This window comes from Ictidomys tridecemlineatus, chromosome 2 (assembly GCF_052094955.1).
Source record: "Ictidomys tridecemlineatus isolate mIctTri1 chromosome 2, mIctTri1.hap1, whole genome shotgun sequence".
NCBI lineage: Eukaryota > Metazoa > Chordata > Mammalia > Rodentia > Sciuridae > Ictidomys > Ictidomys tridecemlineatus.
The window spans coordinates 97,281,920-97,426,098 of NC_135478.1; the positions used below are offsets into that span (position 1 = coordinate 97,281,920).

Consider the following 144,179-nt stretch of genomic DNA (forward strand, 5'->3'; position numbering starts at 1 on the left):
CAGAAGGGTTAAAATACAGGAGGTGAAGGTAAGCCTATGGGCACCTGCAACTCAAGAGTGAGGGACTCACACTCAGAGCTTCAGTTTCATTCTGTTCTCTTCCTCCTCCTTCCTCCCCTCTCTCATTACCAAAGAGCACAAATTTGGAAGTGTATGCTAAACCAGGCAAGTGAGAACTACTTTATGAAAATAGTTTCATCTCAATTTTGCAAATAGAAAGGATATAATCCTTTAGGATGAATTGATTTAGTCTTTGAGTTGCAAATTGCACCCCAAATCCCGCCTCGTTGCAGAGAATCTATCATTTTCTATGTAGTAACTGTGAGCTAATCTGATCATCATTGTAATAAAAACCAAATGCAAAGAGAATTTAGGCACAGAGTAATCATTTGAGTTGTCAATGTAAAAAGATCCTTGTATTCACTGGTCAGGCTAAACAGGAGGCTTCTTCTATTATTTCCCTCCTGGGTTGACTTTATAGGAATATAAAAATGCAAGTAATGCCTATTGATCATCGGGGTCATTAACTATGGTGTCATGAATCTAAAACCTGAAATGGTCATCAATATTTGTGGCTCAGAAATCCACTGGTTCAATACACTTTAAAAGGGAAACAAACTTACAAATATGTTGGTACCTTTGCCTGATTCCCAGGGTACCAGGGTGTGCACCAGCCTTGAGCTTCTATTTGTTTTGCTCTGCTAATTTGAAATATTGAATGGCCAAAAGCAGCAAATGATGAAGCACCAGACAGTTCCTTGCTGTCTTGCTTGCTTTCTCCACCCTTCTGATTCCACAGGGTACTTAGCTTTCCCTCAAACTAGAATAACATGGGAGGAGAGAGACGTTTGTCTTTACAATTCACCTTTCTTTGCCTGAAGTGCTGAGAGGCATCAAAAGCCAGAGAATAACTGAAGGAGTGAAGCAAAACTCTAAATTTAATCCATTAGCACCAAAGTTTAGATTTCATCCAAGATTCTGATATTATCTATATAAAATGGAAGTTTTCAAAGGAACATTTGAAAATTCAGTGAATCTTTATTTGTTAATTTCACAGGTTGCTCAGAAGCAGGGGCTTTGACTCCTTCCTAAGACAGAGTTAACAAAGCACAAATCCATCCAGCATTCAGGAGACCCACGGAGGACAGGAACTTCTAGACACAGATTTGCAGTAGACTAAGAGGGGTGACCACCAGCCACCCAGCTGCAAAATCAGGAACCATCAAAGGCCCAGGAAAGCTCTGCACTCAGTCCCTCCCAGAATGAGAATGGCAGAAGTATGGCACATTATGTTACAGGAGCCTAAGAGACTTGGCTCCTACTAGAACGTAAAGGCACACAGTGGGAAAAGCAATTCCAAATAAATCTGTCATCCAGTCACTATTAGCGCACCTGGATGAATTTCTTTGACTATTGTTCTCTGGTTTTATAAGATGCTAACATAGCAAGCTGTGTGTGGGATGTATGGGAACATGGCAACTCTTCCAGAATTTTAAAGTCATCTCAATTTTATTTTTAAACGCAAGTTGGTACTGACATTTTTGCCACTTTTTCTTCACAATATACAGATTTCTCATTTCCAAAATATAAAATTCCCTCCTAACACTGAAACAGTAGCTCCTCCCCACTACACTGTCTCCTTGTAGCTCAGTTTATCTTTATGCAACAACTACCATGCTCCTGGTTTAAAAATGTTTACAGAAGTATGAAGGCGTGGTCTGCGCCCTTGCATAACTCAGAGACTAGCTACAGAGACACAGCCAACAACACAATGACCAGGGAATTCCATTCTCCATTCTAGAAAGTTACCTAGGGAGAATTCCTTCACTTTCCAATGTTACTGATAATGGGATGCGTCATGCATTTGAAGGGGTCTCAAAATTGCAATTGGCATCATTCTTTCTCAGTGGTGCAAGGTAACAGTGGTGCATTGTTCATTGAGGGGCTTTTAGCTTCCATGGAGAGGGGGATGGAAGGCTGAATTAGTCCATCCAGATCCCCTGGAGCACAAAGGGAGAGGCTCCTTGAGGGGTGGGACTTGGGCCAGTGCTTCCCTGGTGCTGGGACAGAGGAGCACATTTGCCCTCCTCTCTTCCCTCCACCGCCATGGCATCTAATCTGTTCTCTGCCACCTCTTCCTTCCTAGATGCCCTGTGCTAACTGGCTGAGCTCGTCCAGCCCTTTCTGCGCAGTCTATTCTCCACCCTGTGACCCTCATATCCTGCATTTTTTGTCCATATTTATTGAGTATGAAGGACAAATAGAAACTACATCCTAGAAGTTTCCACTGTGGAATGATTTCTGTGATCAAACTAATTAATTAGCACACCCATCACTTCCTCTTTTCTGAGGGGTGCTGAGAGTACTTGGGAACTACTCAGTCTATTTCAGACAAACAGGGACAATATCAATGGTACAGCCACATTGCTGGACATGAGGTCTCCAGTACGTGTTTATCTTATACCTGGTCAGTATATTTCTTAATTACAAAGCTAATGACATCACTCACAGGTTAAAACACTCCAATGTCACCTTATCACCCTGAGGTTAAATTGGAAACTCCATGGAAACAAGACACCATGATCTGGAATCTGGCCAATTCTCCAGTCCTACCGGGAGACATGTCAACCCTGCCCAAACCCATGGCCCATCCCCTCACTGTGTTCACAATACACCATGCTCTCCCCCTTTCAAGATTTCCAGGAGCCTACCTAGATTTGTCTAACCCCTTCCCCGTGCTCTCCTCTGAGTAAAAGCTCAGCCAGCCCCTTGGACTTTTAACCCACACTATGTGGCAGAGAGAACTTCCCACAGGCCCATTCCCCACCCTGGGGCACATGGCTCCCTACCGCCAGGCTCCACCATGCACTGGTTCTCTCATTCGTATGAGTGAGTGAAGGAGTGGACAGCTGTCGTGCCCTGGCCTGGGTGACTGGGGATCGAGGCACCTTCCTGTGCTTCCTGCTCCTTTGGCTGGATGCCAAGGGCTCCCAGGGACCAGGAAAGAGAGCCAGACCCTGGCACCACAAGGAAATAAGTCTGCTGACCCTAATTATCTTGTGCTACTCCTGAGATCTGAAATTTCTTCATGACAATAGCTACCGTTACCTTAACAGGGAGATAATGTATAATCTTATGGTATCTTCAAGATAATCACTCTCAATTTGGAATTCAAAATTACATTGACTAGACATGACAAATCAATGTAAGGCAGTCTCCTGGATGAGATCCCAGACCAAAAAAGGGCATTAGGTAAAACCTAATGAAACCTGAATAGATTATGTACTTTAGCTAACAATAATGTGTCAATATTGGTCCGTTACTTGTATCAAATGCACCACAACCAAGCAAAATGTAAATAATGGGGGAAATTGCAGGGGAAGTGACTCTATCAGAATGGTGGGGTGGGCTCCCTTTTTTCATAAATCCAAAACTGCTGTAAAAATAAAGCCTACTATTGTACAAAGTTTCAGCTAAATTAGATGGTCAATTTCTAGAGATCCACCCCACAGGATCATGCCTGCAGTTATCAACAGGGGATCATTCACTTAGAAACTGTCAGGAGCGTTGCTCTCCACCAGCGCAGGTGCGCCACCTGCATAGGTGCTGGAGATGCATCTGTTGCTTGGAGGTAAGGATGGCGTCAACAGGTGCTTGGCACACCCGAACTCCCCAAACTGTGTGTATTCAACATGTGCAGCTCTTTGTATATCAATTTTACCTAAAGCTGATTTTAAAAATAAATTTAAACAACTGCCAACATCCTAAATATTCACAGTGATTTGACTCGCGGTCCGCCTGAGGACCTGGTGGGGCTGGCCGTTCTCATGGGCTCTGCAAGGGGTCAGACTCTAAATCCTCTGTCCCCCATCTTGAGCAATTTCCCCCCATCCCTAGTGTCCTGACCCCCGGGCAGTCAGGGAAGCAGTGGGTCTCACCTGATCGGCACTGATGCTCGGTGGCTCATGGCTTGCTCTCGGAGGGCCTGACGGGTATTCGAAGGTGGCTCTCTAGTGGACATTTCAATGACCATCCAAACAGCACAGCCTTGCTCAGAGAAGGCCACCTCTCCTGCTTCCTGCTCCAATTCCCTTGGCATCTGTCCTTGCAGAAGAGCAGGACCTCACACTACTCAGGTCTTCTTGCCCGGTCAGCTCCCCATCCAGGCCAACACACCCCCTGTGGGTACAGCAGTGGGATGCCTTATTCCACTGCCCCTCCAGTGCAGCCGCCCACTGTGCGGCCTCCAAGGCCTGGCTGTCTGCAGGGTGAATTCAGGCCAGCAGCCCTGTAGCCACGCCCACCTAATGGGCAGATTTACCTGGAGCTCTGTGGGTGGCCCTGGCAGGTCACATCCTCCTCCCTACACTTGCCCCTTGTGTGGAGGGGGATGGAGCTCACAGCACAGCTCTACAGAAACACCTCCTGGGCTGTCCCCACCATCCCCAAAGTATCTAAGGCTCTGATCCATGCCTATGCCCAGTGGGGGTGTCTTGGAGAAAATAGTTTGTGGTAAAAAGAGTGAAGATACAAATGAAAAGGAAACCACCACAATCAACTTTCTAGCCCTCTTCATGAGAAAGAGAGTCATGCTATAGTCACAGAGACTCAGGAGGCTGAGGCAGGATCACAATTTCAAAGTGAGCCTCAGCAATTTAGGGAGGCCCTAAGCAACTTAGCAAGACCCTGTCTCAAAATAAAAAAGTAAAAAGGTCCAGGGATGTGGCTCAGGAGTTAAGCACCCCTGGGCTCAATCCCCAGTACCACCCCCCAAAAAAAAAAAACAACAGGGGATTTGTTACTAATCTACTTACTATAAAAACAAGTTGGGGCTGGGGATGTGGCTCAAGAGGTAGCGTGCTTGCCTGGCATGCATGAGGCCTGGGTTTGATCCTCAGCACCACATACAAAGATGTTGTGTTATTTATAAATAAATAAATATTAAAAAAAAAAAAAAAAGTTGAGCAGAGGAAAGAGGAGAGCCAGCAGCCCTCTTTGCACCTTATACTTGGCCTGAGGGGCAGGGCAGGGCCTTGTTCCTAGCTCTCACCAGGTGGCCAGAGGTCTCTGTGCTCCTGCTCAGCACATCTCCCACAGCTGCAGGCCATGTAGGGCCCCCAGCAGGTGGAAAGGCTTGGACCTGAGCAGCTGAGTCCACTTAAGAGCTCAGGCCCCAGTGATGCCTCCTGGCCCCCGGAAAAGCCACCTGCACTGCCACTTCATGACCCCTGCCTTCATGGCTGGACTCCCTCCCAGGTGCAGTAGAGTCTATGGAACACAGACTTTCCCCCTAGTTTCCAGGCACAATTGAAGCAGATAATTGCTCTTATCTGCTGTGGGCTGGCCACTGCACACACCTGGAACACCCTGGCCCCCCTCACCTCCTTCTGCCAATCCCTTGGGCTCCCCTGTGTGCTTTGCTTTGTTTTGCAAAAATACTTAACCAGAGAAAGCTGTCCTCTTAACATGATTTAAAGGGCAAAATACCACATTCCTCACTACAGGCAGTTAGGGTGCAGATCTCCAGGTCTCACTCACCTGGCATACATGTGCCCATGTAGCTTTGACCAGCACCTATTCCTCGCCCCTCACCCTTGGTGACCACTGTTTCTTCTCAGCCCCTGTAAGTTCATGTTTTTAGATTGCCCATGTAAGTGAGGTTGTGCCGAATTTTTCTGTGCCTGGCTTATGGAATTCAGCACAATGTCCTATAGGTTCATCCAAGTTGTTGCAAGTGCCGGCATCTTCTTCCTTTTCAGGGTTTAATAATATTCCACAGTACACCTGGCAATTTGCTTATCCATCCCTCCCTCCATCCATCCACAGGACATTAAAATGGATTCCGTCCATCCCTTGGCTGTTGTGAAGGGTGTTGCAGCAAACCCATGAGTACAGATGTCTCTTCCACATGCTGATTTCATTTGTTTTGAATATATATAGAAGAGGGCTTGCTGCACCATATGGTCACTCTATTTTTATTCTTCCAAGGAACCTCCACACTGCTCTCCATGGTGTCTGCACACATTTGCACATTTGCAAATCCTTAGTGAGTAATGCTTCATGGGAATCAAGGAGGAAGGCTTGTGAGTCAGCCACACCCTTTCAACCAGAGGAGTTGTTAGGGGAATGGGCATGTGACCTTGGATGTGGTGAGCCATTCCTGCGGACTGTGGTCGCCATTACATGATGGCGCTGGCTCCGTTGTGGTCTGTGAAGGACAACTCCATATCAAAGAGAGTTGGCGTGTTCCCAGCTCCTTATCAGAGAAAGTTGGCGTGTCATTTTCTAGCACCCTGTGAGAAGGGTACACGTGGCAGCTTTGCATTGGGGTTCGAGGTGCTTTATTAAGGCTGGGAGGGGCATCCAATTATTATTCCGGGTAGTAGAAGAATCATTAGAAGAATATCAAGGGCCTGAATAAACTGCTGAAAGAAGATTCCTGAGTCGCGTCTTCCTTGCGGGCAAGGGGGTCGTGACACTTGGAGCCCACAGAAAATAAGCTCAGTGGCCTCGGAGAGTGGCACTGCCATGCACAAATCCTATGGAAGGTGGGGCTCACGGCAGGAGCACACAGCACATGTGCTTCGGGAGACGTGAGGCTGGGGGTCTGGTGCTGGCTCTGCTGGTTGCCGGAGAGTCTGTGAGAGAGGCTTCACCCCGTTCCTGTTCTCCCCAGTGCTGTCAGTCTAAAGCCCTGAAATGGTTTCCTGTGACATTTGAAAAACCTGCCATCAGCTGGATACAGCGCCTCCTCCCCCCACCTGCTGCTTCCCAGGCTGGCAGAGTCAGCCTGCCTGTGTCCACGAGTGCTGCACTGGACCTGCTGGCCGCCTGCAGCTGTGTGCACTGCCTTTTATGCAGATCAAGGCCTAAGAGGGACTGAGTCCAGAGGACCCAGGCCCCTCCACTTCCACCCAGGATGCGATTAGAACACATCCAGGGCTTGAGGACTCCCTGAGGACAGTTCTGTTCTTCTGGCTCTAAATCCAGAGGGACGTGAGGCTGGAGCCACTTCCGTGAGGGAAGAGCCTGTCTGACCACGGGACACGCACGGCAGAAGGCAAAATGAAATAAGATGGACTGTACCTGATGAACCCCTGGATGCTACTGCACCTGCAGTTCACTCTTCCCCTGAATACTTCAGCTTGTTTGTTTAAACCTGTTTTAATTGGATTCTCTGTGATTTGCAAAAGGAAGATAACAAACTGATACATTTCATAAACTCAGGACCATTTTTATTGCAATGTTTGGTTTTTCTGCTATGTAGAATAGCATCTCTCTCTCAGAAGAAAAGAAGGAAGGAGGGAGGAAGAAGAAGGGAGAGTGAGTATCGGATGGAAGGTTCTAGCTGAGCACTCAGCTTGAGAAGGGAATTGCAGACGTCGATGGTCTCACCATGCCACAAAGAATGGCCGCCTGCGCTTCAGGTGAGATCACTCATGAAACACAGTGGGCTATTAGGCTCATCTGTCTCTCCCGCGGCCATCTAATTTAAAAAAAAAAACACCTTTAAAAATCTTACAATTTTGAAAGACAGTAATTTAAGTCATTTTAGTTAGAGGGGAAATTACACGGACCAGTGGTCTTTGATAAACCAGGCTGTTCCAAACTGGTTCGCTGGAAACCCCTTTCTAGACACCTAACACGCCACCTGTGGTCCAGGATGGAGGGCTGCCACCCAGCACAGGGACTCTCCAGCCATGAGGAGACCAAGTCTGAAGGCAAGGGCCTTGGCCATGACTTACCCCTGAGAACTGGGCTTTTCGAGGGTTTGGACACACAGAAAAGCCACCATAGGGCCCCTGCCAGATCCTGCTTCTCCCACGAAATGTACAGCAGCTGCAGGTGCAGAGACAAACCCAAGGCTCCGGCCCCTCAGGTCCACAGAGGACGCCCTGGAGGGCCTAGAGGACCATGGCCACAGAGGAGAGAGCAGAGAGCGCACAGAGCAGGAGGGTGGAACTCTTTAAAAAAAAAAAAAATCTGAACTGTTTGAGCATCCTTTGCTTTTGAAAAGGCCAATATTCAGAAATATAGATGTGGGAAGGAGATGAAGAAAACAATTTCCAAATATGAGCATGTGCTGCTTCCTATTAAAGGTTGAAACAAACTATAAATAAACTATAAATAAACAGTAGGAAGAGAAGCAGGGAGGGGCAGGGTGGGAGAAGGGAGGAGAGTGGAGGCTGGGGGCCTGAGGTGGAGCAGATTATCTTCCTTGCTTGTGGGATTATTTCAAAACGAAGCCCACTATTGTGTTTAACTCTGATTCACTAATAAAGAAAAAATTTAAAAAGCAAAATTCAAACTTCAAAGCAAAACCCAAAGTAGAGCATCTCTTCCTTGATTTCCACCTGCATTGCTCATGGGAATCTGCAGACCTGGAAGTGCCACTGTGGAGAGCACCAGGGGATTCCTCAAGAGCCAACCCGTGTTGCCGAGGTGTCCAGGCAAAGGAACCCAGAGAACATGGCTGCAGATTGCTCTGGAAACTGCTGAACCAAACACTCAGCCAGGCAGAGGTCCTGCAGGCCAAAGGGACAGGCAGGGAAGACAAAGGACAAGGCCACAGTGCTTAGCACCTGCGGACCTCAGTATGACCCTCCATTCCTGCCTCTATATCCAGGCTCTTCTCAGTCACCGCTGGGCGCCACTCGGTGGGGCTGGCTGGGGGCGATTTTCATGAAAGCCTCAGGTAATCAGTTCAGAATCCTAGCAGCTCCCATGTTCCCTTAGGGATTTTCTTTCAGGTAATCCTTGGGGCCCACCCCCGGGCAGCCATACCTCCACCTTTGGCCAGCCTGGGCACTGCAAATGGCCACACTGGCAGCCTCTGCTCCCTGTGGCTGCTGGAGCAAAGCTGGACACCCTGGGTGACTTAAAGACCCATCCTTTGTATCCTGGAGGCCGAAAGACTAAGCCAGGTGCCTAGGCCATGCTCTGGGAAACCTTCAGGCACCTTCCTGTGCCCTCCCAGCTCCAATGGTGCCCACAGACCTAGAAGCCTTTCCCTCTCAGCCGCCTGGCTCCAGCCTCCTCCTCTATCCTCAGAGGGCTCCATGTGTCCTTCCTCACCCACCAGCCCCTCGTAAGGTCATGGTCACCCTGCATCGGGGCACTCCCTGCTGTACTGTGACCTCACCTTGACTAACGAACTCTGCAAAAACCCAATTCCAATCAGCTCATGTACTGTCCTCGGGGGCGGGATGTCAACTTACCTTTGGGCAAAGACACGGCCATTGCAGAGCTCCACCTAGGCCCCCAGAATGCACGTCCCTTCCAGCCCCACACCTGGGCCCAGCCCCCTCGGGGTGTTCATTCGCTCCAGCTCTGGGAGCTTCATCTGAGCCAGCACTGGGTGGGACATGGGTGAATCTCCTCCCTTCTGTGACCTGTGCACCTGGCCAGCACGCCACCTGGCGAGCTGCAGGCCCTGTCACAGCAGCCTGAGCTCTGGGTGCCTTCCAGCTCTGCCACCTCAGAGCCCTCACACTCCCCTGCGGTCCCCCCTCCAAAGGAGCAAGGGAAGGGCCACCTTATCAGAAGGGGACACGCATCACTTCTGCCCTCACCTCAGGTGCAAAAAGCAGTCCCTGGTCCTAGTGGGCGGCTGCAAAGGGGCCAAGCAGGTTCCCCAGAAAGAGGAGGGAACTGATAATGGCTGAGCATTAGCAGACCCCACTGCAGGGTCAAGGTGACCCATTAGCACTTACCTCCGGCCCTGCAAGCCCATCCGAGGATTCCAGGTCCCTGGGAAAGGGCAGGGCCTTAAAATAGAAGGAACCTGGTCCCTGAGATGCTGCCTGCAGCCCATCCTCTCCCAGGCAGCTAGCTGACTGCCCCAGTCCCCAAGGAGCTGCTTCCTGCCCAGCCTGTCCCAGCCAACTGGCTGCCCCTGGTTTAAGTGAGAAACCACACTATGACTCACTTCCATTGGCCACGGGCACTGAGACCTGGACATCATCCTTGGCTCCAGCCAGGGGGTTTTACCTGAGACTCCCAGGCACCTGGCCTCCAGAAGCAAAGTGCTCTATACAAAATGCTGCTTTCGGCTACAAAAAGAAAAGGAAAAATACTTAAGAGAAAAACCCTGGAATCAGGAAAAGGCTCACCATCCCCACCTCAGGTCATTAGGTATCTACATTTCTGGTGTCTCATCTCAGCCACAACATTCTCTAATATCTGTAAGAATGTTGGTGCTAATTCATGAGAGTCCTCAGGGAAACAGGCCCCAAAGGCAAGAGAAGAAACTACTAAACACCAGCACTAACTCAAATTCTTACAAAAGTCTTGTGAAACCTCAGTCAAGATATGCATCAAATCCATTTCATCACCTTCCCTATTAACTATCAAAATGTTTGCATATTTAAATATTTTCTTGTTGGGGAAAACCTTTCCTTCTTCTTTATGGGCCATTTACTTTATTTTGGATTAAGCCAACAAGAGGAAAATCGATCTAACATTGAATCTAATCTGTGATTGAATGTGCATGTGTGTGAGTCTAGAGAGTTCCTCTACCCATGCAGCAGAGTGCTTCCCTCCCACGGCTGCAGGAAAGGTGGTTAAAACAGCTTTATAATGGATCTTTCCTGTGGATAAAATTCCTAATTTAATTCTCATTTTAATCCAGAGTTTAATCTCCTACCACTTCCTCCAATGGCATTAACTGAAAGAAATGTATTGAAAGATTGAAATATTGGCCACAAAAAAGAAAATTAAAGAAAAATTAGTCACACTGCTGATGGAGTTAATATTGTCACTTATAAGAATGGGTCCCAGCTAACCCGGAAGCCACTACATCTGACTTTCTTGAACTCTCTGCTCACTGACTCTCCCTATCAAGGGTTTCTGTGCACAGCTGTTGAGGTGCTGCATAAGTGGACTGCGTACTGTGCTGTCCGCCATCCTGAAATCCCACCTTCCGGCTGAAGAGAGGCTGCCCCTCTGGGGTGGACCAGTTCTCAGAAGAAGCGCTTCAGCCTGTGAAATGCAGACTAACCCCCAGAGCTGGGCCTGCTGCCTCTGACCGCCAAAAGGCCAGTCCTCGTCATAGTGACGTGGTGACCTCTCCTGGGCACCCTTGAGCCTGGAGGAGACAGTGCAAGGACAGCACTTGGCTCTGCATCTGGCCTGTGGCATGACGGATGTGCGAATTAGATGGAAAAACACTCTCAGGTGCCCACCATTATTGTCATTCTGTCATTATCTTGGGAACCCGTGTGTGAGCTTCAGTCTTTAATTCAGAGCCAAAAGTGGGGTGAAATTCCTCTTCCTGATAAGAAACCAGGTACAAAAATGCTTAGTATTATTTTTTGGAGACCCGGATAAGAAACCCTATTATGTAAAAAGCTCTGAACACACAAAGAGCTTCCTGTTTTCCACAGCTCCTGACCAGCCCTGTGGGGTCTGGTCTCTTGTGTGTGGAGGGAGCACACAAAGCATTCGACTCCGAGGACTCAGGGAGTCTGGAGGGAAAAGAACATCTATTTCCTCATTCAGCTCTCAAAGGAGGAGAAGGCAATAAAGAGGTTATGAACGTCCAGAGCTATTGGCAGAAACAGATTAAAAAAATTTTGATTCATCAGCTTTGATCTTCAACCTTTATTGCAGCAGATGGCGGCTATTGGATAAAGACGTCGGGCACGGCAGCCAAGCGGTGGCCCTGGTGCTCTTAACCAGTTTGGCTGGTTAAGCTTTCATGGATTAAAAGCCTTTTAATAATGTCTGCTGAGAAGTTTTCCTCTCCCAGAGCAATGCAGGAACAGAAATCATTGTACAGCCATTATCCAAAGGCTACTACAGAAAGATAATGGCCCGGCTTTCTAAAGTTGGATGCAAGTGATAGATCACGCCACAAACAGATGACAGTACAGCGTTGTTCAGTGACCAGCAGATGTCCCCATGTCCACCTGGGTGTCAGTACCCACAGGCACATACTGTGGCCCACCAGCTCACGCAGGAGCAGGTTTATCTCTGTGACATTCAGCAAGTCTCCAAGGAGCACAGCCAGGGGATTGGACAGAAGGCAGCCAAGGCAGAGGAGGTGAGAGGGTTTCCTTGGTCCCGTGGAAAGCAGAGGTGTCAGCCTCCAGGTAAATGAGAACCACTGCCCCACACAGGTGCTGCTTTGTGCTCTCCCAGGATCTGAACCTGTGCTGGGAACCTGCCAGAAATACCCAACCCTCTCTGCAGATGGACCCCTCAGCATGGCCACAGTGTACCTCAGCCACACTCGCCTCCCTCCCACTGTCCCTTCTCAGCCTCCCAGGCTGGGTTTGTCCCTCTCTCCTGTGCTCAGCCTCAGTTCCCTTTCTGTCTCACTGGTAGGTATCAAACTCTGAATCGGAGGTCTATTGAAAGTCGCAAAGATGGTGCAAGTGTGTGCCCAGGCCTGGGACCACCAGAACTTTGCTCCCCACCCCAGAAGCCACCTGCTGCGTCTAGAGTGCACATGACCAGCAAAGCCAGGGACCTCTATCACATTGGAGCCTATAAGGGGGTGCTTGTGGGTTCCCCACAGGAGAAGAACCTGACATCATGGCAGAGACACAGGACAGTCTTCTGTCCCCCACACCCTTTCACAGGTGGGGACAGTGTGATGGCATGAGGAATGCCATGCCATTGTGGAGGGTGGCATGGGAGTGGCAGAAAAGAAAAGAGCATCACATGACTAATGTGCAGGTGCAGGGACAGTGACTAAAAGGTGTCATTTGACCCTGATTTTTCTGAGCTTTGAGATAGGACCCATGATCCTGGGAGGCCCTGGGCACTAGTCAGGATATCTAAATCTTGGACAGCTCCTGTCCCCTCTGATGACAGCTGTTGACTTCAAGACTGGAAGCAACATTTCATGCATGGTGTCATCTTCAAGAAACCAGGAAAACACCGCCACGGCTCAGCTCTCCAGCCCGGGCCTGCTTCAGGCAAGGTCATCAGTGCAAAGGTGGACATTGCAGGAAATCGCCTTCCATCTGCCGTGTGGAGGTGGCCCCGAGGTGGTCTGGCCATGACCACTGGAGGGGGGATGAGAGGCACAGAGAAAGACACCTCCTGGCCCCATGTCTGCTGAGGGCCTCGTTTCTCACACGGGCACAGCTCCTCCCTGCAGCCCAGCAGACAAGCCTGCTCCTTTGAGAGACATGCAGCTCAGTTAAGCTGACTCAGGGTCACTTCTGTTACTTTAAACCAGAGACCCCTACTTCATATAAATTTTCCATGGTCCTAAAACCAGATTCATCGAGTCAATGAAGCTGAGACCAATGAAGCTGAAATGGTCCTGATCCTGTCACAGGCAGGAGCTTGGGTGTCGCCTGTCCCCTAGGGTCCCTGTGTTGAAAGCTCAGCTCTCAGGATGTCCCTGGGAAACTGTGACACAGAGGCCTGTCCTCACGGGGGCTCTGCAGGTGATGGAGGCCCAGGTTTGTCCTTAACTGAAACAGAACACAGCCCATACAAAGAAACTGCCCTGTATACAGAAAACACCTTTATAAAGAAAGCCCACTGAGTAAAACCCACGGGGCAAAATCATGCCCAGCCCGAGCTGCAGGCCAGCGCCTTCCTCCTTCTTTAAGTGGACGCTTCTTGACACTTATGAGTTGACTGCTCTCTAAGTGTCCCTTTAAGCAGCTCTGGCAAGTTCCCAAAGGTTCATTAAGGGGTTGCCCATTTGCTGGCCATTGAATTTCTGAGAAGGCAGAGGGGACAAAGGCTTGCTGGTCGCCGGACCGTAATTCCACTGTCTCACACACACAGCCACATGGAGGTTTTGGAGGGTAATAAGCAGAGGGAAGGGAGGGGTCACAATTCAGCCCACAGCAGTGACTTGTCATCACTGCATCCCCAGCACCCAGAACAAAACCAGGTGGTGTAGGCAGGTTGCCAACATGCTTGAGTGCCTCGTCACTCATCCATGCTCTGTGGACAAAAATAATGACAGTCACTAACTCTTAGAATTATCAAGGGAATTTAAAAAGTGTTTGTGTTTTAAAAGCCCTTAGAAAGGTGCCTGTGCCCGGTGAGGACTGGTGGCCCTTAATAATTCCTGCCTGTCTCAGCCTCTCCAACTGCCTCCCCAGGACCAGGGCTGCATCTGGCTCGGTCACCCAGGTGGCTCAGCAGCAGCATGGCGCCAGCTCATGGAGAAGCTCAATTCATACCTGTCGGGTGAAGGAAGGGCAGCCCAGGCGAGTCGAGTGGAGCATCTGCAAGACTAAAATGCAAAGATGTCCATGGGAAACGGAAAGAACTGCAGATCTTCTCCCTCATCACAAATTTTCTAAGACCAAATTTTGCCTTCTTCTGTCCATTTTCCTAGAGCACTGGCAACTATTTCTGGTTTGTTTTGCTCCCTCCCCGCTTTTTTTTAACCTTGTTGCTAACTTATTTTTTAAAAAAATATCTGCCTACTGGGTAAATGCACAACCAGGAAGAGGCAGATGTCTCTCATTCATACCCGATGGCTTCAATCTTTCACACAACTTTAATTTTATTTTCCTGTTTAATGCTCATTGATACATCCCATGAAATAAAGGCTTCAGGCAAATAATGTCAGCTTATAAGTTTGCACTTGAGAGACTCCACAGGGTGTGGGCGGGGGACACCCTGGAGTGGTTTCCAGCTTGTTCTGGTGGCGGGGGAAGCAAGTGCTCTCTGGGCACAGCTGGGGCTCACGGGGGCGCTTGCCTATTTTTCTTGACTCTACATGTCATGTCCTCATGTCCACTCCTCTCTCACTTTAGACCACCATGTGGTAGCTCTTCATATTTTTATCTGCTAAAATTCCCATTTAGCCAAGTTCTGCAATCCCTCTGCAGGCCACGGGCCCGTCCTGCTGCAGCAGCCAATGCCAGATCTCAAGTGCTGTGGAGAGATCTGGAGGTCAGAAAACAGCCTCAAAATGCACCCCAGGCAGCCACCTGCACTCCTCTAATGAGGATTTAAGAAGCTGGGGTTCACATAAGTTGGGGGACCATGCCAGGCAGACCAAGGAGCTGCTGATCCTCAAGACGAGTTCAACATCCAGGGCACATGACAGTGAGGCGTCTCAGAGGGCACGCTTTACATGGCTCCATTACGTAGCATATTTACCCACTGACATAGCTTGGAGGGGTGGGGACAGATTGAGGTACCAGGGATCCGGGTAGGTGGAGAGGAGCTGAGGCTCTAGGGGGTGACTCAAAGGAACATCAAACAGGTCAGACACCTTGGTATGGCCACCACAGCAAGATCCACGGGGACATCCAACTGGACTGTGAAGCTAAGTTAAGCACATGCAGCGTGCACACCAACTGGTGACAGGAAACGAGCTGCCAGATGACAGTGACGTTGACCGCCTGATTGGTATTCTACATGGTCATTCCAGATGCCAGCTCTGGGAGGCTGAGCCAAGTGTCCACAGGGCCCGTGATTCTTTGCAACTTCCAGGGAATTGAGGACTATTTCAAATCAAGTGTGTAGGAAGAACTGTGGATGGTGTGGCTGGCACTGAGGCCTGAAGGGAATTGGCTTCATTCACGGATTCCCATTGTGTCTCTGGGATGCTCTCTGGGATGCTCTCTGTCCCTCAGCCAGAAACACACCCACCTCAGTCCCTCAAGGGCCACCTATGTCTGCGACCTCTGCAGATGAACCAGGAAGTTGTAGCTCCTTTCTCTCTTTCTCTTCCTAACCTTGCCCCCATGCATGCCTCCATGGTGCACTGGAGCCGTGAACTAACATCTAATTCCACTGGTAGCGTCGCTCTCTGTTCTGGGGTCACTCTCTGTCCCAGGGTCCCTCTCCATCCTGAGCTCGCCCTGTTTCCCTTGCAACACTGGAAGTCGGGGCTCCTGTGGGGCTGATTTGCAGTTAGGCCTGCAGAACCCCATCCCCTCCCTGCACAGAGCCTCCCCACATGCCTGAGCACAGAGCCAGCATCACAGGTTTGCACTGGGCTCTGTTGAGAGTCTAGTATGTGACCCAGCCACAAATTCTGGGCAGTTTTTATTCAGGACATATTTGTCTTCAGTATGTTTCCCTCTCTAATTCTGTGTATCATTAATCTTTTAAAATGAGAGATTTTAAGAGGCCAACCCCATGATGTTAAAATCTCTACAGTGTGTGAGCTGCATTCAAACACAAGTCTCTGCAGCAAAGTCAGTAAACTGAGCAGGATAACCATCCTAGAAAACATGGAGATCCTGGCATGGTGCTCACCTCCTCCATGAGCATGTGGAGAAGAGCTGGGCACATGCAGCTCTTCACTCTCATCCTCTAAACCATAATGGAAACCCTAATCAACAAGGCATTTGCTCCTGGAAAATAACCAAGTACTGTACCAAAATATGTGAGGCAGCTACTTTATTTTTGAAAAGAGAGTTTTATTTAGCTTGCAGTTTGGAGGTTGGAAGTCCCACCAACATGGGTCAAGCATTTTCAAGGGCCCTATGGCTGCATCTCATCATGACAGGAGCTTGCTTGCATCCCTGGGTCTGTGGCCTACCCCCTACTTATACAGCCACTAGGATCCAATCATGGGGACTCCACCCTGATGACCTATCTAATGCAGTCATTTTTCAAAGGTCTCACCTCTAGACACCACAGCTAGATCCAGTCTCTACCTCTTCATACCATTGATATAAGATTTTGGGGGTTAAACTGTATGATTTGGGGGAAACACATCATATTTAAGCCATAGCAACTTGTTTGCTGGGTCACTTTGCTAATTAGCAGTGGGAAGTGACACCCAAATAGAAAAGAAAAATTCTCAGAAGAGGCTACCCCTTCCCCTGCGCATGACCACCCATCATAACAGGTTCATGACCACCCATCATAACAAGTCCATAACCACCCGATCCTGGTACCATCTTCAGGAGGCATAATTGACGCAAGAGGACTTGAGGTCTAATTTCCAGGAAAGGGGCAACAGGCTGGGCTGAGCTAAAAGACATGAGGAGAGAGGGGACATCCAATTCCTTCCTTTCTGTCATTTCACTCTGTCCAAGACTCCACTTGGCGCCAACTGTATTTCCCATATGAAGAACGTGAAGCATCAACCAGAGAGCCCAGGCTTCAGGTTCCAGAGAGCAAGTGACCTTAGGCAGCAAAGCATCACTCAGCAGAATTAAACACCATTGAAAGATGAAAACAAGGGAGCCGTCCCTCCAGATTGGGACTGCAATGTGCCTGGTGCTTAGCAGGTGATCATTAAATATTTAACAGACGAATGAAGAAAAAAGGAAGAAAAAGTCACCTATAATTTATTTTGTTTTCCCTCCTTTTGGTCCATCCCCCTCCTCCACGTTGTGATGACTCTGGCACCTGCTTCAATTACTCTATATCTCCCTCAAGAAGACTGCAGCCCTCAGGAGCCCCTGACGGCAGCATCTTGGAGCTAAGTTGTAATGAGGCCAATCATGGGTTAAACCAATTGTGATCCATGCCCTAGACTGAGGGTTGGGCAAAATGCGGCTGCTTAATATCTGAGCAAATCAAGAATTGGCCACTGAACACAGATCCAATGTCAGCCACAAATTGTGCAGCACATCACCTGGTGCAAAAGACAGAATTTTAAGTGACAGGCCAGATGGTTTCAGTGTCATTTAACTAGGTTGTAAATACCATTGCATGTACAGGGAGAAGAGTTTCCCTGAGCACATCTCTTGCAGACTTTCTGATACTTTAAGGGGTCTCAGCTCACAAGGACCTTCAGCCCCTTCCCCACCTACACCAACATCCCTCACGATGGACCTGGTGGCATCAGGCCTTCCATGGTGTGATGCTCCTTGGTAGCAGTTATCTTCTACTGATAGGAAATTATACTCTTTTGCATTCCTAGTGTCTAAGTGGTTCTCCTTTTAAACATGGATTTAAGCAGTGTATTTTAAAGAAAAACATTAAATAGTCAACAAATGCTGTGGCCACAGAGGGCTGTTGCACCAAAGACTGAGAACTTGGAAACTCAAGGGGAGTGTTAAGAGAGAAGATTTGGGACTTTTAAAAGCCTCCAGGACAACCCAGATCCTAGCAGTGAAGCCTAAGAATTGCGGCACCAGCATAAGGCAAAGTCACACAAAATTATCCTGTTTCCCAAGAAACACCCTCAGCTTATTTCATATTTGGAAACCAGGCCCGTTTCCCTCTGCAGCCTGCCTGCTCCCCCTAGACAAATCCCCACGCATTCCCAGGCATGTGCACTGATGTGTGGACAGTGAGCGATGTGACAACCCCATGTCTGCCCATGCCCCAGTGCCACGTCAGCATGTTACATTGATTGCTGCCACTGTCCCTGCTGGTTCTGAAAGCAAGCTGAAGTATGCAAGGTCATGATTCAAGGCACATCGATTTTTGTCTTGAAATATAGAATTATAATGACAGAGAAAGGTATAAGCTAATACATGTCTGTGACATGTGTTTCATCTTGAGATGTTTGTTAAGGAAAAGTGGTAAGTTGAGTAAAAGACAAATGCTAACTTGTAAAAAGTTGGTGTAAGACGCCATGCTGTGTATTTAGAAAATTGTGGGCCCTGGATGATTGGCCCCGGGACCCAGTTCTGGGGCACGTCAGGCCTTGCCGCAGGGCCATGCATCTGTCTGCACAGCTCTAGGGCCAAGGAGACCTATGTGAGTGGCCCTCTGCATTCCTCCACCATGGAGGAGAACTTCCTTGGTGTTTGGAGGCCACAGAGATCTGAATGTTTGTGCCCATACAATTAAGATTTTGAAATCTTCATTCCTCTGATGGTGGCATCAGGAGGAGGAACTCTGAAAGGTGACCCAAATCAGGAGGGTAGAGCCCTTACAAATGGTAGTCATGCCTTATGAAAGAGGTTTCAGAGCACTTGTCCAGCCTCCCACTGAGTGAGGATACAGGGAGTAGGCACCATCCATGAGTTGTCCGTGGCTCTCACCTGACACCAAATCTGCCATGGCCTTGACCTTGGACTTCCAGCCTCCAAAGGTCTGAGAAAAACACTTCTGTTGTTTCTGAATCCTGAAGGATTATGGCAGCCTGAAGGACTGAGACAGAGGCCCCGGGTACGGCCATGGGTAGCCAGGGAGAAATGGACTCACGAAGTGCATCCAAAGCTGAGCCCAGGACCAGCAAGAGCACAGGACAGGCAACAGCACAAGTCTGCCCCTCGGGCTGGGCATGCCTCCTGGTCCTCTCCATCTCAACCCAAGGCTCCGAGCCAAAAGAGGAGGATAGAGTTTTCCAGAAGAGTCGGCAGGTCTCGAGAGAACTGCATGAGACAGGCATCCACTGACAAGACAACCTCCAGTTTCCTTTTCTGGTGGCGATTTTCCTTCTGTCCACTTCCAAGGTTGTTAAGCAGACTGAAGCATTGGAGGTGGTGAAATCCATACAGAGCATCGCTGCCGGACTCACACAGAGGCCATCTAAGCACAGGACAAACACCAAGTTTCAGCTGTGAACTCAGCGACTGTCCCTCTCTGTCAGGGCAAGTCACTCTTCCTCCTGAAGGGCTGGCAGCAGCTGCCCACTGGTCCCGTTTGTGACGTTCACTTGGGCACTCTTTCTTGGGTCACAAACATTTTCTTAATCAACTCTCATCTTGCCCTGTCTCAACCATAATGACTTTCAAAATCAGGACAAGTGAACCGCTGGGGTTTGTGGGATTCTGTGTTGACAAGAAATTGTGGGAAAAGAATGTCCCTTGTTGTATTAGAGAGATGTTGAGCTGGCAGGCTATCATGACCATGCTGTGCTGGGACCTTCTGGACTCTGGCTCGTGGTCACTACAAGCTGAGGTGGCACCACCAGGCCCCTCCACAATGGCCACCCTTGGCCAGGAGATGCTGGATGCCCCTCACTCTCCAGCCACATGCCGACCCCCAGCCTTGGCCCTCCAGAGCAGACCTGCCAGGGACACGGGAATTCCTGCCCGGTGGCAAGAAACAGAGCAGTCTTCTCCTCTGTCCCATCCCTAGGCTTCCCAGCAGGGACTCTGAAAGGAGTCACACAGACTCTTAATGAAGACCCAACTGTGCTTCCATGTTGCCCACAGAGGCCTTCAGACCACACCCCTGCATCCCCTCTGACCCCAGCTGGACAATTTGTGAGAAGCAGTTGGCTGCCCCCTGCTGGAGGACACCCAAGCCTGCAGTCCTGCTGCCATGAGAAACTTGTCCCCAGCCCCTCTCCTCTACCCTCAGGGCTCTACCATCCCCCACCTTGTTCCAGCCACCTGGACCTGCTCACTGGGCCCAGCCTATTAGTTGGGAGAGGCCATCCCTAAGGCCCACGAAAACTCAGATCCAGTTGCCCTACGTGGCTTTGAAAAATAGCTGAAGTCCCCACAGCTCAGTCCCCTCATCTATGTGATGGGGATACTGGCAGATGCAACCGGTCACTGTTCCTATAGCAGCTCTTCCCTTCTTCCCAATGACAATACTTGAGTTCTGCTCAAGCTAGTGGCACACACCCCTCCCAGTCTTCCTTGCAGTTAAGAACAGTCATGTCCTGGAGTCCCCAGGAATTAGAAGTGGACAGAGGCCACTGGGCATAGTGTCCTAGCATGGTCACAGCAACAGAGAAGTCATCTGGCAGCTCCTCTTCACCTTTGCCCTCCCCCTCATTCCTCCTCTTCTCTAAAGTAGGTGGCAGTAGAGATGGCATTAAAGCACCGCCCCATGACAGACTGAGGTCAGGACATTGGGGAGGTTAAACAGACCAGGTTTTAGCGGCTCTTGTGTCAGAGCAGTGAGTCACCATGGACGGGAAGAGCTGAAGGCCACCTGGCCATTCTTCATCAAAGTAGCCGACAACTACCCAGTGTTCCAGTTACAGTGTCCCCTCCAATAACCGGAGCTAAAAATAAGATTCTTGCTGCTCCTTCCCCCCACAGTCCCCGCTGCCACCCTGCGTCCTACAGGAGAAGCCACGTGCTCATGGCCAAGCAGCTCGAGGATAAAATAAATAGAAAGTGCTCACCATTCAAGTGGAATTGGAATTAATTCAGAACTCGTTCCCAAACCTCCCAAGAAGCCTCATGGTATCATGCTCTGGGGCTCTTCTTCCTCTAGCTTGTGGTGTCCTGCCAAGGGGACTGTCTAAGGGCACTGCTGGGGGATGTCTGTGTGTGCTAGACCCTGCTCTGCCTGGGAGTCTGCTGGAACCTCCACTCCTGCTCCAGCCCTCCAGTCCTGAGGTCTATCCTCCTCCCCCTGTTGCTGGGGGTGGGGGTGAAGCCGAGGGTGCTGGTGGCTTTTATAGGAGCTTTCAGTATGAGGCCCTGGTGTCACATAGGGGAGGCTCTGGGCTTCTTTAATTTACATACGCAAACCCTTCCCCAGGCCCCAGGCCAGCTAAAGCACCTCAGAATGACACAGAGGAGCAGCTGAATCCCCCCTCCTTGCCCCATGGCCTCCAGCCTGGCACTCCTGCACCCAGGGCAGAGGGTTCCCTGTCCTCCTGAGCCCTAGAGGAGCAACATGTCCCTGGGTTGCAAGCTCATGCTGCTGCACAGCCGTCACCTGCTGGACCCCCTACCTGGGAAACAAAGGCAAGGGCATCTCCCCAGCTGCTGCCCAGCTGCTGCCCAGAGTCCTGCAAAGAGTGACAGCAGGGAGGGAGGAAGTGCTCTCAGAGACACTTGTGCCTGAGGCACCTGACCCTCCTACCCACCCCTGTGGCCACCACAGTGGATGGCCAGGCCACAGAGAAGACAGCCCAGCTCAGCATGGCCGCAGCCTCACGGGCACTGGGCACTGAGGCAGATGTCATCAAGGACAAAACCCTGGCCTCAACTCTGCGACTGTGCCTCAGTCATGGCAGAGCACCTCGTCTTCTCCATTTCCACAGGTGTGTGACACGCAGCGCATACAACTCCTCTGTCCCTCTGGCCTTCAATAATTGGGCATCTCCCTCCTGTTTTCCCGAAACCTCCGGTGGATCTTCTGGCCTTCCCGTGCACTGTTAAGTAATGCACTTCCCCACGGTCACCTGCCCACCTCCTCATCAGTGACATTCCACCGGCAGGCATCCTGGCCACCCAAGATCAAAGTCCCCACACCTGTGGCCCTTCCTTGTCCTGTGTTGGGCGTCCTGGCAGCCTGAGCATTTGAAATCATCTGCTGGGCTTCATGCACAGGGCAGGAGCCCCTTCCGCAGGGACACTGTGCCAAGGGCAGGAATGGGAGCTTCCTTAAGGGGAAAGCCCAGAGGCATGTCCGCTCTGCTCTGCTCTGCTGTTGGGTCTGGGGTGTGTCCGGGCTCAGAGAATTTAAAAAGACAACATAAATGGGAAATAAGGATTGAAAAGGTGGTGATGCAGGTATTTAAACAAAATACGGTGAAGTTTCTTTTTTTGAGGGGGCAAGTGCTGGGGATTGAACCCAGGGCCTTGTCATGCAAGGCAGGCACCCTTCCAAGGGAACTAATCCCCAGACCAGGGTGAATTCTTTACCATTTAGGAAAAGGTAAAATATTCTGTATTTGACTCCGCAGGCAGTAAGGTGAAAAGACTGACAACTACACAAAATTTAAGGATAATTAAAATTTCCTCTGAAACTAAGATAATCAGAAATGCAAACTGAGAGAAGACAAAACTTTCATCAGAGAAGAGGGTTCATCTCAGCATAAAGAATTTCTAAAAGAAGAGGAGAAAGACACCAAGGCCCACGTGGGAAAATGGGCAAGAGTTATGCACAAGAACTGACCAAAAAATAAGCAGATGCTACATGTGCAAGATGCTCCTTCCCAGCAGCTGACACTACACCCAGGGACTTCCCTAGCAGGGTGTTCCAGGTCCAGGCTGTAGGGAAACAGGAGCTCCCTGTTGTCCCTGATGGGAGGAAGAGCTGGGGAAGGGGATTCTTGAGATGCATTTGGGAAAACTGCAGTGCCAACTGCTTGTTGAGAGTACAGGTACATCTGAGCAGTTAAATGATCTTTGACAATATGTAAATATTTCCAAGGTCTATGTAAGTATTTACAAACAAAGCCATACAATGTCTGTACTTTGCTTCACACAATCAAGCAAGAGGTGGGGAGAGGACAGAACAGAACGAGTAGAAAGGAAACTGGCTGCGGGGTCACGGTTGCAGAACCCAGGCTGTGTGACATGGATTTCACTGGGCCAGTCTCTCTGCCCTAAAGAAGAAAGTGGAAATGGAGAATTGCAAGATATTCAGCTCATGATCACGATTCACCTCTGGTTTGGACTGACTGCTCCTTTCAGAGATTATGAAACCAAAGCACAGAGAAGTCCTTGACCTGCCCAATGTAACAGAGCAAGCAGCAGTAGCTCTCAATGGGGGTGGGGGGTCATTCTGCTTCCTGTACCCTGTGGAGATGGAAGATGGTCATTAGGAAACCCGAAGAAACACTCCACACATCTCCAGGGTCATAGCTGGCCCTGGGACCCCTGAATGAAATGCTCCTTATTATTATTCTATTTACTGGCAGACACCACAGTTAGAGCTAAACACTGGGATTGCTACTGTGCTCATCATTAAATGCCTCATTACAGGAGAGCTTTCCTGAATAGTGCAGAGAGGTGAATGCCAGTCCACACAGCGTCAGGACGCACCAGCTGAAATCGGGACAGGCAGACTGGAGTACGTGCTCCTCATGCCAAGCCCGTAGTTTTCAAGAGCAACCAGAGGAAAATAAATGTCCCCAGATGCAAACACTGAAGAAGACCTTGGGCTCCCAGACATGCTGGCCATGCAATCTGCTGCGGGACCCAGCTCAGCAGCTCAATATGGCAAAGGAGCTGTCACTTAATCAACTGTCCCTGCCATCGTCGTGGGCTTCCTGGGCTCACTCCCTGCTATGAGTCCCCAGAAGCCCTGGGTGTAGAGTGCTGCCCTCTGCTTGTCCATCTGCAGTGCCAGCTGCCCCTGGTTGGCAGACTCAGCCTCTCGGCTCACTCAGGGGTGTGGGGAAATGGGGGCAGGGGGGATGTCTCCCCACAGCACTACAGAGCTCCCCGGCCCAGTCGGGGCTGCCCTGAGCAGATAGATGGAGCTGCCTGCAGGGGCCCACTCTCTTCAGTCTCTCGGGACGGGAGGAGGGCAGTGGCCGCACCATCAGCAGAAGGCAATGGTGTGGCCAATGGTGAAGAGGTCTCTGTGGTGGTAGCCTCTCCCTGGGTTGCTCTCCTTCTTTCTTTCCTTCCCTCCATCAGTCTCTCTCTGTCCAACCACAAGCACCAAAACAAACAACAGACCCTGGATGGAGAAGTTGGGGAGAATTTACTAAAGGGGTTGCTTCTCCCCGTTACCCCGTCCTCCTTGCTCATGGTTCCCACACCCTCAGATGGGTGAATCCAGAGGCAAGCTGGCCCTGCCTGGGGTCCCCAGGAGTGACCTTCAGCTCAGCGTCCTGTGGCTCCAGGGTGGGCTCTGTGCAGCACAGAGGTCTCTGCATGGCTTTGGCGCTGCCGTGAGTGCCAGTGTCTATCCTTAGACGAAGCTGGAAGGTTGCCCTTTCTCTTGCCTCTCAGGGGCCCCCAAGTGACTGCTAGCGTGCACTGAGGCAGGGGTGGGTACCACCTGAGGTGTTGAGTGCCTCTGCAGCTCAGGCTCCATCCTGGGGACACTGCTCCCACCTTTCAAAGGATGCTGCCAGGCCACCTCACCTATTACTTGGGGCATGCAAGAGAACCCCACTGGTGAGGGACAGCGCCAAAGGCATGGTCACTGGTCACTGTGTCACACCTTCCACCTGTACAGGGCTCATCGACCTGTTTGAAGCATTCCCTCAGAGACATCTGACTCCCTGCTGGAGCAGCATGGCTCTAGCTGTGGCAGTTCCTCTTGGCGGGGGTGTGAGAGTTCACAGAGGTGCTGAGCATGATGCTCATGTCCAGACTCGGGGCAAAGGACAGCAGATCAGGACACAGCATTTGGACAGCTCTGGGTGGCCCATAGTGACGGCTGGGAAAGCACCCCTCAGGAGCATCCTCCTCCCCTCTCTGCCATCCCATAGTGGGGATGTGAACATAAAGGGAGGGAGTGGGGACCAGAGGAAGTGACCTATAGGCACAGATGGGATTCCAGAAACTTCCCTCCAAGGGAAAGGGCACTTCTGCCCACAGCTCTCCAGGTAGGCCTCCACAGCAATCTGCGATTTATGAATTAGTAGAAACCCATCAGGCCAGACTGCGCACACAGAGCTGCCTTCAACATCTGCTGTGTCCCACAGTGGTTACTTAGAACAACCAGGAAAGCCCTGGGCCACCAGTCCTGGATCACCAGAGCTAACGAGACTAGTGGCTTCCCAGGAACACTGCTGGTGATGGGCTGGGCCGAGGCTCGTACCTAGAGCAGCTCCGCTGGTGGGCAAGTCCTCTGTCCCTCTAGCGGCCCAGCCTCAGCTTCCTCTGCTGAGAGAGAGGAAGGTCTTCAACTCACCCAAGGTCCTGCCAGACACAGGCTCTGAGGACACTGGCCTGGGGTGGGGAAGGCATTTCTCATGTAGACAGTCCGCAGTCCCCCAAGATAGGGACTGTTTAGTAGATTTATTAGTTTCAGTCTTTTCTGATCCATTTTTGAAACTCCTGGCTAGAGGAGGGGCAGTTTCTCTTCTTCAGTAACCAGTTATGTCAACACCCCCAGGCACTTCTGTTATGGTCTCTCAGGGGACTTCCAGGGACAGAGACCCTGCCATCCTGGACAACCCTCATCCATGCTCAAGAGCCCAAGCTCTTGATGTTCAAACCACCAATCCACAGGGCGCCCTTCCAATCCAGCCAATCCCACTGCACTGTACATACACAGGTTGCCCCTGGCACCCCAACTGCTATGACCCAGCCTGTGGGTGCAGCCCCTTGTGTCCCTGATGGGTACCTTCTCTCCCTTGGGGCTGTAAGTCACAGAGTTCTTTCCATCATCCTGGATATCCCTGTGGTGGGTGATATCCTACCATCCAAGGACCCTGGAGGCAAACTAGCTGCCAGTATTCCAGCAGGCCTTCAATATCCGTGCTTAGTAGGCCTGCTCCTTGTTGTGATCCCCACTTTTCTCCTGTTCCTTGAGTGGCCATCCTGTGGTTGCTCCCAACTCAGACACCCCTGGCTTCACGGCTCACACCAATGCTTATAGCTGCGTCTCTGCACTCAGCCTCCAAGAAAGGGTGTTCATTATCGTATCTCCTCCAGGGACTGTGACAAGCCTATCCAGGCCATACCCTAGAGCAGTCATGGCTGTCACAGGTGCTAGGAAATTCCCTGAGTATGTGCACATCACGATCCCATCCCACCCAGTGAAAGAGGAGGCAGAGGCCAAGGGCTCCCATCCTCAAGGGACAGCAAAGTGTGTGCTCAGGCCCCACCTTCCTGGGGCAGTAAGACTGGGCCTGGAGTCCAGAGAAGACTCCCCACCCAAAGCTAGAGCCACCCTGATGGGATGGGTAAATGGACCTTCCTCACAAGCCAGAGAATTCCCCCCCCCCACCCCGAGTCCTCTACTGTCCTGGGGATGATAATCCCAAACCCTGTGAGTCCCTTATGAAGTATGTAATATACCTTTAATTTTTTTAAAAATATTGTTTAGTTGTCAATGGACCTTTATTTTATTTATTTATATGTGGTGCTGAGAATCGAACCCAGTGCCTCACACAAGCTAGGCATGCACTCTACCCCTGAGGCACAACCTAGCCCCTGTATTACACCTTTCATAAAATTTAAAAGCATCTGCTGATTCAAGTGTGAACATTTAACATGCAGAACTCATTTAGAAACTTCACGTTGGCTTTGTTTGTTTGCAGAAGATTTTTTTTCTAATTTGAAAATGGTCCTTTCCTTACATCAAAGGAGCTCCAGTATGACCAAGGCTTATGTAGGGGATCTGCAAAAAGGGTTGGGATTTACTGAAATTTGAAATGTTGAGATGAGTTCTGTGTAGATTTCTGCATTTTTGACAAAAGGGTTCCCTGACTTAGATCACTTGAAATAGAGGGGAGGGGAGGACCAGGAAAACAATAGAAAGGGGGCCAGAAAGGCCACAAACTGGAGAAGGCTGCTTTGCAGGGCTGGAGCTGTGGCCTCAGCAGGGTGCTATGTCCCCAGGTGCACTCTGCATCTGCAGGAGCCCAGGGGCACCCTGGTGTATTCCCTCTTGCTGGCACTAGAGGCAGGAGACCCTGGAGATGCAGCAGGCCGGCAGGGGTACTCTAAATAGACATGGCAGGAGCTGAATCCTGATAGCAACATTTGCTTTGGAGAGGTTGCGAGGAGTGTTGCAAATAAATAGTCCAGTGATCTTTGCAAAGTCATCTCTCAGGATGTCTGAGAGTTAGGCATCCCTAAAATGGAATCTCAGCTCTGTGCTTGACTGCATGCTTTGGAAAGGGGAAGCTATGTCTTGAATTTCAGTTCCCTTGGCCCCTAAAATGGAGATAATAACACCCCTAAGTGATAAGTTTGGGGCAAGGATTAAATAAGTCCCTGCCTACGGAGAACCCAGTAGAGACACGAGCGAGCACCCATGCACTGTTCTGGTGTGCTGTTGTTGCTCATGAAAAAAAAGGTGCACTTTTCATTGAACCAAATAATGGCTTTGCACCGCTAATCAGCCTGAACTTGATTCTGCTATTTGGTGGCAATTAGATCTGGCTGTTGACCTAATTATCCAGGTCTAGGATTAGAGTCTACCCCTGAGCTAGGGAGAGCTGTTCCCAGCTGCTCCAACAACTTACCTGGTGGTAAAGGGACACCTGTAGTCAAAGATTTGCCCCAATTGGCCTCAAGGATCCCATGAGCTAAAGCTACAGGTAGTGAAGAAAATCTCATTTTCCTCAAGTCCTCACTAATTACAGCATGTCATCACAGGCTGATAAGTGTTTACCCAACAGAAAGAAACAATGTGCTGATTCCTGATCCAGCCACAAGCTTAGCTGCCATTTAAACAGGGCATGATATTTAAAATATTAATTTCATTATCTTCTAGCATCTTATAATTATAACTCCAATGTATTGCTCAGCATATATTTGCATGTGTAAAGAATCCATCACTGTTATTCTTCATGGCACAAATCGCTGTTGGTTTGACTTCTGACCTGAGCTGGCATCTAGCTACTGGGAAAGAGACGACATGTTTTCTGCACTGAAGCCTCCCAATGCGGAGGAAAGAATGGAAGGGCAGCCATGCAAGAGGAGCACCATGTACCTCACCTGGGAGGCAGGCTCCACCTCAGAGGGGTTCAGTGATGCTCGTCCTTTCTGCTGCCAAGCCAGCCAACAGACTGAAAGTCACTTCAACACTCCTCAAAGTCCCCCATCATTGGGGGGAGGCGGGGAGCTCTAGAGTTCACTATCCAGCTGCAAAGTGTTCAGACTTCAATGTCTACATTAGTTCTCTAGGATAATGTTCTCCAGGGAGTCTTGATGTACACTTTTATCAATAAGTACTCACACATACATCCATAAAGTAATTACTCCAGTAGCTGTCGATCCTACCTGCCAAACACTCCAGTTTACACCTCACCAGAAATACCACAGGATTGTAACTGTAGAGCCGCTCAGCTTAATAAATCAGATGATTGACCCTGAGCAGAAGTGGCAGGTGCTATAAGGAAGGGACACCCATGGTGGGCAGATATACTCAGAATGGCCAGTGTCATCTACAGCCCTCGCAAGCCACCATGGCTGCCATGGCTGACCAAGAGCCCCTGCCTGGAGTTCCTGGCCTCCTCATTCATGACTGTCCCCTTTGGTCAGCTTGCTATGTCCCTCAGGGCCCTTGCTATTCCTCTTCTCCCTCTCTAGAACCTTCCCTTCCCCACTTACCCCATGGACTGCCCACTCACTCCTCCTGGATCCTGCTTGGACCAGCTGCTCAATAGTCTGGTGGTTCCCTCCTCCCAGCCCTGTCTCCACTGGGCACTCCTGTGCCCTCCACATTGCCCTTTATCCCTCCTGGCCTACCCTATATTTACTCTCTCCCCCCTCAAAATTACAAGCTCCATTTACATTCTATGCCCAATGCCTAGAACAGAGATGCTCAATAAATGTTTGTTGGAACGAATCCTGAATCAACATCTAGCACAGGAACTCAGCACATGCCATCCAGTGACACAGACCCTCCCTCCACTCAAACCTGTTTCTGGAGAACTGAGATACGAGGGTATGTTTCCAACAGAAACCACAGGTAAAAGTGGAGTCCCCTCATGCCTCCCAAAGAATCCTCTGTCTGTCCACTCTCCTCCCACTGGTGAAACAGGTCACATGACCAAGGCTGAGGGCAACAGAATCGAGGCTGGACTCTGTCCAATGAGAGAGAGCAAATTACCTCCTCCGTCTCAGCAGCTGACACTCATCATCACCACATGGTCATCATCATCATCATGCCATCATCCTAATTGCCATCATGTCACTATCATTGTCATCACCATCATAGTCACTGTCATCATCATTATCACCATCACCACCACCACCATCACCATCATTGTCATTATCATCACCACCATCATCATCAGCACCACCACCTACCATTTCTACCATCACCATCACCACCATCACCATCATCATCACCATCACCATCATCGTCACCATCATCATCATCACTACCACCACCATCATTATCATCATCACCATCACCACCTCCACCATGTCCACCATGTCCACCATCACCACCTCCACCATGTCCACCATGCCAACCATCATCACCATCACCACCATCATTATCATCATCATCATCACCACCTCCACCATGTCCACCATGTCCACCATCACCACCATCACCATCGCCATCATTGTCATCATCACTGTTACTGTCATCATCATCATCATCATCCCCAGATGGAGGGCATCACCAGGACCTCTGAGGCAGGGACTACAATTCGTAGGGTCAGTGCCTTCCATCAAGCTCAAAAGCAAAGGTGGCACAAGAAATATCCGTGGTAAGAATGCAGTGATGGTGTGGTTTGTACCTCCAGGAAAGACCGAGAGAAGCCCCTGGGTGTGAGCACGTGAGGGCCTTGTGAGCTCCTCATGATAAAGCCTGAGCATGAGCGGCTGCACCTGCTGTGGCAGGTATCTTCCTCACACAGAAACCAACCAGCCTGAGGCAGATCAAAGCACATTACAGATAAAACACAAATGTGTGATTGTTAAGAGCAGCACAGTAACAAATCTAGTGTGAGGCAGTGAACGTCACTCTGTTATTCACTCCAGTTTGAAGAAAAACATAACATATAATTAACAAAGTTGCATATTTCCTAAGAATGTTTTTAACCTGATATTCTGGAATAATGACCATGTTTTCTATTTCAAAACTTGCCAGGTAATCCATATGGACTGCCCTTGTTTCAAGGGGAAAGAAATTCATCAGTTTGTTAAAGTCAATAAAGGCCATCTGTTTTATTTATACTTGTAGTTTCTTCACTAATTTATTGCTTTGGTCTTTTTGATGTCTCACATTTTCTCATGGGGATGAGTTATTGCCCACAAGTAGCTGGCTTGGAGGAGATGCCCAGTAGTGAATCAGGGGGGTGGGTGGTCAGGAGAAGGGATAATGGGACATCAGATGTCTGTGGACCCAAAGCAGAATTGGACTCACTGTACAAAACAGAGGTGCTCCTCAAAGGTGCAGCCCTGAGAATCTCCCAAATGGGCCATAGTCTGAGAAGAGATCACTCTTGACTTTCAAGTTGCTGCCCTTCATCTCTCCTTGGCCTCCAGTGGGCAGAAGCCCCTACCAAGTCAGCATGAAGTTCATCCTCTCTCTGTTGTCAAGAAGTTGGCTTTGCACCCCTGAATCTGCAGAAAGGGACATCATGTGAAATGCTTTGTGAGACCACCACACATCATTCCACCCTCTGATACACTCTGCAATAAGTAGACTTTCCGGAAACCAAGGAGAACATGGTGACATAGTGACACGGGGCAAGGAGAGTGGCTGCATATCGTTTATGGGCTCAAATCCTGACTATCTTGCCACCTGCGCCTTTACGTTTTGTTCTAGTATCCAGGCCTCACTCTCCTCAAACTCAAAATGAGGAAAAGAGGACCCAACAGCCAGGATGGTGCAGTAGACGCTGGCAGCACAGTTTTTCCAGGACAATTTATATTGCGTGTTCAGATGTTCAAAGCTGAAAATGCCCGCCCAGGTGTGGCAGTGTGAGACGCAGGTCCTCGGGTGAAGTTGAAGGCACAAAGTTGGTCCATGGCTCTGAAGCATTGAGGCCCTGGGTCTCAAGCATGTGGTCAGCCAGGATGTCACTGGTGGCAGGTGGACTTAACTTGACCTGCTTAAGGACCCTGCTTTGAGTCCCTGCCTTGGCTGACACTGAGCACAGGACCAAGAAGGACCAGCTCATCTCGCCACCACCTGGTCCCACCTCATTCCACTCTCAGCTGCAGCTGCGCAGTCTGACCTGCTCTCTCAGGATACAGATGGAAACAAGAGTCCAAGAGGTCAGTCCCCTCCCCCAAAACATAACACCGAGTAAAGACCAAGTTTGGATTGAGAATCCTGCTTCTATCCACAGTCCATGGAATGTCAAAGATGCCTCCCTTACCTTTTCCAGGAGGGTGCAGATGAGCACTGTGTTGGTGACCGTCCCAACAGCTCTCTGCCCCCTGTCCCCACACAGCTTCCCTCCAGTCCTGTGAACTGTGTCCAAGGTCCATGAAATCCCAACAGCCTTCTTTCCTCTGACTCTGGACAGACAGTGCCAGCCTCACAGGTACCCGAGATCCTGTGCCCAGAGGGTCCCCCAGTTGTTCCGCTGTGCTGCGCTCACCATCTTGAAATCCTTGGACCTGTGCTCTGGAAGTGCAGTCTGGGGGCAGAGGGCAGTGCAGGAGCACAGAGTGCCACAGCAGGTGTGACCACCCTCCTGGCTTCCTGTCACCTGCAGAGCCTGCAGCACACCTGGTAGGCTGGCAGGGTGCCTTGGGGGCTAGCAGGATGGGTAGTGAGTACTGCAGGTGCATCCCAGGAGGGGATGCTTCAGCTGCCCCAACAGGTGCTGACACCTAATTGCAGCTGCTTTGAATGCAAAAAGAAGGCAGCAGCATCCTAGGAGCCATGACAGCCAAAGAGCTTCCTGGCCCATTCCTGCCTGGGGCTCTCCTGGAGCATCAGCCATCGTTCAGGCTGCCATGAGGCCAGGGAGGAGATGGGGAGGATGATGCCAGGTGCTTTTCTGGACAGTCCCCCTTGCTCACTGGCAGGCTGGGGCCGAGCTGGCCAGCAGGTGGCGTCACATTAGGAAGTGAAAGAAAGGGGGAGTCCATTTGTGCAGTGCTGACAACATTCCAGGGAGAACAGAGGACACGTGCCTTCCCAGCTAAGAATTGGGGACTTTCAGATGTGGGGGTTTTGCACCCAGGCTCGTGTGCGGGCACTGCGTTTAAAACTGGCATCAACTGCTTCAATACGACTGTAAGACTCAGGCCAATAACTTGGAGATTTTGGGTTTTCTTGACTCAGAAAAACACTAAACAGCAAGCTAAAAAAAAACACCATGAAAAATTGAGAGGCCACAGAAGAAAGGCACTGCTTATCCTTCCACACCAAAGGTCTTCTCATCCCTTTGAACAGGGGCTGCACAAGCTTTGCTGTGCCCTGCAGGGGGGGGGGGGCGCCTGCCTCTGCCCCCAGGCTCTGGGGGGGTCTCAACCATGCTCATGATTTCCACCCTGTTTTAATGACATCCTCCTTGGATGTAAAGCTGGTATCTTACAGATTGCTGCCCCCCCCACCACCATGAGGATCAAGCCCCCAAGGGGCATTCCAGGGAGAGAGTGTTTTAAATGAGACTTTAGCCTGAGGTAGGAAGAGTAGGAGTTCTCACCAGTGCAATGAAAGACATTAAGAAGGAAGTTAATCAAGCTGCTGATGAAAATAACAATAAAAATTTGTTTGCACTTCTTGTAAGTTTCTTCCTTACAAATAAATGTACTCTTTAAAATCCTCTCAGCTGTACATAAAAACAGGCTCATTAGTCTCAGTTTGAAATTTTTCAATGTCTAATAATAGAAAACTGGAATCAAAATGGCTTTAAAACTAAAGGCAATTTATTGCTTCACTTAAAGAATCACAACATTTTGTCCCAGTTTGACAGTACTACCACAGACCTGGTGTGTTTGTTTCTTGTCTTCTTCTCCTTTGCAGTGATTATATCCCATGTGTCTCATAATCACAAGATGGCTGCCAGAAACTCCCAGGCACACAAGCTTCCTCATTCATCTCTTTTTCCATGTATGTGTGGTTATAAGCTAACATAATCAAAATCAACTTGCATCTTTTATGTGCTACCATGTGCACAAAGGTTATCTGAAAAATGAAGTCAATGCAGAGGATAACATATCTCAGGCACAGAGAAAGTACAAGAGAATGGCTAAAAGTATTGTCTAAACAGCTGGATCAAACTATAACTGAAATCACAATTCTGACTTTTTTTGGGGGGATGGGTTACCAAAGATTGAACTCAGGGGCACTTGACCACCAAGCAAACTTCTCAGCTATATTTTGTATTTTATTTAGAGAAAGGGAATCACTGAGGTGCTTTGTACCTCACTAAGCTGCTGAGGCTGGTTTAAACTTGGGATCCTCTTGCCTCAGCCTCTTGAGCCACTCGAAGTATAGGTGTGCACCACCGTCTCCGGCACAATCCTGACTTTTTTATTACAAGTTATCCATAAACGCTGGTTTTTTGCTTGTTGATGGATTTCAGTTATTGTCAATCAAAATAAAGGACAATAAAAAGAGCTATTCAGCACCAGACACTCAGTGCCTTGGTTTCTTGAAGCTCCCAACGAAGAGACAGAGGACACTAAGCAACCATCTGGAAGTACTAACCTCATGCTCCTGAGAATCTGGACATGATGTGAACTCCTTGAACAGTAGCCATGCTACCCTCCTGTGGGTGTCAATTTCTGGAAACCTGGTTTAGAGAGAGGGCGGCAGTATACTTCAACACAGATGGTTGCCATGTTCTTAAAGTGTTAGTTTCCCTACTGCCAAACCCAACCTTGAATTTTTACAAAAGAAAGAAGATCATATGTCTACAGATTATTTTCATGAAAGATAACATCTTTCTACTGAATGTGGGCAATGGAAGAACAGACCCAGTAGTCACCATGCTGAGTTTTCCTCATTGTCTGTCCCTCCTCCTTCATTGTGTGTGAATATCCCAGGGATACCCTGGTCCCCTGCCTGGCCTCTGCTGAGCCCTGTACTGGGAACAGCAGGGGCATAAATGGCTTTGATGAAAGCTCAGGTTTAAGCCACTCACTCACCTCCAGTGTGTGCGTTTGCTCACCCATGTCACGCAGCTCCTGACGGCATGGAGCCACGGGTCCACGCCAGCTGCCTCTTTCCTCTTAGAGGATCTGGCTTTGGGAATCGGGACTGCTCCCTTCCTAAGCCCTCTGCACCTGCTGGAGTTGGGGATATAATGCCAGGTTTGTGGGACCCCAATAGACCTGCAGGAGCCGAATCCAATACAATCACACAAGAGTCTTTATTGCAAGCTCCAGCCTGGACTCACAACTGTTCCTGACACAGTGGTCCCAGGGAGTGAGCCCCACTCTTTTGTTCAATGAGATTTTATAGGTTTTGGGGGATACTCTATGAATCACAACATCACACAGAAAATCATCACACACCGCAGGAAAATCAAACAACAACTCTTAACATTGATTAGCACATTCACTGGTGGGAACTAGTTGGGTAGGGGTGATTGGTTAGTACAAGAGGGGGATTTGTTTGAACTGATTGGTTTAGGCTACGAGAGGTGTACATGCTGAACTACATGGTTTCCCAACACATTACCAACCACCATAAACTACTGGGGGGTCATCTGGCATCCAGGTATTTTCCCTGTCTCGTGCTAATTGGTGGTTGCTATGGGTCCTCACCTGGCCTGAGTCAGGGACACCTGGCATGGCAGATCTCTCCTGTTATTTGCAGGCAAACAACGCATCAGGGTGCGTATGTGCCTAGGAGTGCTCTGTGGGTCTTTCCAAGGACAAGGGTCACACCTTCTTGGACAGGCTTTGCTCTGAGGTAGAGGCTGGTTTCTCAAAAATGGAGTCACATCAGTTTCTCAGGAAGTGATGTTTTCATGTACATGCAAGGTTCATCTCTATCCCCAAATGGTGCACCTCCCCGTGCACTCTCCTGGGGAGCTTCACCAAGCGCTGTCCCTGCACTTCCTGCTCCTTTTCCTCAGCTGGTTTCAATGCTCATCTTGCCCTGCATCTTCTGACTACAGAGAGGCAAGCCCAGCTGGGAGAGTTTGGGTTGCTGAGTGCTTCCTTCATCAGATTTTCTACAGGGAACCCCTGTATTTCTTAATGCTCTTCTTGCATTCAGCCTGGCTGTCACATCCATTCCTATGAAGAAGCTTTTCCATGTGGCCCAGGTGGTCTCAATTTCTGGACTCACTTTCTGTCCAACTCCCAGTTGTCACCCTCTGGGGACCTTCCCCGAGGAGGGCAGGTGACATCTTCAGCAGGGTTCCTAGTAGAAGCTGGGCAGACCCATCTTCTATTCACCCAGATCCTCTCCTTCTCCCCCTCGGCTCCTGTGAAAGCAGGCCAGTATCCCCTAACACCCTCCGGGTCTCTGAGGTCCCTTTGGGCTTAAACCCCTTAGGGTTGGGGGCTTTTGTTTCTTGGGATGACAGCCATTCTCAAATGAGCCATCAACAGTTAAAATAAAAGGTGCAGCATTCTCTTATTTGGAGAAGGTCTGCTTTATTCTCAGAGATGGACTTTTTCAGATTTGCATTACTTTCCATCAAACACAGAGTCTCTGGCTGGCTGAGACTGGTGACTTGGGTGGAGGGAGACTTGGTCTCTACAAGCTCTGCAAGCAGGTGACCCTGGTCTTGAATTTCGTGAAATCTTTTAACTCATGCACAAATCACTGGGCTACCATTTTTACCACCTTAAAATGAATGTTTACTGTAGAGACCATGACAGCAGGCCCTGCCACCCTCTGCAGAGCAACACTGGCCTGGTCACAAGCTTCAGGCACCACCAGGAGCACCTGCCCAACTCTCTAGGAGCTGGAAGTGATGGGGTGGTGGCCAGCACTGAGGGGCCCTGTGGATCTGCCTCTGCTGGCCAGTTCCCTGCTGGGGCCACATGGAACCCTGTGGATTGTGCTGCTTGGAATCTGACCAAGGGGACCAGGGGAACATTGTCAGCAGACTGAGAGAGGGATCCAGGTTCAATAAGGAGGTGTCACCTATTATCCAACCTCTTCTATGTGAAGAGCATGAGGTACAAATGGGTAAGGATGATTAAGGGCAGAGGTGACCAGCTATAACTGGCAATTTGGACCCCAGAGGATGGAAGCTAAGCCAGTCACCTACATTCTGCACCCATGGTCCAGGGCAGGAAGGTCGGGGTGTCTGGAGGGGGGCGTGTGTGTCTTGTCACTGCGTGTGGCTCCTCTGCTTCTCCACGTAGACTCTTCCTGCAGTAGCCCAGCAGCAGACCTCTGGCCCACAGGAACATCCCCTCAGAGTCTTCCGGTTGATTGCTTAGTGTCCTTGAGGATAGGCAGGGGGAGCTGATCCTCCAGGTACAGGACTCTGCCCCAAGTGGAGGGAGAGAAACAGGGTGGGCCTTCCAGGGTATCTGGTTTTTGAAGAGGATTGTTTTCCTTGTGACATGACTTATGCTGAGTGCAATTTTCAGTGGATGGACACATCTTAAGGGTACAGCTCTGAGGGCTTTTAAAAAGCCTTCACCTACACAGTGAGTCCCAGGTCTAGATGAAGGCACCTTTCCTGGTCAGCACAGGCCCTGGTGGAGGCAGGCATGCTCGCTGTCCATTCTTGGAGACTGGTTTGCCCACAGGTGCCTGTCAAGCCATGAAAACTACCAGGGCCACTCTTCCACATTCACCCTCCTGCAGTTCGCGAAGCTGCATGGGCCAGCTTCCTTCTGAAGAGTACCCACCTCTCACCACTTGAGGATGGCTCCTGTCTGTCATTCTCCTAATGGCATCTGGGTGGCTCCTTCCTTTTCTGTCCACTATGAATAAAGCTTCTGGGAACACGTTGCTCACATCTCCATCGTGGTTTTACTCCCCTGGATGAAAGCCAAAGAGTGTTGTCCTAGGTAACATAGTATCTGTTTAACTGAGCCAGGAAGTGACAGCACCTTTCTCAGATGGCGACAGTACTGTGCAGCCTCCCAGAGTGCCTCAGTGCTGGTCCCCCAGGCCCTCACCAGCGTTGGGTGTTATGCACAATAGAGGTGTGTGACGGGACTTTGCCAGGGCTTTAATCTCCATTCCCCGATGACAAAGACAGTGGGACACTTTTTCTTTCTTTATTCATTTGGGAACTTTCTGTTCAACTCTTCTGTCACTTTTCAAAGTGCTGCTTGCCTTTTTATTGAAATGCAGTAGATCTTTCATTCTAGATAACAGTATTGAATTAAGAGTAGTTTCTCCTCTTCTGTGAATTGCACATGTATTTTCTTAAGGATGTTTGAAATCATAGATTTTTAATTTAGTGAAGTCTAATTTACTAATTTTTCTTTATACTAATTGACTTTGTCTTAAGAAACTTTTTCTTGCCCCATGATTAAAAAATATGTATTCTCCTATGTTGTCTTCCAAAGCTTATAAATCTCATTTTACATTTAAGTCTGTGATTCATTAAGACATGATGTGTGGTGAAACTTAAGGGTGAAATTTCATTTTTCTCCACATGCATATCAACTTTTTCCAGCATCATTTCATAAGAAAGCTTCCTTAACACCCACGGAATTCCCAGGACTCCTGTATTCCAAAATCAAATAATCATAAAAGAGTGGATCTATTTCAAGATACTATCCTGTTCTAATGACTGGCACATATTTACTTTCTTATACTTATTCTAGAGTATTTTTTGTTTTTGAATGATACAGTAAATGATATTCATTAAATTTCTTTTCCAATTTTTTATTTCTAGAATATGGAAATTGCTTCATTATGCATTAGTCTTATATCTCATTGCTTATATTATATGGTCTGGTTCAGATATTAGCATTAAGACTGGCTTCCTAACTGTATAGACTGTTTTCTCCTCCTCTGCATTTTCACAGCATGTCTTTAAGGATAATAGTTTTCCGTTTTGTTTTCTTTTTTTAAGTGCTGGGAATGAATGCCAGGTCCTCCTGCATGCTAGGCAAGCGTTTTACTATTTAGCAACACTCCCAACCCTAAGAAGACTATTTCTTCCTTACATATTTGACAGAATTCATGAGTGAAACCATCAAGCCCTTAAGTTTCTTTGTGAGCAATATTTTATTTAATTGATTTGGTCCATGCAGACCTTGATTCCTTCTTGTCTCAGTTTTGACAAGTTTGACGCTAAGTTGCATCTTTCAAAGAATCTGTCCATTTTACCTGAATTGCACATTTTATTGCATAAAGCTACTCATACCATTTTCTTAATAATGCCTCTAGAGCTATAGTAATTTCTTCTTGTGATGCAATTCATAATGTGCATTTTATTTCATTCATCTTACTAGGGATTTGTTGATTTTATGATTTCTTTTGGGGAAATAAACTTTGGCCATGTGGGCCCACTCATTATCTATGCCTTATTTTCACTCACTTCAGTATTAATTTGCTCTTCTTCTACACACTCCTTAGGTGATGGTTTAGATGAAGATCAATCCCTGTTTCTAAAAAAGGCCCAATAATAAATATTTTAGATTTTGTGGACAACACAATCTCTAAGGCAATGACTCACCTCTGCTATTGTGTGCAAGAATAGACATGGACACTTTATAATGTGTGACAATGGTTCTGTGTCAATAAAACTTTATTAGCAAAAACAGGCATCTGGCAGGTTTGTCTTGTGGGCTATAGTTTACTGCTTCCTATATAGATTATCAGCTTTAATAAGCTCTTCATTTATAATTAATGAAAATATATTATGAATATTTAGCCATCTTACAAGTTTGATATACTCTGATTTTTCACTTTGATTCAGTTCAAAAAGTTTTCTAAAGATTCTTTTGATTCTCCTCTTTGACTGATGGGTTCCATAGAATTGTGCAGATTAATTTCTAATATTTGGAAATTTGCTAAATAGCTTTCTTGTTTTTGTTGTTGTTGAATCAGGGATTGTACCCAGAGTCACTTAACAACTGAGCCACATCCCCAGACCTTTTTACTTTTTGGGACTGGGTCTCACTAAGTTGCATAGGGCCTCACTAAATTGCTGAGGCTGGCTCTGAACTGGTGATCCCCCTACCTCAGCCTCCCAAGCCACTGGATTAGTCATGTGCCACTGCACCCGTCTTATTCAGTTGATTTCTAATCTACTTTTATTGGGATCAGAGAACAGATGCCAGAGGAATTTAACCCTCTGATGTTATACTGAGACTGATTTCATGCCCCAATGTATTTTCTATCTTGGAGAATTTTGTTCTATGGGTGCTTCTGTGTTCATTTATTCAATACAGTCTTATATATTTAAATTTAAATAATTGGCATAGTTCCACTTAACTATATTTTTATTTTTTTGTATTCTTATCAGTTCTGAGATAAGAGTGCTGAAATCTCTAAGAAGATTTAAATAGATAGATTTCTCAAATTTCCCTTCAGTTCTGCTATTTTTGCTTCATTTAATTTGAAGTTCTATTTTTAGTGCATGTCCACTTAGGATTTTCATATCACCATGTTATTGTGGTGGTGATAGTGAACAAGGAGGAGGAGAAGGACAATGAGGAGGAGGGGAGAAGGGAACAGATGATGATGATGATGGTATCCATTTGAGATAATGACCCTTCTTTTTTAAAGTCTATTTTATCTGATATATGCCTAGTCACACTGGAAAACTTATTTGTGTTGACTATTATATCTTCTTTCAAACTTTTATTTTTTGTTTCTTCACATTTAAAGTATGTCTCTTCAAACCCTTATATACACAGCTATCTCATGCTAGACAAAGGTGCCATAAACATACATTGGAGAAAGGATAGACTCTTCAACAAATGGTGCTGGGAAAACTGGAAATCCATATGTAGCAAAATGAAATGAAATCCCTCTCTCTCACCCTGCACAAAACTCAACTCAAAGTGGATAAGTGACCTAGGCATTGGACCAGAGACCCTGCACCTACTAGAAGAGAATGCAGGCCCAACTCTCCATCATGTTAGCATGGGAACTGACTTCCTCAAAAGACTCCTAAAGCACAAGAAGTAAAATAAAAAAATCAATAAATGGGATGGTATCAAACTAAAAAGCTTCTTCACAGCAAAGGAAACAATCAAAAATGTGAAAAGAGAGTCTAAAGAATGGGAAAAAAAATCTTTGCCACCTAATCCTCAGCTAGAACATTCATCTCCAAATATACAAAGAACTCAAAAACTTAACACAAAAAAACAAATAAATGGGCTGGGGATGTGGCTCAAGCAGTAGCGCGCTTGCCTGGCATGCGTGTGGCCCGGGTTCGATCCTCAGCACCACATACAAACAAAGATGTTGTGTCCACCAAGAACTAAAAAATAAATATTTAAAAAATTCTCTCTTTCTCTCACTCTCTCACTCTTTCTTTAAAAAATAAAAATAAAAATAACCAAATCAATAAATGGGAAAAGGAACTGAACAGGCATTTTACAAAAGAAGAAATATGAAAGGTCAACAAATATATGAAAAAAATGTTCAACATCACTAGCAAGTAGAGAAATTCAAATTAAAACTATACTTAGATTCTATCTTACTCTAGGCAGAATGGCAATTATAAAGAATACGGGCATCAATAAATGTTAGTGAGGAAGTGGGGGAAAAGGTACTCTCATCCATAGCTGGTGGGGCTGCAAATTGGTGCAACCAGTTTGGAAAGCAGTATGGAGATTTCCCAGAAAACTTGGAATGAAACCATCATTGTGCCCAGTCATCTCACTCCTCAGTATATACCCAAAGGATTTAAAATCAGCATACTAGAGTGATGTAGCCTCATCAATGCTTTAGCAGTTCAATTCACAATAGCTGAGCTATGGAACCATCCTAGGTACCCTTCAACAGATGAATGGATAAATAAAATTGGTATATACACACAATGGAATATTACTCAGCCATTAAGAAGAAATTATGACATTTGCTGGTAAATAAATGGAACTAGAGATTATCATGCTAAGTGAATTAAGCTAATCCAAAAAACCAAAGGCCAAATGTTCTCTCTGCTTTGTAAATGTAAATGCTAACACAATAAGGGCAGGGGAAGTAGAAATTCATTGGATTAGACTAAGGGGAATGAAGGGAAGGGAGGGGGAATGGGATTAGGAAAGACAGTAGAATGAATCAGACATGACTTTCCTATGTTCATATATGAATACATGACCAGTGAAACTCCACATCATGTATAACACACAGGAATAAGATCCTAATTAGGTTAAGTTATATTCATAAATGTATAATATGTCAAAATACACTTGATTGTCATGTATATCTAAAAAGAACAAATGTTAAAAATAAAGTATGTCTCTTATGAACTTCAGATGGCTCTCTTCCTATTAATCCTGACTTGCTGATAGAGTAGGCCTCAGTCAGTTGTCATCTCTTCTTTTTTTTCCCCTTCTGTCAAACAACTCTTAATATTAATCAAGTATTATTTGGCGTTCCAATTTTTCTCTTCTATGATCTTATTCAATATACCTTGCTGCATTTTCAGTCTTATCCTAGATCGATCACTATTTTTCACCTTATAGCACAGATATAGAGTACTTCATGTATAATGCAGAACTGTTAGCAGTGTCCCTTCATTTAACCCTCCTTGTGCTTCTATTCATATCACTTATTCTACATGGAGATATATATATATATATATGAAACAGGCCCAACCGCAGGTTGAAATTGGCAACAGTGACAAAGATATATTGATAGAGATTATGTAATCCAAAAAACACAAGGAACACAGAGGAAAAAAGAATAGAGAAAAAAAAAGCCTCTGAGGCTTGTATGAAACCATTAAAATCACCTATATACAAAGAGAGTATAGGCAGGAAAGGGAAAAGTTTTAAGAGAACATCAGTTGAAAACTTCCCAAATTTAATAGAGAACATTCATCTATACCCCTGATAAGCTCAAAACACTTCAGATAGGGTAAATGCAAAGAGATCCACACTTTGACATAATAATAAAAATGTTAAAAGTATCAAGAGAAGAATGACTCCTCATATACCAGGGAACAACAACAAGGTCATGCTCTATTGCATCAGAAACTGTGGAGGCCAAGAGGGAATGGAATGGCATGTAAACTAATGAGAAAAACTATCACCCCAAAATGCCACATCTAGAAAAAAATATCAAGAAGGAAAACTAAATAAAGCCAGCCCAGGAGAGCATTTGTTGCTGGAGATTTTCCTTATTAGAAATGCTAAAGAAAGTCCTTCAGCATGAAAGCAGATGGTGACAGGTGACAGGTGGCATTGGAAAAGGTGATGAGGTGCTTATAAACATAGTATAAATGCATATCTCTTCTCCATTTTTAACTGCTTTAAAAATCAATTGTATAAAGCCACATGAGTGTTCTGCACCTGGGCCAGTTACATATTTAAAGCAGCAGACCTGACAAAGATGCCATATTGTCAGCAGCAGGGACCCGTGTGACCTCCGATGCCAAGCAGAGTGCTCATGGGCAGTTCAGGACCCCAAGGACACTCACTTGCACATTACCCTTGCTCCAAAGTGGCACCGAACTTCTTGAAGACGTTGCCTTCTTAAGTTTTTTCACCTCTTCGAAGGAAAGCTGGGCCCAGAGCATGCGTATGCTGTCCAGCCCTTCTCGGTGCTGGAAGTTACTGTCCTTGGCACGACGACACAGGTGTTCAGTAAATTCCTCTCTAACAGTAGAGTACTGCTCATCACGCTGCTGTTGACAAGTGCTGTAGAACCTGTGAGCATCACAGTGAGCCGGGAAACATAGGCAGAGCTCATGCTCATGCCACGGCTGCCTGACATCAACCTTACCCTGCTGTGGAGGGTATTTCTAAAGCTGAATGAATTCTCACATGGTTGGTCCTCTCTACAGACTCTAGCTCAGGCAACAGACATTGGAACCAACTGTCAATACAGGGCAGGAGTATGAAACAGCAGGGTTCCTTTCCTGACTACATGTGTGGAGCCCTGGAGGCACGATGTACAGAAGTATTTTAGTTATTCCCGAGTTAAATGCAATTGGCGCCTGCGTGAGTTTTCCTGTGTCTCCAGTTTTATACATAGAACTAACAGCCTCTGTCTGGCAGGGACACATTTGAATTAAGTTTTTTCTCTCATTAAAATTCAACTTTGTAAGCTTTATGGAAATAGGGACTTTTCTTGGCCTTCTCCAAGAACTGAATTTGCTTGTCTTAGCTATAGAAACTTAGGGCCATTTGGGAATGTCAGTGATGAGCAAGACTTGGACTCAACAACTTCCCGAGACTTTCCCTGGAGCTCAAGGGCAGCCTGTTTCTCCTGGAATCTTTCTCTCAGACTTAAATAAGTCATTATTTTCTCTAACTCTTAGGGTCTCAGACAATAGATGTCCATGACTATGACAGCTATGACAATGTAGTTATGGCCACCTCTATGTACAACTTGAGGATTTCTCAGTATCTTCCTTGGAATGTCTTTTTGAAGAGATCCTTTCCTGGAACCTACCAATTAATTGTCTTACTATAACAAGAAATCATCCAACATGTTTTATTTCTTCTTTTTAAAATGTTTGGAAGTGCCTTTACAGGTATGGTGAGGTACACTGTGGAACATACACAACAGGTTGTACTGAAAGCCATGGGCATCGAAATGGATAAATACATTACACAACCAAGAGTCAGAGAAGCACAGGGTGATACCAGCATGCTCTGTTCATAATATCTGGCATTAAGAATCCTTTTCTTCCAAATGCCAGATAAAAATTATTTCTTTTATTTGCTGCCTGGAAACCACCCAGAACTTACAGTTGACTGGGCCCAGTGTGTCTGGCCACTCACTATGGTCTACAGCCAAGGGTCCACCTGTACAAGAGGCATCTGAGGCTGGGCCTGACAAGGGGGACACAGGTTTAAATCTCTAGATAACATCATGCTCTCTAGACATCTATCACAGAGAAGCAGCACTGTAAAAATGATTGGCCACAGAAGACCTGCGGCTGCCCCCTGCGAGCGTGGCCCTGCAGGGTGGTGCTCAGCATGTGGGTGTGCTGCTTCTCACTGGGTCTCACATCTTTTCTTCTGAGCTCAAGCATTTTTTTCCTTAGTTCTCCACTCTCAGATCCTGCTTTTCAGTTTTGATGTTTGCTTAAACCAACAACCATGTGTGGAGAAGGCCTTAAATATCTCGTAATGGAGCCCTGGACAATGGGTTTGTTCTCAGAATCCACTCTGAATTCTGAATTGTTGCCCTTGCTATAAGTCCAAAGCAAGGCTCCAGAGAAGGACAACTAAGGAAGGAAGCCACTGGATCTGTGCTAAGAGGAGGGACATCTGCCAGTCCTGGCATCTTCTGGTGTCTGAACTGGTGGCTGTGGAACACTTCACTGCACAGGAGAACTGGGATGGTGGAAGGTCTACTGCACATTTCCAGATGTGTCCCATGGAGATTGGCAATATGGATGCTGAGTGCAGGAGTGGTGTGCTTCCTGTCAGCCCACGATGTTCATGGAATGGAAATGCTTGTACCATTTAGGAATATACACAGGAAAAATGGAGACCCTAAGTGATTGTAATCAGGAGAAAAGACACATTCCCTAAGGAAGCATCTTGGAGTAAAGTGAATACAACATAAGCTATTTCATTCAGTGAGTCAGATTCCTACAGGAGAGGTAACAGTAAAGAAGTAAGTCTTTCAGCTCCAACCTTAGAATGGAAAGTAGAAAACCCCATGTGCTCTTTTGGTAGAAGGAAGTGAAAAAGAAGTGCCGAGTCAAAAGTGAGATCTGCCATCCTGAAGAAGTGCAATGGCCCTCCATATCCACAGTTTCTACATCCACTGATTCAACCCAGATCAACCCATTCAGAAAAAAATACATATGTACTAAACATGAATACTTATTCAAGGTAATTATTCCCTAAACAGTACAGTATAACAACTATTTACATAGCATTGACATTGTGTGAGGAATCATACGTAATCTAGAAATCATTTCAACTCTACAGGTGGGTTGTATAGGCTCTAGGCAAACCCTACTATACCTTTTTTACATAAAGAATTTGAGCGTCCTCAGATTTTTGTAACTTCGAGGGGACCTGGAATCAAGTACTACAGATATGAAGAAGGGACCATAATATTTTCAAACAGGTAAAACAATTCAGCATCACACAGACCCCAAATTCCAAAGCAGCATTCAACTCTAAAGTGTATCACTGCAGAGGGCAGTGGAGATGTATGAAAAATCCATTGTCTTCTCAGTTTCTGCAGCATCTTAATGAGATTCAATATTAACATACAATGACAATGTTTCATCTGAACAACTGACCAAGAGGAGCAATTAAAGCCAAAGAAATTTTGAAGACGTTTCATGGAACATGAAGGTTGTTCAGCGTTGAGTTGACATTATTGCTTCCTTAAACTGGGAAGATAATGTTCCTGAATGAACTTGAAATTCTACCTGGAAAGCATTGGTGTCCTACTTGTTTGAACCATGGAACAGTCTGTAAGCACTGTAACCCAGGTTAGATGTCTCTACTTTTATACTTTTAGAAATTTCTAAAAGCAAACAACAAAAACACTTCATTACCTATCCAAATTGTATAAAGTCATAATGAAACTAACAAGTATTAAGGACTTTAATATTTTAAAAAACTGAAATACAGTTTTTGCATTTTGTGCTCATATGCACAAAAAATTAAATACAAAGTGATCCCTGTATTACATATCTCATTTCAAACTTTCTTTTTTGTTCCTTCTCTTATTGAGATATAAACTGTGAACAGACACACTGAGATCTAGGACAAGATATCTGAGTTCTGTGGCTCAGTCTTCCCATGTTTCAAGGACAAAGAGGCTTTGAAAGCTGTTAGTGGGTAACAATTACCCAAGTGCTGAAAAGTAATCCTGATAGGCGTGGGTTTGTACACCTAGCAAAGTTTTTTGGCCCATTTGCTGCCAAATGAGCCAAACATTTTATAAATAAGCAAGAAAGCCTGCTACCTTAAAGCCTAGATTTCACAAGCCAGCTACCTCATAGCCTACATTTCACAAGCCAGCATTTACAGGGGTCTGAAGGGTCTGATGAGAGACCAGGTGCGGCATGAAACATTTATGACATGCCAAGTTACTGCCAGAGACACTCATATGCACCCTGAGAACAATGGGTAGTATTTGCCAAAGTGCCAAAGATAACACTGGCAGTTTCAAGAAATGCACTTGCAGCCTTAGGTACTTGGCCAACACACCCACCAGTCCCTCAAATGAACCAGCTACCTTATCTTCCAAGCAGAGGTCCCTGCTGTCCTGTGTCTCATTTGCATCTCTAGAGCTTCTGTCTGGATCCTCAGCACCCAGGCTCAAGCCCATGCAAAGCTACTGCCCAAATGCATCCACAAAACCAACTCACTCACCAGGGAAAGCCAGAGGGTGGCCAGTTATCACACTACCAAACACCCACTGCACCTTGCACTTTAGCCCTGATTTCAAGGTGGTCTGACCCTCAACAGAGACATGAGAAATGAGTCCTCTTTGTAAGACATCTGGAAAGTTTCCCCAGCCTGTTAGGAAAACAAATGGGAAAATTTTTAAATCTCAAAGTCATCTTTGACTTTTAGGGAATATTTTGTTTTGGTGTCCATTTATTATATCATCAAGGATGTTACAATCTCTGGCTGAAAAGAAAAATATATGTATCTATAAATATAACCAATCATATAGAAGTTGAAATTAGAAAAAAACATGTAGGTAAAATAATGAAACAATTGAAGAATGTTTAAATGTTTATTTTCATGTTAAAAACGATGAATTACTCTGTGGTTAGAATATACCATTATGCTGGAAAAGTGAAGTCACTTTATTTCTGAAATATTTCCAGGAAAAAAGGAAAGATCCCAAAGTAATGAAGAGTAAAATCAAAATATTCCAGCAAGTTTCATCAACATTGCCAACATGAGCCATGTCCTTTCCAGGCCAGAATTCCTAACTCAATGCATTTCATGATGTCAGGTCCTAATGTTTTTCCCATCATCAGTTGAGATATTTTTGAGTTGGAGGTCTGTACATTTAAATGCTACAGTTTTGCATGCTTTTATTTTAAAATGTATTTATTTTGATACACCTCTCAGAGTTTCAGTGTAATGTCTATATTACATACAAAAATATCTGATATCCACATTTCAGCATAGCTTTTCCACCATCCATCGTGTCCCTTTACATACAGGTGATGTACGTCACAGAACACATATGTAATTTTGAGAGGAAGGTTACTAAGTTTATAAACCATCTGAGGTGTCATTTACAGAGACCAGAATGGAGAATTAAGATAGTTTTTAAGATGATTAGAGTAGAAAGCCCAATGGTGCCAGCAGCATGAAGGATTCAGATGAAGCCACCCTCAGTGGACTGAATAGATCTTTGCTGACAAAACTTTTACTATGGTCTCAATTTGCCAATATTAGAAAGATCCCTTTCTAAAAAGCTGATCAATTTACACAAAGGTGGACTTCTTAAAACTTAAAAATCAGCAAGTACATATCTCCAGATATGGCGATGGGACAGAAACACCAATCCATGTTTTCACTGCATTCATGTGCATAAATCAAAACTTTCTGTGTAGATATGGAGGATTATTGTAAGCTGGGAATTAACCCTGGCCAGTGTGTGCAACAGCTAGGAAGATTATGTTTCTTCTCTTGGTACACAGAGTATTCTGGGGTTTGCTGGAACTTTTTCTTCTTCTTCTTGCTCTCTCAAATGCAGCAGACCTATGTTTACAAGCAGGCTTTTTGGTCTGGCAGCTGCTTCTTGGTCCCTGTACTCTGGACTTGAAAGAGGAACACCGGGACCTGGAGACAGTGGCTGCACATCTTCAACTGCTCCAAGCCATGCAGTCCTCAGCTCACATTTCAAGCTCCCTATCTGCGACCAATGTCCACAGCCTGCAGCCCTCTCCAAACACCTGCTGGTTGCTCCCTCAGGAGGAGTCTGAGCATGCCACTCTATGGGGAAAAAGGGGACTTGGCAGCCCTTGACAACCTGGGGCTAGGTTATTCATTGAGCCCCAGGATCTGAATATCTCAACCATGAAAACCCAGAGAATGAAGACAGGTGAAAGCATGGTGACTGGAAATTGGAGTTCAAGGCTTAATAGTTTATGTTGTTCCCATTTGGGTTTAGGTATCATGAGGTGTAGTGCTTAATAGCTGTGGCTGACTAGCTGGAAAACAAGATGATCTAACCCATGGTTTATACTCTGCAGTAAATAGGAGCATAAAATACTTCAATGAAAGATGTCCACGCCACATCTGAAAACAACTGTCACTCTTGAGTCCCACTAAATGGTCTACGTTGACTCTTCAGCTTCAAGCACACACACACGTACATATGTATGTGTGTTTGTGAGTGGATATTATATGGTAAAAGGAACCTTTTCCCATGACCTTCTATTTGACTTCCTCCATGTTGAACTAAATGAACTCTAATGTGAAGGAGCACAGGTGACTATATGGGTGCTGATTCATGCTGGGTGAGTCTGTGTTGTCCACCAGAAGCTTCTTCAGGATCATGGTCAGCTTCCAGCTCCATTTAGGCTGATCTGGCACAACCCAATACTCCCTGTTTGCTCTCTGTCCCTGACCCATGTTCCCACCTCAAGAAAGGCTCCAATTTGTATTTTCCTTAGTGTTGCTCCCCTCGACAATGGCAATTCCTCCCAAACTATGCCCCACCAAGTCTTGATGTGCCAGTGTTTGGGAGGCAGCCTGCTGAGTAAATCCCTCCCCTTCAGTTCACACTCCTCACTTTCAGAAAGGACCTCCATTATTTCCTTGATATTAAAGCTCCAAAAGAAGATGGAACTGAAAACATCTCCTAGAAGGAGCCAGACTTCCTGGATAACTTGGCTGTGCGTCCATCAAGCATGAACTCTCTTCTGTCCTCACAGTTGTTTTGTGCTACCTTCCCACTAAGCCCTCTGAAAGGCCACTGGCTAACCAGGGAGCTCTTCCTAAAAGGCGCCAGCTGTCCTGCAAACTCCTTTTGCAGTTAAGACCTAGGTATTCTGCTTCATTCTCCAGTTAAGTTGAAGCTCTCTGCAGTCCCTGGCTTCAGCTCCTAAGCGCCATTTTAAATACTTATAAAACCAATCCAATACCAGCCTCTGAGGTCACCACTGTACCACCTGCAATTTCAGCCCTGTCTGGGGCATGCAAGAGATATAGGAGAAATTTCTGGCTGCTGCTTCATGGCTAGAAGAGGCTGAGTTGTCAAGTTCTCATCCATGAGAATATAAAATAAGAGAGCAATTGAATGAAAACAATTCTCTTTTGAATAGTTCAGTTGTCATCCACTGGGAGTAAGGGTGACTTGCTGTATGTGCCTCCTACTTTGGGCCTTTCAAATTCCATTTCTTAGGGATGCAAATGGCTCAGTTAACTCATAATGAGACAGATTAGTCCAGTGTCTGCTTTTCCACCTATAGCATCTTAATAAATAAAAATGTCACATTTTGCTAATCTGAAATTCTTGCTTTGAGATGATGACTCATGATGATTCTAAATATTTTTATTTAAAAATTATACAAGAATCACTTTTTTTCCTCTTAGCACTTTGATTTTTCAATAGCTATATTTTGTTCATAATAGCTGCTTCTTGGGCTCTGGAACAGTCATTTATTTTTGTGAATTCTGGGGGGAACCCACCATTGCTTTTCCCACAAATGTACACCTGTGAAGATAGTTTTTGTATGAATAATTTATATGTATTGCTAACTTGAAACATCATTTAATTTTCTTTTTTTCTGGTAAAATGGAAAGTATAATTGGAAGCTATTTCCTAGACAATTTCCCTTCAGCTCAGATGTAGATGGATTCTACCTTTAGATTCAGTTTGGATGGTACATTGTGTTGACTACAAAGAACTTGCATAGCCACTGTTCCCTAAGGGCTTTCTGCCCTTAGCAGTGTACTCCAGGAGCTCCCCAGGATTCTCGGCAAACAGAGGACAAAAATAAATGTGTGTGTTCACAACTTTCCTCCAAGTTGTTTTAAACTTCACATAGAAAAATGTAAAGAGATGACCCTCCCTCACTGGATATCAAAATTTTAAGCAAAACCCCTGTCCCAGTCATACACAAGAAAGTTCAACAGCAAAAGGTAGGAAAAAGAAAGTGAGAATAAGCTTCTTAGATGCTGTCACTAAAGAAAGAAGTGCTCAAAACTTGAAAAACCTGACATCCTGTATGGAGACCCAGGAAATGATGTGACACGGCAAATCCCAGGGAATAAAACTCATTTGTAAATCACACAGATCTCAAAGACTGAAATTTCTTCTCTTCATGTTTCAAAAAAAATTCCAGAGGTCAAAGGAACAGGTGCAGGTGGAAATGTATATAAAAATACTGAGCAGCACTCCTAACAAATAAGGAAAGCTACAATCAGTCACTTCTCATGTGTGTCCAAACCCCGGCCACGGGCTGTACCTGCCCACTGTGCTTTAAAAGGTCTAGGAACAGGAAAATCACCATCCAAATCTCTCCTCACTACACACAGCCATTCGCCATAAGATGACTAACAATGTCTGTGGGGTCGAGTTTACTCTACCTGCACTGAGCTGGTACCAGGCTGTAGGCAAAACTGTTGTCTTAGAATTCCTCCAGTCCCTACATGTAGCTGTTTTAGAGGCATTTCCCAGCTTAAAACCCAGCTGACAACTCTCCAGGCCTCTGAAACATGCTTAGAAAGGGCTACCTCCAGACCTCCACAAACTCGGCTTTGTGAAGTCACCCTATTGCTGATCAGACTCACTGCTCCACCGTTCAGAAAACAGAAGGCATAAAGGTGAATACAACATAAGAAAGGAGTTTACATCTGGTCCTGCAGTCTTTCAATATAGTCTCTGAAGTCCTGTGAGTCCCCCAGCCCCATGTCCTGGCAGACCCACTTGATGTTGTCATCACTGTCAAACAGGATGGAGTTGGTGTATGGGCCCCCATCCTTGGGGAGGATGGTGGTGTAGGAAGTAAACTTAACCCTCTTCCTCTTCAGGCCAGAAGAGTTTACAGGTTCGTTTTTCATCTCTTTCTCATAAATGTAGTCAGAAGGTCTGAGCAGCTGACTGTGGAAGGGCTTCTGGGAACCTCCGTTCAGCAGGAAGTTCCTCTCCTCAAACTGCAGCCCCTGTCTATCATGATCGTGCACTCATCTGAAGGAAGCGTGATGTCCACTGGGTTCTCCAAAAGCTCCACCGCTTTCCTAAGCCAGACCCAGTCGTGGGAGTGGGGGATGTTGCCCTGCTCGCTCACTGCAAGCCTTTTGTGTCTGTACTTACAGGCAAACGCCACGCAGTTGATCAGGAAGACCAGGCAGAAGACGCAGAGCAGGGCGTACATGCCAATCTCCAAGTCCGTCAAGCCCCTGGAGGCCACTGTAAGGTCACTAGGGTTACTGGATTCTGGAAACTTCCCCTGGGTGGGGAAGCTGGTGAATGTGTCTGCACCACCACTCTTGAGTAGCTTCTTGTCCTTCCCCTCCCCAGGCAGCGGCAGGGTTGTGCTCCTGTTGGTCCTGTCCTCTGGGCAAGCAGGGCCCTCACGCTGGAGCCACTCCTGGACTGCTCGCTCCTGGCTCCCTCCCCACTCCATGGAGTTGCTCAGGTGATCTTTGTATTCCCAGTTCACGCCCTCAATGTCATTGCTGCCTCCTCGGTGCTCCGCCTAGATGCCTAGTGCAAACCTGACCTTGACGATTCCTTTACCCACAGCAAGAACACTCTTCCTCTTGGTCTTCTGGCAAGGCTCACTGATCATCATCTCCAACTTTATCAGGGGCCCTTGTCCTTCACCCTCTGCAACCACAACTGGCCACTGGGACAGCAAGTTTGGCTGGACAGACAGCACCATTTCATCCAATGATGAGACAGTTATGGAAAAATCCTAGAGATCATAAATGTCTAAAGGTGTCATGGAGCCATCACTGAACAAAATCCAAGAACTGACTATGGCTTCCTGAGGAAAACGAAATCAAAGCATGATCAGCTCCCTTCAAATTTACAACATAAGCAAGATATCCTACATAAACGCTTTTAAGTATATGTAGGAAAAAATCTTCCGTTTTATAATCTTTACCAGTTTTTGTCATGCCTTGAACTGGCATCAAAAATCTGCAGGAGCTCCACTGGTATGAGAAATAAATAATAAGCTTTTATGAATGCACTAAATTGTAAATTAATTTATTGCATGCCATATCAAAGAATTTGACTTTGACCTTTCTAAAAACATTTTGAAAGATCAGGCAATTTATCTGAATCAATTTTAGATGCAACTAGTCAGGCTACTGCTAAAGATAATATCGCTTTGAACCTTCTTTATTAGGAAGCCAATGCTGATGAAGCAAAATGCACTCTGGTAAATTTCTTGGTAAACAATGGATTATGAAGTTGGACTGCTTGAACGGCCCATTGCCTTGGTTATCTTTATAAATGATTTGCAACAGCCAGGCAAAGTGATGCACACCTGTAATCCTAGCCAACCAGGAGGTTGAGGCAGGAGGATCATGAGTTCAGTGCCAGTCTCAGCAACTTAGCAAGATGCAGTATCAAAAATTACCCATTTGGTTTGGCCAAGGTAAAAAAACATGGCCCTAAGCTCACAGTCCAACAGCAGACTGTGCCTATCATAGGTTATCCTCCTGGAGAACAAATGGCAGAGGAAATGAGCCTCTGTCTCTACATGATTTCCTAGACCCAATGTGCTAGGGGAGATGCAGGGAGCAGCTCCAAGAACAGCAAGGGGCTGCGAGGGGCTGCAAGACCCTGCTGACCTTTTGTGTAGGACAAAACAACCTGGAGAGGAGCTGACCATGGACCAGGGCACAGGCCTCCAGGCTCTCACCTGCTGTGGGGCCTGGAGGACATCCTGGGCAGCCACTGTGGAGAAGATGACCCTTCGGTCCACCCTGTGAGGCTGCAGGGAGAGGGACAAGCCAGCCACCAGCTGCACGCCCAGCTCCACGATGGTGACGCGGTCATCCAGGACAAACACTGTCTTCTCAGCCAGGATGGAGTCAGAGAGAGGTGAGAGGACGTGGGGAGTAAGTGAGAAAGCACGGTCTCTGCCCACATGACAATTTCAAGTCCTGGAGCTGGCGGGGCCTCGGGAGACTCTGCAGTGCTCTACAGAGCACACACAGGAAGACAGCTTACGTAGGTATCCTGCCATTGTCCAATTAAACTTAGCACTTGAAGGAGTTTTATAAAGGTCACCTTAATCCACTTCCTTTCTTGGGATTCATGCCATGATAACAACAGTGTATTTTCTGTGATAAGCTTGTTTTAAGTTAGAGGCAATAACTCAAATTTCCTGTCTTGGTATTCAACACTCAAAGAGTAGCACTTTCTCAACAACTGAAATTCAGGCTTTGAAAGCACTGGCCTATGGTCAACTCTTTTGAAGGAAATGGTGCTCAGCCCTCTCCTCCTACTCACATCCCTTCCAATGGGCAGGTTAGATGCCTATCATGGGACAATATGATCACTGTGTGGACCACTGTGGGCTAACTGGATGAACAGTTAAAGTGGGGCAGGGAATAGTCATGTCCTAAGGAGTCATTCCTACCACTTTACCATCTAATGTGAAACCATGGGAGACTGAAACCGGGATAGGAATATGTCAAAGGCACAATTTCTAGAACAGTCCCCCTAAATGTTGACTTTAACCTTCAAACACAATGAGAAAGCACTCTACAATCACACTGTTATATGGCATAGCTGGCTCTAAAAAAAAAGGGTCTCCCGAATTATACAGGAACCCTTAACAGCAGAGTGAGTTTCCCAGCTGGTATCAGGAGAATTCAGACTCTAAGTGTGAGAAAGACTGAATACAGCCATTACTGATGAGAGAGAGACCATGTGAGAAGGAATGGAGGGGTCCTCTTAGAGGACAGGGCAACACCTGGCTGACAGTAAGGAAACTGTGACCTCAATGCTGTAACTATAAGAGAATTAAGTTCTTCCAAGAAACTGAATGAGATTAAAAGCCAATGAGTTCCCAAAACTCCAAGATTAAGGCCAAGCCCAGCCAGCACCTGAATCTCAGCCTTAGGAACCCTGAGCATAGAACCAGCCTACCCACAGAATATAACTTAATAAACTACTGTTGTCTTGAAATGTTAAATTGGTGGTAATATATTACACAGAAATAGACACGAATATAGAATGTTACATGTTTAATTCAACTTTGTGAAAATTAACTTTGGCAATACCTAAAATAAGACATAATTAACTATGAGCAGTAACATTTTAAATTTGCAAAAATAAAACAAGCTGTGACTTTTTCCTTTTTAATCTTGCCAAAATCAGTTAGAAATTATTTTACTATTAAATGTATGATGAAAATAGAGAGCTTTTAACTATGGATTCTTTGTGATTTATAGCCAAATACATGCTCTAGAAAATCTTTGCCTACTGTTAAAGGTATAATATAGCTAAATGGTTAAATGTCAAGGTTGAGGAGAAATTTGCTTTCAGAGGTTCTACCACCTCCTAGTACAGATTAAAAAAAAAAAAACAGCATCATATTGGGAAAAGGGTGACTTACACTATGTGTTTCATTTAGCTTTCTCTGGTAAAAACAGATCAGGCATTTTTCTCAACCCTCTCTAAAATACAAAATGTGTTTAGGTTATTAAAATTGGTGAATACTCTATTGCTTCCTCATGATTCTGTTACAGGAAGACCCAGTATCTGCACATTTGCACAATCACCCTCACACATGTGCACACCCCTCCATGGCAGCATTTGCCTACATCATCAGCAGGTACTGGTGTTGGAGAGGTGGCAAAACATGAACCCCCTGTACCTGAACAGTGGTGATTCCCAGCTCCCGACCAACCAGGGTCCTGCCATCCTGTAACTGGGCGACTCTGGGCTCCTCCACCTTCATGAACTCTGTCATGAGGTCAGTGATGTCAAACTGCCTGTCTGGGCCCAACATGTAGGTTAGATGACTGGGTCACAAACTGGGTGAGGACGCGCACCAGGGCATGCTGGTACTGCAGGGAGCAGCCTTGTCCCTTCTTCTCCTCATCCTCCTTGTCTTCGCTTTCCCGGGTGGGCCTGAACACAAACAGACCACAACAGAGTAAGCATCCTTGTTGGGAAGGGGTGTCATGTGCCCCTGGTTTAGAGTCCAGGTGACGGTGTAGAGTGAAATAAAGTGGCTTTTCTTAGGCCAAATCTGTTCATTCATTGATTCACTCAACTTTCAGCAGTTAATTCATTCAATACCTTTTCAGCAGTCATCTTGAGCCACACAGGCTGCTTCACACTTAGAAGGTGGACAGCAAGTGCACCCTGGCTTCCCTGGTCCACTGCCACAGGAGACTGCAGACCAGACAGGCAGAAATGGAGCCTCTGCTCTTTGCCTTCTGGAAACTGGGCATCAAAATACGATTCCCCATGTGGGAATGAAGCAAGACTGTGGCTTCTGAAGCAGAAATGTGAGGTCTTGAGACAGAGGAGCTGTCTGGATTCCTGCTTGCACTCCCTGTTGGGCCTTGAGCCAGGTGCTCTGTTCTGCCATAGGCTCAGGTACCTCATGCTGGAAATGAAAATAAGAATGGCTGCCTGTTCCTCCCCTTTGGGAGTATAAAAATCAAGGGCCAAGGACATCAAGGTGTGAAGACACTGGGAAAGCCCCTTAGGAACTGCAAAGATAAAACAGGAGACAGTGGGCTTGGCCTCCTCTCATATCCTGCTCTCATATCCTCACTGGCCTGGGCCAGTGGACTCCACAGAAGCAGCTCCTTCCTGCTTAGGCCCTTGGGGTGTCAGAGCGCTCTCTCCTGGCACATCCTGCCCTCACCCACAAGTACTGCTCTGGGAGCAAAGCTGCTCGTGTTACTGATAAAACTTGTGAGTAGATCTCTCTTTTTGCCCATCCTGGCTTTTGCTTTCCTTCCCCAAGGCTCTGGCCCTTCCTCCAATCCTGGCACATGCTGTCCATCTGTCCACAGCCCACCATGAGAAATCCTCTGGTTCTGCAATTCCAGAACCTTCCCCTAAAGAAGAACCTCTCCTGTGGCCTCATAGGAGAGGACTTTGATTCATGGCTGTTGCCTAGTCTACGACCACCAGTGAGGAGGAATACATCAGGGGATGAAATGACAGCAAGTCCTACGTACTGTTGTTACACCTACTATGGGCCTAGTCTCCCCACAATGACAGCTGACTTTACAACAGCCACACGTTTAACTCATTCATTCCTCACAAAACCTGAAGACTGAAGTTGGACTGCTATCATGATCATGTGGATAAGAAAGGGGCCACATAACTGATCATGTGCAGAGGCAGGGCCAAGCCCAATCTGGTGGTCCCTGTGTGCATCCTCACTGGCTCTACAACTAACCTCATCTTTACTGTGGCTATGACAAAAGGCTCACAGTGGTTAACAAGTGTGTTACAGTTTAGATCTGAGGCATTCCCAAAAGCTCATGTACGGAACAATGAAAGAATGTTCAGAGGTGAAAAAATCAGATTATGAGACCTGTGACCTATTAATCCACTGATATGTATTAACTGGTGGTAACTGTAGGCAGTGGGGTGTAGTTGTAGGAGGCAGGTCACTGGGAGTAGGCTTTAGGGGTTTATATTTTGTCCCTGCTGAGAGTGGTACTCTCTCTGCTTCCTGGTTACCACGTCCTGAGCTGCTTTCTTCCTCCCTGCCCTTCTGACATGATGGTCTGCCTCACCTCTGGCCCAGAGCTATGGAGTCAGCTGACCATGGACTGATCTGATACCATGAGCTGAAATACACTCGTCGTTCTCTATGTTGTTCTTGTCAGGTCTTATCTCAGTGACGCAAACTGACTGAAACATGTGACAACTGCTAAATAGCAGGCTTGCATCCAGTTCCATTTGATTTTTGAAATATGTGTTATTCACAATAGGCCAATCTTCCTCCTTGAACCAGCACTGTGACCAGCAATTCCAGTTTCCTGAAGTGAGAAGTAAAGATCTTTATGGGTAAGAGAGATGCCTTCAGAAGGAAAGGGACACAGCATTAAAAACATTGTGACATGCTGAAAAGTCATTTCCATTTTATTTTTGAGACCATCAGAATATATCACCAGCACTGTTTCTGTTCAGTGCTACAAAGTCTTTAAATGCTGTCCCGATACTTAACAAAGACACACAGAGACAGCATCTACTAAGAAATTTAAAACATTGTTTTCTTTGTATTAATTTTTGATACATTTTATAATAAATGATACCAGCTGTCTTTTTTGTGCTAGTGATGAGAAGTTCCCCTTAATTAAGTGGATAAAACTGAAAGAAGTGCATTATAAAGTATATTTTACACTTCATTAAAAGGTGGCAGTATGATAAAAGTTGTCAGTAAATACGTGAACTTTTAGAAGTTCTGAATTATTGAAACACAACAGTTCTGTTAAGTTAGGATAAACTGTATTCTATTAATTTTTAACTTTTAATTTTGAAATAATCACAAATTCACCAAAAGAAAAAAAAGTATGGGGAGATCCCATAGTTTCATTACCCAGTACTTCAAAGTGACTATCTTTGTAATGAGGACAATACCAAAACCAAGCAATTGGCCTTGGCACACACAGAGCTCATTTAGATTTCACCAACTTTAGAGTCACTTGTGCCTGTGTGCATGCATGGGTGTGCAATTTAACCTCCATGCATAACTTATTTTGGCCTGGTAACAAAGTTTTACCACTTGGAAGGCAGGCACCTTAATTCCATTTAGGTTCCTTGGCCTCCCTGCTTTCACAAACAATTGTTTTAAAGACTTCCTCTATGTGCTTTAAGCACCACATTGATGAGGTCCTAAGTTTTTGTTTCAACCAAATATGATTGTAAAATGTAATTTAAGAAATTCATAAATTCAGGAAGACTTCTATTTAATTTTCACTGATTCTGTCATTCTTTTTTCCTTTCAAAGTTCCAAATCTTTTTCAGTTATCATTTTCTTTTTCTTTGGAGACACTCCGCCAGCCATTTTTTGAGGGTAGGTCTCCTGGAAATAAATTTTGTCTCTCTTCATGTAAGAATGTCTTTATTTCCCCTTCATTCTTGAAGAATACTTTTTCCAGATATAAATTCAGGACTGACACTTCTTTTCTTTCACCATTGGAAAAATGTGCCACATCTTTCTGGCCTCCTTGGTCTCAGGTGAGAAATTCATCCTCATTCAAATTAGTATAATATCTGGATGTTTTTAAGATTCTTCCTTTGTCTTCTAAGTTTCACAAGCTTAATTATGATTTGCCTTGGCATGGATTTCTTTGGATTTGTCACTTTTGTGATTTCCCAACTTTTCAAATCCATAAGCTGTGTCTTTTGTCAAATTTGGGAAGTTTTCAGCCACTATTTCTTCAAATACTCTTTCATCCCTATACCCTTTCCTGTCTCCTCAGATTCTAATTACATAACTTTAGATCTTTTGTCATTGTTCACAAGTCCCTGAAGCTCTTTCGCTTGTTCCCAACCTACTTCTCTTACTCATATTGAGTAAATTCTTTTGTCTGTCTTCCACTGTCTTGATCCTCTAACAGCCCCACTGACAGTTAATCTCTTTTATAGTCCTATGATTTACATCATCTTCTTTATGATGAGTACATGTGCTTGCTGAGATTTTCTAATTTTTTTTGTTTTGTTTTGTTTTGGGGCTATTTGTAATTCCTCACTAAGAGCTTTGTTTTTTTTCTCCCTGCTTGGTATAACAAGTGATTTTCAATTGTCTTCTGCACATTCTGAATATTATGAGAGAAAACCCTGGATCCCACTAAAACCTGTTTTAGTAACTTTGTTCTGTTTTAGTGCACAAGTGCTGATGGGCTTTTCTGAGCTTTGGCTCTAATGACAACTTGGGCTTGGAGCCCAGGTGATCTGTTTCGGACACCATGGGGTGCCCACTCCTTCCCTGCTAGTTTTGCCCAAAAGGCAGAATTCATAGCCCTGGAAGAGGTGGAGGGTGGGCCAAAATCAAGAAGCCACACAAGCAGTCAGCTCTAGGCCTGTCCTTCGGGTTTCAGGGAAGAGTCTTGAGTCCCATCCTCGGCCTCTGCTGAAGGGCCCACTTTTCCAGCAGGGAGTCTCTTGCTTTTCCCATAGCTGGCCATCTAGTGATGCTAAAAACTTCAACATCCTCAGGTCCTGTTCCTTTTTATCAGTCCTGCCTTCATTTATCTCTCCTCTTGCATTTTACCATATGTAGCAAGAAGACTCCAAGGTGCACACCCATCACCTCCTCAGCCACAGCCAGCCTCAGTTGCTTTCCATATACCGGCAGTACCCAGCTCTGCTGAGCACTCTGCGGCCTCCTAGCAAGGATCAGCCTTCCTCAATTCCCTCCAGGCCCTCAGTGGCAGCATTCTGAAGTCTAGATTTCTTTTTTTTTTTCTTTATTTTTTTTTTATTGGTTGTTCACAACATTACAAAGCTCTTGACATATCATATTTCATACATTAGATTGAAGTGGGTTATGAACTCCCAATTTTTATCCCAAATGCAGATTGCAGAATCACATCGGTTACACATCCACATTTTTACATAATGCCCTATTAGTAACTGTTGTATTCTGCTACCTTTCCTATCCCCTACTATCCCCCCTCCCCTCCCCTCCCATCTTCTCTCTCTACCCCATCTACTGTAATTCATTTCTCTCCTTGTTTATTTTCCCATTCCCCTCACAACTCTACCAGCCCTGCAGTTGTCTGTGCAGGGAGTGATTTCCCCAGGACGCTCCTCTCACATTCTGAGCGCCATCACCACCCTCCCTGTTGCCACTCAGGCCAACCTTGGCCTTTCCTCTCCTGTTTCTGGCCTTGACTCTGATGAGCAGATGTGAGGGAAGAGCCCACCTCTAGGATCTGTCTGATTGTTGCAGGTTATTTGGATCCTTTTGTTGAAGGACTGGGGCCCCCATTTTCTGACTGGTGCGCATCCTCAGGCTACTCCCAGCTCCTAAATACTGTAACCCTCTCTCCTTGAAATGTGGCTCAGTCCATTTTCAAAGCCAGCAACACTCTGTCCAAATGTTCACACCTTCAAATCCCTCCCACTTCCACTATGTATTGGCTGTGGAGAATGTTCTGCTCTCAAATGGCTTATCTGATGAGTCTGGCCCACCAGGGTACTCTCCATTGATCAGTTGTTTGTAGCTATTTCTGTGAAGTCCCCTCACCATTCTATCAGATCAGTGTTTGGTGATGGGAATCTTGGAGAGCAAGCAGTTCATCTTTAGAATTCTGTCTACTAGAGTACGCATCACATCACTGAATTCTTGGGACAACTTTTCAGTAATATTATTCTCAATTCAGATAAAGAAACTGAGGAATGGACAGGTGAAGCCACAATTTCACAGAGCTTTAAGTGGGAAAACCAGGGTTTAAAACTCAGACAGCCTCACTCCAGAGCTCACAGTCTTAATCCCTGCATTGTGTCCATGAGAAATGACCAACATCCATGAGCAGGAAGACTAAGGAAGAGGAACACAAGAATGAATGGGAGTGAGATGGGGATGGAAAACAGCTGAGCCAATGCCAGGCCCCATGCTTGGCACACCTATCATCTCACTGAATCCTCACAACTACTCTAGAAGGTGTTAATACGAAAATGTGAGTGAGTCTCAAGTCAGACTCATCTGAACCCCAAGCACAGACCACTGTAACCCACTGTGGTATGGTCCTCACCTTCTGTTGGAGGCCACCGGGATCCTCCAACCCTTGATCTGGCTCAGCTCTGTGTCTGAGATCTCAATCTGCAAGGAGAGTCGGGGCGCCCAGACAGTGATTTCCACCTGGGAGGTGAAGTGCTGGTAGGTGAACTTCACTATTGTGTCCACTTTACTCTTCATTTCCTTCCCATTCACGAAAATGGAGTCACAGTTGTTGGAAACCTTTGGGGAAGAGAGAGAACCATGAGATGCACTAGAAAGAAAAGCACAAGCAAAACCTAACAACAGCAAAGCATGTGAGCAGCGACAGTTCTAATTTATTAAAACATCAGGATGACCACAAGAACATGACTCCCATAAAAGAGTAATTTGTAGGCACTAATTAGTGACAAATACTGATAAACAGACTCCAGAAAAACCATTTTGTTACAAAACTCTGACAAGTAAACCCGTAAACATAATTTAGTGGAGTTATACAACCTCTGTTGCTTTTGCGATGTGCTTTTTCTTTATCTTACCTTTTTTCATGAACTCAAACCACCACCAATCAAATCCCAGGTGCAATTTGTTTCACTCTGGCACCATATTGGAAGATGCACAATAGGTTTTTGTTACATAAAAACATACTTAACCCAAGCCATAAAGAGGATCTTCTGAAAAATCAAGAGAGCTTTGTACTAGATTAAAATCCTGGTAAATCCATGAGGCACTCATTAAATGTGCTAGAAACATAGATGCAATTATTTTTGCCCCATTAAACTATAATTTTGCAGAATAGTGGTAAGGATGTAGCATTTTAGCATGGTCTTTTGACTCAGCGTTTGGAGGCTCCCACTTTAATTGATCCACTCACAGATTCAGAATTAGACAATTTAAGGTTCCATTTCAATTCACATCTTCAGGATAAGCAAATAAAATGTTGCTGCCTTGCTCTCCTGGCCCATCAGGAAAACATATAGATGAGGAAAGGGGAAGGAGTAGACATCACGTCATGAAGAGGAGACAGAAAATAAACCATCAATTCACAACAGAATCACAAAACTGCAAAGGGGCCAGAATCTCATTTTACAGATGAAGAAACTGAGGCTACAACGTAACTGGCCAGAGGTCTGACAACTTTTTTTAACTTAACAAAATAAGCTTATTATGTTGAAGTTCCAGAAGTCAAAAGTCCAAAAATCAATCTTGGTTAAAATTAGCAGAGCTGGGTCTGGGGATGTGGCTCAAGTGGTAGCGCACTTGCCTAGCATGCATGTGCCACTAGTTTTGATTCTCAGTACCACATAAAAAATAAATAAATAAAGATATTGTGTCCACCTAAAATAAAAACTAAAAAAAAAAAAAAATTTAGCAGAGCTGTTTTCTTAAAAGTCTGTATCAGACTGGGCGCTGGCAAGGGTCACAACTCAACCCAGTGATGGCACCACACAGCCAGTCTGACAAGCCACCAGCTAGAACCTGACACTTCCCTTCCTCCTCTCTTCACCTCGATCTGGAGCTGCAGCTCAGACCTCTGCTCCAGGCCTCAGACCCAGGAGCCCAACTGCCTGCTAAACATCATCAAGTGATTGGCTCAAAAGTGACATCAGAAATACCAACATCCACAACCAGGGAAAACCTCCAAGTTATTTGAGACAAATTACTACCCTCCCCTACAAAATGGTACTAATATAAATGTGCTCCCTGAGGAGGAAGAGGAGGCCTCCAACCACCCACCAATCACGTTTTTGGATGTGGTAGTTCACCGTAGATTCAAACCAAACTCTCACCCTTCATCCCAGTCACAGAGAAAGAACCTTGTCATTTCCACTTCACAACATCAGCATCATCTTAGGGAATATATAAGTGTATTTCACTTAGGCCACTAACTAGAAGATCAGCTGAAATTATAGTGATCCTGACTGAGTAACCCTGGTCCATAAAGCAATGCAGAGGTAGCCAGAGAGCAACTGGGTCATTTTGGAGTCCCCTTCTGCCCTGTCAGAATGGAGTAGTCCAAAGTCCCCTTCTCTCCAGAATCTGCTCTTCTGAGCAACAAATCTGCCCTGGCATCACAGTGGATTATTTGTGGAGTACTTGATGTTGTTGTTGCCCATGTGGCTATTCTTATTGAGTATTTTAAGTTCCTGTATATTTCACATAGTAACTTTCTGTCACATTAATCGTTTACAAAAATTTTCCCCCATTCTGCAGGCTGTCTCTTCCCTCTATGGCAAGTTTGCTGCATAGAAGCTTCTCAGTTTGCCTAATCCTATTTGTCTATTTTTACTTTTATTCCCTTTATTTTGGGGGTCTTATGAAAAATGTCATTGCCTATACCAATGTCACAAGATGTTTACTCTGGTTCCTTCTTGTGGTTTCACAGTTTCAGATCTTACATTTGAGTTTCTTACCCATTCTGTTCTCATTGTCATTTTTTGTTGTTGTTTCTGTTATGGGGGATGAAACCAGGGCCTCCCACATGCCAGGCAAGTGCTTTAACACTGAGCTACAACCCCAGTCCTCAAGTTTATTTTCATACCAAGAAATAGAGATCAAATTTAAATCTCCTCCTAGTGAATATCCAGTTTTTCCAGCACTATTTATTGAAGACATTCTCCTTTCTCCAACATGTTTTTGGCACCTTTGTTGAGAATCATTTGCCTGTAAGTACATAGGGTTATTTCTGAATCTATTCTGTTCCACTGGTCTGCATGTCTATTTTTAAAGGGATAAATTCAAATGGCCAACAAATTCATGGGAAAAAAATCCCTCAACTTAATTAGCCATCAGGGCCATAAGACTCAAAAAATACTATCTCACTAAAGTTAGAGTGGTCATCACCAAAAAGAAAACAAAAAACAAATGATGGCAAGGATGTGAGTGAGAGGAAACTCTCATACATTATTGATGGGAACACAAACTAATACAGTCATATGGAGAACAGATGGAGCACTAAAAGTAGATCTACTATATAATCCACTTCTGGGTATATCTCCAAAGGAAATAATATCAGCATATAAAAGAGATACCTGCCACCCACATTCATGGATGCACAGCTCACAGTAGCTGTTATGGAATCAACCCAGATGCCATCAGTGGATGAAAGGATAAAGAATCTGTGCTATATACACACAGTTGTATACAGTGGAATATTATTCAGCCACAAAAGAATGATATTTCATCATTTACAGCAAAGAGGGTGGAATTAGAGGGTATTACATTAAGAGAAATAAGTCAAACTCCATGTTTTTATACATGTATGTTTTTAAAAGTTAATCTAAATGTTTAACAGTGATTACTAGAGGCTGAGAAGTGTTGAGGGGTGGGTAGTGGGAGATGGGATAATGTGTACCAAAAGAGTTAGATAGCGGTAATAAGTTCTGGCGCTCTACAAAAGAGTTGGGGGACAAGTCTTTGCAATGACCTATTATGTTTTATGTCTAACCAGAGAGAAAAGCTCAAAGGCCCCAATTATATGGTAGTGAGAAGAAAATGGAAATATTAATTGTCCCAATTTGATCAGTACCCACTGTATACATGTATTGAAATATCACACTGTAGCCCATAAACATGTACAATTATTGTGTTCACTTAAAGATTGAAATGTTTGAGATGAAAATGTTAAATACCTTGATTTGAACATTATGTTCTCTATGTAAGCATAAATTATCACACAGTACCCATGAATTTATAGAATTAAAATAATACTGTTTATAAAAGATGATTCAGGCGGTAACCAAAAATACAAGCAACAATAAATGTTGGCAAGAATGTGGGAAAAAAGGCATACTCATACATTCATGATGGGGCTGCAAATTGGTGCAACCACTACAGAAAGCAGTATGGAGATTCCTCAGAAAACTTAGAATGGAACCACAATTTGACCCAGCTATCCCACTCTTTGATTTATACCCAAAGGACTTAAAATCACATACTACAGTGATGCAGACACATCAATGTTTATAACAGCACAATTCATAATAGCTAAACTATGGAACCAACCTAGGTATCCTTCAACAGATTAACAGATAAAGAAAGTAGGGAATGGAAACATAACGGAATATTACTCAGCTTAAAGAATAATAAAAGTATGGCCTTTGCTGGTAAATGGAGGGAACTGGAGAATATCATGCTAAGAAAAATAAGCCAATCCCCAAAAACCAAAGGTTGAATATTTTCTCTGATATTCAGATGTTAATTCACAATAAGGGGGTGGGGGGGGCTAGGAAAGAATGGAGGTACTCGGATTAGTACAGAGGGGAGTGAAGAAGGGAGAGGGTGTAAGGGCAAGAAGGATAGTAGAATGAATCAAACATTATAACCCTATGTGCATATATGATTTACATGACTATATAACTCTACATCATGTTGAACCAGAAGAATGAGAAGATATAAACCATTTATATATGATGTGTTCTACTATCATGTATAACTAATTAGAACAAATTTTTAAAATTTCTTTAAAAGATGATAGTAGACAGTAGAGCTAACAAGTCTCTCAGCCCCATAATCACAGTTTGAGCTGAAAAGCGCAATTCTTGGATTCTTCAAATTTTAGGAAAAAAGAATACTTTCCCATTTTCTCTGCTTTACTTTTTTAAAGGGGAGAAAACGAAGAGCAAAAAAAAAAAATCAGCTATTTTGGGGGGTATGAATGAAGAACTTAAATCTGCATTATTGTGCCCAGGAAATAAAAATCATATTCAATCAGAATATGATTTCTATTTAGAGCAGAAAAATGGAATGGAGGGTCATGCTCTTACTTTAAAATCCCATGATGCTGACTCAAAGTTAAACCTGGCTGCCATCCATTTAGATACTTAGGAATGGTAACAGAAGTCCTATTACAAAGCAAACCCTCTTCCCATAGGAGCACTACACTGGGGCAAGTGGAGGTTCAAGAAGAACCGTTCCTCTTGAGCAAAAGAATGTAACCTGCCCATGCCTTGCAGACCAATCGATTGGTTCCCTGCCAATCAGAAGACTGCAGTGCACATATTAGGAGGTTCCCTTCTGCCCTCACCTTCTCCCTGATGCAAGTAGTTGTCACCGATTGCTGGGACTTTCCCAATCCTACCTTTTAGAGTACAGACATCAACTTTCCTACATTTATGAAAAATTCTGGTTCTTCTTTGTCAACTGCTTCCCACACACAACTAATTCCACTTTGGATCACTCTGAACCACATCTCACTGCCAGGAACACTTCATCTTTGGAAATCAGGAGAGTTTTTTTTTTTCCTGTCCTTAGAATTGAAATCATAATGCAGTGATTCTGCACCCTTTCAGAGCATGTGCAGATTTAACCCTGCCTTGTATTTCAGAAATCGATGTACAAATGAAATGGACAAAATAATTATTTAAAAATGTAAAAGAGTGAAAGAATTTAGCAGTTCTGTACCTTATTATCATTTTTCTCTCCAAGGATATAAATACCCTTTAAAAAATGTATGTTCTCCATCCTTGTGTGATTCAACTAAAACAGTTCATTTAATATGAGTACTAACATCTGAATACGTGAAAACATACAGGGGCCATATCAGACATACAAAAAAACAGAGTTCCCCACTCCACGGATTCACCAATTTACAGCTGGCCCTGTTACTTATGGGTTCTGGATCTGTAAATTCACACTTTCTAAAAATTATTTGTAACCCCCCAAGCAACATTCAGAGGACTTTTGTGGTGACTGGTGGAAACATAGACTGCATTGAAAACTCTTGAGTCACCTGTCCCATGCACACACCCTCAGCTGAGTGCTCCCTGTCACATTACCACCACTTCCAACAGGACCACCACCTGCGGGGCAGCTCGCCTTTGCCCAGGGCCTCGCTGCCGGCCCTTCCTGCTGCTCCACACAACATGCCCCACCATTACTCCCTGAGGGGTCCGGATGCTCACTTCACCTGTCCAGAATCCAGGCACGAAAAGGCTGCCATATGCTCAGATTCGTGAGGGGGTCGGGGAGGACCACGCCCAGCACTGCCCAGGGCTGAGGCCGCACAGAGGCAGCTGATTCCCTGAGGCGTAGGGCGGCTTCCCCACTCACAGGCAGCGATCTCGCCTGGTCCTTCCACCGCTTTTCCCCATGTGGACCGTGTCCTCAGAACTGGGGGGTCACACAGGCAGGACCCCACCGGCCACTCACCACACAGCAGCCCTCGGCCTGCACCTCCTGGGTTCTAACACCACTATGGCTTCCTTTCTCTTCAGGAGACCAAGGCGCTCCGCCCACCTCTGCCTTGCTACCCCTCCACTGATTGGCTAGGAAAAGGCATGGTGGTAAGACCCTGGTCAAAGCCATGTGAGAAGCCCACTAGGGATTCTGGGAAAGGGCTCCTTCACAGAGACACTCAGGAAGTGACGCATCCTTCCACCGGATGTTGTCTCTTGGAAATGCAGGAGGATTGCCCCAGGCTCCAAGAACCTCCAGGGAGCTGGCCAGGGCCTGGCGCTGTGAGCTGGGAAGGATGGAAGGAACCCAGGTGCTGCCTGGGCCCTGACCCAGAGAGGCTGCTGGACCGGCTCTGCCGGAAGGGCAGACTTGGAGACATTCACCGTTGTGAAGACCATATTCATGGTCACCACTAAGATCGCCAAAGACCCCAGCTCAAGGGCCACTGCTCAGAGGGCCTCCCTTTAGGCTTGTCCACTCCAAACTTCCTATACCCTTCTGGTGTCCCTCTCCATCTATGTTACTCCACATTCCTCTAATTTGCTGTGCGTGCCCCTGAGTACACACTACACGATTTCCTTATGCTTGGTATTGTTGCATGATTTACGTTATGTAGATTGCACCAGATTACTCTGTTATGCTACATCATTTCCTTCTCAGTAGCTATTCTTGGAATGCTCCTGGTTGATTATTATCCCTGGACTCCACCTGAAGGTAATCTGCCTGTGGACGTGGACCTGTCTCCTCTTCACTCCTCTGGCACAGTGCAGGGCACTTAGAAAGCATTCAATAAGTAGATGCTGAATGTGTGACCAAGTCACAACTGGTTCTTCTGGGACCTGTTCCTCCTGGGCATCACCAAAAGCAGTGTGTGTCTTGGTGAAAGGGAAACAGGGGCACTGAGGTCTCATGCTGATGGCATAAAGAAAAACGAAAGTAATTTCAAAGGTCATTAGAGAAAACACGGTGGGAAGATACAAAGTAGGTAAGAAAACACAAAGCTATTACGTGTATGACCTTGGAGTCCCAGGGGTCAATTTGGCCTTTTTACTAGGAATTGAGATCTCTATATATGAAATTATACAGAGTACATGTGTATTGGGGCAGACGAATTTTAAGAGATAAATGATGAGATATTTATGATGAGATAAAAATCAGAGTCAGATTTCCATCATTTTTCTAAATGATACATTCAAGGCTGTCTGAGCCCCAAGAGGAACATTGAAAACCAAATGCTATCAATCCTAATATAAGAAGAACTGAAGACAGGATTGGAAACAGACAACTTGTATCACATTAATCTATAAGCATGTGTAAAATGGCTTGAAAATGTCATCTTAGGAAACTTGCCTTTAGAGGTTAATATTTTTACTGTCAAATTACACTTTTGCAACTACATTAGTCATGAATAAAAGAGACCAAAGGGGACTCTCCAAATGTAAAGATATCTTCTTGGGGATCTTGTAAGACATAATTTCCTTCATTTTCTGTTTAGGAAAGCAGCAGGAATTTTATCTGCATTACCAGTCCTCTGTGTTTGCCAAATTGTCGACCCATTGGTTAGAGATGGGAGACTGTGCATTAAACCTCTTCCTTATGACACCTCCCCCAACCCAAGAACTGTGCCACTAAGTTAGAAGGAAAGAACAATACAGAATCAGGTAGTATGTTGCTCACAAAATTCACAGAATATATTGAAATTTTATACCAAAACAGACAAAAAGAAAAACCTAGTGAATTGAAATCTGAACCAACACTTTGTATATACTACTGTTTAGCAAAGTATATTCTAAGGTACAATAGATCCCAAACTATTTAATTTACCTTAAATTTTTGCCAAAAAATAAAAAGGAATAATAGTAGCTATCATGTATTTTTTATTACATAACAATTATTTTCAAAGATTTACTTAGAATCATACCAATTAGACTCTCCAAATATTCGGTATATGAGGTGTTTTATCCCTATGTTACAGATGGGAAAACTGAGGCCTAGGTTAGGCTGCTTCTCCAATGATCACAACAGGCAGATGCAGAGTGTGGGTTCACACTGTGGTTTATGTCAGAGGCCTCCTAGGTACAGTGTGTTGCTGCCTTGCTGCACCCCACACAACGAAAATGTGGCCTTGCCTCCAGAGGACCATAGGCTGATGGGAAAAGGCAAGACCTAAATGCACACATGGGGACCTTTAACCAACCTTGCTGAGATATAATTTATAATTAATATGGTGCATATGTTTAAAGGGTACAGTCCTATGAATTTGATGATGTATATACCTATGAACTCACCCTCCACTCAGATATTCCTGTCACCCTGAATGCCTCTTTTCCATCCATCACTCCCTGAGTTCCTGGCTCTGTGTAACTGCTGATGAGCTTTCTGCACTGTAGAATCACATGTGCACTCTGTGCTTACGAGATGCCCAGGTCTTGCTGGCTGCATTTGGTCCATCCAAACAACAAGAAGGGGCTGTTGCTCACCTTAATTTGAGGTGCCCATGACATCTCCTGCCCAAAGAGACTCTCTGTCCCTCATCCCCCACCACTGGACCACCTCTATAGAGGAAAAAAAAAAAGGAAGAAACAAAAAAGCTACCCAAATTGCATTCAGCAAAGCTTAATTCTACCTTTTTAAACAAGCACTACCAAAATGGTGCCCCTTATCAGGACTATGCCAACAACCAAGGCCCAAGGTTAGGATTTGGTGCAAAGCTTAGCATGTACTTGTCTATGGGATGTCTTCATTCAAGCACTTTATCCCTTCACAGGGAATAGTTAAAATGCACTGCCAATGTAGGTTTATATGAGAGCCCCGTACTTCACATGCATCCCACCATGCCTGGAAAGACAGTGTCCACCTGCTGTGCCCAGAAGCACATGGTGCTGCTAGCATCCTGCACAATTGTGACCAGGGCCCTGGGCTTTTGGGAGCATCTCGGCAGCATAAATGCCACGTGCCACATGCACAGGTGCAGGGGCCACGAGCTTAAGTCTTCAGGGTGGATATATAGATCAGCCACATAAAAGACAAATATTTTGCAGGATTCTGAATCATAGTCTCAGAAAGAGAGGAATATTGAAGGATAGAATTATTTGTGTTTTTCAAACTTGTTTTGAAACTACTTTTGTGGGGGAGGGATTGAAGATTTAACCCAGGAGTGCTCAACCACTGAGCCACCTCCCCAGCTCATTTTTTTTTATTTTTTTGAGATGGGTCTTGCCAAGTTGCCAAGGCTACCCTTGAACTTGTGGTCCTCCTGCTTCTGCCTCCCAAGCCACTGGGATTACAGGTGTGTGCCACAACAACTAACTGAAAGTTGTTTTTTTGTTTTGTTTTGTTTTGTTTTTAAGAAAAGAAAATTTTGCAAAAAGAATAGTGTGAACTGTGAACTTGTAAAAATCAGAAGCTAAGAATTTTCATCTCTGAGATTTTAGGAAGAGTAGCCTCTCACCACCTACTCCAGGTCATAGGAGGCCCACGCTGGACACCTGGAAGGGCCAAGAGAAGTCTGCACACCACATTCACACTCACAGTGAAGATTTCCGGGGAGGTCCAGTAAAACCGACCCCAATCAGAGTCAGAGAGGAAAGCCTGGTGCTCAGGCAGGCTGGATGGCCAAGTCAGTCATCAGAATTCACCCCTTAATTGACTCTGAGCCCTTTCTGTCATGAGAAGTGCTGGTTGAATCCTGGCTATAATCCTGGTTCTGGCTGGTCTGAGAAGGAGTCCCTGGGGTAAAACTACAGGGATTCTTACTGTAAATGACTTACATGCCTCCTACACATCCCTCGAGACACAGCTCCAACACCACCTGCTCCACGAAGTCACTATGGCCTGTCAGCCCTCACTCTCCTGTCCCCATTTCACTTTGCACACATGTTTAAAGGAACATTTCTAAATCGTGACCATTGAGGCTAAGGGTCATGCCCAAACCATCTATGCAGCTGTAGCACCTGGCAGCACAGTGTGTGTTTGTAAAGTAACAAGATTAAGGGAGATTTAAGTTCCTGTGAGGTTTGAGCCAATGGCTTCTCATGCCAAATCTCCCAAAGTTCGGTTGTCTGTGTGGTGTGGTCACCCACTCGGCCACGTCTCGTCTCCACAACATAAACAACTTGATTTCCCACTGGGAAAGACAGCCAGCAAGGCTTTGAAGTGAGAGCAGGAGGAAGTCTGCTGGTGACCCATACCCTCAATCTCCCCATCCCTCCAAGCATCCTAGAAGAAAGTCACTTGCTGTAGGTTCATAACTTTCACAGACACAGCTTGCTCCTGTCTCCCCAGCTCACTCAGTTTGGGAACGACCAGTAATAGTTCAGTTCTGCCCATCCAGTTTGGCCCCCAGCAGGCAGGTGTCTGTGGGGGGTGGGCTCCTTGCAATAAATGCATCATTTCCTGAGGTACTTTAGAAACAATCCGATAGCTATTTGTTTTACGTCTTACCAAATCTCATGTTCCATACCAGAAGTGGCACATGTGCCAGGTTTGAAGAAACAAAGAAACGCTGAAGCAACATCTATAGATGAATTTGCAAGGCCACAATTTGAATTTCAGACAGCTTAGCAGAGACTTCAAGTACTAGACAGCAAAGAGCACACTGACCCCACTGTCCTACCAGAAGGCTCTGAGCATGACCAGGGCTGTGCCCTCTGAGGAGCAGCAAGACCCCCACACAGGAGGGAAGAGAGGCTCTAATTACAGGTCCTAAATAAACAAACAAGCAAACAACAACAAAGCCTGAATTAGGGCTCCCTCAAGTATATCACCCCAAACAGCAGGTTTTCAGTAACAGGAAAAACAACAAGACATGAAAAGAAGCATGTCTTAGCTGAGACTGCCACAGGAAATACGACCCACTGGGAAACTTCAGCCTCATTGTTTTCTAACCATTCTGGAGGGTGAGAAGGTTGAGACCACAGTGCTGGCACACGTGGGGCCTGCAGGGGTGGAAAGAGTGTTCCCAGCCTGCCCAGCCCTGCCTCCCACTATGTGCACACCTTCCTCCCAAGGCTGGGCCTTGGGGCATGCAGAGAGGAGAGGAGGGTCTGTCCTCTTCCTCTGCTGGAGGGAATGAGCCCCATCATGAAGGCCCCACCTGTATGACTTCATCTAAACCTAATTATGCCCCAGAGCGCACCTCCAAATATCATCACAATGGAGGTTAGGGCGTCACCACATGGATTTGATGGAAGGACTCAAACATACAGCCCACAGTAAACAGAAAACCTTACTCACCCACAGGGGAAAAGGCAGGTGCCAGAAACTTCCTATGAGAGCTCAGATGTCGATCTTAGCTAAGATTTAAAAATACGGAAGATATATATCATACAATATATAAACATATATATTGCATATTATAAATAATACATATAAAATATCATATATTCTTAAATAATAAAAGGATAGTAATATGACAATGTCATAACAAGTAGAAAATATCAGAAAGCAAAATTATTTTTTGGAAAAAAAATTCCAGAGATTAAAAAAAGCACAAAAATTGAAACAAAAAACCTTTTAGAGAAGATCAAAATTAGGATGAGGTGGACAGAAAGAAGCAGCCAAGCTGAGAGATTGATAGAGATTATACCCCACAGAACAAAGGAAAAGATGATGAGGAAAATGAACACAGCATAAGAGAAACACTGAACTCATCCACAGATGTGGACCCAGATGCTAGACAAGGGGAAGGGGAGTGGCAGGAAGTGTTGAGGAAATAATGATTAAAACCATCCACACATGATGAAAACACCACACATCCAAGAACTCGACAACAAGCAGGGTAAACATTGAGACAGTCACATTCAGACACATCTCAGTAAAAATTTTGAAAGACAAAGAGAAAATAATGCAAACATCAAAAGAAAAGTTATTCATTATGCACAAAGAAAATTCAAATTAACATCTGACTTATCAGATATAATGGAACCAGAGGTTGAGGAGCACCATCCAAAAGGTTCAAAAGGGACTGTCAATCAAGAATCCTATAGGCAGCAAGATTATTTCAAAATGAATGCAAAATAAATACATTCCTGAAAGTTCTTCAAGCTGAGGGAAAGTTAACTATATGATACTTTGAATCCACATTAAAAATACTATTGAAAGTAATTGCCTAATTATAAAAGACTATAAATGCGTATCTGTTTTCCTACTTTAAACTGATTTTAAAAGCAGTTATCTCAAGCAGTATGTGTATAATTGTAATGTTGGGCCAAAACCATGTAGAAATATAATATGGTGAACAATAACAGGGAAAAGGAGGTAGGCAGGAACAAAGCTGCACAGAGTGGGAGTCTGACACCAAAGGCTGGAGCCACAGAAACACACCAAAGGAGCAAGCCAAGATGGTAAATAAGGAGATTAATTTTAAAATTATCTAATTAGGGACCTGCTCTCCTGCTCTAAGCTTCTATATGAGTCATAAATTACATAGTAGTAACAATGCATTGGTATGCTTATGATATATTTAATATGCACAATAATAATATCACAAACAGGGATAAGAGTTATACGGAAGTAATCCTTCTGTATCTCAAAGGAATTATTACTACAAAAATCTCAAGTTGATCTGGTAAGATGTGTATGGAAATCCTATAGCAACTACTAAGAAATTAACCCTAAAGTAGTTTTAAAAAATCATTAAAAGAATTAAAATATCACACTAGAAAGTGTTCAGCTAGTGCAAAAGAAATTGGTAAAAGTGGAAGAGAGAAAAACAATAGGAAAATAATATGGAAAAAGTGTACAGAAGAAGTGATCAAATATATCAATAGAATTTTCCTGTGAGTTGGTTTGAAAGCCCAACAGAGAGAGATCATCAGACATGACGGAAACAGGAGGTCCCACTATGTGATACCTGCAGCAGAGGCACCTATGTCCAGAGATGAACCAGGTGGAAGGGAAAAGGGCAAAGGAAGGAGCTCTGTACACACCCCTCTACAAAGCCTACAGCAGCTATCAATGGGAGACAAGTGGATTCTGACAAGAAAGGACATTGTTATTAGTAAAACTGTCAAGATATTAGGAAGAAATAGCAATTATAAACATTAGATCTGAATTAGTGAAACTGATCATAGAAAAACTAAGAGAAAATACACACAGAAAAGAATTGGTACATTAAAAATAACAAAACAGACATTAGGTGGGCTGGGGTAGTGGCTCAGTGGTAGAATGCTTGCCTAGCATGTGTGAGGCCCTGGGTTCAATTCTCAGCACCACATATAAATAAATAAAAATAAAGGTCCATTAACAACTAAAAATAAAAAATAGACATTTACTTAGACTGACAAAGGAAAAGGGAAAGAAGACCTAAATAGCTAAAACCAGGAGTGAAAGAGAGAACATTATTACGACATTTAAAGAAAGAAAAAGGGCTACAGATGAACACTATGAATGGTTGTGTGTTAACAAATCAGAAAACCTAGAGAAAATGGACAAGTTCCTCCAGCTGACTCGGGAGGAACCTAAAACCTGAACAGTCCTGTGATAAGCACAGGTGGTATTGGTGATCACAGGAAGAAAAGCCCACGCCCAGGTGGCATCTCAGCGAATTCACCAAATGTTTAAAGAACCGACAGCAACTTTTGACAAAATCTTTTAAGTAATACAAGAGAAAAATCTTTCCCGATTCATTTCATGGGGCCACTTTTAGCCACTTTTAGCCGGATACCAAAACCAAAGAAAACTAAAAATATTCAAGAAAATAGCCAACAGGATCCAGGAACATATAGCAACCTATATGAAGACTGTGCACCATGGCCAGGTCAGATTTGTCAGAAATGCAGGACTGGAGTGACATCAGAAAACTGACTGAGGGAGTGCCCCATACCAATAAGGAACAGAAGCGCACCAGCATCTCAGTCAAAAAAAAAAAAAAAAAGGCACTTGACAAGACCTAAAAGCAACTGAGTCAAGGATGCAAGCTAGGGACAGAAGGGGCTTCCTGGCCCAGATGAGGACACCTGCCAAAACCCACAGCTAACATCAAACTTTGTGGTGACCTTGGCCACAGAAACACACAACACAGGATGCTGGTTTCCTGGGGGCACCCTCCTGCCTTGTGATTGGTTCAGTGCTAGCCAATGGCATGCGAAGGCGTTTACTGAGGGCTTCTGGGAAATGAGCTGCCCCTGCCCTCCTGTGACCTCCAAGAGTTCCTGCTGCTCTAGTGTCTGTGGTCCTGGGACCTGGGGCAGGACCAGCTGCAGCGGGCTTTTGACCAAGTGGTGGGAAGCCGCCTGGGCAGGAGAGAGAGCCCCAGAGAAGCCTCTTCCTGAGGGCAGAGGTGGAGAGGTGTGAGGCCAGCAAGTCCTCTGCCTTTGTCCCAGTTTGCACACCTTGAAGGGAATCAGCACTGACCTCAAAGCTTGTCTTGCCTGGAAAGTGCTTGGGCAGTGGAGGGCTCAGTGACAACTAGGCATTCTGACCACGTGAGTGAGGACACACAAGTCACAAGGCACAGACTCCACTGAGAAGAGAAGGGCTGGGGTGGGTCATACTAAGGCGAGAAAGTGGCAGAGCCTGAGCTGCAACCAGGAAATGTCCCTGGCCCGTCTCTCTGCCTCTTGGCTTCTCAGCTGCCCCTTCTCACTCTATGGCGGGACTGGCCCTGTCCTTCCAGGCACTGGCAGACACTTTATGGGGACCTCACCTGATAGAGCAAAGCCCAGGCTGACTACTTCAAGACCTGGGAGGGAGAGTGCGCTGGGTCCTGCTCAGGGGGCGAGCGGCCCTTAGGCTGGCTCCTCAGGGATGGGCCATGCAGGGTAGGCATGGTGAGCAGTCAGCCCACAAGTGCAAGGAAAAGTGAAGGAAGCAATTACCAGAAAGAAAGGGGGGGAGATAATATCATCCTGGGCAGATGCCCACAGGTGTCTCCTGTGTTGGTCTAAATAAGTGAACAAGGTTGGCACACTAGCCGCTTCCTCATCACAGGTGATCGACACCTTGTTCACGGGAGCCAAGGACCATTCAAGCAGCGTTTCCCACTATGTCGTCTGTAGGCCAAACTGTGCTCTCCCTCGAGTGGCTGGCCACCTCTCCCCACCTCTCAAACAGATCTGTACACGTGCCTTTGTCCTTATGGTCCAAGGGGGTCAGAAGGCATGACAGGCTCAGGAGCATCTGTCACAGAGCCTCTCTCCTGTGACCTGGTTATGAGCTCATGAGACCACAGTTATGATTAGGAAACAAAGCTTGCCCCCCCAAGGGCCAAGCATGACATTCCACAGTGCTCTTCCCTGTTCACAGCACCCACTTCAGGGAGGGAACCTTGCATCCTCTGGGGGTGGGTGCTCCTGGGAGATGTCCCCTCACATCACCGGTTTCCAGAAAGATGAAAACCCTGCCCATAAGCACCTGATCAGATGTTTGATACTTTGTCCTTTCACAGAATGATGTGGGACATGGGACAGCAAATACCCAAACATCAACAATGAATAAGTCAGCACATAAACATCACAATGTCAACCAGAGCCAAAGGTATGGGTGACAATAAGGAGATGGCAGAGAGGGACTGGGCAGGACTGAGCATGGGTGAAGGAAAGTGTGGACCATGAGGATGGCAAGGTCCTCTTCAACCTGAATCCGCTCAGCCTCGTTGCCCCGTCTCTCGCTGGTCTGAACCATTCCAGGGTTCTTATTGGAGAAATGAAGGGGATTCTTCAAGGACCCTTCTTCCCTTTCACTCATCCCTCTCTCTGTTGCCAAAATCACCTCATTTTCAGTTAATTTCTAAAATTCTCACTTAATAAAATAACGTCCTCCATCGATGACAGGATAGAGCCCCCAGCTACTTGCTGTGGCTGGAGTGGCCACCCCGACCCAGCCCCTACCTGCCTCCCAGGCTCATGGCCATGTGGTCTCCAACTCCTCTGCATCTCTACCTTTGTTGCCTTCTCCTGCCAAGAGGACCTGGCTGTTCTCAGTCTACCTGGTAAAGCCCTCCGTCACCATCGAGAACAAAGGTAAGCTTCCTCCTGCTTACAAGGAGGCCCAAGGCCCTGTCTGAGCTTGCTTGTCCCCCACATGTGAGCGCTGAGGGAAGCCATTGGTAACTTAGGATATTGCCTGTATTTCCAGATTTCCCAGACTCATCAGTTAGGTCTGGAAACATATTTGAATTTCAAATTTCTAAAACAAAAATGTTTGCAGAGGGGCTCTTGTCTTGTTGATGTACCCAGCAACCCCAGCCCCTTCCTTTGTCCTAAGATCCTGCCTGCAAGATGAGCAGGTGACCCAGGCACACCCATCTGGCTCCCTGAGGATGCCTGCACCACTTGGCCCCCAATCCCACCCCAGCCCGATTCCCACCACTGGCCCCAGCACAAAGCTGAGGAGTTGGACCATTCTCAACTGGCCAGGACACTGCCTCAAAAGTTTTGAATAGGGAGGGTGAAAGATTCTTCTCCTCCCTCCTTACAAGGCTATACAGATGTGACCTGAGGCTACAAGGGCTGTGGACAAGCTGCTCTGGGAGAGGAAAGTCCGTGCATGGTAACATGGACAGAAAGCGTAGTGAGCAGCTTCATTCTCTGGCTACTGCCATCACCAAGACCCAGGCCTTCCACTGTCTGCTGGGACACCAACACACCCCTCTACTGGGGGAACTAAGTTGGACCTAGCCACTCAGAGCCACTCGGAGCCACAGTCCTGATTAACACACCTTTGCCTCCGCCTCCCAAGACGCAGAGCTCAGCTCCTTCTCAGGAGACAGTGGACCAGGCCGCCTCATGGCATGCCTACCAAGGCAGAGCGTGCATCTCAAAGGAAGATTTTCATGGACGCTTTTCCTGCACTGTTTTGTTTCTATTCTTATAGATGTGACTCTTGGCGAGCTCCGTGCCCATCTGCCCTGACTCACTGAGAAGATTCCGTACAGAATCCCGCTCAGACAGGCTGCAGGTGGAGCCTGTTGGCAGCCTTGGAAGGGCCTCCTCCTGCCAGGACACCGCAGCTGTGCTCTGCTGTCGATGGGCCTGGGCCCTGAACTGTCATGGGTTGGGGACGGTCATCGATTTATTAATGATCCATGTTCTGGATTTCAATGACCAGGTGTCACCTCCAAGTCCAGCCTCAGGGAATTCCACCTCAATAGCAGTGGCCCTCCAGATGCCACCCAGCTGTGCAGCCACACGTTCTCTCCACCTTCAGCAGACCAGTGGCCAGGGCTCCATACAGGACTGCAGTCTGCTCACTCCGTGCTGCTGACATCTCTCTCTAGGGCACTGACTCACTCAGTACCCTTCACTATCCTTCACCACGACTTCCTCCAGCCTCACCTGTGCCCTCCCATGCCCTGCACCCCAGATACCCCCCTCCCAAATCAGCATCCTCTGGATTCACTAAATCTTCCCTAAATTCTACAGATCACGTCTGTGTGGGCAGCACACAGATGAAGTGTGGATTCTGGAGTGACTGAACCTGGGCTCCAGCTTCCCGTGCCTTCCTTCAACCTGCAGGGCCTGGACACTTGACCTCTGTGAGCACTGATCTCCTGATCTCTGCAGTGGAGGTAGAAGCAGAGAATCCTGCGGTCCAGTATCAGAACGTAGGATTTAGCCTTCAATGCAAAATTACTGAGGATATAAGAAAACTAGCCAAAGAGGAAACAGAGCAAATGATTAAACCGGCGGTTGATGCCTGAGTGAGGAGATAAGACAAATTGACTCACAGGAGGTGGGGGGAGGCCAGGTTGACCAACAGGGATAAACCCCACATGGGACAGATCAATCCTGGAAAGGCCTTCCTGCCCAGGAAAGCAAAGGGAGATGTGGAAACTCCAGGTACATCCCTTAAAATAACCAATAGGGGACAGGAAAACCTAAGTGACATTCAGGAAGACTGTGCACCCCATAGTTCTCAGACACTGAGGAGCCGGGAGCGCTCTTGCACCTCAAGGAGACAAAATGCTGGTTGAAACAGTCAGGGGTGTGCCTGCGCCCCCAGACACCCAGGCTTGCAGGACTGTGAGTAAAGCCTCACTGTTTGTGATACTTTGTGTCTCTTGGTCTGTTCTTTGGGTTTGGACAGGAGAGCATGTTTCTCATAGAGGCACAATTCCTGTTATCCAAAGGGGTTACTGTGACCTCTACTTGAAATAGCACGTTTTCTATGTGTGCATTTTGTCTCTGGCCACATGACCTCAGAACTCTGCTGAAAAGAAGGTCATCACCAGATACAGCCCCTTGACCTTGGACCTCCAGAACCATGAGGCAAAATTAAACCTCTTCTCTTTATAAAGTTACCTGGCCTCAGGTCTTTCATTATTATAACTAGAAGACAAACCAAGAGCAGGGGAGAGACAATATAATCAGAGAAGGGTGAGAAGATTGTGAGAGGTGAGAGAAGTGGTCTCTTACTACTGACAGCCCATTCCTTTCAACAATGGGATGTAGGCAAGAAGCCTGGGTCTGTGAATAGGAGATCACATAATCCACTCCACCTGCTCCTGGAGGAAGCACATACCCTTGATTCCCATTGAGATAGAAGTCATATTTCACCAGCTGAATGGGCAGCAATCACTTCCAGGAGTCCATAACAGTTTAGTGATAAACATCAATAAAGCATAAATAAATTGCTTGAGCCAAACTCCCTGAGTATTTGGGGAAAGCATGTGAGAGTCTCAGAATCTCTCATCTATGTTCCTCGCATCTCCTTGGTGCCAGGACCTTGGCTGCAAAAGGAGTTCCAGTCTTTCATTCTTTTTAGGTTTGTTAGTTCCTCACATGAGTGAATTTCTCTGTAGACCTTTGAGATATTTAAGAAAAAAAGATGACACATCTTTATCTGCAGAAGGTAATAATCATACAATCTCATTGGTACGTTTAAAATGGCCAATGTGCAGTCTAAGAGTGGGGAGAGAAGAGCCCACCCCAGAGATCAGCAGCAATACCTGGCCAGGGCATGCTCAGGGTGAAGTCAAGGAGCACCAAAGAAAGCAGCTTGAGAGCCCTGCTCAGAGGCAAGATGGCGCCCTGTGCTAGCTTCAGGTGGGGTGACTGACTGTGGGGTTCAGGTACTGTGAGCACAGTATCGCATGAACTCATTACAAAAAATGTGTGGGTGCCCAGTACCTACGAGGCTTTACAGAGTCAGGCTCCAAAGCTCACTTAAAATGTTTAACATCTCTAGCAAGTGGAAAAACACAAATTAAAGCCACACTGAGATTTCATCTCACTCCAGTCAGAATGGAGATTATCAAGAACACAAGCAATAAATTTTGGCAAGGATGTGGGGGAAAAGGTACTCTCATACACAGCTGGTGGGACTGCAAACTGGTGCAACCACTCTGGAAAGCAGTATGGAGATTCCTTAGAGAACTTGGAAAGGAACCACCATTTGACCGACTCCTCAGTCTATACCCAAAGGACCTAAAATCAGCATACTACAGTGATGCAGTCACAGCAATGATTAGAGCAGCTCAATTCACAATAGCTAAGCTATGGAACCAACCTAGGTGTCCATCAATGGATGAATGGATAAACAAAGTGTGGTACATATACACAATGGAGTATTACTTATCCATAAAGAAGAATGAAATGATGGCATTTGCCAGTAAATAGATGGAGCTGGAGAATATCATACTAAGTGAAATAAGCCAATCCCCCCCAAAAAAACAGGTTGAAAGTTTTTTCTGATATGTGGAAGGTAAACCACAATAAAGGGCAGGGAAAATAGAAGTCTATAGATTAGACAAAGGGGAGTGGAGGTAAGGGAAGGGCTCCGGAAAAGGAAAGGCAGTGGGATGGATGTGACATAATTCTCCTGTGTTCGTGTATGAAATCACTACCGTGGACTCCACTGTCACACAAATCCACAAGAAGGGGATTCCTAACTAGAATAAGATACATTCCGTGCTTGTATAATTATGCAGAATGGATTCTGCTGTTGTGTTTAACTAAAAAGAACCAAATTTTTAAAAGAGCAGCCTTCCCACGATCCCCTGAGAGTGAAGGCTGAGTAGGTCTAGACCCGCATCCCTGACTGCACAGCACCCCCCTTCCACAGCAGTGCTGTCCTCTTCGGGCCCCAGGGAGTGGCCAGAGGCTGTACTCAGCATCTGTTTGTGGAGCAGCTGCTTGGTGCCAGGCTAGGTAGCAGGTGACCAGGATGCACTGAGGAGCCAGACAGATAGTGTTCTGCCCCATTGGAGAGCTGAGAGGAGGAGGGCACAGCCAGTCTACCAGCAGCAGGGCCATTGGACACCGACCATGGGAGAGAGCTGAGCAGGAAGCCCTGCATCTCAGGAGAGGGCCACACCAAGCTCATGCTGCACCTTCCCTCTAGCACATCCATGGTGCCATCCACACACTCCCCCAGCTGCGCTTGCTCCCCAGGTGACAGGAAGGAGCTGGAGCTGGGGGTGACCACTGAACAAGTCTGCTGCCCTGGAAACTCGGAGCCTGTCAGCTCACCAAAGAACCAGCTCCCAGAGCATTTCCTTCTCAGCATTGTTAAATAACCAAAGACAGTACTGTTGCAACTTCCCCACCCTCCTATGGAATTAGGGAACAAACAAGCAAGAATTTAACTTAGATAGAAAAATTAAAACACAACCCAAAAAGAGCTGGCCCACTGTGCTGTCATCTCCCACTTTATCATAAAAAAAGAATTTTGAAATACTTCAAAGATCTTTTTCTCTAAGAAATAGCCTTATAACCCCACATAGAACAAAGGACAAAACCCATGCAGTCATCTCAACAGACACAGAAACAAACAAACAGGATTGGAAGGAAAATTCCTCACACTCGATGAAAGTCGTGTGCAGAGCAACAGAAACTGCTAGAGTTAAACTTACTGGAGCCAGGAGACCGTCCTCTCCCCAGGATCAGGGCTGAGGGAGGACACCCACTCATGCCACTTGGTCAAGGCTTTGTGAGGGATTCTTTATAGGCAAGCCTAGCAGGGTGGTTAAGCAAGACAATAAGCCACCCAGACAAGAAAGGCAGAAATAAAGCTCTCTTTACAGAGAACAAGGACTCCAGGATAATTCAACATAGAAAGAATGTCTTCAACAACAGAGAATAAATGGTGCTGAGAGGACCATAAAATCCATGCTAAACAGAAGAATTTAGACCCTTACTTCACATTCATGAAAATTAACTCAAAAAATGGATCACACACCTAAATGTACCAGCTGAACTATTTAGAAAATTTAGAAAAATATGTGAGAAAAATCTTGTGAACGTGAATGAGGCAATTATTTCTTAGGTTCTATAGCAAAAGCTTAATTCATAAAAGAAAATATTAGGGGCTGGAGATGTGGCTCAAGAGGTAGCACGCTCGCCTGTCATGTGTGTGGCCCGGGTTCGATTCTCAGCACCACATACAAAGATGTGAAAACTAGAAAATAAATATTTTGTTTAAATTCTCTCTCTCTCTCTCTTTCTCTCTCTAAAAAAAATAAAAGAAAAAATTATACATTGGATCTCACTAAGTGAAAATTTTATGCTCTTCAAAAGATGAAAGATCATGAAAGACAGGTCAAAGTCTGGGATGAAGTCTCTCAAATCATACCTGATAACGTCAATCACAAGCATTTTTAAAAATTTGAGTAGTACTCTATCAAATATCTGTAGGTGTCAAATAGCATGTGGGAAGACATTCCGGTTTAATCATTCCGGAAATGCAAACTAAAACCAATATGGCCCACCTCTCTGAACCCATCAGAATAGCAAAAATTAACAGGACGATGACATCAAGTGCTGGCATAACTGTGGAGGTAACAGGACTCTCAGACACCCATGGCAGGAAAGCAAATGCCACGCCCACTTGAGAAACAATTTGGCAGCTTCCTAAGGAGTTCAACATGTGCTTCTGTGTATTGTGGGACTCTTCTGTTCCTAGAGAAATGACTGCTTGAAGTGACAGAGATGACAGACAAAAGCTTGCATGAATGCTCCCAGCAGCATTAAATCCAACCAGGAGCAACCCAAATGTCCATCCAAACTGTGATATATTCACACAGTGGAATAGGGCTCAGCAGTTAAAGAAGAATTATGGAGACACATACCAGCAAGGATACATCTCAAGTTAATTACACTGAGGGAAAGAAGAGAGAGAGAGATAAGAGGGGCAATGAAGACAGAGATAACAAACATACTTTACTGTTTCATTTATATGAAACTCCAGAAAATAAAAATTAACCATCAGGGAGTGGTTACATGGGACAAATGGAGAGGGGCGAGAGAGAAAGGATTATAAAGAAGCAAGAAGAAAGATCAAAGGCTAAAGATATCACTGCCCAAATTTGGGTGGTGATTTTATACCCACAAAACCATCAAAATGTACCAAACTCTCCATTTAAACATGGGCAGCTCACTGAGTGTCAGCTGTGTGGTCATGAAGCTGCTAGGAAAATGGCAGAGGGAGGCAGCAGCATCAACACATGGCCTCTGTGCCTGGACCCATGCCTATCTGTGTCTGGGTCTCACAGCTCTGTGATCCAGTTAATTTAGGAACTTTGTTTAGCTCCTCTGAGTTTCTTCTGGAAGCTCAGTGAAGCCTTCACACCCTCCCTACCACCAAAGCTGCATGATGGGGGTTTAAATTGTGAATCAAGAACCAAAGCACAATGGAGGGCTCCCTTCCCTCCTACTGAACACAGAATAAATATGTCCCCAGGAGACACCAGACACTAGGTATTATACCTGACCAGGCCTGAAATCTGTAGCACAGTCACAGCCCCACGTCTCTAGCAAACCCCAACCCTGGAGCAAGCAGGGACTGGCCAGGGAAGAGCAGATGAGGGTCCCCAGGAGGGGGAGGGGGCACGGGCATGCGTCCTGGCAAGTGAAGGCAGAGGTGTGCAGGTTCATGCCAGATTGTCCAAGATCTCCTTGAATTATGCAGAAACAATTCCAGGATGTTAGTTCTTAATTAGAGATGCCAAAGACAGAGAAGAACAAATGATCTGATTAATATTGAAATCATAATGAAGCTGACAGGAACAAAAGGTCGAGAAGGCAGCAGTGCCCATCCCTGGCCAACGGGAAATATATGACACATTTCCAATTAGAATGGAACAATGAAAGTTCAAATTACCAGCATAAAGTAGAACAAAATTAGGCAATAACATCCAAACCGCCTGACAACTTCTTCTGAGCTGCATGGCTCCTGGCAGCGCGTGAAGGAGGGAAATTCATGCCAGAAATAGAGTAACCACGGATCTGGGAGGAATTTTTGTGAAGCATTGCTAAAGGAGAAAGGATGGCCTGCAATCACTTTTGGAATTTTTCTCTGTGTTCTTCCAAGTAGAATTAGCATTAGCTGGGGGCCATTGGATTGGGCATTCTTTTTTCTGCAACAACAACAGAAACAATCCACACCAACCCAAGCCTACAGTTTAGCTCTGCCTGTTTAGCAAGACCTGCCGCCCTGACCAGCACCCCTCACATCTGAAGGGTGAGGTGCCTGTCAGTGATGTCATCTCTGTAAGGGCCCCCCTGAGAACACACCATCATTCACCCCATCCTGTCTGAAAGTCCAGCCTCTTGGAGAAACTCCTCGCAGCCCTCATAGGGATATAGTGATCCCCAGAGTGAGGCTGCTCTCCAAGGTGCTGACCGGGTCCTCCAGGTTGTCTGGTGACAGCAGCCCACAGGCTGCTCAGCAGCAGACTTTGTTTCTTCTGACACCCGCTGCCTGACGTGACCCCTCCCAGGTCACCTGTGGAGATGAGACTCTTCCTGGGCAGGTAAGGCTCTCACGTGTTAGTGCTCTGTTATTGGCCCTTTAATATCTCCTAATTATGAGTCCAGCTGATACCGGAAGGCCAGACACTTACTCATAGCAGCCACAGGCTGGAGGCACCATTTTGAGATCTTCATGAACTTATATTTATTTCTCTGGGAGCATGTACAAGTTCATCTCCTACTGAGAAACTCAACTGGCCTCGGTGACTCTAGAAGCCACAATCCACTGACACAAAACAACTGCAAGTGCAGAGAAACACAACCTTGTTTTGAAAAAGGTGTTTGCAAAGGTAAAATTAAAGGATCTCAAGAATAAATCATGCTGAATTAAGGTAACCCCAAATTCAATGACAAGCACCAGTATGAGAAAGTAAGGTCATTCAGAGACACAGGTAAGAGGTTACAAGGGAAGCAGAGATTAAAGTGAAGAGGCCATAATCCCAGGAATGCCCAGAGCCCCCAGAAGCTGTGCAAGGCAAGGGCGGACCCTCTCCAGAGTCGCTGGGGGGAGTGGGGCTGCTAATGCCCTCATTTCAGACTTCCAGCCTCCAAGAGAACAATTTCTATGTGTTAAGTCACCACATTCATATAACCTGTGACACCAGTCCTAGGAATGCAACATGTGTAGCAAAGGAATGTCACAGATGCCTTTAAGGACCTAGACTGGGGTGGTTGTTGGGCAGGTCTTCGTGAGGGGCAGAGGAGGGCTGTAGTTAGAGAAGAGGACGTGGTGATGGGATCAGGGGTCAGGGGGAGAGGTGAAGGCGTCACACTGCTGACTTTGAGATGGAGGAGGGATACTAGCTGGGAAGGCAGCCTGCCTCTGAAGCTAGAGGAGGGAGGTAGCTCTACCAGCCTCTCTCTGGCTTCCCACCTCCAGAACCATGGGTAGCCACCAAGTTCATGGTGACCTGCTACAGCAACCACAGGGAATAACACATACACCTTCCAGGTGCTGTGGGTGAAAAACAGGTCCTTCATAGATCCAGAGTAAGCCATCATCAAGTGACTCCCTGACTGTCACTGCCACCTCACCGACACAGTGTGGTACATGACATTAGAGTGACTCTCAGGATGTATGGGTCTGAAGGCCCTGGAAGGGATCCAACCCCCACATCCACTAGAGCACAAGAAGTGGCACTGCCCTTTTACTTGCTGTTTCCTTGTGTTCAAACTCCAGGCCCTGATAGTTCCTAGCTTAAAGGTTCGTGTGAAAATGAAGTGGGTCAACAGCACTAATGTCCTTATTGTGTAGTACCTGGCACTTAATAAATTCTCAACCAATGGTGCCTCTTAATACTCATGAGCTGTTGAAAATTGCTAAGGGAACACGTTACATGCACTTCACCTTGGTAGCTCCTGGGGCTCTATACGCACTTAACAGGAAATTCGATGGAGATGCCCCAAAAAGACGAGAAAGCCACTCATGCATTGTGTCTCTTCCCACCTCCAGGAATCCCTAGCATTCATTTGTTTGAATATTCAACCAACATTTACTTGTTCCAGACACTGTGCTCAAGGCTGGGAACAGCATAGACACAGCCATAGATACTGCGGCCTACAACCAAGTAGGTTAAGATTTGTAGACGTGATCATGGACATGCATATGTGCGCAGATCTAAATTTGCACATCTATCAGTGCAACACTGACATATGATGGCTCAAAAACTTTGTGACTTCATTTAGATGTACATTCTCATTCAAATATTCCCCAAATTCACACTGGGACTTCATCACACAGATCTAACAAACAGCAATCCAACTAGACATGCACAGAATAGCTGGGCTGCCACCAGATGAAACCTCCACCAGAAGACACAGAGAGTAAAAGGCAGCTGCCCAAGGCCAGCTTACCTGGGCACACCCTCCCCGCCCCTCAGCATTTCCTTTAAACTAACCCTTGCCCTTTGGCTGTGGCTTAAAGCAAGGAAAACATTTTTTTAATCAACTGTCTTTTGAACTTCCAAAAGCCCAGGTCTCCTCTAAGGGGCTTTCCAGGACTATTTTGATTGTGATTCATTCTACCTTACACAATGATGTTAAAACAAATCTCTATAGAAGGTAACTTTCCACCATATAGTTATCATCCCCATTTGTAGATAAGGATCTGAGTTCACAGGAGTTAAGAGATTTGCCCAAGGTCTGGTAAAGAACGTAGAGTTAAGATCTGAACCCTACTGTCTGTCTGAATGCTTCTAACCAAAGAACTCACCACCTCTGCAGTTCTTCCTTCCTTACACTGAACTGAAAATTGTCTTTTTTAACTTCCACTTTAGGAATACAAAAAGCACAAATCTCCCTCTTCCATATGATGGCGCTTGAAAGACATAAAAGCGCTGTCACCACCTCACCCTGGGGCCTCTTCTCATCACCAGGCTAAACACTCGCCCTTGCTGTAGTCTTTCCTCCTGTGATTTGATTTCAAGAACCCTTGGCCACCCAGACATTCTTTGGCAGAACACAATCCAATTTTCTGGTGCCCTCTTAGGGCCTGAAGGATGACAGAATGAAGTAGATCATTTGTTGCTCCTTTCTCTTTTTTTTTTTTTTTTTTTGAGACCACAGTATGAGAAAAAACTCACTTTCATCTAAAATCTAAGTTCAGAAATCCAGCCTCCTAAGTATGACTTGAGGTAGAAAATGTCCCTCCACCTCCTTGAGAGAGACAAGAGGGAGTAGTGGGGACTGTGGTGAGCTGAGGGGGATGCAGGCCTTACACAAAGGGTCTCCTCTACTCAAGTCTAGGTGCAGCCTATGTGGACCCAAGGCCCAGGACCACTTGATCTCTAGTTTCATTAGAAACTAGAAATCCAGATTTCTGTACCAATTTGTCCACTTTTACATGACTATAATGATTAAAGAATAAAAGCCAGCCAGCCACATGTACATACACAATGCACGTACACATAGGTGCGCATGCACACGCACACACACACACTCTCAAGATGCATCCCCTACTTTTTTTTATTTTTAACTTCAGAGTAATTGCTGACTTAAAACTTGACATTTATCCCCTCCAATTTTGCCCAATTAGGGTCAGGTCATAAATATTTTAAAATATTTATGCCTTCAGATTCTGTCCTTTGAAAGTCATTCCATCCCAGGTTGAAGAAGCTAATTTGTGCACTGCCATAATTTGCATCTTCCTGGATTCCCACTTCCTTGCCATCTCAATCCCAGACTCAGGCCACTGAACCCCTAGTGCATGAAGATTTTTCCCCAGCAAACTCATCCTTAGCACCCCATGGTGTTCCCTGTGATGTGAAGAAGAGGATGAGCAGCAGCCCCACAGATTGAGGGGCTGTCCTGGGAATATTAACAACTGTGCCAATGTCCAGAGCTGTCCCTGGTTTGAGGCTGAGGCCAGCACAGGGCTCTGTGTACACCTCCATCCATCTCGGACTCACAGCAAAATGACTACATACATTAAGAGTAAAGCCACAGCCTGTGCATCACAGCTGTCTAATTAAGTCTGGCCCACGGACACGGGCAGCAGGGACGGCCAGAGGACCTGTACTACTGCAGGGCTGAGCTTGGTGATCTGTGGGCTCCATTTCACACCTAGAAGAGTAAATAATCATTTGCTAAAGAACTTGCTTTTTCATGAGGCTACAATAGGCAAAACCTGTCCTCTTCCAAAACTGTACCTATCAGGAGGGACAGAGGATATTTTTGGTGGGATCCATGAACTTGAACTTGAACTGGCCTCCCTTGAGTGGAGCTCCCCAGGCAGGAGAATAAGGATCCTGTGTGGGGCTCCACAGGAGGCTCTCAGGAGGGGACTGAGGACTTAAGGAACCCACTGAGGGAAGTCACTTGTCTGGGTCCATGATGGCATAAGCACACAGAGTCATCTCCATTTGCCAGTGTCTGCTCCTGCTTTCTGGAAGGCAGGGGAAGGTGAGGAGTGTGTGTGGCCAAAGGCACATTGACCATGTTTTCATCGATGCACATGATCTCCTGCGAGCACTTGGTCTCCTGAGCTGAGAAGGTAAGGCCTGGGCTTGTTCCATCTCCAGGCGCCTGAGCAGGGCCGTGTGTCCAGGTCTTGAGCTGGTCCAGCCTTCTTCTCATGGAGAATTAACGTTCCGAGTCCAGGAAACCACCGACACCAAGCTTGAGTTCCTACAGACTCCTTGTTTTTCACTAGATCTCACAAATACACCATTTCTTCTTTACTAAACTGTCTCTAGACCAAGACACAGCCTCCCGCAGGTCGCACTGAGGAGAAATAAACCCCTCCACGACCCTTTCTCCCTGGGGAACCCTGGAAGGCCTTCCTGTTGGCCATGAACAGTTTTGCTGAACATCTGAAGCAGAGCTGGGAGAAGGCGAGGAAGGGCAGGGCGGGGCATTGACGTCTTCTCCTAAAACATGGGGACAGAGTGGGCCCGAGGCCTCTCTCCGCACTCAGAGGAGGAAGGATCGTCCTCAAGACTGAAGTCCCTTCTCCCCAGGTCTCTGCTGCAAAAAGAAGCAGCAACCAACGTACTCAGAAAAAATGGGCAGAAACACCCAATTTAGCAGTTCAAAGAGAACCTTGTGAAGACTGTGGAAAACTGAAAACATGGGCTGCTTCCCGGCAGAATTTGGAGTCAGAAGTGTAGCTAATCAGAATGAAGCACACAGTAAAAGTGTCCCTTGGACAGACTCCCCAACTGAGCTATGTGCCTCAGGTTATATTCAAATTAAGGCAGGTAGCAAAGGATGAGCTGTTAAAAAATTTAATAGTCACTTATTTTAATGTTACTAACAAAAATTTAGTACATCAGGCTCATGAGTTTTATTATCCTGTAATGAGACCAAATCTGCTTTTAAGTTTGAAACAGGGAGGCATTTATTAACACCACACGCCAACCAGCCACTCCAAAACAGCGAGGCAGTTAAAGAAAATATATTTAGTAAATAAAATGATTGGGCACAGAGAGTTGGTACCAATTGAGATGGTATGGGGACTGTTGATGCTAAGAGAACAGCACCTTACGAAGAAAGAGAGGGAGGAGGGGGAGGGAGATAGAACTGAGCGTGAGCACAGATTTGCCCTTGAGATTCAGGCTTGGCAGAGGGGAGCAACTCAGCCACCCACAGATGCTGTCTGACCCAGGTGTCTCTGATTCAGCCGTTTGCTGCTTAGTGAGGTCACTCTGGCCCACAACCCTTGGAGCACAGGGTGCTCACCAGATCTGGGAGGCTAGGCACAGTGAGCCATGATAGCCACGTGCACGTGGGAGACAGATGAAGTCTTCACGTACCTTCACGATGTCCTCATCAGCTGACCTGCACTCCACAGCCTCCGACATGTCCACCAAGGAACTGTCCTCTTGAATCCCCATGACTTTGATAGGGACCAAGTCGGGCTTTCCTGTGAGAATGGCGGTGTTCAAAACCTCCGTGTCCTGAAGGAGAGAAGAGATGCTGGTGAGTGAGCTTGGATAACAGGGAGCAGGGTGAGGCTGGCCAACACCACCTCTGCCCTAAGAGCCTGCAGGGATGCAGCCATGTGAGAGTGGGGTCCAGACAGACTGATGGCCACATCTTGCAGCCAGATCCTTTTCTGGCACCCAGCCTCTCTGGGAGCACTGAGCTGCTCCCTCCTCCACTTTCTCCCACACCCTGCATCTCTTGCATCTGTCAGGCTCACACCAGCACAGGATTTCTCCCCAGCATTCTCCAGAGCTCTGTCTGATAGTCCTTTGGGCAGTGACTGCATGTTCTGGGCTTAGTACACGCTTAGTACACAGGGAGCACACGCTTCATTTTTGTTTCAAATGAAGAAAGACAACAGCACAAAGAGCAAAGGAGAACTCGTCACATCATAAACCTCTGCACACCTGGGCTGGGCACCGTGGCCCCTCCCTCAACTCTTGGGACCCCAGAGATTCCCCTGCAAACCCTGATGACCCCTGGGGGCTCGTGGGTTCTGTCTTCTTAATTCATCTCCATCTGTCAACTTCCTGCTGTTGCCTCTCCCAGCTCCCCTGCCCTTCCAGTGCCTCTGGCCTGGGCAGTTACGCTGGCCCCAGGGTTCTCCCTGGGTCTCTCTTCACAGGGCTCAAGATCTCCAACCCAGACTATCTCTCTGCCAGATCAAAACTCCTGGAAAGTGCCCTACTGTTCTTAAGGTAGGGTCCCTCTCACTGAGGAGGGCCACCTGGGCCTTGCCCACCTCCCCGTCCTTCTCCTGTCCCCTTTTCTCTGTCCCCTGCACAGTCCAGCCTTCTCACAGTCTGCGCAGCTTCTGCCCCATGTTACCTCCCATGCAGAGGTTCCCTGGTCTGCAAACAGGGACAAACAAGCCCCTACTCCACAGGGAGCTTATGCACATTGAACAGGCCATCTGTGCCCACCTCGGGGCAGAAGGTGCCATGAGCACAGCCCTCCATGCAGCTGCTACAGTGGAGCTCAGAATGTTCACTCAATTAATGAGCTAAAGAGCCACCTCAAGGCTCACGCAGGGACCACAGTGGAGAAGCTACTTCCACACCAGGATGGAGAAGAAGGCCAAGCAGACAGCCGGCCACGGCCGCACAACTCAGCTCAGCAGTGGAAGTCCACAGCATCGGCTCAGCTCCCCCAGGAGAGTCCAACAGGCCGTCACCCATCACTCCTCTCCCCAATCCCTGCCTCAGCCCATGAACTAGGCAGGTCCCATACTCTGTGTCCTCAGTTGGCCCCCCACTCTCCATTCCAAACCAGGAGAGGGGCAAGAGAGGGGGCAGGCCTTGAATGACAGCCACAGCGGCCACTGAGACTGAACTACTAGGAGACGGGCGGTGTTCTAAATGACTGGCATGCAAATAATCATCCTCTGTGCTTCCCCAACAACCCTCCCAAGATAGTATGAGTTTTAGTACCATTTCATACATGATTTGCTTTGCAGTGATATCAAACCTGCAAATAATAGCTAATTTTCAAGAGAAAATATCAAATTTATAAGGAACACATGGGAAAGGTAGCAGCCCAATCCAATAGGGTGGTAAGTCAACCTTCTTGTTTTGACATGTGTTCTTTCCTCGATGTGGGATTTTTTTTGGGGGGGGGGGCGCAAGGGATTCCACTCAGAGGTGCTTAACCACTGAGTCACATCCCCAACTCTTTATTTTTATTTTTTATTTTGAGACAGAAGGTTTCACAAGGTTGCCTCCAATCTCATTAAATTGCTGAAGCTAGCTTTGAACTTGTGATCCTCCTGACTCAGCCTCCTGAGCCACAGGGATTGCAGGTGTGCACCACCACACCCAGCTTGGAATGGGGTCTTGAAAAGATAATTTCAAAATAATGTAAATAAGTTAAACCTCTCTAAAATCATAAAGTAGGTACATATGTACTGTCGGCACACGGAGAGAGCAATTACCACATCCAATATTACATCAAAACAATGATCTGGTCACGGAAACTGCTAAATATCCACCATCAAAAACAGAAAAAGTCTTTTCTGCTCTATCTGTGGAAGCCCCAGGTCTGATGCCTAGAGAGCATCTCTACACTTCTCTGTGGAAGGCCCTTCCATCCCATGAAGGCAACACCAAGGGCAAAGTCACAGTGAGGCCATCAGAAACCTCTCTTCTCCATAAAAGTCACAAGGAAACTGGCAAACACTGTCAAAATAATGTTTCCTGGGCTCTGGAGATGCCCCAAACACTTGTATGACTGGGAGAGCATTTATACAAGAAATAGAGGGCCAGGTTCTGGTCAAACACAGAGGCCTTGGTGGCATTTTAACTTGAGGCCATTCCCCCATTCTCCAGCTCTGCGATGGCTTTGAAGCATGACGCCACCTTCCCAGTAAAAGCCAGTAGTGTGGGCACCACAGGGAGGAGAACCCCACCAGAGACCTTTCCCACCCACATTCCCAAACCACCCACAGTACACACCTTGTCTGTGGGTTCCCTGGAGCATCCCACTGGCAACGCTGTATGTGGCCTGACTCTAGGCTCATCTTCTCCCTGGAGATGTTTGTCAAAAGCAATTACAGGCGACTGTTCACCTGCACAGCTCTCTGAGGCATGAAGAGCATAAATAGCTTAAAGGGGAGAGATGGGCAAGGAGATGTCCCAGGGCTTTGGAAGACTGCGACATGTTCCTGGGAATGCGTAAGTATGGCCATGCTCATCCAAGAGCTGTGCATGTGCCCAGAGTAAAGGCAAGTGCCGGGTGCCTAAAGAGATCCCATAACAGGCTGCCCAGCAAGCTGGCCTGTCCAATGGAATGCCACTGAGTCATGAGAAGGATGAACTGATAGATCACAATAGGGACGGGCCTTAAAAACATTATGTTTAGAGAAAGAAGCCCAGACATGCATCTGCCAGTTCCATGTGTGTGAAATATCTGGAACACGTGGGACGTGGATCAGTGGCTGTGAAGGGAGCAGAGGATGAAGGGCATGGAGGTCGCTGGGTGGTACGGTCTGTGTGGCGGGACAGATGTAAACGTTCTAGAATTAGCACTGATGGTTGCAGAACCTTGTACACTGGAACCCATTGCATGTTCTGAACACTGAGGCAATACTGTTCTGGGGACAGGCTTGTGACTCGCCCTGGGTTGGGAGGAGCGCAGGGCTATGTACCAAGTAGACGTGGCCACTGTGACAGTCGTGCCAGTGGGAAAGGACCTGGCAGCATAGGAACATGGTCAATAGAGCGGCCCAGGAGGCCTCAGCACCTTGTGAGCAGCGTGGGCTCTCTCAGGGTAAGGTGACTCCATATGTCGTGGCCTCTCAGTGTTCAGAAAACAACCTGAACCATCTCCTGAGCGTCATTTTAACATAGCGGATTTCTGGTGTCATCACAGTCGGCTTCCCTGGAGAGGGCTTCACTTCACAGTAGCAAAGACAAAAGCTGACGCACCATCTAGACTTCCAACACATTCTGCGACCTGGTTACCACCATGCATCTGGCTCCAGGTGCTCCTCAGGATGTCACAGGCACCAAGACACCTCCTGTCTTAGGACAGGTGCTTCCCAAAGGACAGCCAGGCCAAGGAAGAGAATCCCTGCTGAGTAGGCCACGCCCAAGGAGGGCCACCCTGGTGTGTTCCTGGTGGCAAGCTGTCCCTCCTGACTCACTGCCCTCTTCAAGCCCTGTTCACTACAGGAGGCATCAGAGAGTCTGCATCGCAAACTAAGGAGCTTCCCTGGAGCGCGTCCTGACTGACCTAGGCAGCAAGCTGCCCGACAGGCTCCCATCACTCTATGGGCCCTGCCCTCACCCAGGGTGGGGACTCCAGGAGAGGAGCATGGAAAGAATGTAAGAGTGGGGCCAGCTGCTGGTAATACTGATGAAGACCTCAAAATGAAGCCAGCACAGAGGTCAGAGAAGCTGAGAGAGGAGAGGAACATCATCCAGTGACATTGCATGATTCCTGGATCCAACTATGCCTGAAGCCAACATGGATGTCTCAGTTACGCCATGCTAAAACATTTTGTTTTTCATTTTGGCTTTGCTATAGTTTGCTTAAGGTAGGTTTTTTTGGCATTTTTCAACTAAAGGACTCAGGACTAAAAGACTAAATTTGGTGTTCCTTCCAAGAACATTTCTATCAGGCAAGGAGGGGGAAAGCTGTTCCCAGTGCCTCAAACACAACCTCACTGTTTCCAGAGTAAACAAATCCCCATTGGCAGTGCTGATCCCAATTTACAGGGCGTGAGACTTCTGGGTTTTGTTCCTTTGTTACACTGTGAGGTTTTCGTTTTTGATATTTTGTTTATTTGTTCTTGAAATCATCCCTAAGCAGCAACTTCATATTAAAAGCAGAAGCTGTTAGCTTTGTGTATGGGTGTGTGTGCGGGTGCGCATGTCTTGAAGGGGGTAAAGCCTCCTTAAAGTCCCTTTATTTTGTGAATGCAAGAATCCCTGGTGCCTCAAACATTTGCTAGTGATTCTCCATGTGCCCAAGTGGGTGGGGTAGCATCCACATTTCTACAGCGTCTGGGATGGTGGGGGAGCAGCAGGAAACAAACCACAGTGAAGCCACAGCCACCAGCTGAGCAAGAATGATGCAATAAAGATGTAGAACTGGACAAAGAGAGCTACCCTGAGAGACTCAGAGCTGCCCTGGTGTTGGGGTGGCTCTGGGAGCCCAGGGGAGGGGCGTTGGGGACAGTGTCCAGAACACCGCCCTGAGGCCAGGCCCAGCATTGCCCGCTGCTGCAGCAGAAGAGGCTGCTGGGCTCTGCGTGAGCCTGCACTGACCGCCTTGCACCAACCCAGCCTCCGCTGTTCTGGCCTCATTGGTGATTATTTAGTGACATTGGATAGTTGTAAACATCTGCGGCTTCACTGTGTTGATGGTGTGCTCTTCTTCCCCTGCCAAATCCTACTGTGTGCACTGGTTGGAAAGGGCCCTGGCACATCCTCTCTGAACCTGTGGACGCATCTTACTGAGACAGCAGGTCCTGGCAGGTGTTATTAAGTTTGGGATCTCAAAAGGACCATCTGGAGGAGAAGGGGCCTCACATCCAATGATAGGTGTCCTTTTAAGACAGAGGGGAGGGACATGTGGAGAAGACCAGCTGGGGAGATGCAGCCAGATGCCAAAGGCCCCTGGAGCCCCGGAGCTGGAGGAGGCAGTGTGGATCCCCCTGGGTGACACATGGCCTGCCGAGTCTGGAGCCTGGGCCTCGCTGTTGCATGAAGCTGCCCTGTTGTGGTCCCTGCCAGGTGCCACAGCCCTGGAAGACCCACACACCGCACCAAGAGTGTGAGCCCACCCACTCACTGTTCTCAAGGAGCTGCCTCACCTGACCAAAGGGCACCTGGGGCTCAGCAGAGCTGCCCCCCACCACGGTCCCCACTGTCCAGCAGGCCTGGGGCAGCAGGAAGGGCGTCCTGGGCTTTGCCTCCAGCGACCACCCTGCCTCTTAGATAAGAGCACTTCTCCTCTTTCCTTGGATAGGAAATGGGGGGGACTGTCCATCAAGCTGTCTCTTCTAGACAGAGAAGAACCTATATGTGACCTGGTCACACCCGACTGTACCTTAAAGCACTCACAGATCTTTAAAAGGATCAAAAGTGATCCACCCTCCCCTCACCTACTCCCTCCTTTGCTACCAAGATCCCCCCTCAACCACGTTGGGGCAGGACTAAGGATTGGTGTTTTTTATTTTTATTTTTTTAATTCTCCAGATGCTTCTAAGGTTCAGCAAGGTTGTGAGCTTCCTTCTCTCTGGAATCTACAAACTGAGCATAAAAGTGAATAAAATGACTGAAGTCCCTTATCCAGTCAGGGTGCCCTGCAGAAGGCAGGCATCAGTGACCCCTAGCAGGCAGGCTCTCCTCTCAGGACCTGGCCCTCCAGCCTTCAGTGTGATGGTGAGCTCCCCATCCCTGAGGACTTCCTTCCTAGGTGGCCCTCCAATGTTTTGGCTGCTATCAACCAAAGACTTCTGACCAACTCACTCAGGAACCGGCAGAACAGAGGCTCAAAATGAAGTCTCTGCTTCTCTGACACAGACTGTGGTCCCCCCACCCCATTCATTCATAAGCAAACCCTCACCCTCCTGCTGAGTGCACAAAGTTTGCTGAGAAAGAAAGAAGTGTTTCACAGAGAGAAGAGAGGATCTTCTACACAGAGCCTTAGGGCAGCTCTAGGGAGCAAGCCATCTGCAAGTGTGATGGTCTGAACACACCTATACGAAGATCATTAATTAAAGAATGTATGCGTACTGCAGAAGAGGAGAAATCACCCCATCGGAGAGTAGTTGGAACTCATTGTCTCAGAGACTTTGCTAACTCCCATGATAGCTGGGGTGGACATTACCTGTCTTCTCTTTTTGAAAGCAGCAACTTCTCCATCCCTAGGGTACATAAACGAGAGAACTCACTATGCAGGTAGAAGAGAGAATAAAATCCTGCAGGAAAAATGATTCCAAGGATATCAGAAGTGCCCACTCATAAACAAGTGCAAGCCAAGTAACTGTGATTTTCATTTTTTTATAATTATGCACAAATAATCTCTAATTGACAATTCTGGTAGCCGCACCTATGGTGTAAGAAGGTTTGTGCTTGAAAAGAATCACATGAACAGGAAAAAGCCCTGGGAATATACACTTTCAAGGTTCCTGTATATAACATAACTCAAATATAAGCTTTGATTAATTAAAAATGCACTTTGTAAACCTTAGAGCAATGACTAAAACTTAAAAAGAACTCTAAGTAATGAGCCAATCATGGAGATAAAATGGAATCACAAAAACACCTAGTCCAAAATCAGGCAGAAGAAGGAGGGCCAAAGAATATAGAACAGATGGGACATGAAGAAACCCATGAGCAAAATGTTGGGTCTTAATGTAAATCTATGGATAATCACATTAAATATAAATGGTCTAAACACAATGATTAAAAGACGAAGACCATCAGACTGAAGGAACAAGTGAATGGGTTTCCGTTGGGACTGTGTGCTTTCTGCAAAGGTCGATGCTAAACACTAAAACAAACAAACAAAAAAATGAAACATAAATGCTACTTAAAAGAAAGCTGAGGCAGCCACATTAATATCTGAAATGGACTTCAGAGCAAGGAATATGTCCAAGAATAAAGAGAGGCATTACGTTATACTAATGGATGTGATTCAACCAAAGGACATAATAATGCAGAGGGTACAGTGCTTCGAAATAATCAAAGCAAAAGTTAGCAGAATAAAATTTAAATAGACAAAGCCAAACTCAGAGATATAAGCATTCTCAGTAACTAAGAGAACAAACATATCAATTAGAATATATAGAATCCTTTTGACCTTGAGTTAGGCAAAGACTGCTTAGAAGGGACACCAAAAACACAATCATTAAGAGAAAAGATCAATCAACTAGATTCATTAAAATTTAAAATCTCTGCTCCTCCAAAGATGCAATGGGAGAAAATGTCTGTAAAACACAATCTGATAAAGAGCTTGCAGCCATAATATACAAAATACCCTCAAAGGTCAATAATAAGAAAATAAACAAGCAATAAAATATGGGCACAATGTTCGAAAAACACATTTTGCCAATAATAAGAATGGCAATTAGACACAAGCAAGAATATTCACCACTGTCAGAAGTGAAGTTAAAAATTTCAACAAAATACCCACTGCCCATCTACCAAAATCAAGCAAACAAAATGATAATATCAAGTGCTGATGAAGATACAAAACAGCTGTGACATTTATTCACAACCTAGAAAGAATGAAAAACATTCAAACCACATTTTAAAATTAGTTTGCAGTGCAATCACCAACTGCCTAGAAATTCCAAGAAAAATGAAAACACATTAATGTTAAAAACCTGTTTGTGAATGTTCACAGCATGTTTACTGCACCAACTGTTTTTTGGCTTGAAGGAATAGGCCAAAGTCCAGGGGCAAAAAGAGATGGGGGTTTGCTGGGGGCTGCGGTGGAGGAGGGAGATGACTCCCCAGGAGCAGAAGAGCTTCTGAGGCTGATGGAAATGCATTATATCTCCATTGTGTCACATTTACACTCTGTACAATGCACAAGGATGGTACATTTGTCAAAACTCACTTGAAAGGGTGAATTTTACCCTATGCAGTCACACTTTAATAAACCCAGCTTTTAAATAAAGTAGATGGTTGTAAAACTGTCTGTCAATCAGCCATTCCTTTATTCCATTAATTCAGTAATATTTCCCTTTACTCCAATTAATACAGAAAGGACTCATTTTTATTATTCAGGCCTGCAGATGTGTGCAACATCTAATATCCAGAGGCTTTCTTTTCCACTTAAGCTGTTGTCGGCGCTAACTAGAGAGTTTAGGCTCTTCCCTGCCTGACTCTGGCCACTCTCGTGATCAAGTGTACAGTGGGTCATGAGGATCAGGCAGGTGAGTCGGGGAAGAGAAGTGTGCATAAGCACCTTCAGAAAGGGACCTACCTGCTCACACGGGTGCAAAGAAGCTACATGGGAACGTTGCTGGAGATAGCAGGGTACGTGCACTTTCAAGGGAAGCTGGAATTGCTGATTATTTTTTCAGGATCAAGAGGATCATTTATGTGACCACCTTGGCAGAAGCCAAAAGAGGATCTGATAGCATTTTTGCATGCAACTTCTAGTGAACTAAGAATGCAATCTTTTCTATTGATACATAAAATTGCAAGTAGTTACGGAGCGCAACAAGATGCCTTGATAGATGTATATATCGTGGAAATCCTGATTTGTATATGTGACTTCCCCTGTTTTCAAATGTCAGGAGCCTATTTTAGTGTTTGCAAATATTATGTGGGCAAAATGGAATTTGTCTTCAGGCTGTGGGACCTGGGAGCACTAGTCAAGGGATGCGGATTAGAAGAGAGATCTGGCACCCATCAGAGCCAGACAGTAAATCAGAATGGCTTCCAAGAAGACAAAATAAGCTCCAGGAAGCTGGAATGCCACAGGAGTTCCACCATGAGGGATGGGAAGGGATTGAAGGGTGAAAACGTGAGCTTCTGTGCTGGGTGTCCTGCGCACACATCAAGCGTGGGCAGGGCAAGGTGAGCTCATTCCCTCGTGCCAGTGGGACCCTGGGCAAGCTGAGGAGGACCTCCTACCCCAGCGACCTCCTTGTCCTTCTCACACCTGCAACAGGTCCCAAATCCCTTTTCAGAAACCCCCAATTCCCAAAGTGCTGACGAAGCAAGGGTCTGGCTGACAGTGGGTGTTTACTTCCCTGGATGGCCAGCTCCGAAGTGCAGCTCAGCTCTGCAGGGACTTCACCCTGATCTGTGACAGAGACTTGTGTTTCCTGCAGCTTACCTATGGGCACCACAGAAGGGCACCACTGCGAGCCAAGCACAGGAAGGCATCTGCTAGGAATGTGCAGGTGGGTCTCTACTCTGTATCTTGCCATTCAAAGACTTCCATAATCCTAGCTCTTGAAACATTTTTAGTCCCTGGATTTCAGAAAACAGACTGTGGTCCTGTATAACCTTGGCAGTGCCTCACAGGTGACCAACCACCTTCATGAGCTTCTGAGTACCCCCAGGCCACCTGCCCTTCCACCTGCTTTTTAGGGGCCCAGGTATCAAACCCCCCAGCTCAAAGATACTTTGCCTCAACTCGCTCGTCTTAAATCTTAAGAAGAGATTCCTTTCTTTCAAAACTGTCCTAATTATGGAAACTTCTAAGAACCACTATGTATTTTCTGAGCCCTGACAAATTGCAAAGCTTCTTAATCCATAGTTGAAAATAAACATATAGTTGGTATTAAACATTGACCAGTGGGTCTCAAGGATTCCAGAAATCAGCAAGTAGATCCTCACAAAGAAAGACTTAGAGTGTGGTTGATGTTGTTGTTGTTGTTATGATAGCACAAAGTTAAAGAAGGCTCATTTGCTCTTACGGAGCAAGTGTGGAGGAATCAGAAGCGAGGATGGATTGAATGGCTGCTTTTGATCATGAGAAATGAGCTGCAAAAACATTTTGCAGAAGATGAACTGCAGACCCTCACAGACCTCAAACCATGCACACACACACTGTGAAACTGCAGCAAGGAGAGAGAAGCCCACCAACCACATCAAGGCGGAACCAGGTGGCTTTGCTATAGGGTGGACTTCCCTGGCTTGTGATGTTCATCACCCCACCCCCATCCACTGCTGGTCCTGGCTCTGTATGCCCACTAAATAGCTGCTCCTAACCCTTCTATGTGCATGTCGGTAGCAATCGCTACTCCAAATCAAAAGTGAAATCCTGTAGAAGACACAGATACACACACACACACACACACACACACATACACACCATGAATGCAGGCTTTGAATAGGAAAAGCCCACAATTTGTTTTAAAAACACAACTGAAGTCCTCACCTGATTCAGACCTCTCAAGGATATAGGGAAGAAAAGGGAAAGAGGGCTCTGCTGTGGCTCAACCCAGTCAGACAGAGCCCTCCAGGGAGCACCTTCTGTGCATTAGGTCCTTTGATCCCAAAGACCCCAGTGAGAAATGCAGAGAAGGGCATTTCCAATGACCACTTTACATTTGGGGAAAGTGAGTCCTAGAAATGCAGGGACCTCTAATAGCAGAATTCAGGGCAGGCTTCTGGGTGTTGGCTCTTGCAAATAAAACAAAAAAGTCCCTCCCCACACACACCCACCCACACACACACACACACACACACACACACCCTCCACGTGCATCACTGCATTCACCTGGGGCAGCCTGGAGAAAGGAACCACATATAAAACACAAATGCACCCAGTTGGCAGGTCTGGGAAATTGTCCCCTCCAGGAAAGCAGCTTCCTCTGGAATTTCAGACAGTGCGGTGAGTAATGACTTTTGAAAAGCAAACCCTGGGCTGGGGATATAGCTCAGTTGGTAGAGTGCTTGCCTAGTATGTACAAGACCCTGGGTTCAAACCCCCGCACCACAAAAAAAAGAAAGAAAGAAAAAAGCAAACCCTGCTTTTTAACATCAATTGGCAAGTTGTCTCTACCAATGTATTTCCAGCCTGGCCCGAGAACGCTGGGCGGGAGAGTTCTGGTCTGCGAAGGGATAGATTTGAGGTTGCACTTCTTCCCAGCCCCAGAGCCAGCGCCTGGGGCCTGCTCCGCCTCTTACCTTTGCCCAGCAGCGCGCTCAACACCAGGCTCAGCGCTCTGCACAGCGGTGCCGCCGGCCGGGGGGCCTTGCCCTTGAAGCGCATCCTGCTCCCGGCAGCTCTCCCTGCCCGCTGCCAGCCGGGGGCGCAGCGCCCGCCCGCGGACCCCGCCAGCTGCTCCATGTCCAGGGCCACCCCGGCTGCTTCTCGGCGTTCACGCCGCGGCGCTCCAGCTTCCGCGGCTGCTGGCGCTGGGGTCGGGACAACTTTTCCATAGCATCCGCCTCAGCCGCCACCGCCGCTGCCCGGCGGGCCCGCCCCCCGGTCCCGCCCCTCCGCCCCAGCCACTCCAGCCCCGCCGCCCCCATCCCGCCCACGACCCAAGATGAATGGAGAGGGCTGGGGGCGTGGACCAGGAGCGCGTGTGCGGGTGAGGAGGACCCTGGAGGCGGGGAAAGCGAGAGGAGACTAGGGCAGGGGCTGACGCAATCACCGTGAAACACTGTGTTCGCAGCCGCTTGCCTTCGTGCAGTGTCCGGCCCAGACACCCTGCACGCAGGATGGAGCTGGACCCTCTGGTCGCCGCCTTCTGTGATCACTGCGGGGCCCGGTGGTCGTCACACCCCAACGTCAACTTTAAGCCATTCCCCGCTTTAGCTCTAAGATCTGGAGCCATCTGGATTTAAAAGTCACCTGGGGCTGCCGAGGAGGATCTTCCAGAAGCATTATTTAGTGGGAAAGCAAAGTGCAGGGCAGGAACTCAGATGGACACAGATGCGCGTAGGTGTAGCATGGTGCGTGGAGAACACAAGGCACCGGCAGCCTCAGGAAGGGGACTGGGCGAAGGGTCGAAAGAAAGACTCATTTTTCACTGCATATCCTTTCATGCCATTGGGTTCGCACACGGCGCGGAATGTGTTTTTTATTAACTGTTGGGGGGGCGGAACAAAACAAAACCCAGCTCGCTGCTGCCGCCACTCGCGTGCCCCAGGCTTGTGTTGAAAGAGCAGTTTCTCTGCGAATACGGACCTGGAAGGGCTGTCCTCGTCACCGCTTCCTGACCTGTTCTCCGTCCTCTCAGGTTTTCCCAGCGCTCCCCTGGCGCGTAGTGGGACCCTGGAGCAGTCTCTGCCAAGTTATGGACTCTGGGGCTTCCCCCTCCACCAGGTGCAAGCAAAGAGAGGGCGGGACCCCGGCTCCCTCTGGTGTCTGGCGGCTAAAGGCTATGGGTTCTGAGACTGGAAACCTGGCCAGGTCCTGCACCAGCTAAAGCACTCTGGTCCCGGTGGTCCCCACCTACCCTGGGCTCCTGGCTCTCACCCTAGGTGAGCTCAGATCAACCTCAGAAGGAAGGACGACTGGGTTATGTTTCGCCCGCCCTCGAGGAAAGAATTTTGAAATGAAAGAAAGAAGTCCTTGATTGATAAAGGAGAAAGGTCCTTCAACTCAGCTTCAAGGGAATATGAGTCTCACACAAGGAGAAATTGGGGATGGAGCCAGGTCTTTGGAGCACCCCTAGCTCTGGAGCCTGTCGCTGCTGGGGGCAGGGGGGTGAGGCTGGAGATTCTATGTCCCAGGCTGCAGCATATGATGCTTCATTGTTTCTCTTTTAGCTTGGGGAGCCTGCCATGCCCAAAAGGTCGGTTCTCATAGGCCTGGGGAGTAGCGACTTAATTTTTTAAGTGGATTATGCTTGTAATTGCCCAAATCAGTGCCTAGCTAGTGGGGAGAAGTCGTGGAGTAGACATAGGGCTCCTAAAATGAAAGGCACATTTTCTTCTTCTCCTTCTCCTTCTCCTTCTCCTTTTTCTTCTTCTGCCTGGAAGTCATTGGAGAATAAATATTTTTCATTTAGATGTTCCTAGCCTCCCGCCATCAGGGAGAAATTCAACATTTCCCATTATTTCTGACGGAGGGATTGGAATCTGCTTCATCCTCTCTCCCTCCTATCCTATAATAGGAACAAAAAATAAAAGCCCTGGATTGGGGCCTCCCCTGCCCTGTTCTCCCTTGCAGACCAACAATTGCCCCTCCCCTGCGCTCTGACTTTCCTTTTGGCACAGAACATTGCTCTTCTTGTGCAAAGCTAGATGTGGTCCCTGGATTAAGGACTCCACCCTGCAAATAAACAAAACAAGAGGAAATTGAACCTACCACAACACAATATGTAGTCACTCAAAATGAAGGGGAAATTTTAAAAAAAGGGGAAGATGACTTCAATCTGGTAAGCCCACCTGACTGTGTGGCCATTCTGCTTTGTAACAAAGCCCTGCACACTGGGCCAAGGCCTCCCAGCATCCCAGAGGTTGTCTTTCTCATTTCTGCAGAAGTAGACCTAGGAAATAGGGAACTCCCCCTCTGCAAGTCTAACTGTAGAACCTCATTTAATTTATCTTCTAAAAATCAATTAAACAAAATACAGATCCAACAAATCTGAGGGATGACGTGGTCATTTATGTCGGTTAGGTAAATCCACAGGAATGGAGGTGCGAACCTAAAGGTTTATGGGCTAATAGAGTTTCCTGTGTTTATTTTTTTTAAGTCGTGTATTATTTAACCTCAAAATCATTAATTCCTTAACTTAAATTACTTCCAGATGCTTTTCTGAATTTCATAAGGAACATCAGAGACCACTAATCTCCTCAAAGGATATTGCAAAGCTCCCCGCAAACTGTGGGCACATGGAGACAATTAGCATGATTTATAGGATCAGAGAGTTATTGGAAAAAGGAAACCTGTTGCTTCTACATGTGTTGGGTTCCTTCCTAAGTCAAAGAGGCAATTTCAGATTTTTTGTTTGTTTATTTGTGCTTAAATTCCAAATTGCTAATATTACATAAAATGAAAGACAAAACTTGCTAATTTGGCTCAGGATTTCCTTACATAAAATAAGACCTATACATAATAAATTACTGAATACAAGGAAATGAGGGCTATATGTTGGCCTCATAAAACAGCTTTGGTCATCCTACAAATTCAACAGCAAGGTCTGACTCTGCTGCTTCCTACTAGAGGTAAAAGCAAAGAATGGAACACAAAAGGAAGTTTTAAGTTCTTGGGCTGGCATTGTTCTCGACACTGTATCATTTCTCCTGGTAGCAGCTCTAGTGGGGAACATTAGTTTTGCCATTTGACAGTTCATTCATTCATTCAACAAGCATTTGACATTTTCTTACCCATTTGTCAGCCCAGATTCCAGCTTGAACAAAAACACAGGCCCTGCATTTATAGATCCTGCATTCTGGTCGAGGAGATAGACTCTCAAGAAATGTATAAGTCAATTCATCCCCAAAGACAATGATGTGCATTCTGAATAACGTGGATCTGGCCTTATGGAGTCCCATTCACTTCCCAGGGCCCCACCCCTCAGCACTACAGCCAGATTGAGTCCCTACACTCCTAATACCTGCAGTGGGGGTTAAACTGGTTTGGAGGAGACGACCAAATTCAACTCACAGAGTTTGCTTGCTTCATCTTGGGAAGGGTGTGCTGACGCCATTCAGTAACATCCACCACCTTCCACCCTCCTTGTCCCAGGGGAGGCTCCACCAGGGTTCTGGATAAGAATGAGGAGACCGAGCCCCTGCCAGGGAGAGGCTCTGGCTGGAGGCTAGGAAGGTGGATTGAGGGCCTCATCTCTCGCCCCTTCTGGTGAATCTCTCCATATCTGGCCCACCTGCCATCCCCCACTTCCTGGCAGGAGAGGCAGCGGGTCTGATGTGGTAGGGTGAAGGGGCGCAGTCCCACAGGTGGGCTTTGAGTTGCTTGGGCTCCATTCCTGGAAATATAGCTCAAAGCTTCCTCCTGAGGCCACTCCAGTAATTTTCTGTGTGCTCGTGCCCTGTAGCAGATAGCTAGCTAGGCTCATATCACCTAGACTTGTTCCGGCCCCTGTAGATGCCACGTACATAAAGGGCTCAGCCCTGGCACTGATGCCCTTCTATGAATGAGATGGTAAATCCCAGTGCCACTTAAGCCACGTCACTTGTTTTCTGTTACATACCCACAAGTAGCACCTGGAAGCCTCCAGCTCTGGAGCCCTGCTCTGCTGCTGACCTGCTGTGCCCCTGAGCAGCCACTTGATTTATCTGGCTTCGTTTTAATTGTGTCTACAAGTAAGGAAGGCCTGAGGTGCCCCGGGAATGCCATGATGCCTGAGACTTTAATTTCCTCTGGTTTCGTTTGCAGGAGCTGCAGGTATTCGTGAGCCGGGCTGCCCTGCAGCAACTTTATTTCAAGGCAATAACTTGGACAGGATGGAGGGGAGAGAAGAGGGGTGCGTACCTGGCCCTTGAAGAAAACCAGGTCATTCAATCCAGCACCTTAGCCCATCCAGGTGTGATCGCTTGTCTCACTGCACAGATGATAAAACCAGGTCCCAGAGGAGGATAGCCATTGGCTATCAGAGTAATAGAGCAGGTCTTGGACTCCTGTTCTACCCCAAATTCAGTGCCTGTGATCTGCCGTTTTTCTCTCCCAGGGAGAGGGGAGGAAGCATCATTTGCTGAGACCCTTCTGGGGAATGTTTTACATCTAGCGGGCATGTGTGGGTCACACCCACTGGTATAGTTCCTCCACACCTAGAGCGAGTCATAAGAGACCTAAACCAGCAGAGCCTTCAACCTCTGGCCAGCCATGTCAAAGCACGGTGAGCCAACAGCATGACCCGTGCCAAGCTGGCCACCAGGAGAGCCAGCACCAGGCAGCCACTCACACCATGCAGCACCCGCCCACTGCTCTCAATTGGCCTGCATCTCATGATCACTTATCAGCACTGAATTCAGCTAATCAGCTATCTGATTAATGCTGCCAGGCAGCACCATTGATAAGCCATAGAGATTTGACTCTGGCTCCATTCATTCCATCAGTGAGTAACAGATGCTTTATCCTATCTGTGCCTTTGGAAATGGGCTCCAGTCTTTTGTTTTTCCATAATTAAAGGTGGCCCTTTATGTGAGTGCTAAGTACCTCAGGTGTGGGCTCAGTTCCCCAGACAGATCTAGTCTGTTTGGTTCTAAGTTCAGGGCAAGGACTACCCAAGCACCTTGCTACTCATCCAGAGGTAACCAGGGTTGTCCACTGAGAAGACTGACAGCCACTTTTTCTGCTCCCAGCCTCCCATTTGGGGTTTTCCAGGGCCACCTGCCATCAGGCTGTTCTCCTCAGCACCGTGGAGTGCGGCAGAGGCTTGCCAGGTCCCTGCCCTAGACTGTGTCACCACACCCAGTGCTTCCAGTTCATTACACACACACAAGGTGGAAAGGCCTCACTCTGGGGGAAAGCCAAGTTCCTATGGGATCAGGGTGCTGGGCCACTTTATGACATGAACTTGAGGCCAGTACCGGTTTGCTCAGAGGGCTGCAAGCACCAGGGAATCACATCACCTGTCTGCCCTGGTTAGGTGCCTCGCCAGCAGATGCATAGAGCAGATGATGGGATTTGTTCTGGGCGTTGATGTCTTGAATACAGATGTGCAGGCAAGGGAGAGCTGGAGGCCAGAGGACAGTCCAGCCTGGGATGGAGCAGTGGCCACAGCCACAGTCCTGCAGAAGCGGATCTCCCTCTCTCTCCCAGCCCAGAACAGGAGGGAGCAGGTCAGAAGCTGCTCATACCACGTCCTACACCCCTGGTGGAGACCCTCAGTGGGGTCGGGGCACCCTGGATCATCTAGGGAGGACAGAAAGGGCCAGGCCTGGTCTGTCAGGGGGGATTCTGTTTGGGAGGTTTTATGGTTTAGAAATGAGGTGTCTCCCCAAAGCACATTGTTAGACAACGGGAGAATTTTCAGAGTGAAATGATTGTATTATGAGGACCTTAGCCTAGTCAGTGGACTAATCCACCAATGGATTAACTGGCCATAGTGTAGGCTGTAGGGTGTGGCTTGGGGGTCAAAGCATGTCTTTGGGTTCATACTTTGTCCCTGGTGAGCAGGGCTCACTCTGCTTCCTGGTTGAGGTTTCCTGAGCTGCTTTCTTCTACCATGATGCCCTGCCTCACCTTGGGCTCTGAGCAATGGAGTCGGCCCACACGGACTGAACCTCTGAAACCACCAGCCCCAGATAAACTCCCGCTTCTCTACGTTGTTCCCGCCAAGTCTTTTGGTCACAGCCACAGAAGGCTGACTTCCACAGAACACCAGCTAGCTGTCCCTTGAACAAATGAGAGTTGATCTGAAGACATGGCAGGAGGAGATGGGGCTGCTGGCTTCCTGCAGAGCTCAATTTTGTCCCAGATGCAGGCTCTGTTTTCCGGCCTCCACCATCACATGCACTTGGCTACTTTAGGTCACAAGAGGGTGGCAGCTGCACACCCAGCGGTTCTGTCCCTGCTCCAGCAGGAGGGTGGGGCTGAGACCAAAAGGCAGCAGGCAGAGTAAAAGTGGGCAGGGCACCAAGCTGCCCAGGGCTCCTGTCCTCACCTCGGGTGTTCTCAGTGTGCTGAGACATCTGCCCATGACTCTGCCACGTCCCTGGTCAATGGAGCCTTGCAGATGGACTTAGCTTGCCAGTCAGTGGTCTTTGTGCTTATCCAGAAGCAGCGTACGGGGGCATCCAGGGTGACCACATGAGCCCTTTGGAAATGGAACCCTTCTCTGGCTGGCTGCATATTTTTATTTTTATTTTTTTAAGTTTTTTTTTTAAGCATTGCCTGTTTGTTACTTTAAAAATCAAAGTCTCTGGAAACACACAGAGAAGGCTGTGAACACCCTTCCCTCCCATCCTGCTTCTAGAGGGCCTTCCTCCAGGTCTCTGTTTGCAACCACCATCCTCCTCCCTCATGGCACTTAGGGAAGGGGCCTTGCCTGGAGGAGTGTGGTTCCTGGGGTGAGTGCAACCCCAGACTCCAGCCCCAAGAATGTGCCTCCATGGAAGCCTGTGAGGGAGGAGGCATCCCCTCTCCTCCCAAGCCACGGGGCAGCAGGTGACCTAGGTTGGACCCCAAACCCACAATCCTGGGGCTTGGAATTTGTTCTTAAGTTGAGATATAATTTGCATACCCACCAAATTCACCCTTGCTAAGTGCTTTATTCTGTGGTTATGGGTTGATTCTCAAAGCTGTGTATACCCTCGCCACCACCTGATTTCAGAACATTCCTATTGTCCCCGAGGAAACCTAGGGACATCCACCCCCAGTCACTCCTCCCTTCTCCCCAGTGCCCTGGGCCCTGGTGTGGACTAATTTGCTTTGCATCTGTAAGGACTGTCCTCTTCTGGACTTTCACACAAAAAGAATCCTCTGGCATGTGGCCCTCTGCACCCCACTTCTTTCTCTTCATGGCTGAGCAACGCCCTGCTACAGGTGACTGTGTCTTGTTGATCCACCAGTTGTGGACAGTAGGGACTTTTTTGGCTGCTATGAGGGACTTTGACTCCTGAGTGAGTGACTTGCAGCCAGGGGGTCACTTGGTGGGCATTTTTTTGGCACAGAGGTAAATGGCAGAGGAGGTTGGGTGGACTCCCTGGTGACAACCCGGAGGGAATCTTCCTCATTTCCTTTTTCCTCCTCCCTCACCTTAGGGAGCTTCCTTGGCCCCTGTTATCCTCAGCCTTGGTCTCCCAGCCTTCGGCCACTTGATGGAGTCCCCACCTCTGAGAAGCACACCTACTGTACCCTTTGGGGTCCTGTGCGTGCAGCAGGTTAGACGACTGAGTATTAAGGTGTATCTTATGAGTATTTCCTTTCCTGTGGGCTCTCAAAATTGTGTCCCTGGGGGAACATCTTCTAGTCAATTTCAAAGCAGATGTAAAGGCTCAGAGAAGACGCAGCCCAGAGTGTGAGAGAACATTCCCAAAGTCAGCTGGGGAGTGGCTTTGTGAGCCCAGAGACTAGATACCAGCCGAAGGGACAGGGGGAGTGCTGGGCAGGGCTCCAGGACACGTCCTCCAGCCAGGTGAGAGTGTGGAAAGACTCACTCCAGAATCCAGCTTGGGTAGCCTTTCTGTGCCAAGGCCCGGGCACCCGTAGGTGTCTCCCACCCTGTGGTCTCCGAACAGACAAGGGCCAGGAGGAGAGGAAAAGAGCTGGCACAGCTCTGGAGGCTTGGGGATGAGAAGAGGAAACCACACCTCCTGGCCATGGTGGGGTTTCTGCATGACACTGAACCGGGGGGTGGGGGGGGGCACGCCTCACTGTCACATCCAACCCCTGGGCAAGATGTTACCTGCCCGAAAGCTGTGGAGATGGCTATTTCCCATGATTATCTTGAAGATCACACTGAAAAAGAGAGGAAAATGCATTCACAGGTGGTGAATATCCAGTCTATGTCCTCCAGCTGAGGTGCTCTTTAGAACTACGCCATTCTAGTAATAGACATGGGACTTAACAGGGTGGTTCTGCGAACATCACCCTGCGCTAGGTGAACACAGGCTCTCCCCTAATTAAAAGGCTCTCTCAGTTCCTTTAAGACAATTTACTTCTTCAAATACATCAGACATTAATTACTTTAAAATCACAGGACTTTTCTTAGCCTTCGAATGACTCAGGGGACAGACCCTACGTTTGCAGGTCCTGGAGGCTTGCTAAAGGGTTTCAGCTGGGTGAGAATTTTAACTACACACATCAAGTCCAAAACTGAGGTCTGTTTCCAGAACAAACAACCTAAGATAGTGCTTGGGAGGTCAGGAGGTCAGGAGGATGCTGGGAGCTTGGGAGGGTCATTTCACATTTAACATAAGAACATGAAGCACAGCTAACGTGGGGCCAGGAACTTACTGCAGACTTGGACCTGATCCATGCCACCAAGAATAAAAGTGAACACACAGAAGGACACACGTGCCCATCCTGGGTCTTCCAGATGGCATTCCAGAGGCTGAAGTTCCTTCCCCTGTCACATTATATGAGGACCCTGTTTCCTACACAGTGGTAAGCCCTCGAGGGCAGAGGCGGGGACCCTGCCTGCCTGATTGACCACCCCATTCCCTGCACAGGGCCTGGTTCACATACTCAGCATATATTTGCTGGATAAGGTGTTAGAGAAGCAGAGACTCCAATCTAGAGAGGCCCCTGGGCTTGGTGACTATTTCCAGTAGGGCAGATGTCAGACAGTAGAAAGAGGAGGGGGCAGTGGCACATGGCATGCACCAGCCCAGTTAATAGGTCAACTTGGGCCAACTGTTCTCAGGGTGAAGGGCCAGGACAGATGAATTGACTCTTATGTAAAACAGACCATGCATAGATGTGGGCTACTAATTCCTGTAAGATGTGAAACAAGCTTTAAAATCATCTGGGGCCTGTGGGTTTCCTGGCTCCTACATTGTGGTCTTTGTCCTAAACCCATGGAACCTAGGGGAGATATTCTTCCACAGAATTCCTCCTGGGAAACTAGCTACAAGTCTTCTTTCCTTGCTTCAGGTCCTTGCTAATGTGTAAGGACATACAGCCCTGAGACTCCCTGGCACCATAAAGGGCCAAACTCAAGGACTCTCAGAAGCTCTTCGCTGTGGCTGAGCTCTGCTGACAAGCATCCTGTGATGGGACTTGCCCTGGTTTGGGCTCTGAACGGAAGCAGGGCCACCTGAGATGCAGCCATAAATGAAAAGCAAGCAAAAGGACACTTTGGAACCAGGTGAGAACAGGAGCAGGGCAACTGGGGTCTTGAAGCAGGTGCAAAGTTGCTGCTGTCAGCAGAGCTGTCCTCCCTTCAGGGCTGGGCCGGGACGGGTGGGCGCTCAGCAGCTGCCGGATAATGGCAGGGCTGACATGGGGACAGAAGTCTTTCCTAGGAGCGTAATGCTCAAGTATCCTGAAGAAAAGGGACCTTACTAATCAGTGTCACCTATGGATAAACACTGCTGTCCTTAGGTGAGAAACCCAGACACTGCCCAGAGATACCGGGTTACCCCAGTCGGCTGGGAGCTCTGCTGTTTTGGGGATTCGTACAACAAGCTTCCACAAATCAGGTGGCTTGAAACACAATGCACACCCTCACAGCTCTGTAGCCAGGGGTCTGCAGGGCTGAGCTCCCTCCAAAGTCTCAAGAGGGGCCTGTCCTGCCCCTTCTAGCTCCTGGTGGCTCCCATGTGCCTGGCCTGTGATTGCACGCTTCCACCTCAGTATCTGTCTTCACACAGCCTGTCCCCGGATCTGTGTGCCTTTTAGTTACTCACTGGGACACTCACTGGCTGAAGGGCCCCTCCTAACCCAGGACACCTCATCTCCATTCCTCCCTGAATTGCACTTGCAAAAAAGATCCTTTATCCATATAAAGCCACACTCTGGCACTGGGGCAGGCATTAGAGAGGATGCTCTGTCCCCTTTCCCCTCTCGGCAGACAAGAAATGCACAGTGGCCAGGTACCCCGGAGGCAGTTATAAAGGGACACTTACACAGGTGGGGTCAGGGTTTAAGGAAATAAAGCATCAGTGAGGAGGACAAGGGGAGCTCTTGGAACAGGGACAAGTGGTCAATAGGACAGAGCCATCAGGGAAGGCTTGTGGCCTTTGGTGGGCAAATGCTGTCATAAGGAGTAAGCCAGGGCAGAAAGCCCAGCCTACCCTCTTCCCACACCCTGTTCCCACTGGTGCCTCCAGTTAGCCAAACCCAGCTGGAGCAAGGAGAGCAGAAGACCCCTGCCCTGCCTCCCACATGGGCACAAAGTGAGAGATGGATACAGGAGCCTGATAGGGGAGGAAAGGCCATTTGCTTTCTCATGAGGTAAGCTGGACCAGAGGGCATGGCCCTATCTGTGGGCAAATTAGGGACTCTCATCCCCTCTGGAAGAAACCCCTGCCCAGATCTCAGCTCTTCTTACAGGGCTCAGAGGAGAGCAGAGGGGAGGCAGGAGGTGGGATGGGGGGTGCTCTGAATGGCAATTGCACCTACCAGATAGATTCCTCCTCCCCAGGCAGGAGGCAGGGAGGTCAGGAGGCAGCTGCCTGCCCTGTCCACTGGGTGTGTGGGCAGACAGGGAAGCCCCAATCCCCATGCAGGAACAGGACCTGGCCTTACCCAATACCTGCCTAGCCTCCCTGTTGAGGCAAAAGCAGAGGATCATGTGCAAGGATGGGCAAGCAGCACTCCTGGGCAAAATGCTGCAGCCCTTGGCCTGACTCTGTAAATAAAGTTTTATTGGCACACAGCCATGCCCATTGGTTTGTGCTTTGCCCATGGGTTTTCCTGTAATGGCAGAGTTAAGCAGTTATCACAGACACAAACCTGAACACACTTCCTGGCTCTTTACAACTCCTGGGATGTAGCATTTGAAATGTCCTTTCAGTTGTCTCCCCAATGTCTATAATTTTTTTGGTCAAGTCTGGTTGGTGTAGGGGTGTGGGGTGGAAGACAGGGACTTGGCTCCAGGCAGTCACTCAAAAACCCAGGCTGATGGAGCCTCTGCCATTTGCACATGTAGATTCAAGCTCACCTGAGCATTGGCACCAGTGCTCACTGAGTAGGGTGAGAGTTGAGGGTGAGCGGCCTCAAGAGCACCTCACTTCCACCCGTGCACTGCTGGGTTCACCGCAACTCCAGCTGCTCTCAGGGAGGGAAAAACAGGTTAATAAAAAAGAAAGAGGGGCTGGGGATGTGGCTCAAGTGGTAGCATGCTCTCCTGGCATGAGTGTGGCCTAGGTTTGATCCTCAGCACAACATACAAACAAAGATGTTATGTCCCACAAAAACTAAAAAGTAAATATTAAAAAATGCTCTCTCTCTCTCTCTCTCTCTTAAAAAAAAAAAGAGAAGGGGTTTGAGGGACAGTTGTCTAAGAGGACAGGACTTTGCAGGAGGCTTGGCTTTTACACAGAAGGCAAAAGGATGAGTTGTAGGTGCCACCATGAAGAAACGATGGCCTTAGCCACTACCTGCCCATGCCTGGGCTTAGCTGCTGTGCCTGTGGGAGCAGACTCTCGGTGATGGATGCAAATCTCACCCACGGGCTCACAGCCCGATGGCCTGGCAGCCGGGCAGCTGGAGGACAAAGGGCCTCCTTTGAGTGTTTGCTGCTGCTGAATCCATTTCCTGGCTGGGGCTGTGGGTCCTGGATCTTCTCCTTCCCTGGAGCTATGCTGGATCAGCCTCCTGGCCCTTGTGGACTGACCACGGCAGAGGGGGTCGTCCTCAAGGAAAATGGCAGAGGGACAAAACCAGCAGGTGTCCGCCATGTCCTGAGAGGCAAGAGTCATCTCCAGCAGCGCATTTCCCATCCCAGTGTCAGCTTCTCAGAAATGGGATGGGGACCCTGAGAGACACCAGGCAACCCCTGGAGCAGGACAGCTGGGTTCACAGCCTCCCAGCCTCTGCTGAGAGAAGCTCTGTCCTCCCAGTACCTGGAGTTAAGCAGACATGAGGAGGGCGGGTGGTGTCCGCATTGACATCCAGGAATAAATAGATTTTCTATGATATTGTTAAACTTTCCTCTCACCATGTGCAATCTGGAGCTGCTGTGTACAGAAGCACAGCTGCAGGACATCCAGAAGGACTGTAATCAGCTAACAAGGAGTGATTTTCGCCTCCCTCCTCCTTGTAGCCGCCTTTTCTTTCCATAACCAATCCTCATCTCTCCTTATGATAAAACAAGAATATCCAGAATTGTTCAGAGTGGAGGAAAAGGGAGACCAGTGGGGGCTGAGGGCCACCGTGGCTACTGACTGACCTTGGAAGAGGTGAGCAGGTTCTGTTCGACTCTCGCCCTCAGTAATCACCTCTGGAATGGAGGAGGTGAGAATTCTGCCCTCATCCCTGTACAGAGGATTCGCGGACTGTGGGAGAGTCCCTGAGTGGTCATTAGACCAATGGCCACCACTGGGTGGAGGGAGGAGTGGAGAGGAAGGGCAGGAGGAGGAGGAGTCCAGCAGGAAGGAGTCATGGCCAGGTTCCTGGCTGCTGAATCTCTCCCTGGCTTCCTAGTGATTTGCATTTGGAAACATGAATGTGTTTCATTCCTAGTTCATCGAGCAAGAAATGTGACTTTTGTTAGGTTCCCTTGATCCCATTAGGAAGCACCTAAGTCTGGTGATCTAGGGGCCCACCTGCTGAGCCCTGAAGGTCTGTGCCCCCTGAAGTCTACCTGTGGGAGGCCCAGCTCCCAGTGTGAGGACATGTGGACGTGAGGACTTCATGGGGTGATGGGGTCACAAGGGCAGAGCAGTCATGATGGAACTAGTGTCCTTATAAAAGGGGCCCCATGGCGCTCCCTGGCCCTCCACCAACAAGGACACAGTGAGAGGGCGGGCCTGTGAACTGGGAATCGGGGCCTCTCCCCGGCCCCCAAATCTGGAGATGCCACTCTTTTGGACTTCCAGCCCCCAGAACCCAAAGCACTTTGTCGAAGCAGCCTACACGGAAACACCACCCCATCCCTGGCTTCTGGCCTGTGTTCCAGGGAGTCCGGGGAGTGGTTAAGAGGGTGTCACATCACCCAGAGACGTAGACCATGGGCTCCCCGGCCACCCTGCCTGGGAACAAGGCCTGGTCTGCTGCCTGGACTTCGCAAGCGATGGGTTTCCCTGAGCCTGTGTCCCCCGCTGTGAAGTGGAGAGGATGAGAGCCTCTAAGGCCTGATGGGGTCCCCCAGAGCCCCTGAATGCACACTGCAGGGAGCACTGTGGACCAGACGCCTGGCGCCTCAGAGGCAGGGCTGGGCAAAGTCACACGCTCCCATGCATGGAGAGCACTGCTGGATTCTGCTCCCTCCAGAGGCCTGCAACCCGGGAATGGCTGTCCCACAAGCCAGTTCCGACTGCCACTCCTTGACACCTGGGCCTACATCAGGACAAAGAGCCCTTCTTTCCATTAGTTGCTGGTGCCACTAATGAATGACTCTTGTTTGGGGACATCTGCACTCTCTCCCAGCCTCCTCTTTACTGGGTGTCATTGAGCCTCAAGTTCCCTGGAGGAGACTCACTCTTTGGGGTTAAGTGCATTATCCAAAGGGGCTCATGCAGACAGACTTGTTCAGAGGGAAAGAGGGAACACCCCTGGACTGGACGCCCCTGACCAGCCGCTCTCCAGATCTGTTTCACATCATCCCGCCAACCTGGCTTTCTCCCTACTTCTGGACCTGAAGTCCTCCCTCTTGGGGCTCCAGGGAGAATTCAGCTCCCCACCTGCAGCTTCCCTGGGCTGGGGCAGGTGGCTGGGAGGGGCTGGACACCTGTGGTCTCCAGGAGGACCATCACTCTCCTTCTGCCATAAGGCCTCGCTGTCCACCTCACATTACTTCACGCACCTGGTTTTATGGTCATTCCAACACTCGCTCTCTGAAGTCTTCATTTCTGTGGCCACTAGACATGGTCACTCTCCTCCACTGGGGTGTGAAGGACTCCCCAACAGAGACCTGCCCTGCCCTGTACCCCAGATGTCTCTAACTGGCTGGCCTGTAGCAGGTGTACAGTAAGGCACCCAGGATGGGAGAAAGACCTATCTTCTGAGTCAAAAAAAGCTGCCGCTCTGTTTAGAACCTGAGGTTTCCTGGGTTTATTTTGATCGTGGGAAAATACACATGATGTAAAATTTCCTGATTTAACCATTTTAAAGTGAGCAACTCAAAGGCATAAAGGATAGTGTGGTGTGATCATGAGCACTGCCTGGTTCCAGAGCTTCCTCCTTACTCAAGGTGAGATGCAGGATGCACCCCACCCCCACATGGCTGCAAACAGAGCATGCTGCCACATAGGAATGTCTTTGCTTATTTTGAAATAATTCTTTTGAGAAACTAAAGACATAGGAGTAACTCTGAGAAGCTGCCTTTTGGTAAAGAAAAAAATTATGTCTAGGAAGGAAATATACATTAACCCAAGTACCTGTGTCGGCAGGGGCTTCCCTGAGAAAGCTTGTCACCTGAGAGGTCTTATCTGCACAACAGGGCAAATTGTATTCACCATAAACTTCTCTCACCCTCGAGAACTTGTCTCAACCCCCTCCAGAAGCCCCGATCCCTATTTCTTTCTGTGGCTCAGGATTTCATAAAGCTTCAACCCTCCTTTATGTCAATTTAATTCATTGCCCACCAAAAACATAGGTGGGTGATGGGAAGCCCCTTCACCCTCCCCTACTCACCACAAAGAAACCCAGTATGTGCAAGCTGTCATGAAGTTTTGGCATGACATTGTTCGATAAATTCCTGCAGATGTGTGTCTACAGGTATGTATTGAACAATGTGTGTCAACCCCTGCTGTGATCTGTCCATCCTGAGATGGCCACTCCCTTACCCCTCACACACACCAGAGCTCCTTCAAGGCCACTGTAAATTTAACCAGTCTCACATGTTTGAACAACTGCATCAGGAACTCGGCTAATGTCCTACTTGGATGTTAGAGACGCCGTGCTCTAGACTTAAAATGAAGCTACGAGGCACTTCATGTTGACCACTATCAGGTTAAGACGTCAAACTTGGAGTGGGAAAGTCTCTGGGTGCCCATCACAGCTGCAGCCTGGTGATCGAGATTCCCCTCTAAGCAGAGGCGAAGCAAGCGCTGAGGGTTTCAGCATTGGGGCAGCTGGTGGGCTTGGGAAGGTCAGGTGCACAAGTGTAGGTGGTCCTATTGAGGAGTGCAAAGGCAAGGTAGGTGGTAGCCAGCCATCCAGGAGCTCCTTATACGGGGTACTTGGCTCTAGCACTGGAAGTCTGCAGGTAGCAAGTGGGAGTAGAGAGGGTGGGGTGCAGAGGGAGGCCTCTGGAGCAGGGCTTTCCACCAGGTCCTGGGGTTGCTCCATGGAGTGGCTTTAGACAAGTCACTGAGATGCTATGCGGCTCAACTCCTATTATTATTTGAAGCAGACTGCAACGCTCCTAATGTCTTAAACCAACACGACTTAATTTTTTTTTTTATTTTTTTGGTTCTCGAGGTCAGGAATCCTTTCACATAAGGACAAAAGCCGTACAAGCTCAGGGCTCTCACAAGCTTCCTTTGAAGGGGAGAGGCTGGACTTTAAAAGGCAATGCCACCAAACCGAAATGAGTCCTGAGGCAGGAAGATCTCAAGTTCAAAGCTAGCCTCAGAAATTTACTGAGGCCCTAGGCAACGCAGTGACACCCTGTCTCAAAGTGAAAAATAAAAGGTGCTACTGATGGGGCTCAGTAGTGAAGTCCTCCTCGGTTCAATCTCAGATACAAAAAAAAAAAAAATTTATTTGTAGTCCCAGAATCAGCTTTTCCACCATCCACAGACAGAGCCATGGACCCTGTGTCACAGCTGACATAGTCTGTTAGCTGGTCCCAGAGTGTCCTGCTCACAGTACACAAGGTTCTGAGAAGGGAGAGCAGGGAAAGAGGCTGACGGGAGCAGAGGACATGGAGTCCAGGAGGAGAACACTGCAGTCCCATCAAAGGCCTTCCCTTCCTCTCTTCCTTCCTTATTCTCCTCTTCCTCCTTTTGTCTCCTGTCACCTTCCCTTTTCTTACAATTCCTAAGACTTTGTGGCTTTTCCTTGGTGTATAAACTGAATTCTCAGAGTTCAGAAGTCCAAATCCAAAGGCCAGACTGGAAAGTCAACCTGCTGTCACCCCACCCCAGGACCCACTGGGAAAATCCCAGTCTTTAGAACCTACTGGAAAGTTACCTTCAGCTTAAACATCCCCCAGCCCTATTCACCGGGAGGGACCAGCAAGGGTTCCAACTGGGAGAGTCGTGCCCGGGCTTCCAAAGGAAAGAAGAATGCTGATTCTTCCCGTGTGGGTCTCTGCAAAGTCAGGGTCAAGGTTTGATGGGAGGCAGCCTTGGAAGCCCAGAAAGGGCTGGCAGGGAGGGTGGGGCATGGAGTTCTGGCCAGGATGCAGTGTCCCTCAAGAGTCTCTCACAGATCCTACAGAGTTTCTGCAGGCAGAAAGAGTGCATGGATATTCTGAGGTTTTTGCAGCCCAGAACCTTCCATGCCTTTCTATGGGTTCTTGAAGTAGGATCAGCCTTCCCCTGGCAATGCCCCACACTCTGGCTCCTCAACTCCAGTGCCACAGAAGATTCCTGCAGCTGCTGGACCATGCCTGGTGGCTGACACAGAGTGGACAACCGCTCAGAGGGATCCTAAGAGGGCAGATTCCTTGGGACAGTGTCTTCTCAGAGAAGGATGGGGCTGGGGGTTTGTCAACTGATAGACTTCCTCCCTCTGCATTTACTCAGAAAGAGCTTAGCATTGGGGGACAAAGAAGGGCCTCTTGTGGTCACCCAGGAGTCTTTCTAGATAAAGAGAATGCAGAGCCTTACCAAATATCCTTCAAGTGGCAGATAACAGAAGAACCCACCCAAATAGCCCAATGAGAAGGAAACCTCAGCATCTCACGTATCAGAATGTCTTCAGGTGTGGGGACCCCAGCAAAGGTTACTGTGCAGCTGTAAATAAGCTTCCCTCCCCCTTTCTGCTTCTTCAGCCTCAGCCCATCAGCTGGGTCCCCGTCCCTGGGAGGATGGCTGCTTTGGCTCCAGAGGGTTCCTAGGTCCAACAGCACTGCGGGTCTCCTTCCCAGCACCAGGGTCCCCTTTTCCAGGGACCACTCAGCTCATTTTCTCTCACATCTTATTGGTTGGCATTGGGTCATATGCTTAGCCCTAAGCCAATCACAGCAAAGAAAGAGACTGGTTGGGTTGAGCTAATCTGGATTTCCTGGGAGCTGGGGAAGGATGGGCTCCTTTGCTCCCAGGGCTGGGGTGGACTTTTTGGGTGGCCAGCATCCTCTGCCACATGTGGGAACAGGACATTTGAAGGAGTGGGTACAGGGCAGGCATTTGGAGGTCATCCCCATGACCAGCCCCTCCTTTGCTGTTAGGATTTGGGGGCTCCCTAGGCTTGGGTTCAGGCACCAGGAGCATCTGCAGCTGGCGGAAGGCTGGTGGCCCCTGTGAGCACCTGAGAGTTGGATTCCTCATTCATCCACCACGTAAAACGAGGCTGGGGAGCAGCCACATGTGCTTCCACATTTTCAGCTCCATCTTTTACAAGAGGAGTGTTTTTCCAGAACATTTGAAAGCATCCTTTGACAGATGCTCAGAAACACCATAAAGGCTTCCAAAACACAGGTGTTTCCTCCCTGCTCGTACTGGAACCCCATGAGCGCAGAGGGTTTGATTCCTGGCGGAGTGAAGCTCATCTTAGCTACTGCAGCCTCAGCCTCCACCTCAGCCTCCGCCTCCACCTGCTGTTTTTTCCAGAGGAGCCTCCTAGGGTTTTAGAAAACAGACACTAACTCAGGAGACTGTGTCAAACCACTGCTTGGCCATAAAACGTTTTTTATCTATAGATCTTTAAATGGGAAGGAGACTTAACAGGATCACTAAAAATTGGCTATGTGTGTCCCTAGGGGACTGTGGTCCTTCAGCCACGATCAATGAGAGAGACACCTCTAATAATGGAACCAGCAGGAGAGGGGCAAGCAGCCTGGCTGGAAATCTTCAGACGTTTCTCACAAGTGCGAGACTCAGATTCCATGTCACCACCAGTTTTATTTTATTATTATTATTTTTTATTTTTATTTTTTCAGGAAACTCCTATTGTCAACTCAGAAGGGCACTGGGTGTGCCTTCCCACATTGGATTCAGCACCTCTTCGGAAGCCACTAAGCACCCAGATTCCAACAGTAATTACCTGGGGCCTTGGACATGGGTCCACTTGTGGCCAGTCTGTCTGCCAGGCGAAGAATCACATATCAGCCAAACCTGGGTGTCAGAAGATCACAAGGCCTGCACTTGGAAAATTAATACATTCTGTGCTGGCTGGTTGCATTTGAACAAGATTCTTCCTTTTCTTCAAATGTCACCTCTTCTAATGCACAGCCATATTGTTGCTTATAGGTCAGGAGCTCTGAAAGTCTGGCCCAAGGTTTATTCATTACATTTGGGTTGGGTGCAGTTAAAAGGCAGAGCTGGGCAGATATGAGAAAGGCAGAGTTACAATTTAGCTTTGGCAGTTAGAAGAGGAAAGAAAACTCTTCTGACAAATATATGTTAATGGAAAAAAGATTTACTGGTGGCATAAAGTGGGCTTCTTTTTGGAAGGACGGCAGGTATAAACACAGGCCTGCCCCAGGGAAGACATGACCAGGCCTCCAAGAGCTCTTGGACCGGGACCACCTCCACCCTATAAGCTCAGCTCTTCCCACTCTGGCTCTGTGACCAAGCCCTGCAAAACCTCGAGCCCTGCAAAGCCTCCAGCCCTGTCTACACCTTGCATAATTTATCCACACTTTAAAGTCCACCTCACAGATGGAGACAGTTAAGAGCTGAGGGCCAAGATTACACACAGTGGACACCAATAACTCCCTGTGACTCCAATTTATAAGCCAAGCGTTTCAGCACCTACAAAGCAAGCTAACTCTATATTCTGTTATAGTTCTCAGGTGTAATCAGAAAAAAAATGATGGCCTAATTTTACAATTTAAGCCCCTAAATCTGCATTTTGGAATTTTAAACCCTCACCCCACTATTCTGTAAAATGTACTTTTTCCCTTCAAAATCACTGGGATTGAGGGCACTAAAGAAGGACTAAGGAAAGGAACGTCCACTTGACTCCCCAGCCCTGTGAGGGCTGCCTACATGGTTGCAGCTCCAGCCAACTGAGGTTTGAATCTTGGAGTCAAGACTGAAAGTCAAAATCTCAGAATAACCCTGGTGATGGCTGGGGAACAGACTGAGGTGACCGGCTGAGACCTGGGCTGGTGTCCCTTGGTGGGGCTGACCTGGAGGGAAGTCCATCCTGAACGTGGGGAATGATGGGAAGGTCTGGGTTTTCCAGTGCAAGTTCATGTGTGTGGAGAAGCCCATGAATGCCCAGAAGACAGTGAGCCTTGGTCCAGTGGGTTCAGGTCAGCCACGTCCAAGGAGAGCGACTACACACCTGCTCTGCAGGATGTCACCAATGCGTCCACATAAAACCAAAACAAAGAGGGCCAGCAATCAGCCTCAGAGCCTCAGTTCCATGCTGATGAGGCCTGAGGACCTTTTTGCTACCGTAGAAAATATGCCTGAGCATGAAACATGTTCACTTTCACAGAGAAATTGAAAAATCTAAATATTTTTCATCATACAGTCATTGGAAATGATTTTAAAGTGAATTCGCAAGGAAACATATAGATTTTTAGTCCCATAAATCAAACATACTCTGTATTGGGACGTTATCGGGAACAGTTTGGGATATAAAATAATAGCCTTTCAACCTTGGAGGTAAATTATAAAATTATATAGCCAAAAGAAATACGTTAGCAACCACAAACCGTGGAGCCCAGAGAAGAAATATCACAGGTGGTCTGGTAAATGGATCTGGGACTTGATGTTTTATTGTCAGAGCGAGTGCCCTTTCTGTAGCGCGGAGAGTATTAGGGACTAAAGAGCCGGCTTCCGTAGGAAATAAATGAAGTTAGAATCAGTTCCTTTACTCAATTTACAGGCAAAGCAAATCAGGCAACAATAATAACAACAAAAATCCCCCCCACTTGACTGAATTCTCACCCAGCTTTCCAAGTATGTGCAGTCAGATCAATATTTCAGTAAAAATTAATAAAAACATACAGGGCAGAAATAAAGAATCCCAGTCGCACTCATGCATGCAGTAAAAAATATTATTTCTCTGACTACCTATAGAATGATAAGCAGCTTGAAAAAAAAATTCTAACCAAAGTGAGTAGGATTCGAGAATTGATAGAAATTCTATTTCTCTTTGAACTGAGAGTGTGGCGCCAAGAAATTTGAATCTCGACTGTTCAGTCAACACCTGAGCTCACGGTTAATTGTGCTGTCATCTGGGTGTCTAGGAGCAAGGGCTGCATGGGGCCGGCAGGGACAGCTGCTGGAAGGTGCAGTCTCAGGAGGTCTGACCTGCTGTTTCCACCTCCCTGTCCCCAGCCATCGGAGCAGCATGGCTCAGAGAAGCTGAACTTGCAGCTATCTGATGGACAGATGAATGAATGAGCTGTTAAATATTAAGACAGAATTTCTCTCTCTAGGCACTTGCAGATATTTGGGGGAAAGGCAGGGGGCTTCTTCCACGGTGTGGCAAAGAAGTCAGGGTCACCTAAATTTCAGCTTCAGCCTGACCTCTGCTGGGTGTTGAGGCTGTGCCTATGGTGTGCCCGCCTGTGTGTGCATGCACGTGTGTTCACGTGTGAGAGGCAGAGACAGAACAGGGGAGCAGTGGCAGCAGTGATATGCTGTTGTCTTTGGTAAGTTTTCAGAGATTTGTATTTTTTAGCATTAAACACATGCTTTTTTAAAAATAAAACTGTGTTCATCTGAATTTATTGACACCATTGTTCCCAAAGTCATAAAAACAACAGCAAAGAGGTGACAACTTAACAATGAAAAGACAGGATATTGGCCAGTCGGCCTTCAGGTGATTGTCACTTTCCTTTCCCCAGGAGCTGACTGCTGTCACATTCTGAGAGGACCTGTAAGAGCTGGAAGAAGAGAAACAAAGGGTGGCATCCCCCTGCTGGGTGGTGAATGTGCCAGGGGCTGGCTCAAAGATGAAGACAAGCTGTCAATCTCAGGCGCTACACAGCTGTTCCTTGTCTGGGGCCACGTGTCACAGGTCCCTCCCCTCCAGTCCCCTATGAGTGTGGCTCCTTTGGCTGCTTTATGGAGCAGAGCTCTGGAGGCCCGAGACATTCAGGCTAACCCAGTCTCCCCTCTATGACCCTTGGAAAGCAGCTGCCCCAGGACTTGAGGTTCCATAGTGACCATAGATACCAGCCATGAGAAATAGGCAGCCTCTAGGCAGGGTACCTCTAACCAGTGGTGACAGGGGAGGGGTGTCCAGCTCAAGGGAGCACCCCTCCCACAGGGACACTCTTCTGTTAGACCCCCTCCCATTCAGAAAGGCTCCTGCCACCAGGGAAAAGAGGCGCCCTGGGGTTTGAGAACTTGGGCAATAGTGACACCTGAGAGACTTGGGTAAAGGCTGCTCATGGTAGCGCAAGTCTCAGGTGCCCAGACGTCCACCAGTGGGCAAGTGGACAAGCACCGTGGGATATCCACACCTTATTAAACCACTGAAAGGAAGGAAGTCCTAACTCGTGCTCCAACAGGTGCACCCTGGAATGGCATGCTCGGGGAGAGAAGGCGCGCACAGAGGTCCAATCCCATGGGTGCCATTCAGAGGAAGCCTCCAGGAGAGGGACAGCCCCAGGGACGGGAATCAAGCAGGTGGCTGTCAGGGCTTGGGCAGTCATGGCTTCCTGGGTACAGAGTTACTCAGGGGGATGAAAGTGTTCTGCAACTAGAGACCAAGGGGTGGTTTTCAAGACATCATGCTGACACTAAATGCCACCGAGTGGTCAATTTTATATTGGGTAATTTTATGTCATATGAATTTCACTGCAATAAAAAATAAAATGGATCATCAAGGAAATTCAAGAAAAGAAATCTGCTTAGCAATGATCTAGATGCCTTGCAAAGCTGCAGTCCTGGTTACCCCCCTCTCCTCTGGTCTCTGTCAGGCACAGTCCTTGTAGGAACAGAGGGGAGTGTGTGATTCTTTCCCAAAGGACTATGAGTGTCAAGATGTTGGGAGAAGGGACATTACTGCACCCAGACTTGGCGTGGTCAGGAAGCCGCCAACACTCATGCCCAGGGGACAGGAATGCCTTTGGGGTGGCTCCAGAGGATTGAGCCTCCTGCTCTCTGTTTCCTGCTGGAGCCCCTCCTGCATGGACCCAGGTGAGACCAGGGGAAGAGGGCAGGTCAGCAGGAGAGTGGGCAGGGGGAGGGGTCACAGATGGTCTGTCCACACACTTCATGGCCCTAGAGGGCCACGCTGTGCCTGTCCTCCACATTCCTCCACAGTCTCCACCACAGGAAGACCACACACTGAGCCTTATTTCTAGTTCTTATGGACAAGCAAATGTCCCAGGTGCCCTCCGCAGTGTGGGAAAGCGACCCTCTGCAGTGGAAGCCGAGTGGCCTGAGGTTGGACAATGCAGTTCTCAGCTCACTGCACAACCCTGCCTTCCATGGCCACCCCATGGTGACCAAGTCTAGTTGTCACTTATGCCTCTCCTTAACTGGTGTCACCGTGAGGCAACCATGGTGTGCTCCTTTCCATTGTGAGCCTTCCTGGTCTGTGCTGGTTCCCATGGAAGTGAGCAGAGGTGGGAGTCCCAGGCCTCTTCCCTGGTCAGGACTTCAGAAGGCCATTCCTCTGAGTGGCACGATGGCATTCCTGGACCCAGGGCGGGCTCAACACTTTTCAGATAACCCAGTTCCATTAAAGCCTACCCCATAAATTGGACCCTCAGTCACCTCAGAGTCTGGCATCTCATGTTGGAAGCTAAGGGACACTCAGCGAGGTCAGAGAAACAGCCAGAAGATGCCCACATGGCCAAATCCTGATCTCGTAGGAAGCTCTTTGAAATCTGTGGGGCCTCCTTCAATGAAGAAGTCACATTTGGCAGGTGTCATTCACAGAGAGGGATGAAGGATATTTGAGGCTTCTTCAACAGAAGGGACAGGGGCAGGGGTCACCTTCTCTTCCAGATGCACAGAATGTCCCTCCATCCGAGAGACACTGAAGACCCACCTGCGGCTCAGGAAGGAGCAGTGGAAGCTTGTGTTGGCTGTGCTGTGTGAGAATTTTCAACTCAGATGTGGAAAATGAGAGAGGTGAACAGACGAGGAGGAGGGAAGGAAGTGGGGTGCGTGTGTCCCACAGACAGCACGGGTGACCACCACCCATGCAGGACAGATGGTGGTGGACAGCAGAGGCTGAACCCTCAAGGGCACAATGGATTCTGGCATTTGTGACACTCTGAATACACACCCGAAATTCACACTGCCAAATACACAAGAAAAAACATGTCCATCTATGAAACTCCTGGGACATGGGAGGCCACAGCCAAGCACCAGCTCACGTGTCCCCTCACCTGAACCCTCTCCTCTGCTGTGCCCCTGGCTCAGCACCAAGGCAGGTGGGCCCTCCCTTGCATCCCATCACCAGCATGTCAACCTTCTCTCTTTCTTGCTTTCTCATAAGGGCATCCTGTGGATGTACCCTCTGGTTCCACGTAGTGGCCGCTGGCTGTGCAGGATCCAGGGATTTGGCACATTCACAGAACAGTGAGCAGCACCATCATGTGACTATAAGGCACACTGGTCACTCTCTGTGTGAGTCACTCTCATGTCCCACAATCCCTCCAGCCTGGACACTGCTGTTCTATCTTCTATATTTATGGATTTGGCTGCTCTGAGCATCTCCTCTCAGTCGGTCACCCTGCGTGTCTTCTGCCACAGCCTTGGAGACCTGTAGCTCACCCCTGATGGAGCTTGCCAGTGCTGCCTGCCTGGACTGCTGAATGTCACTCTGTCACATGGACACAATCATCCTTGAGTCCTGGTTCTTGAGGTGATGGGCACCTGGGTGTCTGCTCCTGAGCTGAGCAAGGCTATGGGGACATTTGAGTGCCCATGTGGTGCTCTCCTTGCCTCCTGCTACAGGTTTTAAACAAGACACACAATCTGAGCATCTTAATTTAGTCTGTGAGCCTTTCTGACTCCCAATCTCCAACAGATTGAGTAGCTCAGGTGGCCGTGTGTCTGGGCCAGTGGGTGACTGCCCACATGGTGACACTACCTTGTGAGCATGCCTCGCAGGCCAGGTCTGCTTGTGGGAAATGGCCAAGTCAGGGCTGTAACTCGATGGGACACTCAAGGCCTGAGGCAGGAGTGGGGTGCACAGGATCCTTAGAGGAAGTGGCAGAGGTGCCATCGCGTTGGTGCTCCCTGCCCATCTGGCCCAGTCCAGCTCCCACCATCCAGGGAGCCCAGGTATACTGCCTCAGATGTGCATATGGTCACTTCAGGTGCCTCATCTGTGCACCTGGAGGCTCTGGAAAGTTCTGTGTGGGATGGGGAAAGCTTGTCCACAAGCCTGTGCAGGCTGCAGCAAGGGACACATGGCATCTCCTGTGCATAAAGCCCCCTTGGAAGGACTTAGCACCTGGGGCATGTGACCAGGTCTCATGAGCATTCCAGCCAGTCACTGTGGCCAAGGGCATGGCTCCTACTGATTGGCCAGGAATGCATCTTGTGAACCCCCCTCCAAGGGAGTCATTGGAATTTCAGGTAGGGTAGGTGCAGATTGCTGTGGGAAATCCAGCATTGCTTCCAAACCCCCTGAAGGGACTCAAGGCAAGAAGAATGTAACTTCAGTAAGTGACAGACTGTGCCTCTTCAAGAGAATTTTGTGTTAAGAACACAGTTTCTGGAAATACCCAGGAGACACTAAACCCTGAGACAAGCTCTGTCTTTCAAGTAGGAAGTGTTCCTTGTCAATTTATCCTGTATTTCCTGCAAAAGAAAATAACATCAGCATGGAATGACAGGCACACACAGTGGTGTCAAATGAATGAGCTTGAGTGTACACATGCGTGCATACATGCGTGCACACATGCACACACTCAAGGTGAGCAAAGACCTAGTTTTGAGCACTAGATGCCCCCCCCAATGTTGACCCTGGTATCTGATGCACTCTGTTTGGGGCTCATTGCTGTCTGGTACCCCACTGTCCATCAGTAGATGAGTCTCTTCTATCCTTGTTTTGAAGGGGCCTGTGATGATTATGCATTTGTAAGAGAAGGTTTTTCCCAGAACCTCCTGAATGAGTGGCTCTTTTGGAATGTTAAGCAGCCCATTCTGACATGTACCCTGGGACTGAGTTTAGATCCCTGATATTTATTGACAGCCATTTGTCCCTAGAGGCCCGAGTCCTCTCCTCCATCCTCAACTTTCTCCCTCATGACGGTGTTGACAGCAAGACAGGTTCAGCTGTGCGTCACCCTGCTCACTCCTGGCCACCTGGAGGATGGCTCTGGAGGATTCCAGCATGGGGGAGTCAGAGGCATTGAAAGATTGATAGCCGGAAGCCAAGCTGTGTAGTCAGAACGCCTAAGAATGAGGGAGTCAGGAGTACGGCTCTTTTAGAGGCCCCCAAGCAAAGAGTGCTGGCTTAAATTAGTGTTTGGAGCAGGGTAGATGTGAGCGGAAGACGAGCACCATCCACACATAGGCTTCAAGGAGGCGTGAAGCCGGGTGAACCCCAGGGTAGGTGTAGGTCCTACCTAAGTGGAGCTTCCACTGCCACATCCTAGCTTACGTGTCCATGCTTTTCCTTTGCTGCACGCTCAGGGCCAGCTCTTCTATAAAGACCTCCCTGGCTTCAGCGCTTTCTTTCTCTAAAACATGTGTCACTAATTTTTTTGGTTGTGAACGAGGAAACCAAACTCAATCAGCTTCATACAAGAAGGAAAAAGGGGGGGGCATGAATAGTGGGACAGTCAGAGTCAAGGCTGCCCAAACATGTCCACAGCCCACTTCCTGGGATCTGAGAGGATGCCAGGAAGACTGTGCAGATAGAATCAAGTTAAATCTCTCAGCAGGGGGAAGCTGGCTTGGAAGATCTGGGTGGATCCAGTGCAACCACAGGGTCCTGAAGGGAGGAGACAGGAGTGTCCACTTAAAATACAAAGGAAAGGAGAGGCCAGGGTGCAAGCTGAGGCCAGAGTGAAGTGCTCTGAAGGTGGAGGAGGGGCCACAGCCAAGGACAGGAGGCCTTTGGAAGCAGGAGAAGGGCCAGAACACAGATGCTCCCTTTTGGCTGCTGAGGGGATGAAGCCTGCGCTGTCCAGACTTGAGCCCAAGAACTGACCTGACTTCTGGCCCCCAGAAGCTCAAGCCATGTCCATGTGGTTTTAAGCTGTGAGGTTGTGCTTGCGGTCACACCAGCATTTGCAAGCTGATGCTGCTGGCTTTATAAAGTCCTAGTTTGTTGCAGGAATGGCTGTGTCCAGAAGCTCAATGAAAACAGGGTGCACTCTCTCTCTCTCCCTCTCTCTGTCTCTGTCACCTGCTCCATCTCTGGGACCTGCTTATCTCTCTGTTGGTTTATTTCCAAGTTCTCTCCAAGTGCTGGCTTTTGACAACTCCAGGCTGGTCAGGGTTATCTCCCGCTGATTTTGCAAACCAAGTGGAAAGAACATCCTATTTCTGCATAACTGCAGACAAAATCCAGAAATGGAGCTTCCTGGCCATCTGGAGTCACAGTCCCATCTCTGAATCCAATTACTATGGCCTCAGGGTTGGAAGACCTCTGTCACAAGCCTGCTAAGGCCACAAGAATTAAGTGTGGGGAGGGGTGGGTTCCCAAAGAGCAGTAGAGGGGACATCAAGGAACTAGGTGCTGGGCAGAAACAGTGGTGCCCAGGCACAGCGTCTCTTGTGCACCTTTATGTTTGCTAGAAGTACCAATTTCTTATGAACTGTTTGTATTTTTGTCCAAGGAGATCAGGGTGCTGGCTGCTCACTTTTGCTTTCTCTCAGTCTCTCACCTGGTACCTGGAGGTGGCAGGTGCCTACTCAGCATTTGCAGTGTGGTCCAGGGATCTATAGGCACCCAGACTGTCTCCAGGGCTGCCCCCTGCAGAGAGGAGCTGGCCTCCTCCCCTCCCCCCAGGGCCTCCACATCACCCAGCCAGGCAGCAGGTGACATTTTTACTTAGGGACATGCATTCTGGAGGCAGAGGTGTCAAAGATTGCAGAAAGACTGGTTCTCCCAATTTAAAGTAGTGGTGGGGATAAGATAAAGCGTTCTTGCTTTTTCACATTTCCATGTTGCTAATTTTCTGTGCTGGTTTTAATTTTTTTTTCAGTGAATGCCTGAGCTGAGCACCTCCTGTTTAACTAGCAGTGTTTTCCACCACACACTCTTTATAATATACCACGAATGATAACAACTTCTATCAAACGTGTGGGGTGTGTATCCAAGAAGGTCTTCAGAAGGTAATACCCAGGCTTTAATTTGTGCATTATTAAAACCATTACAAAAAATCATGAGCCAATAATGTGATTAAAGTCTTAAAAACAATATTTAAAAAGCCTCCAGCGTTACTTACATGACTTATATTATTTCATAATAATTTTATAATGTTATTTATAGAAAATTTGTGAGAACACTAGAAAGTTCCATGCACCCCCATTTTGTTGAAACATTGTTAATGTCACCCATTGGTGCAAAGCATTTATCATTGCAAGGACCATCAAGGACCCATTGTCAATCACAGCCAGGTGACACAGGCTTTTCCTGTCTCTCCCTCATTCTTCCCCATCCTGGGATCCCCTTCCATCATATGCTGGTTACCCTTCTGGGGTGGATGCCATGAGCATTTCTAATTGTGGATCTGTGGATTAGGGATGCTTAGCCATAAAGTCTATGTAACTATTCCAACAATCCCCAAATCCTCTAAGATCCAAAGAGAAACACTTCTGGTCCCAAGCATTTCAGACAAGGGATGCTCTACCTCTGCCAGCATCCTTCCCAGCTTCACAGATGAGGAAGTCAGGCTCAGAGAAGGCCCCGCTGGCCGGGAGCCCACTGCCATAGGATTGCCTGGGTCCACGTGTGTGAAGTACCTGTCCTGGGCCCGCCCCTGCAGCCACATGTGCCAGGTTTATCTTCTGGCCCAGGCTGAACCCCCGACCTCGGGGTCTGCAGGCCCCCTCAGGCAGCCACTCCTGTACTTGGAGCTCTTGGATGCAGGTGGTGGGCACAGAGGCCTGGGCTGGCAGGAAGAGGTGGGGAGACCCTCTTGCTCCCTCCTGCCAACATTTGATAATATTATGCAGAAATGTTTAGATTGTTCAGCATCCTGGATAGAGGGCTACTTTGTGCTCCATATCTATTTCCATATCCAACTTCATGCTTCCTTCTCTGATATTTATGCACACACTTCAACAAGGAACAGCAGCCTAGACCCAGGGGATCTGTACTTTCTTCATTTGGGTCTCCGGTGTCTTCTATTATGTAAAGAGCCCTGTGAAGTCCTGTTCACTTGCATTTCCATTTCTGCTGTTGGATGAGGTTATTATTGTCACCAGGGAAACACAGCTATGGGGGGGGACCCACCAGTGCAGGAGTGGCCAGGTTGATGTCTCGGACCCCATGTGGGCCTCAGGCCCCACCTGAGATGCACTGTGTTCATCAAGGAGCATCCAAGCAAGCAGACCTCAAAGACAGAATCCAGTCCTGAGTTCCCAGGGGACATTCCCCAGAATGAGGAGACAAAGGGCTGATGTTCCTGTACACAGCACACACTTGTATATCAATGAGGAGAAATGCAGTGTCACAACAGGTGAAGGGATGGTACATGAGAGAATCGTCAAAGCTCTTTGTACAGAGTTGGGGCTCCTGGCACCTTACCGAGTTCTTTTGGTCCTGGGAGCAAGGATATTACAAAATGAAGCCACACACCACCCTGTAGTCCTGTACCACCGTGTCCACTGCATCTGCCATATCCACCTCTACAGGCACAGAGACCGAGGACACAGTCAAGTGAACGAGAGACATGGAAAAAGGAATTCAACCTTGTGTATCACAAAAAACTATTACTTACATTAATCATAATATATAATTGTTTTCAAACACATTGACACGAAAAAATCAAATAGATTAAAAACACCCATCATGCAGAAGCAAAAGAAAATGACGAGAAAAAGCTTGAGCAGACATTTCACCAAGAAGATGGCAGGTGGACAAGCAGGAGGCAGAGTGGTGCTCGCTCACCAGTCCAGGGAGACGCAAGCGAGATCATGGCAGGACTCACCCCATACACAACACACAAATGCCAACCCCAGGGCATAGGGTGTCAGGAGACAGGCTAAACCAAGAGCTCCTACACCCCAGCAGTGAGCATTGAGGTCTTCGAGCATCAAAACACCTCTCTTTACGGGATCTAAGGGTGCACAGTGCTTAGGGAGGAATCTTGCCCAACTTTCACAGCAAAACTAGGAACCGGCAGAGACCTAAGTCACACTCAGGGCCTGGAAGTCTGTCTTGTCACTCCAGGTTGCCCTGAGCACAGACCTGAGGGGTACATGCTGGGGGGGCCTCCCCAGGGCACCAAATGTCACCGTCCAGGAAGGAGATGATTGTTTCAAATCAGACTCTAAAATTTACACTGTAGTATAGGAAAGAAAGGTACCACGGAAGATTAGCTTTTCCTCCATGGAAAATGAGTACATTTGGGGTGTGGGTCCATAGCACCCGAAATAAATACACGAATGAGAAGTAGGAGAGGTAGAAATAGAGAGCTGGCAACGCTTCTGTAATATTTATGGTATTTCATGGTTTAGAAATGTTATAATGTTTTGTATTTTTAAAAAGAATACATATTTGGCTTCCAAGAATGCCAATCCCTGTCAAGCTGAGAAGGACTGCGGCTCCCCCGCCACCCCCCGCCCCACACACACACTTAGGACGAACACATCTAAGTTGGTCCAGTGCTCACGGCAAGTCCTCGAGGCCCAGGGGAAATCAGGCTCCAGTCCGCGCCTCTGCGGACCCACCTCCTGCTTCTGGAGCCTGGGTGTTGAAACTAGGAAGCTCTCAGTTTCCCGCGGCTCTTCTCTGGGTGGAATGATGAGCTGAGGACGCCACTTCCACAATTGTGGACGTCCTAAGATGTCCACCCACTCTCCCGTGAAGGATGAGGCTGTCCCCCTCTGGGGTATCTCCAGTTTCCACCCAGCTCTTCAAGGGTGCTGGGGGCAAGATCACTTCCACTGACCCTTCTACTGGGCCTTTCCTGTCCTCCTAAAATGCCAGGCTGCCAGCCACCTTTTGTCCCACAACACTCTCGCCCAATGGTGACCACAAGGTGCTGACATCCCTGCTCTTTCCTGTGCACCTGGGCTCCCTCCCACCTGCCACTGGCCACCTTCTCTCTTGGGCTTATTAATATTTACATTCCTTGTATAAACACAACCACAGCTTTGATACTTTGCCCAGAGCTTGAATCTTGGAGCAGAAAAAATATTAAATGGCATTTCCATGAACAGAGCAAGGAGGCCAATCCATAGCCTCCCGGGGTTAGCTGAGGTGGTGGCTGCGTGTGGAGCCCATGGCCTCTGCGTGAGCTTCACCGACACAGCGTTAACGAATGTCATCATACTGTACACGGTTTCAGAACAGGGACGTGACAAACACACAGTTTAAAACTGTCTTTTCCCACCAGCAGGAGGAGGTGGAGCTGCCCACCCCACCCAGGGGGGCTTGATCTTCACTTGCTGCCTCCACCCTCTGCCAGCAGGAGGGTGGATTTAGATGGGCCTCCCCTGGAGGCTGCTCCTGGGGTCCTGAAGCTTCGTTAACTCCGCCCACAGAGGCAGGCAGCCTTCCTTATTTTCAGGCCATTCAGCAGGTGGTTTAAGCTCCTCTTCTCCAGGGAGGCAGGAAAACTAAACCTTGGTCACTGCAGGCTGGACTATACCTTCTATAAACATGAGGTTGCATCTTAGTTCTCAGATATTCACATAGTGGTAGGAGGTGTGTGTATATCCTCTGTCCTCATCTGTCTATCACAGCCTGCTCTGAGAGTCCGTCCCTTCATGCCTTTGATTGCTGTGTTACTGGTGAGTGACACCTCAGGTTGAATGACTCTCTTGTACCTTTGGTTTTGTTCTTGAATGCTTGGAAATTAGCGTCATTCGGAAAGCTCCATGGGACTGTCCAAGCCACAAAGGTGCCTGCCTAGGTCAGCTGATGCCCCACCATGCTCTGGAAAGTTCTGAGAAGTTGTCTCAGAACCATGTGCCCAGACATCAGCCACTGGCCAGCTTCCGGGCTGTGCTTGGAACTGGCCATGTCCCACATGCACCCAGTGCCCAAAGACCACAAGGGGTGTCTTGATCCTCCCATCCAAACTGACCTAGCCAAAAGGACAAGCAGGGATGCACCCCTCTCCTGGGTGGACACGATGAAGCCCATCTTCTCTCCTGGGGCATCTTCATGCCTCTGCAGAAGAAGTCTTGTTTTTGTTTATTTTGTTGTTGTTGTTGTTTTGGGTACTGAACCCAGGGCCTCGTGCATGCTAGGCAAGCATTTGCCACCAAGCTACACCCCAGCCCCTGATTAACTATTACAGCTCTAAAACCCCGTGTTGAGCCCTGGCACCTCCAAGCACTTCAAAGGTGTTGGCGGATGCACAGAAACACCCAGGTGGCCAAAATGGGTGTGCTGTGCACAGAGCCTGCACCTGTTGGCCATCGACCTGCCCAGGCCCTGGGGGGCGTGGCCATTGAGCCTCTTCCTCCTCTTCTCCCTTTCATTGCTGTTCAGAGGACAAGCAGACTCTGCTGGAAAGGCTTAGGAATAACTAAAAATGCAGGAAAAACTGACTGGCTTGTTTTACTGCCCTCCTCTAGAGAGAACCACATCTGGTAGGTCTCCTTAGTGAGGTTGAGTGGGGAGGACGGGGTTACTCTGGGCTGGGGGTCACCTTCTGTCAAAGCCTGGAAAGAAGAAAGCCATTGGCAACACCAGTAACTCTTTGTAGGCTGAATGCTTTTCTAAGCACTTTGCCTTGGACACACTCGTTTCCTCATTACTGCAGTTACTACATCCCAGGTCCTAATCTTTCTCCATTATTGCTGATAAATAAACCAAGGCAAAAGGGGCACCTAGATAGCAGGCTGTGGAGACTTGCATTCCGTTGGTCTAGCTTTGTTGCCCAAGATATGCATCAGTCAGGAGCTATGCTGGCTGTGTAACAAACATCTCCCTTCACCCCAAACTCAACAGTTTATGTTCTCATCAGGCCTCATATCACTGTACGTCAGCAGGGATTTTGCCTGGTGTCCCCTTTTCCCTGCATAGGCCAATGGAGCAGATGCCACCTTGATATCACAGTCACAAAGAAGAGGATACAGAGCCCAGGGGGCCTGTAACTGATGAGGTACTGACCCCGCTCACATGGCTTCAGTCAAAACCCACCTGTGGAAGGGGTTGCATAGCCACTATTCAACCACAGGGCAGCTGGGCCTGGGGGAGTATGGGAAACGTGGTGAAGGCTACTCGTACCTTTCTAAGAAGCAAGTTCAATTCAGCAGGGCCCCGTTTCCAGAGGCTGCAGAATCCCACCTTTAACTGGCCACAGTGGTCTGTCCTTGTGTCCAGTCTTGGCAGCAGGGCTGTCCTGAGGTTTTTGTGGGAATTTGAAAACATGTGAGGAACTAGAGGCGAACTAGAACTCTGTGCCCGTTCTCTCCACCTTACCTGACAGCAGCACTCAGCCATGGGAACTAGACCACATCCAGCTGGGGTATTTCCTCAGCAAGGTGGGAAAGGACAGGAGAACTTTCTGAAAACAGCAGCTGCCCTGAGGCTTCACTCCACATCAGCCCTAGTGCTTTGCCATTTCTCACTCTGAAGCAGCCAATTAGCTGGAAATTAAGAAGAATCTGAGTTAGACACTTTTTTCCTACAGGAGCCATTAAATACAGTTAAAATGCAGCCAATCCAATAAAACACAGGGAAATACTGAAGGCTGCAAAAATCCTCCGAAACCCAAGGTCATTACATGGGTAGAATTTGATAGATTGTCCAGGCAAAGTTGGAATGTTGGCTTCCAAGTGACTGGAGTTACTTTTTTTATTCTTATTTAAAATTCAATTGTTTTTCTCACAAAAAAAAGGATCAAACTATCTTTAGAGTAATATAAGGGAAAAAAATACCCAGAATACATTAGATTTAAAAATTAAAATGTTCATTGTGGCTGTTTGCAGAGTGAAGAAATGTCTGTTAAAAAATTTACATTTCGGGGCTGGGGATGTGGCTCAAGCATGTGGCCTGGGTTCGATCCTCAGCACCACATTCAAACAAAGATGTTGTGTCCGCCGAAAACTAAAAAATAAATATTAAAATTCTCTCTCTCAAAAAAAAATTACATTACGTAATGTTTCTCCTAAAACTGTTTTCCAAAAGCCTCACTGTCCTATCAGGACTTCATTTATCTAAGGTTTATGAAATAGGTAATATTTCAAAATTGTAAAACATAAAATAGGCTCAGACATCCAACATTTGCATATAAATAAAAAACTCAAATGTACACTGCTAGGGAAAAAATGATTTTCTACATTTTTTTCAAACAATTTTCACTAAATTAGCCTTTAAAAATATCCTTGTCATGTAGATTGATTTCTTTACTCTCTGTTTAAACAATGAAAATGAATTTTTTTCCTGAAGAAATACCTGCATGGCACAGGTGGACCCAAGGAAAACCTTTGTTTCTAAGTGCTAGACAAGGAGATGCCTGCAAGGTGCTTGCCTCCTCTGCCCTGGATTTCAGGATTTGAACTTGTATCCACTGTCCTCTTGGCTACTCTGAATCAGAGGCCAATCATCCAGGTGGGGACCTCCTGAGCTGGTGTCCCTCCGCCTCCTACAGGATGACTCTCCAGGGCTTGGAGAGCCCAGCCCACATGCCCTAAGGGATGAAGGAACCTGAGGCAGCAGCGCCCAGCTGATGTCCCACCCTCTTTGAGGGTGAAGCCCACCCCTCCTGTGCTGCCTGCAGGTGGTTCTAAGGCTCAGTGTCCCTCCCTATGTGGCTCTTCTATCTCTGCTGGCAATGGAGCGACATCAAGAAACACAGGTTATTGTCTGGCTGTTCCCTCGGGTTGGGTGTCCAGGGCCCCCTCCTTCCTCTGAGCTCGCTGCCTCTGGACATTCCTGGAGGGAGCTGACTTCTCAGCCCATCAGGTTATTGGCAGAATATGGATCTTTGGAGCTGCAGGGCTGAGATCCCCGCTTCCCTGGGGATGGCTGTGGAAGCCCCTCAGCTTACCTAGCCACCCACATTTCCTGTCCCTTCATCATGCATCTGAGTGACACGGGGAGCCTCCATGGTGCTTTGGATGGGACCTCTCCTGGGCATGTTCTGCCTCCAGCTGGAGACAGCCCTTTGCCCTCCAGGATCATGTGACTGGGTTGATCCCCCCTGGGGAGTTGAAGATTAGCTCTCCACCTAGGGTGTGTACCCTCAATTACATCTACAAGGTCCTTTCATTAGATGTATTAAGGAATGGACGTTCAGTGTCGGGGAAACGGTCTGCCGTCTGCCTATGGCACTGCCCCGCCAGCTCCATGCCTGAACATACACTCAACAGACAACAAAGGCCATGTTTACCTATGTTTTTAAATGGCGTCCAGCCCATGGTCTTGGTTGGCAGGAAGTCCCACTGTGGTGGTTAGGAGGGCCATCTTCCCTCAGTGCTGTGGGCTTGAAGCACCCTGGCCTCACACTGTCTACCACGGTTGAGGACACCTCTGGTCCTCAGTCCACCAGTCCTAGGTGCTCAGTCCTGGGACGAGAGGATCTGCTCAGAGGCAATCAGCTCTTGTCCTGTTAAGACCACGGTCAAGGATCCCGAAGGCCATCTACCTTGTCAGGGGCTGTGTTAGCTTTTCATTGCTGTGACCAAAACCCTGAGAAGAACAACTTAGAGGAGAAAAAGGGCTCATGGTTTCAGAGGCTCAGTGGATGGTTGGCGGATTCTCTTGTTGTGGGACCTGGTGAGGTGGAACTTCATAGTGGAAGGGCCTATGGCAGAAAATAGCTGTCAGCTCATGACAGCAGGAGTGGGAGGGAGGGATGAGAGAAAGAGAGAGAGAGAGAGAGAGAGAGAGAGAGAGAGAGAGAGAGAGAGAGAGAGAGGTGCGGCGGCATGGGTATAAAGCTCAAAGACACACCCAGTGACCTGACTTAATTCAGCCAAACACCAACTGCCTACAGCTACCACCCGGTTAGTCCATTCAAATCATTACCCCATCAAATGGATTAATCCATTGATCAGGTCACAGCTCCTGTAATCTAATCATTTCACCTCCTGCATTTACAAAGGCGATTTAGGGGACACCTTCTATCTAATTCATAACAGGAGGTCAACAGCTCTCCCTGGATGTTCTCATCAAGAACCATCTTCCTTCCAATCGGGCCTCTCCCCAGCTGGGCACCAGGACTCTTTCTCTCTGGGAAAACCCAGATTTGCTTCTTTAGAAACCAGTCTCTTAATTATGTCCAGAAGAAAGGACAGTTGACAGAAAGTCACATCCCACATTCCTTCCTGAGAGGGCCTTGCGATGATGTCTCGCTCTCCCTTCTGTTAAGTGAACTGGTGGCTATGTTGTCCACCATGTCACCTGAGCATGCAGAGCGTCCTCTTTCAAAAGCTGTTCTCGACCCCAGGGCCATTGCAATCTTCCTGTAGGGGGGAGGAGACCCTCCCAATGGTCAGACTGCACTTCCTGCCAGCCGGTGTTGTGATGCTCAGCCAGACTGGGTTGTGTTGAAGAAGTAAAATAAATGTGGTACCTGTTGCGCTTGGAGTGCAAATACTTGTGGATGGGCCTTTTTGGGGAGTGTGATAGGCAACCCGCTCTGCTTCTGGCTCAGATGGATGATGGAGGCCCACTGGAGGGAAGGCCCTGGCTTCAAATAATTTGGGGGGGGGTGTGCAAGCTAGGTGAGTGCTCTACCAGTGAGCCACACCCCAGCCTGGCTTCAGATAGTTTAAGGCCTTCCCTGGTGACACTGAGCTGAGGACCGCCCACCAACAGCCCTAGCCCAGGGTTTGTGGAGCCCTACTGTGCTCAGAGCAGGGGCTGTTTAACGCTGTACCTGGGAGCACTGATTTCTCCTCTTCTGTCCCCAAGCAAACCCTTTCTCTGCCATTCTCCTGAGACATAACTTTCCCTACTAGATAGCAGCAAGAATTAGGAGGCAGAGACATACCTTGGTCACCAAATGCCAGGTCTTTCAACCCTAGGAAAAAAGCACGAACCTGCGTCACCACCCATCGGCACCCCTCTCTAAGCACAGTCAACTCAGTGACTATGGCCAGTGGGGTTTGACAGACTGGGCTTCTTGGGAGGGTCATCTGGGGCTCAGAGACACATGTCAGCATGTGTCAGAATCAAATGTCAGAATCTTCCAAAGTGTGATCTTGTTAAACATTTGGATGTTGGGCTCTGTCCACATGCTGGGCACTGCTGGACCCAGAGGGCTGTCCATCAGGCTGCAGCTTTGGAGATGTGGGTTTCCCTGTCTGTGACTGACTCCAGGAGACCTGAAGTACAGTTCCAAGAGCTGCCACTTGGGTAAGAGGACACCACGTACTCCACAGTTTACGCTATGACCAGCATGAAGATTTCAGTGTGAGAAAGACATCCTGATCCCCTTTCTCCTGTGGCCAGTGATGTTAGTGTCTCAATTTGCTTGTGACTAACGAGTGTCATCTGGAGCATATGAATCAGGGATCTCCCACAATGAGCAAAATGATTAATGGAAACACTCGAAGAGCATCACATTGAGGTCCCATCCCACTTTCATGTGCTCTACACACATCTGCACCCCAGCCCCATTCCACACAGCTGGCCACTAGTGTTCTGGAAGTGATATTGGAAGGGATAAACTAAATTACTTTCTGTGGAGCCAAATGATTTCTACCATGAATTATGAATCACGTAAGCCACAAAACTTAAAGTACAAATAAGCAAATGTCATTTCTGAGTTATCCTCAAAAAGCATTCTGATTTGAAGCACACTATGGACATAAATAATGTGACTATTCTTTTAAATGTCAGAGAATGCAAAATTTACTCTCCTTCCATCCAAACGCCATCTCCTCCCTGGATTCACAAGTAGTATTCATAAAGACTGACATTGGTTAATGAGCTTGGAAAATTCAGTTCTTTTTGTTCCCTGATTTCTAAAGGTGAATATTTGATGTGGAATATGACTTGGTAAACGGAATCACAACCTGGCAGCATCTTAAGGAAGGGGAATGTGTTGACTCTGCTATGGATCATCCAAGAACTGCAAAAATAATTGCATTAAAGCAAGCTTTATACACAGCAGGGATTATATGTGAATCCTAAGTTCTTGGTTTTGCTGGGAAGACTAGAAATGAGGAAGAATATTCCAATATTTAAAGATATTTATGACCATAGGCTTAGTAGGTAAAGTGTCACACAGTGGCTTCTCCTGGTTCTGTTTTGTTTTTACCCTGGAAATTTGGGTTGAATTGAGCCCCTTCCCCTGGGAGAGCAGCCTGATCAAACAGCACGGGGGGAGAGCCAGCCGGAATGTGGAACAGAGCAGCTGCAAGGTCCAGGGGGCTACCACATTGCACTGAGGTTACCCAAGAGGGAGATGGTGAGTCCCCAACCAAGAGGTGCCCGGAATCTAGCTGTAGAGAAAGAGGATGAATTCCCCAGGGAAGGTCTTAAGGAGGATACACCGTTGTCCCGACATACATGAGGACAGAGACAGGACCAGCCCCAAGCATGCGCCATGACCCTTTGCTTTGCATCCATGAGTGACCTGTGTGTGGGACAGGAAGGCTCTGGGGAGACTGGCTAAGCTACCATTGGGGCAACGAGACCAACACAAGAGGGTCCTCCTCTGTAGTCTGGCCTCTGTTATTGGCTCTTTCTTGGAGGTGACGGTGACTTTATTTTTGTGGTCTAGTTCACACTAGTTCTGGGTTTTGGTCAGTGTGAGTAGGTGTGAGGTCACTGCCACCAAGGTGTAAGAGCCATTGCTTTCCTCCCCTCCCCCACCCGTTCCTGCTCACCTCTGGCCCACTGCCCAGACCCTGCAGCCACTGAGTTTCTCTTTCCTATGGCAGCACCTTTTCCAGAAAGTCATACAGGGGGTCATGGGCACTGGCCTTTTTATTCTAACTTTCTTCCTATGTCTAAATGCACCTTGAGCTACGTTCTTAGGTGACCTTGGTACTCCTGATTGCCGAGTCCTGTTTCATCATCTGCACAAACTGCCACTTGTCCATCAGCAGACAGAGAACTCTTGTGAGGTTCCCAGGAATAGAGCCACTGTAGACATCCACCGACGGTTTTCGTGGGAACATGTGTTTTCATTTGTCTTCATGAGTGTCTACAGTGGAACTGCCAGGTTAGAGGGCCCTCCCTAACCTGTGAGCTCCATAGGGAATGCTAGCTGTCCCCAGGGTGCCCACAGCTCCCTCGCTCACCCACAGGACCCTGGTCTTCACCACCCAGTCACCCCAGCACTTGGCATTGCTGTCACAGCCACATTCTAAAGGAGCTTCTGCAGCACTTCTGTGCTCTCAATTTGCTTTTCCTAAATGATGACGAGCATCTTTTTCACTGCAGAATTGCATCTTCTTATTAAAGTATAGAAATATTTGGTCCATATTTTTGTTACAAGTCTTTTTTGGGGGAATACAGGGGTACCAGGGATTGAACCCAGGGGCACTTAATCACTGATCCACATCACCAGCCCTTTTTACTTTTTTTTTGTTTGTTAGCTTTGATTTTTTTTTATTTTGTTTCTCCCTCAAAGACAATTTTTATTAGTTATTTGATTTCCCCTTTTTCCTATACTTACACATTTTTATCTTTCTTTTTTTCTATCTACTTATCAATTTCCCTACTATATTTTATTACACCGAAGTCTTTGTTCATTTTAAAATGCACCCTTAATAAGTAAAATGAAAATGCCACTGTCAACTAAACTATAACACATTGTATGTTATAAGATACATGTTGATATATGAATATACCACAGTGAATCTCACCTTTATATATAGCCACAAAACACTAATTTGAAAAAACTTACAAGTAAATAGCAGAAATATCAGTGGTGTAGAGGGAGGGAAATAGGGGAGAGAGGAGGGGAGGGAAAGAGGAAGTGCCAGGGACTAAATGAGAACATATTATTTTCCATACTTTTTTAACTATATCAAAATGAATCCTAATGTTCTATGTATCTAAAAAGACCTAATAAAAAAACTACAAAAATAAGATATATGTTGATTTCAGAGACATGAAAATATGACCTTTAGCCATGCTAATGAAGAGAAGAAGAGAGAGAACTCAAATTACTAACATACGGTATGAAAAAGGCAATATCACAACGGATGCTACAGAAATACAGAAGACAATGAGAAATTATTTTGAAAACCTATATTCCAGTAAAATAGAAGATAGTGAAGACATTGATAAATTTCTTAAGTCATATGATTTGCCCAGATTGAGTCAGGAGGATACACACAATTTGAACAGACCAATATCAATGGATGAAATTGAAGAAACAATCAAGACTACCAACCAAGAAAAGCCAAGGACTGGATGGATATACAGCGGAGTTTTACAAAACTTTTAAAGAAGAATTAATACCAATACTTTTCAAGTTATTTCAGGAAATAGAAAAAGAGGGAGCTCTTCCAAATTCATTCTATGAGGCCAACATCACCCTGATTTCGAAACCAGACAAAGACACCTCAAAAAAAGAAAACTACAGACCAATATCTCTAATGAACCTAGATGCAAAAATCCTCAATAAAATTCTGGTGAATCGGATTCAAAAACATATCAAAAAAAATGTGCACCATGATCAAGTAGGATTCATCCCTGAGATGAAAGTTTGGTTCAATATACGGAAATCAATAAATGTTATTCACCACATCAATAGACTTAAAGATAAGAACCATATGATCATCTCGATAGATGCAGAAAAAGCATTCAACAAAGTACAGCATCCGTTTATGTTCAAAACTCTAGAAAAACTAGGGATAACAGGAACATGCCTCAACATTGTAAAAGCAATCTATGCTAAACCTCAGGCTAGCATCATTCTGAATGAAGAAAAATTGAAGGCATTCCCTCTAAAATCTGGAACAAGACAGGGATGCCCTCTCTCACCACTTCTGTTCAACATAGTTCTTGAAACACTGGCCAGAGCAATTAGACAGACGAAAGAAATTAAAGGCATAAAAATAGGAAAAGAAGAACTTAAATTATCACTATTTGTGGAAGACATGATTCTATACCTAGAAGACCCAAAAGGGTCTACAAAGAAACTACTAGAACTAATAAATGAATTCATCAAAGTGGCAGGATATAAAATCAACACGCATAAATCAAAGGCATTTCTTTATATCAGCGACAAAACTTCTGAAATGGAAATGAGGAAAAACACTCCATTCACAATATCCTCAAAAAAAAAAATAAAATACTTGGGAATCAACCTAACAAAAGAGGTGAAAGATTTATACAATGAAAACTTCAGAACCCTAAAGAGAGAAGTAGAAGAAGATCTTAGAAGATGGAAAAATATACCATGTTCATGGATACGCAGAACTAAAATATCAAAATGGCAATATTACCAAATGTTAGCTTTGATTTTGAGACAGGTTCTTGCTAAGCAGCTTAGGGCCTTGCTAAGTTGCTGAGGCTGGCCTTGAATACACAATTTTTCTGCCTCAGCCTCCAAAAACTGGGATTACAGGTGTGTACCACCTTACCCAGACATTTTGGGTAGGAATTTTTTTCCTATTATTCAGTTTTAAATGTTCTTAGTGTAGTCTTTATACCAATCTTTTAGAAATACGTTTGGTAAATATTTTCTTCTAGTCTGTGGTTTGTCTTTTCCTTCTCTTAAAAGTATTATTCTTAAAGCAAAACAATTTATGCTATAACTGAGTATCATTTTTTTTTGCTTTTAAGGAATCATGCTTTGGTAACTTACCTATGGAATATTTGCTGAGCTGAAGATCACAAAGATTTCAGACTTAGTTTTATATCTGGGTGATTAAAGACAAAAGATGATAGAATGATATAAATAAAAATATATGAATTATAAAGTGAGTAAGGCAAGATTATTATTATTACTAGGATTATTATTGCTGTGCTGGGCTTGAACCCAGGGCCTCCTTCATGAGAGGCAGTATCTCCATCCCTGAGCCACTTCCCGCCCCAAGGCAAGATGGTTTCAAGGGAGGGGTCCATGGCATCTGTTTCTGTCTTCCCAGGGCTTAGTGCTGGGGTACTGTATTGACTAGCAGGACACAGCAGGCATTTCAGACCATGACTGAGTGACAGGTGTCTGACAATCCACACGTGGTGGTCACCTAGCAGGCTGCTCAGGGTGTGCCTGCCCCACGCCTGCACTGCCCAGCCCACCTTCTCGCTTTGCTTTAACATGTAGCCTCTACCTGAATTCTGCTCGTCCTCGGAGTGCCAAGCAAGGCCTAAAGCTTGTCCCACCTGCTGTCTACCTTAAAGTCCAAGGAAACCAGAAGTTTAAAAATGTAATCTGTTATGCACTGAATGTTGTCCCACCCCCTAGTTTGTATGACAAAGCTCTCACCCTCAATGTGACTGTATCTAGAAGAAGGAAAGTCATGAAGTAATTAAGGGAAGTGAGGCCACGGGTGGGCTCTGGGGCCCTAGGAGAAGGGGCAGAGTCACCAGGTGCTCTCTCCAGAGGGAGCAGGGAGAAGGAGTCCTCCACAAGCCAGAAGGGGCGCCCTCCACAGACGCCACCCCCAACAGAACCTGGGCCTTGGCCGCAGGGCTTCCTGAACCAAGGAAATACATTGCTGACTTCTGAGCCCCGTTCTGGGGTGCTTTGTCACGGCAGCCCCAGCCGCCCCAGGATGCCCGAGTCCCTTCCAGATTTGCAAGAAGTGGAAGACATTCCTCTTGCAGTTTGTCACCCAGTGAAGACAGGAGAAAGAGACGTTTCCCTGGGGCCCTCACTGCTAGATGCCTGGAGACATGGCCCAGGAGATGTGACACAGGGTAGGTGGCCTTTTGTCTCACTGAGGGCTCAACAGAAGCTGACAGAAACCCTTCCACAGTAAACTTTAGACCAGAATCCAAACCCTGCCTTGGTGTGCAATAAATAACTTCCCGGATACTTTGGCTAAAAAATATTTTAATATGATTTTAGTTATTTTAGCATTTTATTTTCTATTACAAGAGTCAAGTGTGAACCGTAAACAATTTGAACAGTCCCATTCTTTGGAGCCTTCTTTAGAGCTTCTTTTCTTTTAATGTCCCAGGATCTGGGATAAAGGCCATTGGTTTGACACATTTGGTTACGTGTGCCTTTAAAAGTAACCAGTGTGGTTCTTGCTCATCATTGTTCCAATATTTAGAAACATCCATCAGTGACTGGAAAAAGCAACTAAAATGAAAATCATCTATTAAAATGAAGCCCTCCCCTCCCCCCCGCCCCGTTTTTCTCTCTCAGGCGAGCCAATTACCTGGACAAGCCAGGGCCCCTTCAGCTCTGGGCCCATCCTGTGGCTTCCCTCTTCACTCCTGCTCTGGGTGGATGGCAGAGGGCTCTGGGTGGGCAGCAGAGGGCTCTGGGTGGGCAGCAGAGGGCTCTGGGTGGAGGCAGAGGGCTCTGGGTGGGCGGCAGAGGGCTCTGGTCCCGGGTGGTGACTTAGGTCTGCAGCAGGATTTCTCCTGCTTTGTTCTAACCTGTTACATGACCTGACCTGGAAGGCACCAGGGTGTTTGATTTGTTTTGACATAGATGATATTTTCTCGTTCTCACATGTCACCTT

At 47.2% G+C, this 144,179-nt stretch overlaps 1 long non-coding RNA gene and 1 pseudogene across 2 annotated transcripts; both read right to left on the minus strand.

Moving 5' to 3' along the window:
* Positions 1-7,209: 7,209 nt before the first annotated feature.
* Positions 7,210-26,328, minus strand: LOC144375274 (uncharacterized). Its single transcript, XR_013434892.1, has 2 exons — positions 9,929-26,328; positions 7,210-7,486 (listed from the first exon to the last, which is right to left on the minus strand). It is a non-coding gene; the product is annotated as an uncharacterized LOC144375274 (long non-coding RNA).
* A 19,398-nt stretch (positions 26,329-45,726) lies between these two features.
* Positions 45,727-102,029, minus strand: LOC101970523 (transmembrane protein 132B-like; annotated as a pseudogene). The gene is made up of 6 exons (XR_013434893.1): positions 101,785-102,029; positions 89,838-89,981; positions 60,756-60,961; positions 54,896-55,152; positions 52,931-53,122; positions 45,727-52,045 (listed from the first exon to the last, which is right to left on the minus strand). The product of XR_013434893.1 is annotated as a transmembrane protein 132B-like (transcript).
* Positions 102,030-144,179: the final 42,150 nt, after the last annotated feature.